General features: G+C 42.6%; 4 protein-coding genes across 8 annotated transcripts; 3 read left to right on the top strand and 1 right to left on the bottom strand.

Annotated features, from left to right (window-relative positions):
* Positions 1-5,058: 5,058 nt before the first annotated feature.
* On the top strand, positions 5,059-24,875 carry DHTKD1 (dehydrogenase E1 and transketolase domain containing 1; the record flags this gene model as incomplete). The annotated part of the gene is made up of 17 exons (XM_062020013.1): positions 5,059-5,221; positions 7,021-7,176; positions 8,170-8,381; positions 10,142-10,336; positions 10,651-10,920; positions 13,368-13,539; positions 14,790-14,988; positions 15,864-16,176; positions 17,736-17,820; positions 18,471-18,610; positions 19,074-19,224; positions 20,212-20,318; positions 21,375-21,539; positions 21,882-21,964; positions 23,087-23,256; positions 23,773-23,858; positions 24,330-24,875. Coding segments are annotated over 17 exons (2,769 nt in total), but the record flags the coding sequence as incomplete, so codon positions are not given.
* A 2,198-nt stretch (positions 24,876-27,073) lies between these two features.
* SEC61A2 (SEC61 translocon subunit alpha 2) lies at positions 27,074-43,770 on the top strand. Of its 5 annotated transcripts, none has more exons than XM_062020026.1 (13): positions 27,074-27,168; positions 28,330-28,397; positions 31,918-31,974; positions 32,891-32,956; positions 34,570-34,648; positions 36,056-36,187; positions 36,331-36,440; positions 37,041-37,194; positions 39,043-39,203; positions 40,803-41,000; positions 41,220-41,411; positions 41,555-41,631; positions 42,679-43,770. In XM_062020026.1, the coding sequence occupies exons 1-13, from the start codon at positions 27,162-27,164 to the stop codon at positions 42,863-42,865; spliced, it is 1,488 nt and encodes a 495-aa protein (XP_061876010.1). In that variant the 5' UTR covers positions 27,074-27,161; the 3' UTR covers positions 42,866-43,770. The 5 variants fall into 5 exon arrangements, with proteins under 5 accessions (XP_061876010.1, XP_061876003.1, XP_061876025.1 ...); XM_062020019.1 differs by having other exon boundaries at positions 28,330-28,437; positions 31,918-32,060; XM_062020041.1 differs by lacking the exon at positions 31,918-31,974 and adding an exon at positions 28,486-28,581 and having other exon boundaries at positions 27,074-27,172.
* A 1,561-nt stretch (positions 43,771-45,331) lies between these two features.
* NUDT5 (nudix hydrolase 5) lies at positions 45,332-59,920 on the bottom strand. The gene is made up of 10 exons (XM_062020048.1): positions 59,804-59,920; positions 55,116-55,225; positions 51,562-51,629; positions 50,447-50,499; positions 49,346-49,453; positions 48,766-48,861; positions 47,343-47,444; positions 46,922-46,930; positions 45,930-45,983; positions 45,332-45,669 (listed from the first exon to the last, which is right to left on the bottom strand). The coding sequence occupies exons 2-10, from the start codon at positions 55,176-55,178 to the stop codon at positions 45,560-45,562; spliced, it is 663 nt and encodes a 220-aa protein (XP_061876032.1). The 5' UTR covers positions 55,179-55,225; positions 59,804-59,920; the 3' UTR covers positions 45,332-45,559.
* An 81-nt stretch (positions 59,921-60,001) lies between these two features.
* On the top strand, positions 60,002-96,295 carry CDC123 (cell division cycle 123). Its single transcript, XM_062020002.1, has 13 exons — positions 60,002-60,159; positions 61,343-61,414; positions 63,548-63,602; positions 64,381-64,413; positions 67,922-68,017; positions 68,740-68,846; positions 76,790-76,838; positions 78,263-78,338; positions 81,072-81,194; positions 84,513-84,541; positions 91,924-92,052; positions 93,878-94,015; positions 94,908-96,295. The coding sequence occupies exons 1-13, from the start codon at positions 60,086-60,088 to the stop codon at positions 94,932-94,934; spliced, it is 1,008 nt and encodes a 335-aa protein (XP_061875986.1). The 5' UTR covers positions 60,002-60,085; the 3' UTR covers positions 94,935-96,295.
* The last annotated feature ends 24,948 nt before the right edge of the window (positions 96,296-121,243 follow it).

Here is a 121,243-nt window from a genome sequence, read left to right as displayed (position 1 = left end):
GTTATATCTCCCCAAATAACCACCGGAGACCTCCATAGACCCCTCCTCATTTAACTGAGCATTCCAACCCTATCATTCTATGATTCTGTGATTCCATAAGTAATTTGCATATGTAGCAGACAACGTAGAAATAGGCAGGTAATTCCTAAAAATTACATGAATATACATCTTGTAACTCAGTAAGTCCTTGAAGTATTTGAAACCCACTGGTGCATGATGGGTGGAGAGATTCCCCCATGCACTAAGCGCTGTAATAAACTAATATCAGCTTTCTAAACAAAACTCTTTTGGAGAGTGTTCATTCATTGTTGATTTTGGTATCAAAGGGTGGCCTTTCTGGGGAGACCCCTTGCTAGCTGTGCCACATGGCACTGCCTTCCCTGTTCAGTTCTCACCATGATAAAATACTAGGACTAACTGTGATAAAAGTTACAATGTAAAGTGATGATTTAATGGACATCATCTGTTGTGTTTTGCATTCTAAATGTGGTATCACCACTCTGCCCCCCTGTCCTGTCAGTATTGTTGTCTGCCATCATTAGGCATTTTACAGTGGTAAATTTAGTTGCACAGAACATCCCAATTTATTTGAAACTCACAATATGCGTGTCAGGGCATGGCGCTGGCTGTTGAGCAACACTCAAGTTGCACAAACTGGAAAAAGCTGGCACAGTCCAGAATTTCAGAGTGAGAATCTGGTGTTTATTTTACATTTAGAATCCAGATTCTGACAGAAGCTTTTTCTTAGGTACAGGAAAGTGTTTACACACCTCCAGACTTACTGTGATGACACACAAATATTTGTCTGTGACAGCAGGCGCAGGCCTGGGTGTGCATCATGAGATTATTCATCTGTTAAAGCCACCTTTTATTCAGAGGCAAGAGTCAGACAAAATATCAAACTGTTTACTGGTGCAGAGTTTTAGCTATCCTCTGCCAATCTGTACAGGACTAGATGGGTTGTAGGGTTTATTTTCAGAACAGAGCTCTCTTCCCTGTTGTTTAACTTCATTGCTGATTTTTCAAACACATCTAAAAACCTCTCTCTGGAAAAGTGTGAAAGAACAAAGTCATGCTTGTTATTTCCACAGATCATTCAAGCATCCCTGCTGCACAAAGGTGTCATATACTTGCCGAAATATCTTGAGTTACCAGGTTGATTAAACAGATTCACTAGAGCGGTGAAGATCCATGTCCTAAACAGAGGGGGAGAAAAAAGGGGGAAGGGGGTGTTAAATGGGGAAGGTAAATCCATGTTAGTGTTGGTGGTTTGTTTTCCAAAGGTGCCAATCCTGTAGCCTCACAGTGCATGCTGATGAATTATACTTTTTGCATCCAGTTTGAAGAGGCAGACTCAGCATTCTATTGTGCTTAAGTATCTGTTTTAGTGGTGTTACATCAAGAAATGTTGGCTTATTTTGTTTTGAAGCATGATATTGCTGCGTTTTCTAACATTAATAAAATGCACTCTCACTACAATTTTGAAAGGAAACAAAAGTTCTGTCTTTTTCTAACATGAATAAAATGCATTCTCACTACAGTTTTGAAAGGAAACAAAAGCTCTGTCTTTTTCTAACAAGAATAAAATACATTCTCACTACAGTTTTGAAAGGAAACAAAAGCTCTGTCTGTATTTACCATGTAAGTAAATCTTGTTTCTACTTTTGACAGCTCAGAAAGCTTTTCCTTCTAAAGTACTTATCTCATTTGTGTACACAGTCATCAAGTTTTTGTATTAACTTATCAAGAAGAAAATGAGGTAACTGTCATTTCCTGAATCTCAGATATAAGAGTGTCTGTCTCTTTGGGGTTTTTTTTAATTCCTGAAGCTCTGCTCACCAACTTTTTCAGTATATTTCTTCCATTACTGGCACCAAACACACACACAGTACTAAGAGAGGAATCATACTTGTGCCAAATGCTGGCCAAATGTAGAATCTGTAAGTGTATGCGGTATTTCCTTGTATCCAAGTCCAGCAAATAAACTTTTTTTTGCCAAGTGATACAATACTCATGTAACTTTTAGACTCATCTGGTTTATTTCTATGATTTTTGGAGATTATTTACAGTCCCTGTTTCCTAGAAAGGAGCTACATTTTAACACATACACTCTGTCAAAGTGAACAAGCTTGTGTCCCATCCTGTTAAAATAAATCACATTTATTCATGTCCAGTGCTTTTTGACACTCAGATCCAAGATAACCTCTCTTCACCACATACCTCCAGTTGACAAACTTTATCAGGACTTACTTTGTGGGAGGTTTTCTTGGGTTGATGTAACTACTAAAGTGGCAAGGCCTAGAATACCTTTGGAAATACTCCCAGCTGATGTTGATTTTCTGTTTAAAATATTGCAAGTTTAGACCTGCTAGTTAGTCATCTGTATACTATTTAATATATACAACCTTGATTTTGAAGCATTTCTAGTTTTCTTAGCCATAATATCAGGTAGTACTTAATCAGCTTCACACAAGAGTACTCTAGGACAGGCTCTCTGTGCCAGAAGAGTCAGGCCAGGAGAGCCCCCTTGCAGAGCCTGAGCATATGCCCTTAGCAGCAGTGTTTCTGATGGCACAGGTACCACTTTCACACCTTTAGACACAAAACAAAACCAACAAAACCTTTTATTGACCCAAATATAGATGGAGCAAGGCTTTTGCCACATGTAATCATATCCTATACAAGTTGATTGTGCTGGAAAAAGTCTGCAAAGTACTTTAAATGTTTATTAATTGAATTTTGAACCACAGAAAAAACCCAACAAGTTGACTTGATGAGATATATATTCCATAAACCCATGCTGAGACTTGATTAAACTGGTAGGTATACACAAATATTCCATTGCTTCTCTGAGATCCACATTACATGACTGAACCATCTCATTTAGTCTCTTTTTAAATTTGGAAGATTTTAGTGTTCAAACCTATTCCTCCTATCAGTGTTAACTGAGAAATGTTCAACTAGCTCTCTATCTGCTTTCCAGCAAAACCAAGCTGATAGCTGCTATTTGACATATTTGCTTAAGAACTGTGGAAAAGTATTTCATCATCATGCAATCTGTGTGCAACATTTGTCTTTTTCCCCAAGAACAGAACAGAAATATTTAACTATATCAACAGTTTCTGCTTCTGTACCGTCAACTCCACAATATCACACAATGTTGCAAAATTATTTTCAAAGTTCTTTTGTTCTAAAATACATTGAAAAAATATCAATATTCAAAGTCACATTTCTAGTATGCTTTACCTTCTAGAATTATATCCTTTTGCCTTCTTTGCAGCTTTAAAAGTCATGACTCACTGTTATTTTTCGCCCAATTTGGCTGTTAGAGATCTGCATAAAACCAACAATACAGGCCTCAAGGAACACCAGTGGCCTCTCTCCAAGAACTAAGAGTATCATAAAATCCCTGGCCAACTGTGGTGTCATAACTGATTCAGTTGCAAAATCCAGTTCCACCTGTTCCAAAAGCATATAACCACAGTCTGATTTGAAGAAAAAATCCCCTCTTTGATTTCCCCGTTGTGAAGGCAATCTACAAAGTAGATTCATGGGCACAACCAGGCCTGTACTTGCCAGTATCCTTCCTGCCTCCTAGGCCTGCATTCACAGAAAGTTTATAGAAGTGCAGAATGTTTGAGCTTGGAAGGGACTTCGGGAGGTCACCTGGTCCACTCCTGCCTGCTCAACCAACACTACTTAGAGTCAGTTGTCCAGACAGGTTTTGAATATCTCCAAAGACGGAGACTCCACAATCTCTCTGGATATTCTGTTCAAGCATTTGTAAATGTACTGTACTCACTGTAAAAAGATGTTTCCTGATGTTCAGATGGAGCCTCCAGTGTTTGAGTTTATGCCCATTGCTTCTGATCCTGTCACTGAGCACCACTGAAAAAAGCCTGGCTCAGTCTTCATTTCACCTTCCTTTCAGTTATTTACATGTTTTGATAACAACCTGCTGCACATTCTCTTCTCCAGTCTGAATAGTCACATCTCTCAGTCTTCCTCATATGTGAGATGCTCCAGTCTTTTTGCTATATTTCTGGCCCTTCATCAGATTCTCTCCAGTATGTCCATGTCTTTCTTGTGTTGTGGAGCCCAGGACTGAACAGATGTGGCATCACCAGTGCTGAGCAGAAGGGATCCGCTGGCAATACTTTATGTAATGCAGTTCAGGATACCATTCACCTGCTTTGCTGCAAGGTTACACTGCAGGTTGCAGGATGTTGCACTTCTTGCTGAACTCCATAATGTTCCTGTCAGCCCATTTCTCCAGCCTGTCAAAGTAGCACTTCTGGATGGCAGCATGACCCTCTCATTTATCAGCCACTCCTCCCAGTTTTATTCCATCTGCAAACTTTCTGAGGGTACACTTTATCCAGTCATCCAGATCATTACTGACCATGGCGACAGACCCTTGGGATACACTGCTCCAGCCTCCAACTAGACTTTGCACCACTGATCACCACCTCTGAGACCCAGCTACTTCATCAGTTTTCAATCCACCTCACTACCTGCTCATCCAGCCCATACATGAACTGCTTGTGTTTGAGGATCTTATGGGAGACTGATTCATAGGCCTTAGAATCAGAAAGACAAATACCCATTGCTCTCCCCTCATCTCCCAGGCCGGTCACTAGAAGTTGGTCAAGCGTGCTGCAGCCATGTTGGCTACTCCTGGTGACTTTCTTTTCCTTCTTGTGTTTAGAAGTGATTTGCAGGCACTTGAAAACTTTAGATGAAGCTTTTAGATGTTATTAAAACTTTGTTTTTCTAAAGGTCATGTCTTTTTTTCAGTAGGTTTTCCAGAGCTGATGAGATTACTATGTCCAGCATACTGCACACACAGGATTAAACTTCCACATGTTTCAGGAGAGTCTGTTTAATAGCAAGGTTCGAATAGGAAATACCAGGACACTGGAACAGACTTCTGAAGTCGCTGCAAGGAGCAGAGAGACAGATTCCAAGTGTACACACAGAGCCGGCCCGGCGCCAACGCGGGGGCGGGCGTGGGGGCGGCGGCGGCGGCGGGGCCGGCGGTTGGCGGGCGGCAGCGCGGCGGCGATGGCGGCGGCGGGGAGCGCGGCGCGCTGCGCTCTGTGGCGGGGCGGCCTGCGGCGCTGGTACCGCACCGAACGGGGTGTCTATGGCTATAAGCCGCGCCAGGCGGCGAGCGGGCGGCCGGCGGAGCCCCGTGGCGCCGGGGCGAGCGGCAAAGCAGGTCGGATAGTCCCGTTGCCCTCTGTTTGCCAGCGGGGCTGCGCTGGGTTGAGGGAAGGGTGGCGGGGGCTGCCCCGGGGGCGGGGGGCTGCTCGCCCCGCCGCGACGAGGAGGGAGGCTGAGCTCTGGCCGTGGCCGCAGCCCCGTTCTCGGGCCCACGTTCCCCTCAGGGAGGCGATGGCTCCGCGAGCGCTGAGGGGCCCAAAGTCCGGGGGCGTTGGAGCGTCAATGTGAGGTGCTTTGTATTGCGTTGTCGAGGGCCTGGTGGGTTTTCGGTTGCCGTGAGGCAGAGTTTGCGTGCCCTGCTCGGGCTGAGCTGCCCAAAGTCCTGTGCTTCGGTTTCCTGGGAAGTCTGCGGAAGACCTTGCTTGCTCCGTGGGCTGCAAGTGTTCCGGAGTGCATCGACTGATGAAGTTACTTTAGCGGTGCGCTCTTGTAGAGTTTTACTGCTCATACCTGTGCTGTGTGCCTGTGATTTTTCTATTTTATATTATGATGCTTGAACTAAGTACAGGTAACTCTCACCTGTAGCAATACCTGGTGCATTTAGCTCAGTTTTATCGTACAGAAACATATTTTCCAGCAGAAAACACTCCGGGGTTGGAATGTCATCTGTGAATTAACACCTCAGGAGGCTCCAGTAAGAATGAAGTCCATTGCTCAGAAACAGGAGTGAAACCCATGTTAGCATCCAGACAGAGTCTGATCACCAAGTAGGCTCCTTGTTAAACAAGGAGAGGGTTAATGAATTGGTATATTATATTTTAAAAATTAGTTTATAATGTCTGTCTTGCTGAGAGTGTTGTGCGAAGTGTCAGGGTTATTTATGGTCTTCCGTTTCAGAATCCGTTAGAGAAAGGAACCTGTTTTGAATGGGCTGAGTGTAAAAGTGTAGCAGAGTGCTGGCAATGGACATGGGCATGTCAGAGAAATAACTTTGTGAAATTGCATTGTTTTGGAATATGAAGGTCTTCAGACCTGAATGCTATCAGTGTTGTGTCTTTTACGAGGGTGAAAAAAACACCCACATTAGAAATGTGTTATAGACTGGTTCATACAATTAATTCATAGGAGATTCTCGTTGCAATATATTTGATTGGTTTACAGTTTATGGAGATGGTCTATGGCATGTGCTCAATGACAGCGATGTTTGCAAAACATTTCAGCTGGTCGAGTTTCATGTCAGTATTTTGGGTGATATCAATTCAATATACCTGCAACAGCGTGTTGCTGGTGTGTGTTGAAAAATATATTGGCATATTTGATGTTGAAAAATATATTGGCATATTTGAGTTTTTAATATGTCTGGCTCAGCACCTGCACAAGCTGGTGACTCCTGCAAACACCTGTAGGAAGTGATGCTGTAGGGCCCAAATTATTATTAAGACCCCATCTTCCTGTCATTACAGCAAAGAACAGGGAAGCACAAGTGATATGATTTGAGTTGGCTGAGGAAATAAGATTTTGCACATTGGTACTATGCCATTCTTGAGTTGAACATACTTGATTTGAAGAGATATGAAGCAAACTAAAGTAGCTTTGCATATGTTTACAGAAGCCTAACTGTGGGAAGTGATGGGGGGAAATCTAAAGTGTTCTTACTTGAACATTGGATGGGCATGCAGATTTAACAGTTTGAGGATGAGAGCTGTTGAGGGATGATAAGGTGAAAACAATTGTGTTGAAAAACTATCTTTCCAGACAGAACCTTGATGATTATCGGTGGACAGAATACTCCTGTGTTGGTGCTGTAAATGGATTAAATGTGATCATATGTTCTGCTTTGGTTTTTTGTTTTAGTTGACCATGCTCTTGCTCGTTTAATAACTGCATATGCTGAACATGGCCACAAAGCAGCCAAAATAAACCCACTGTTTGCTGACCAAGCTGTTATGAACATAGTACCTGAAATCCAAGAGTTGGTGGAAGTTCTCCAAGGACGTCTCATTACCACAGGTAGGTCTGCAGCCTTATCACAGTAAGTTCTCTTCATGGGTGATTGATTGAGAGGCTGTGGCCTCTGCGGAACAGACAAACATTGAATAGTGGTTCAATCAGTAATGAACTGTTGGACAGAAAATTGTTAACTTCAGCCTATTTATATGTTGCAGCAGTCAAGTAATGAATGGCTCCCTTCTGTCATCTTTGGAAATCATGAAAATTTCTACTTGTTCTTACAGCTACTGAAGTTATACATTAATTTTTTGTGTTACTGTAATGTTCTGTGATTTACCATAATACTTAACTCTGTAGTGAAGCTGCCAGCACAGTGGAGCAGAAATCAAGACTTTTCTTTTCTTGGATCTGTTAGACTGTCACTGTGATCTTGAACAAAGGAGAGTCTCTCCCAGAATCACAGAATCTTAAGGGTTGGAAGGGACCTTGAAAGGTCATCTAGACCAACCCCCTGCCAGAGGAGAACCACCTGGAGTAGGTCACATAGGAACTTATCCAGGTGGGTTTTGAATGTCTCCAGAGGAGGAGACTCCACAACCCACCTGGGCAGCCTGTGCCAGTGCTCACTCACCCTCACAGTGAAGAAGTTTTTCCTTATGTTTCTTTGAAACCTCTTATGTTCTCTCACCATGTTTTATTTTCTCCATCTGCAAAACAGACGCTTATTTACTTCTGATGCAGCAGGGATGGGAGCTCATCGCTGAGCCACAAGATACTGAGTGCTGTATTGAGTTACAAAACCAGTGACTTTGTGTCATTCATAGTAAACTCTTTCAGAATGGCATTTTAAGCACTTTACAAATAAGCAAGAGATCCTTGTGTTATTAACACTGAAGTGCACTTAAAAATACTTTGACTTTTGTTTTTAAATGGAAGAAAGGAAGACATTAGTTTATATGCTCAAAATGTTAATGTAATTGCAGGAAAACAATTTAGATCTTAGTGTTTTCCCCTTCTCCCCCCAAGTGGTTAATTACATTTATTTCCCATCAGGGCTTCTAAACATGGGAAAAGAAGAGGCTTCCCTAGAAGATGTGTTGGCTTACCTTGACCATATATACTGCGGGCACATTTCCATAGAAACAAGCCAGCTTCCAACTTTGGAGGAGCGAGAATGGTTTGCTAAAAGGTTTGAAGAGCTAAAACAGGAAGCATTTACACCTGAGGAAAAAAAGCACTTGTGCAAGCTGATGTTGGAGTCACAGGTACTTTGTTCACTATTACTGGACTGTGATAGTCATGAAGTCTTGTCATGAATCCTTTACTGCTTCAGATGTTATTCATGCAGAAGAACAGTTGTTATCTAATTAAAACGTATAGTGTGTGTAATATATATTATTGTAGCATATATTTGTTATCATCTGGAGATGAAAATCTGACCCTACAAACCCATGAGAAATTGAGTATCCAAAGTGAGATTCTCTTAGGCTAGTGTTCTGACAGCTTCTATTAAATGTTACTGGTGGGAGTGCAAGGTTGTGCAGAGCATTATGAAGTTTTGTGCTCTAGTGTAGCTGTTCTGTTTTCTTTTCACCCTCGTGCTGATCTGCTTTACTAGCTTGAAATTATGATGTTCCTCAAGGTTTTGGGAGAACAAAACAGCTGGGCTGCGCTGTTAGCTGTATAGCACTGGTAAATTTGCTGATTTTCAGCAAAGGAACCTTTGTTTAATACACATGCAAAATATACAGAGACAATTTGTTCTAATACTTTTGTACTGTAAAAAAAAATTCTTTTTTTCCCCCTCTTCTCCCCATTTTATCCAGAAGGATGGAAAGGTAGAAGAGCAGGATATGTGAAGGTGTCCCTGTTTCCAGTTTTCCAAGTGGAAGGAGTGTTAAATGTAATATTTACCAATGACTACACAGAAGTATGTGGCACATTTTTAACAGTTTCTTGCCTCTTTGGCAGTTAGAGGAATTTGACATTGACAGAGGAGGTTGACATCAGGACGCTGATGTATGCCATTTTGATTTCAGTATGACCAGAACTGTAGTTGGAGTGTTTCCCTGTCAGGAAAAACTGCTTCTAGATGGGACTAGAATACACTATTCCTTAGAACTAAGTGTTACTTAACTAGAAGGTATTTGACAGTTGGCTCAGATCTTTGGCTCAGTCTTCTCTTCTCAGTTATAGGCTTCACTTATTTTCAGTCTTCAGTTGCAGAACATTACAGACACTTGCAGGGCTTCCAAAACTGTGCAACTTAGGAGAGCTGTCCAAGAGTAGATGGAGTGAAGTGGAAGGAGTGAGAGGAAAATGGAGTAAATATAGATTAATTTATTTTCCTTCTCTTAGGCATTCTTCTACCTATGTACTAATGACTGTGTCTAACAGTGATCAAAATGAAATGCTATGCTTCTTTAGCATTTTGCATCGCAGGATAGTTGAGGTTTATACCATAAAAGAACACTGTTCCTTAATTTCCACCTAAAGTAGGTGAATCATCAAGGAACTTGTAAATTGCTCTACTTTATATTTGTTCATGCATCTCTTTCCATGTTAGATTGAGATAATTTGGTCCTCAATCCAACATTTGTCTGTGTAAGAGGAGATAAGAGAGCATTACTTGTAGTCATCATAGCTTCTGGTTTTGGCTTTGTGGGTAGAGAAGGAGATCATAGAATCACAGAATGGTAGGGGTTGGAAGGGACCTTCAGAGATCATATAGTTCAACCCTCCTGCTAAAGCAGGACCACCTTGATCAGGTTGCACAGGAACATGTCCAGGTGAGTTTTGAAAACCTCCAGAGAAGGAGCCTCCACACCCTCCCTGGGCAGCCTGTGCCAGGGCTCCCTCACCATTACAGTAAAACAGTTTTTCTTTATGATGGGGTGAGACTTTCAATGGGGATGCTTAGGTTGGAATGCCCTAAAGGCACAAACATAAATTGTATTTCAGTTTTATAAAAGGAAGACTGCTGCTTAAAATAGCCTGTATACTGAAGTCCTCCTGTTTTTAATAGGAGTTTGATCACTTCTTAGCTACAAAGTTTGCTACAGTGAAGCGGTATGGTGGCGAAGGAGCAGAGAGTATGATGGGTTTCTTCCATGAGTTGTTCAAGATGTGTGCGTACAGCGGCGTGACGGATATCATACTTGGAATGCCTCATCGCGGGAGACTTAATCTGCTCACGGGTTTACTTCAGCTTCCACCCGAGGTGAGAGATTTATAATCACATTGATGGCTGTTCCGTGCCTAGTTTCTTTGCAACAAAATAACACTCCCCAAAGTTTATCATGTTGCAAATGCTAGAGCAATAAAAAAGTTACCTCTATGAGAGTGTTTTCCCCTCCTGTCAGCACTTTAGGTAAGTGTCCCCAGGAGAAGAGCTCTAATGGAGGGTTCAATGTGCTGTTACCAGAAGTGTCCTTGCAGTTTCAGGAGTCAAAGAGCATACTATTCTCTAAATGTTTTTCTTTCAATGTGTCAATGAATCTGAAAGGGGTTTTAACCGGCTTTGTTTCTGTGCAGGTCATGTTCCGTAAGATGCATGGTTTGAGTGAGTTTCCAGAGAATTCACCAGCCATTGGGGATGTTCTTTCCCACCTGACATCTTCTGTAGATCTTGACTTCGGTTCCCACCGACCTGTGCATGTCACCTTGCTACCTAATCCCTCACACTTAGAAGCCATCAATCCAGTGGCCGTGGGCAAGACACGAGGAAGGCAACAGACTCTGCTAGATGGAGATTACTCCCCCGAGAGCTCTGCACAGCCTGGAGACAAAGTGATTTGTCTGCAGGTATTTTACTTAAAATCTGTAACTAATCTTTGTAAGACTTCCTGCACTCGTGTGTCAACAGGAGTAGTGTCTATAGAAATGTCAAACAAAACCGAATTAATGTAGAATATCAAGAACTGGAGAAAGGGAAGGTTTCCAGGTGACATACATGATGACACTTAAACAATTCCACTTCTAAAGCAACAAAGAGAGCACAAAATGTTATGAAAACTGGAGGCAAGTTGGAGTTCTGATTATTCTTAGTAGAAGAACAAAAAAAAGACATTGGGACATGTAAGTGCAGGTTCTGATGTGTCTTCTCAAACTTCAGTGCAGTTACATCAGTTAGTTTGATATTGTTGCTGCTTAGATTCTGTCTGTCTCATAATGCTAGATCTTCCCTGTGTAGTAATGACACTATTATGCCTCTTTAAACAAAGATTCTTCAGGATAAATGAACCCTCCCTATGCAAGAAAATATATTCTTTTTTATTTTTTGAAGGAGCAAGTGGTTGGGAGGGTTGCACAGTAGAAAAGAACATTTAACTCCAAGCTAGCCTATAATAGCAAGTTGACCTGAAGCATTCCCAAAAGAAAATAAATGTTTCATGTAACATGAACATCAGTACTAGTGATTGTATGTTTAAGAAGTCCAAGAGTTACATTATAGAAAAGGCACTTTTTTTAACATAGTGACTGTTAAGGGCTCTCATTCAGCTAATGGAGAAGAAAGGGATGAAAGCAAACACTTACTCTTTCAGAATCTTGGTTTGGAAGTTTCTCTTGGGCTTTCTCTTCTTGTAGTGCTTTCTCTCTGGAAACACAAGTAGAGAAACTGAGGTTTACTCTGCTATTCTATTCTTCCACTAATCTGTGCGTCAGAGCTTGAGGGTAAAAAGAGTGAAGATCAGCTCAGGTGCCAAGTATTGGTGGTGAGCCTAGTTGTCCAAGGTCTGAAGATCATATTTTTTGGACCTTCAGCATGCTCAGAATGCGTGAAGACTATAAAAGTCTTTTCTCTTAATCACCATGGACACTTCTGCAATATGTCATTGTCCATCTCTGCTGAAGAGTGGCTTATTTTTCACCTTCCCATATACCTTAACGCCACTTCCTAGACATTGGACAACTACTGGTGTTTATGATTTGAAATGAAATCTGAGAGTAAGGTCTCCCTGAAATAAATTTCTTATTTCATGTTCCACTGTTAGGGTCACTATTTGATGAATTGCTTTTATGTTCTTGCTAATGCTGACCAGAAAAAACCTCACAACTGCTAGAATGAGTAAAATCCTACCTGCATTACAGGAATTTGGTTGTCTGTGGTTTCAGATGCATATGGCTAGTGTTGTGTAGTTGGATAGTCACGCTATCTTCAATGCTTTAATGCTTTGCAGTGTACCAAAGGCCATAAAGTTCTTTCAAATGTTCTAGGGCTTTCACTCAAAGCATATCGCTGAGGTATCTCACCTTCTTAGGCAGCAGAGGAAACCAAAAGGGGGAAGTGAAACCCCAGCATTTCAGGAACAAGTGTAGTATGGTAAAGTGTAGAGTGGGGATGCTGTGCTCTCTCACTTGCAGTAGTTAACTTCGGTTTACTGTCATGCCTTCCAGGTGTACTTGCACCTCCGAAAAGTCTCTTAAGGCTCAAAATCATTATCTCACAATTAGAACTGTCATCTGGCTTCAGTAAGAAACTGTGTCAACGTGCATAGTGACTTGGATCTGCAAAGGATCAAATCTGCATTCTGAGGAAGCTGTGATTGTATTTATCAAGGGAAAACTTTCTCTAGTTTCAAAACATTGAAATGCTAGATGATAGTCACTCTAGAATCCAGCTTTTTTGGAAACTGGGATTGTATATCAGAGCAGTCTCTCCCTCCCCTTCCAAACTTTTTATTTACAACATTTATTTTCAGTTTTGAAATGTAACAAAGAACTGAGGTTTTATTTCCTTCTCAAAGCTTTTATTTGCTTTTAAGTACTTCCATTTAGTTACTTTTCCACTGTTGTTTTTCTCTTGTTGTGTCTGTTCTTGTCTGTGTTTGTAAGGTGGGAGTTAGCATAAGTCCCAGTTCACCAGCATTTAACTGTGAGCAAAGTGTATGGTGAATGCTGTGGTGATTGGCTGCCTTTTGTTCAATGCACAGTGACTTGCTGCTGACTGCTGCAGCTTTGCTATACTCAGGCTGGGGAGTCAGTCTGGCAAGCTTATAGTCAGTTCCAGTTAGGAATTACATCAGGCAGTTGTGGGCAGATGTTGGCTGCTATGACCTTTTGTATTGATAAAAACTAGATAAAAACTCTCAAATCACGAAAACAGTATGAAAGGGGTTCAGCAATGGGTCTGGCTGAAACTATCAGTTTTACCTATTCAATTTAAAAGGTCTTGCTTACGGAGTTATGGTTTGATTTTGCTGTTCATCCAGTGTTTTCTAATCTTTTTCCATCTTCTTCCTCTAATGTAGGTTCATGGTGATGCTGCTTTCTCTGGGCAAGGGATTGTTCCTGAAACACTGACGCTCTCTAATCTACCACATTTCAGAGTTGGTGGGAGCATCCATTTGATTGTTAATAACCAGCTGGGCTATACCACTCCTCCAGAGAGAGGAAGATCATCTCTGTACTGTAGTGATATTGGTATGTATAACTGAATCAGAAGGAAGATTGACTGCTGTGTCAAAAAGGGTTTTTAACTCCTATGTGAATATAAGCTATGCTATGGGCTTTTTATACTAAGTGCCTGTCAACTCTAGGTAGTTAGATTAATCTATCACCATTTTCATGATAGAGTAGAAATTAGAATTATTATTACCTCCTACTAGCAAAAATTCAGATGCTAAAAATATGCCCTCCCCTGAGTGCTTTATGGCAAAGGCTAAATATCAAGGGAAAATCTTGTCACATTTTTACAGGATGTTATCAAATATTTGCAAGGTTACTCTGAAATCTCTCTAACTCCTGTAATTTCTGACACGTCATTGACAGCTTTTAAAAATGTCATGGAGTGTATAATAGACTTATTTTGAATATGTCTTGTTAAATGTAATCAAAATCATTCCAGTGTGTTTTGTGAGCAAGATTTCTAAGTCAGATACTTCTTTATTTTTCTATTTTATTTTTTTGTTGGGTGAGCTCGTTGCGTTTGTAATTGAAAGATGAGGCTCATGCCATTTCTAGTCTTTTGTTTTGGACTGGTCTTTCTTAGTGATGAACAGATGCACTATAATCAGTGCCCATTTGAGCTTCAGGATTTTGCTAGGGAGGGAAACTTGACAAGGTCAGGAATGGCTAAAGTATCTTAATTTCCTAGAATTCGAGCAGATAAAGTACAAGAGGAGCACTCTGCTGGGAATATTTGCAACTAAATTGTCATACAGGAGAGGGTGTTAAGAAGTTTGAATTTTAGTGTCCTCTTTAACGAAGAGACTTTGCTCCCTGGAGAAGCAGTGGATAGAATGACAAAGGAGAAGATAATTTCTGGCCTGTATGAATTCACAGCAGTGTTAGCTTAGGATAACAAAGGAAATAAACCTCAGGTTTTGTTTGAAAGAGAAGCAATCAAATAGTATTCTTTCACTCCCTGAAGAATTCCATCCAGATAAATAAAGTGTAGAAACTGTATATAGAAAGTCCTCTGGGAATCTTGTGCTGATATAGAAGCTGTGCTTCAAATGTGACAAATACAACAGGTTGGGCTAATTGCACTTTATCTTGGGCAAGACTCCTTACCCCAGTTCTCATCACAGAGAGCATCTGTTGTAGATCTGTTTTTGTGAAATACACTTTATGTGAGTTGTATGTAGTTTTCAACTGAGTAGGTGTGTGTCCAGTTTCTTTGGAAGGGGTTGGATGTGATTACTGTTTTTATGTTTTGAATCCCTGGGCAGGTAAAATTGTTGGCTGTGCAGTTATCCATGTGAATGGGGATGATCCTGAAGAAGTTGTCCGTGCCACGCGACTGGCTGTTGAGTACCAGCGCCAGTTCCGCAGGGACGTGATTGTAGACTTGTTGTGCTACAGGCAGTGGGGCCACAATGAACTCGATGAGCCGTTCTTCACCAACCCCACCATGTACAAAATCATCAGGTAAGGATAACACTACCCAAAAAGTACTTGAGTCTACACCAACTCCGTATCAGCTGCTACTATAATAGAGATCTCTATATAATGAAGACCATTTGCCATACCAAGTCTTAATGTAAGTGTAGCTGCACCATCAGCAACGCTTGACTGGTGTGGAACTGATAATGAGATATTAATGAAGATAAGCACTAGTGTTAGTTCTGAAAGAAATCCTCAATGCCTCTTGGGGAACAATCTTGCACATAGCCCTTGGATTTCAAATTCATGATCACAAGTAATCAGAAGGCAAAATTGTCTTTTGTGTGCCAGAGGGAAGCGTAGATAATGTTGCAGTGTGAGCAGGAAGCCAGTATGACATTTGTTTTGTCTTTGCCTGATCATGCTGACTCCAATGAAGACTCCTATTAATCAGCATTTAAGTGGATTCAGATTCCATCCTTTTCTTCAAAGAAAAATATACATAAAAACCTAGTGCCAGTAAACTCTGGAATTTCAGGTAAAGCATTTTCGGAGTGGATGTCTTGATTATCAGCTAGTACTGAAAACTGCCGATTTGTGTGAAGAAAATACGCATGATAGCACAGACTCAATCTAACTGGGAGGTTTTTTTTGACTTGCTTTTACCTGTAACTGCCAGCTGTAGGTACTTTTGTTTTTAAAATAAAGGACTGTTTTTAAAAGAAAGGACTGCACCTATCCAAGATAATTGTTATCTCTCCAGAAGAAGCAGGAAAGCAAATTTGGTGCCAAGTGAGTATAATGTACCAGGCCATTGTTTATTTTAGTTTTCTGTGGTACCTGACAGTAGTGTTTTCTTGTTCTGCAGTGACACTCTTTTCAGGCTTAACATCTGTGGGGTTTGATTCTGTACCTGACAGATCGCGTAAGAGTATCCCGGACACATATGCAGAACACCTAATAGCTGCTGGGCTCATGACTGAGGCTGAAGTATCTGAGATAAAGACAGCATACTATTCTAAACTAAACGATCATCTTGCCAACATGACTTTGTATAGTCCACCTCCTACCAACCTGCAGGCTCACTGGAAAGGCTTTGTTGAGCCTTCTGCTAAAATCACCACTTGGGACACAGGTATGCCTGTACCGCTTCTGCAGTTTATTGGAGTCAAGTCTGTAGAGGTGCCTGAGGAGCTCCAGATGCACAGCCATCTTCTGAAGACCTACGCGCAGGTCAGTAGGGCATAATGATGCTGTAGTCCCATTGCTCAAAGATACAACCAGGGACAGGCTGTCAGTTAGAGAATGTATAGTGTTCGCTGGGAAAAGCAGCTCACTCTCTTCTTCAGGGCTGGGATTAATCCATTTTTCCTCCAGTTTTAAAATCATAGCCTCTCCTTCAAATCTGACCACATAGTTAATATTGCTATTTCAACAATATTTTGTTGCAATGAAGAAAAAAGCTTATATAAAATACAGTTTTTTAATTCTTACCAGTAAGAGAAGCTATTACAGTAAATTACTATCACTTACATACTTTCTAATGAGAGACTTTGTAATTACTGTCACATACAGCATTCTGGGATGCATTAAGAAGACTGTGGGCAGCAGGTCAAGGGAGGTTCTGCTCCTCCTCTACTCTGCCCTGCTGAGGCCTCATCTGAGTACTGTGTCCAGTTCTGGGCTCCTCAGCTCAAAAGCGACAGAGAACTGCTGGAAAGAGTCCAGCGCAGGGCCACCAAGGTGATCAGGGGACTGGAGCATCTTCCTTAGGAGGAAAGGCTGCAGGAACTGGGGCTGTTCAGTCTGGAGAAGAGGAGACTGAGGGGAGATCTTATTAACATTTACAAATATCTAAAGGGTGGGTGTCAGGAGGTTGGGGCAGCCCTTTTTTCTATTGTATCTAACAACAGGACAAGGGGTAATGGGATGAAGCTGGAACACAAAAAGTTCCATTTAAACATAAGAAAAAAATATTTTCCCATGAGAGTGAGGGAACAGTGGAACAGGCTGCCCAGGGAGAGTGTGGAGTTTCTTTTCTTGGAGGTCTTCAAGACCCACCTGTATGTGTTCCTGTGCAACCTAATCTAGGTGGACTTGCTTTAGGAGGTGGGTTGGACTAGATGATCTCTGAAAGTCCGTATCAACCCTACCATTCTATGATTCTATGATTCCTTGTACTTTGTGAGAGAATGAGTAGGGAACTTGGTAATAGTGTACAAAGTTTCTAAAGCAATTAGTGAGTGTTTCTGCATGTATAGACCATGCTCAGGTGTCTGGTTGGCAGCCATAGAGAGGCCATATGGATTGAATATTTCAGAAAAGTAATGTTCTTATCTTCCCAGCCCAAGGCAAGAACACCATGGCTGGGGATGCTTATTTGTCTGCAGTTCTGTAGGCCAGAATAGGGAAGAATTTTGTAGTCTGAAATACGCCTGGCATGTTTCAACATCTGTTACCCAGACAAACCAAAAGTCTGTCAAGAGTATGCTCTGTGTCATGCTAAGGTTTTTAATTTTTTTAATCTAAGATCTCATTTGTCAGTTCACATTTTGTTCACTAGGAAGTAAACATGTAGTTCAGCTGTGGTTCTGTGGGCTGCAGTGTCAGGATGTGCTGAAATGAGACACCGTGTGTTCCAAACCAACATAAGCTGGCTACGGGAACATAGCATTTCTCTGTATGTTTTGTTTTTATTTCCCTTAGCTTCTAATATTGATCTGTGCCAGCAGAAGAGCTACTGGTGGAAAAAAGACAAAAAAGTAACTTTTCCTTGTTGTTTGCTTGTTTAGTCAAGAGTTCAGAAGATGGAGGAAGGAGAAAAGCTGGACTGGGCAACAGCTGAATCTTTAGCGTTTGGTTCACTTCTGAGCCAAGGTAAGAGGCAACCAGACAGCAGGCAATCAAATATTTCTGCTTTGATAGCAGTCAGGTATAGCATTAGACTTTGTACGTGTTTCTACATCCAGAGATTGATATGATGTATAAATTAGCCAATTTACATTTGTATAGTACTAAGAAAAGGTAAATTTGAATCCCATATGTCACTAATATTTATAGATTGAGTGCTAAATGTCTTCACAGACATTTGTTGCTCCCTCCCAATCCTCCAAAACATTGTGTAGAGCTGACACATGAGCAGTGCAGCTGACATCAGTGAGGCTTCCCAAGTACTTTCAAGAGTATGTTTCAAACTTCTTTTCCCTACTCTCTATGCTGAATCACATCTCCATTTACACATGATACAGGGTGTGCATATTTTGCTGTTTGCTTCAGTAAATTGAACCACTTACTACAAAATAATAATTGGCTGCAGAGAGAACACAGAAAAGTCTGAGCATCTCTCTGCTTGTGAGTTGGAGGTGCTGCTGGTTAAGAATTCCATCTCAGATTTGATGTTGCTGATAAGAGGAAATCCAAGAGGAGAGATAATCAGAAGTAACGTTTTTGAAGTGGGGAGCTATTGTCCTGCATGTTTTCTTTCTACGTGACCTGCTAACCCAGTGTTTTGTTCATTGCTTGGCAAGGGTTTAATATCAGACTAAGTGGACAAGATGTTGGCAGAGGAACCTTTAGCCAGCGACATGCCATGTTGGTTTGCCAGGAGACAGATGATACCTACATTCCTCTGAATCATATGTCCCCAGAACAGAAAGGTTTCCTAGAGGTAAGTGCTCTGGTCCTCAAGACAACCTTCTTTAAAGTATGTATTCTGCTTCAGCATAACTTGAGAAATATGTAGGTAGCCTGTGCCTTCTGGCAAACCCCAGCTAGAGAGACATAAAAACTGTCAGGGCACCTGCATTCTTTGTAGTTACTCTGTTTACAAATCCAACAAAGGACATTGCTTTTCCTTGAGAAAGCAGCTGTTCTTTTCCTCTCAATGTCTTCATTCTACTCTAGGTGGTCCTGCTCTGGCAGGGGGGTTGGACTAGATGATCTTTCAAGGTCCTTTCCAACCCTTAAGATTGTGTGATTCTGTAGTTCAAAAGAAAAAGAGGTGACCATCAGTTGCCTTTAGGAATGCATGTCCTCAGTGTGCCTAGCACTGACGTGCCTGCATCCAAAAGTCCTTAACCTTGACTTGTCTTCTTCCTCACTCACCCCTCCCAACAATTTCCTTTTGTTAGGTGAGTAACAGTCCCTTGTCTGAAGAAGCTGTTCTTGGTTTTGAATATGGAATGAGTATTGAGAGCCCAAAGTTACTGCCAATTTGGGAAGCTCAGTTTGGAGACTTCTTTAATGGAGCGCAGATAATATTTGACACTTTCATCTCTGGAGGTGAGTGTACGAGGATCTAATATATTTAAAAATTAGTCATTTGTACTAAGCACATCTTCAGAAAATCCTTCTTCTTTTCTCAAGAAGTCTTGTGAGCTTGCCTGTGTGGTTCTGGCTTTCATGAAGCTTTTTTCTGAAGACAATCCATCTGAAATGAAAGGCACCCCACCCTTGGCAGAAGATAGTCGTTCCCAAAGGACAGCTGGTTATACTTATGGCCTTTCTGCCCATCCCCCAGGCCTTTATTTTCATCTGTGTGCATGTAGTTGATAGCTGTTTAGGCTGTACCTTTCCTTCATGAGGCACTTGAAAAATTCCTGACACAACACAGAAGGAAAATAATGATTACTCAAATGATTAAAAAAACCACAATACCTTACAACCAGTCTCTAAGTGTGACTAGCATGTTTTCTGAGTGCTCAGATAAAAGAACACTATGAGCTGGAACATGCTGAGAAGATGCTAAGATACAGGTTTTGGGTAGTTCAAGGGAACTACCCTGTTGCTAGCACTGCTCTGTTAGCTGGGACTGGCTCACAGGGTGCTGCCTGGCTCACACCTGCAGAGGATCAAACAAGGAGTACACAAAATATGCAATAAATTATAGTTAAGGGTTTTTGTCTCTCTTTTAGGAGAGTTACCTTTGATGACCCCTTTTTAGTCAGGAGGAAAATTCCATTAAAAGGATTCTTACATACTGTGGTGATAGTTTAAACTAAGCTTTAAAATCTTCATGTGCTCCACATGAAAGCTTAAGTCTTTAGTCTTCTGGAAGCCCAAAATTACATGATAATTTCAGAAACTTCAGATCGTCTTATGTGTGCTTTTTCACTGTTGTGAAGCTCATGGCAAAATGCCAGCAGCACATTACAGGCTTGTATCTGGAGGTCTGGAAATCAGCTTTTCTTTTTTTCCCAAGTAGTTTGTGTTTTGTGACTGTGTTCTGTCTAAATTATTCTTTCCTTCCTCCTCATTTTGTGTTTCTAGGTGAGGCCAAATGGCTCCTGCAGAGTGGGATAGTAATTCTTCTTCCCCATGGATATGATGGTGCAGGTCCTGAGCACTCGTCCTGCCGGATGGAACGGTTCTTACAGGTACCTTACCACACTTCTGGGATTCACCTGTCCCCCATCACAGCACTGGCACTGAATGCTCTGGGAGTCTGCCTGCAAAATACCTTCTTCATGGGGTACCTGTTAGTGATAAGGGAAGCTGGAGACATTCCAAGGTCATACCATCATGATGAGACAGGAACGGATTGGGCTGAAAGTGGAGGAAAAAAGGGTACTGGGATGAGAAGGTGTAGGTCTAGAAGTGGTGAGGAAGCAGTTTTGGTTTAAATGCTGCCACAACAGCTCTGGTGCAAGACTCTGATTGAACCTTGTAAGAAATACTTGCTGTTCCAATCGCATCTCTATCACCTGCCTGAGTGGGTGTATAATGGGAAATTTCCTGACATGAGATTTGTGTGGTGCTTGCAGGGGCCTTGTGCCCTCTGCAGACAACCCCTGTGGGTTGTGCTTCAGTACTGCCTTCTGGCCTTTGATTGCTGCCCCTCAGTGATGTCACTGTGAGTCAGGCAGCAACATAGAATTGCTAAATTGCAAATAGCAGACCTCTAATGAACACTTACAGAAAACATTTTGGGGGCTGGCATCAGAAACAGGCAGCCACCCTCTTGATCTGTCACTAGCTATGCAGATCTGCCCACTAGGCACAGATCATACAAACAGAATGCACACCAACAGTTAGTAAGCCTGTGGCACATTTTAATTAAAAATAAATATAAAATAATTCCACTGTTTTGCCCTTGTGACTGTAGTAAGTAAATGAAAGCTGCTTCATCCAAGTAATGGCTTAAGCATGTTCAGAGGGTTGCAGATGCTCTGATGAAGTCATGGCACTGTCACAAAAACTGCCATGCCCTGGTTACAATATGCTAGAAAGAGGCACTTCAGGTATAATCTTAACAGTTAAATGCTGAAGCCATTTCTTCCACGAAGTTGTTCTTTTGTTGCAATCAATGTCTGAACTGCAATACTTGCTCTTCTCTTATACTAGTCAGCATACCTTATATACCTGGATTCTCTCTTGCATATTTGGCTCACTGCTTGCTTCTTGACAAGGTATTGCTGTGTCTCCTTATACAGATGTGTGACAGCTCAGAAGAGGGAGTTGATGGGGACCAGGTGAACATGTCAGTTGTACATCCCACTACCCCAGCACAGTATTTCCATTTACTCCGGCGGCAAATGGTCCGAAACTTCAGGAAACCTCTCATTGTCGCATCTCCCAAAGTGTTACTCAGGCTCCCTGTAAGCTGAAAGCTATTTTCCTTTTTCTTTTTTTTCCCTTCTCTTTTGCATTCTCTTTTTCTTTCTCTTTGTTCTTCCTCTGTATTCTCTTAACTCTGTTTGGGGTCAGATTGATGAGGTTTTGCCTATTTGGGGCAGGCTAGGTTGAGGATTAAAGCTGTGTGGAGGTGAGCTAAACGTAGAGTTGATTCTAAGTCTGGTGATATTCTTGAGAATCTTACCATCCCACCTTTTAACCATGGGAGTGGGAAGGGGAGGGAGAGGAAAGTACTTTGTACTTGCTAAAACCCTGTCAGGTTGCCTGCTGCAAGGTTTGGTAACTTCCAGCTCTCCCCTGTGTAGGCTGCTGTATCAAGTTTTGAAGAAATGGCCCCAAGAACAACATTCAAGCCTGTCATTGGTGACTTCTCTGTAGATCCTAAAAGGTAGCTCTACTTTCTTAGAAGAAAAGCTCAGAAAGGATGTCCTGTCCCTTTCTCCTACCTAACAGCTGAAGTTTGAGGTGATATGAGGTGATATGAAGTGATTTTTGGGGAAAAGCATTTTTTTATAGTGGGTGACTTAGTTTTACTTGGTTTTCTCCTTTTCTTCTGCTTATTTGTTGGTAGTTGCTGTATGAACCAATGGTTGCTTACTTGTTGGTAGCTGCATAATAGTTGAGGCTTTCAGCCCTTGCCCCCTCAGGGAGGCTGTGATTATCCAATGGCTGCTATCCTGTGCTGGGCCTGTTGGCCAACAGACACTGGGACCACCTGTATTCTGAAGAGATGCAGCATTTTGTTCTGGTGTTGGAACAACTGAGCTGATGAAGGGAAGCTGAAGCAGTAATAAATGGTGTGTGCCTGTCTCCCTCCCTTCACATAATTTAAAGAATCATGTTAACAATGGACACTTCTGGCCTTCATTTTTTTTTACTCTCAAGTTTTTTTATCTGGTCCTCGTCCCAGTGGTGCCTGAGTCTGACAGCATCCCTGATATTTGCATCCTCACACACAATCAAAAGGCTGGAAGTATCTTAACATCTTGATTTTTCTCAAGTTGGATGGTGAGGCACAAATGGTGAGGTTTATTTCCTTGCCTTTGTCCAGTGAGATTCAACAACCAGACCTCTCTGCCTGCTGGATGGTATTGTCTGTCTTCAGCAGGCAGTTCCTCTTTGGCATGGGAGAGAATTGTCCTCTGGAGGTCCTTCTCTCCCACTCTGGTTCATTCTCTACAGAGAGCAGACATGACTAGCTTCAAATAGGTGTTTCATTTTTCAATAGCTAAAGCTGAGAGATGTGTCCCCTTGTAAGGCAGGTTTCCCAGGATTACCAAAGAAACAAGACCTCTGAGCTCGGACATACTGTGCCCAAAGGTTAGTTTGCCAACTGTTGGAAGGGAGGGGGTGGGGGTAAAGGGAAGGCAAAGAAGAGACAAGGTAGCAATTTAGCTTCATACAAGTTGTCTTTAAAGCTTGGCTAGTTGTTTCTGTTGAAAGTGTGAAACTGTTCTGCACTGTGTTTCTGTACAATACTGTACTTGGAAACATTCTTGTTTTTCTTCAGTGTCACTCATGTAGTGCTGTGTTCTGGTAAGCATTACTATGCTTTGGTGAAGCAGAGAGAGACATTGGGAGAGAAACAGCACAACACAGCTATTCTGAGGCTTGAAGAACTGTGTCCATTCCCCTTGGAAGCTCTACAGCAAGAGCTGAGCAAATACAGTCATGCAAAAGGTCAGCCAGATTTTTACCTTGTATTTCTAGACTCTTTGAAGTACTGAACTAGATCTGTTGCACTTTAGAATGAAAAGTTGTAGTGGCTATTTCCTCTTTGCCCTTCTGCCCCATACAGCTTCTGTTTCTGGAGTGGGATAATGCAACTGTTTACCACTGGGCTCTTATAAGAACTTGTGTCTCTGCTATTTTTAGCTTCCATAAAGCACTACTAAAAATCCGAGTGAGCCATTTGGGGCATTTTTTGCATTGGTCTTTGCAGTCCAGCCCTTTGAGAAACTTGAAAATGCAGAAACGCAGAATGTACCCACAGTATACCCTTGTGCTAGACATACTTTTGGTTTGACTCTTCAGCAAACTGTGACCTACAAGGGAACTCAATCTAGCAAGCCTTCATTTCAAAGATAATGCCAAGACAGAAAAGGCAGAAGTATTACAAAAGAAAAACCTGTTTTTCTTGAGCTACTGAAAAGATAAAAAATGTGCATTTGTAATGTGCCCTTATCCTTACTTTAGTCTTCATCTGGAGTCAGGAAGAACCACAGAACATGGGTCCGTGGTCCTTTGTGTCACCACGGTTTGAAAAGCAGCTGGGGGTTAAGGTAAGATGCACCCATGGTGTTGTAGTCTTTAAAATGAAGTTTGAAGTTCTCCTTGAATGCTAAATTCTGTGGTGCACACAAAAACCAAATCCTGATGCCTCAACCAGATGTGTGTTTTAGTTTAAGCTGCTGAGGCTTTTCATAGCACTGTTTAGTGGTGATGAACAGGATTGGAGCTTTCTCTTACCCAGTGGTTCTGTCAAACAGACAGGATGATGGAAGATCTCAGGTAGGAAGCGACAAGCTTGAAGTGAGTCAGAGAAAGGTTCAAAGTTGCCATTTGATCTGGCGGATTGTGCACTATCATGTTCTTGGAGCTATGGTCTTTGGGGGTGGAAGATAACTTTCTGGTTTACTTCTAGCTGGGACTGCCCAGTGTCTGACAGCAGATAGCTCCATGGCATCAGAGGACCTCCAGGTGTGATCCTGTGCTTGTGCTCCATTAATCATTTCTCTTGACTCAAATTTCAGCTCCGTCTTGTGAGTAGACCTCCTTTACCAGCCCCAGCAGTTGGCATTGGAACCCTACACCGCCAGCAGCAGGAAGACATTCTTACCAACACATTTATCTAAGTTTTCAATGGATGGGCTACTCCTGCTGTCAGTGGTGTTTTGATACCTCCTCCTGTGAAGAACAAAAACCAAATTTTTTGAGAGAGAAACAAAAACTCTTCAGTTGTCCAAGATGGAGAAAGTTCTGCAATGGAAGAAGTTCTGGAATGATGAAGCATTTTTTTTCATGTAGAGGAATACCTGAAGATGAGAGGTGATGCCTGTTACTCTAGATACTTATTGTTCTCTTGTAGTATCTTCTACAAAACATCTTTTTTAAAGTAAAAAACAAAAAAAATCCAGTCCAGATGGCTATCACATACCTTCTGTCATGTTGCTTATCTGCACTCAACAGTTCCTTGGGATGGTGCATAGGTGGAAACAGTTTCCATTTCCACAGAAGTGTTAGTGCTGTTTAGTTGAATAAATCCCTTCCCATGACTGGGATGAGCCATTTCTCTAGCAGAGTGATGCAGAATTTCTCTTTATTTTTATTTTTCTTATGGGCTAGGAATGAAATTCTGAAGGATAACCTTGCCTTGCTTGCAGTTCTAGCTAAGGAAGTCATGGAGCACAATCAGCAGCCTTGACTCCACACTGATGCTTCATAAAATCAGACAGAAGAACAGACCCAGTGTGTTGAGTTTCACACGGCCTGATGTTAGTTGTTTCTTTTTTTGTTTAAGAAAAAATAAATTCATCTTGAATTTTGAAGGCACAAAACACCTGGAGTGGTGTGTCCATGTTAGTATGGATTGAAGAAACCTCATGGGCATTTATCAATTGCCGAAACATGGACCAGTGACTTCAGCTAGGAATGTTTGCAATGAGCAAGCAAGCTAACAAGATCTGTAATTTAAGCAATTTGTAAAGTAGGTATGGCTAAAAATCTGAACAAGGGGTGATTGGAAGAAACTTCATGAAATTCAGCTATTAGCCTAGCCATTAATTTGTAGATTATAATCTGCAAGATACTAGGCCAATTAATTACAGGCGTTTGTCAGGCTATTCAGGAAACTATGGGTGAAAGTAATTGCTGCAGGGTCACTACTATTTGTAAAACTGTCATTATATAAACTGTTCAAAAAGCCTTTCTCAGTGTTTTCAAATGAGAGAGGCTATTGAACATAATTCTTCAAAGATGTTTTAGCAAGGTCACGATTAAGAGGATTTCTTCTCAAGGAATGCAGAATAAAATCACTGCATAGATTCAAGGTTGGGAAGGAGACATAATCCTGCACATCTCTTATCCTTTCTTGGTAACTTAGCCTAGACCATGAAGAATACAAGCTTCTGTGTAGAATGAGTTAACTCAGAATAAATATGATTTAAAAATATCGTAGATAAATCCTGCAATAAATTATGATAACCCTCATGTTACAGTAGGCAATGCTCTGTAACAGCTGAGCAGAAGGTTTGATGCCTGCTTTGGTGGTACACATTCTCGGTGCAGGCATTCTATCAGGTTCACATCACTCACAGACCTGTGATTTTATCAAATTACCTATGAAATTATCACATCCATCCATTAACGTGAGTGGATTGAAGTACTAGGAAAACACGCCTGTACTGAACCACACAATCTGTGCTTTGCAAATAATGGAATCACTGGTTGGAAAAGACCTTTAATTGAGTCCAACCACTAACCCAGCACTGCCAAGCCCATAACTAACCCATGTCCCTCAGCACCTCATCCACATGGCTTTTAAATACCTCCAGGGATGGAGACTCCGGCCAGTGCTAGTGTCATAACAACCTCCTCAGGGAATAAATTCTTCCTCATCTCCAATCTAAACCTCTGGCACAACGTGAGGCCATTTCCTTTTGTCCTATCACTTGTTATGTGGGAGAATGATCCCCGCCTCACTACAACCTCCTGTCATGTAGAGTGATCGTGTCTCCTCTCAGCCTCCTCCAGACTGAACACCCCCAGTTCCTTCAGCTGCTTCTCATCACATTTGTGCTCCAGACCCTTCCCCAAGTCCAGTGCCTGTGTCTGGCCATGCTCCAGCATCTCAGAGTTCCTCTTGTACGGAGGGGCCTAACACTGAGCACAACACTCGAGCTGTGGCCTCAGCAATGCCGAGTGCAGGGCGACAATCTCTGCCCTGGCCCTGCTGGCCACACTATTGCTGATACGAGCCGGGATGCCCTTGGCCGCCGGAATCAATGTACCGACAACATCAATGAAACCTACGCGAAATCACAGAGAACTAAGAAGATACGGACAAAGCTGCCACTCGGAAGAAGATCGTTTCCTCTCCGCGCACAACGGGCCGCAGCCAGAGGCCGCGCTGAGCGGGTGAGGGGAGCTGAGGCCGGGGAGAGGGGAGCTGAGGGGCGCTCCGGGCCCGCACCTACCCCTGAGCGACAACCGCCGCTGCACGTCGCGCAGGGCACACTGGGAGCACGGCTGCAAGCGGGTCCTTCGGCCTCACGGCTGCCCGCAGACAGCCTGCGCCGCCCCGTTAGCGGCTGGCGCTCCGCCGTGGATCCCGTTCCCTTCGCCTCGGAAGAGGGAGCGCGGCGTTACCCCGTGAGCCGTTAGCGGCGGCGCTGCCGCGCGTCCCCGCCGCGCCGGGAGCGCCGTCTGCTCAGGGCAGGGGTAGGCGTCCGCAGCGTTGCCTGCGCGCACGGTGGCGCTGGGGCTTGCGGCCGGCGTCACGTGAGGGCGCCGGCCGGCGGCGGAGGGGAGCGGCGGTGACAGCGGCTGAGGCAGCGGCCGAGGCAGCGGCCGGCCCCGCCGCCGCCATGGGCAGTGAGTACGGACCGGGGCGGGGGCGGCTCGGGGAGCCCGCGCGGGACGCGAGGCAGCGGCTCCGGGGAGCAGGAGCTCTGCCGCTGTGAGGGGAGGACGCGGCCGGTGCCTGCGCTGCCCGCCCCGCTGCAGCCCGGCCGGGCGGCGACAGGGGGACAGCCTACTCTCGGCCGGGCAGAGCGTGGGGCTTGTCACTCCTTGCTGCTGGGTTGGTGGGTTTTCATTCACCTTTGGCCATAGTATTTTAACATGGGAGCTCTGCCACCTTCTGTGGAGCAGGATGCGTCTTTTGATGAGCTGTCTGAGGGCTTGGATTAAATAAAGGAGAAATATGTCACAGCGAAGTGTAGAAGTAAACATGGAATTTCGACCAAAATGTTACTGAACTTGGCTTACAGTGTCATAAAAGCATTTCCTTTGTCGAGGTACCGGTGACTGTCACCCGTGGTAGTGCCCGTGTGTTGAGGCTGGGAATAATGTGCAGGTTTTGGAGAAGTTACCCACAAAGCACATGTGCTTTGATTTTCATTTCTTTTTTCCCTAGAAACACCTCCAGCTGTTGAGATTTTCTGTGTTATTAAAGGTGAAACTCTCAAGAGATATGTATCGAAAGTTAAGATAAAATCTGCTTAGGTTCTCATCAGAACAAGTAGCAGTGATTAAAATTATGATTTCTAAACATATTTTAGCAATTGATTATTTTCTCAGCTAAATACTTCTGTAAAAGCCCCAATACTAACCTTTACATGGATGGTTTTTTATGTCAGTATCCTTTGCTCTTGTGTTTAACTAGCACAGACTGCTACTAGGTCATTTATTTTTATCTGGAATACAATTTAGTTCACTTCTAGTGATGTATACAGTGCTGCTTCTTGTCTAAAATTATTCCAGCTGGGGAAAAAAGAGTGGGCAAAATCTGATTAAAAATAGATATTTCTTTTACATTTTTTGCTTGGTTTTCAACAGTTTAAAGAAGAGTACATTAGTTTTCAGACATTGAATTACAGTATAAGTTGATGAAGTAATTAACTTAGGAAGCGTTACACTTTATTTTTTCTCCTAGAAGTTAAATACAGTTGTAGGAAGCTTTATACATTCATAAAGGTTCATTAATGTGTTTTTCTCTTTTATTTTGTGTGTGTGTTTGTTTTTCTGGAGCAGTAAAATTTTTAGAAGTTATTAAGCCATTCTGTGCAGTGTTACCTGAAATCCAGAAACCAGAGAGAAAAGTGAGTGCCACGTTATGTTCTTACTTTTATTGGCTCAAAGGTAAGAGAATATTGTGATATTGAAGTCCACACTCCAATATAAATACAGACAGTGGGCCCTAAAGTAAGATGTGTCCTTTGGAGGAGGGGAAATCCATGTTAAAGCAAAAGATTGCAGTGATGATGAGTTCTTAACAGCCTTCTGGTAAGTTGTTTCACTTGATAATTATGCTAAGTTAAAAAAGCAAAAATTTCCTCTCTAGATTAAGTTTGTTTAGTTTTAGCTCCATATGTTTAGATCTATTTTAATATACTAGAACAGAGTTTTCAAGGGTATTTTTTTCCCCCGGTGGATACCACCATTGGCTTTGAGTACTGGTTACAGCTCTGGTCTTTGGGCTGATTTACATATTACTTTGAAAAGGCTTGTACTGTACTTCAGGAACCACAAGTGTAGTTCTTCCTTCCCCACAAAGGATTTTCTACTCCTATAGCTGTGATTCACCTCGGTGAAGTGGGAAAGTGATCTGTGGTATAGTTCAGGTGCAGCTCCTTGTTCTACTGGAAGTGACACCTTTCTTTGTTCTGAAATCGGTGAATTGAGCTCATTTACAGCTGATCTGTCTAGTTCCTGGCCCTAGAAACTCCTTCCATTTCCCATCACATTTTTTAGATTAAAATTAGTTAATTTCCACAGATCACAAAGAGATCTGACTTGTCAAAAAACCCCCAAAACCTCACTGCTTTTACTTCCAAAACTCAAGCAAACACATATCACATGGGTGACAGAAGTTCTAATTAGAGAAACAAGTTTACCTAATATTAATTGTCATGAATGGCCTGAAAATTCCTGAAGTGCTAAATGTTGATTTTTTTAATATTCTTAAAAGGACATGCATGGGAACATGACAGCACCCAAGATAATCCTCTGTTCCCAAAGGTTAGGACTGGATGCAGAGATGTTTGTGCCAGTAACCATAGCCAAGCCTCCTGGATTGGAGAAGGTTCTGCTGATTACTTCCCTCTGGAATGGATATTTTTAAAAGGATTGGGATTTATCCTGTGGCTCTTTCTGCTGTTTTTCCATGTTGTTTTCCAGCATCTTTCCCTCTCGGGACAGGTTTCCAATCAAATCTTCAATCAAATCAAAGCATCTTCAGAGCAGGAATCTCCAGAGCCAGACTCTGGGCTAAGATTTGGATGCACCAGATCTGGGGGGAATGTACCCATCTTTGCAGCTGCAGCAGTGAACCTTGCTGCAAACTGTCAGTGCTGATTTATGGTATATCTGTGATTTGTTTGGTTGCATCCATCTCACTTCCATCCAGTGATGTGGATGGGAAGAAGAAGCTAAGACAAATCCACAGATATTGATGTTTCTGTAAAGCTCATTGTCAGCTGAGATTTTTTTCTCTTGGGATTTTTTCCTCCTCCCTTTCTGTTTGCCAGAGAGGAATAGATCTACCCATGCCCTCTATCAGCATCCAGGAAAGAATCACCCCATGTACCCATACAGTTTGGGGAATGAACTGTTAGAGAGCTGTACAGTGGAAAGGAACCTGGGGTCCTGGTGAACAACAGGATGAGCATGAGCCAGCAATGTGCCCTTGTGGCCAAGAAGGCCAATGGCATCCTGGGGTTTATTAGAAGAGGTGTGGGCAGTAGGTGGAGAGAGGTTCTCCTCCCCCTCTACTCTGCCTTTGTGAGACCACATCTGGAATATTGTGTCCAGTTCTAGGCCCTTCAGTTCACGGAGGACAGGGAGCTGTTGGAGAGAGTTCAGTGTAGGGCCACAAAGATGATGGAGTGAAGCATCTCCCTTCTGATGAAAGGCTGAGGGAGCTGGGGATTTTTAGCTTCGAGAAGAGGAGACCGAGGGGTGACCTCATTAATGTTTACAAATACATAAAGGATGGGTGTCAGGAGGATGGAGCCAGGATGTTCTCAGTGATGTCCAGTGATAGGACAAAGGGTAACAGGTACAAGCTGGAACGTAAGAGGTTCCAAAGAAACACAAGGAAAAGCTTCTTCCCGGTTCAGATGAGGGAGCACTGGAAGGGGCTGCCCACGTGGGCTGTGCAGTCTCCTTCTCTGGAGACATTCCAAACCCACCTGGACGAGTTCCTGTGTGACCTACTCTAGGTGGTCCTGCTCTGGCAGGGGAGTTGGACTGGATTATCTTTAGAGGTCCCTTCCAACCCTTACGATTCTGTGGTGCCCAGAGAGGTGATGAGATTCCTGTCCTCTCTAATTGGGTCACTTTGTCTTTATTACTATCTAGGTCACTGTCTAGGCAATGACTGCAAGTTGCCAGCTTTGTACAAATGTGAAGTGAAAATCTTTCCTAGACTGAAGAGCCTGTTGACCACTTTATGTTCCTTGCTTGTGGGTAGTTTATCAAGTTACCGAGATCATTCTGTATAACTGTAATTCTTTGTTATTTATTGTTTTCTTGCAAGCTGTCACTGGCAGATATCATTAGTAATGGTTTTAGTGGATTGGTTAAGGCCAGGACAGGAAATGAAGATAACAAAATAGAAAAAGAAATCTGTTTTCCCAAAACTTTTGTTGATTGTGAAGTGCAGGTGAAGTTTTGCTTCATTTGGTCTCACCTTGAATCATTTTGCCATATTGTTGGTGAGGGAAGTGTGCTTTTTCTGTCACTGGGGAGTGTTGCTCTTGTGTTTTGGACAACTTGATTAACAGAAGCATCTGCTACTTATGTATTTTGCAGTATTTCCCTCCTGTGCACAGATTCTTCTAAGTAGAACACACTGTTCAGAACACCAAGATGATGATGCTTAAGCCCCTTCATTTTCCTGAGTTTTAAGAAAAATATCAAAGGAATAAAACGTCCAATTGAATCTCATCTGTCCCTGTGCTTGTTGTTGTTTGTGACTGGAATATTTTGGTACCAGCCTGTATTTTGCTGTTCCTGGCATATGGATTTGGATGCTTCCTTTTTCTTTTTTTTTCCTTTTTTTGAATCATAGACACAGTCCTCCTTGTGAATAATTGTCATTTGGGTGATGCACAGTTTCTCTAATGCTCCCATTCACCGCAGTTAAAGAGAGAGACACAGCAGTTGTAGAGCTCGATTGAAGCTAAAGTCAACTGTTGGGCTGCAGAAATAACTGGGTTAGTGAAGTACAGATTTTTTACAAGCCTATACTTAAAATCTGAATTGTCAAATTGAAACAGTACTTGGTAAAGTGAGTCAACCCAGCATAATGTCTAACACAAGAGACTATTTGGGTTTGTTTGTCTCTGTCACTGTTTTTATTCTTTAAACTGTCGTTATTTTTAGCACCTGGCCTCTTTCTTTTAGAAGAGTGAGGCAGCATTAGTAAATAAATTAAATTACTGGGATTATTTTGCTTCTGAGTAAGTGCACGATTTCACTTACAAAGACACAGAGTGTTTGTGGGTTTTCTTTTGCTGGAGGAGCAGTGTTGCTGCATCAGTTTGTAGTTTCTCATATGTGGGTGTTCGCTACTTACAAAATGAGGCACTAATCCTTTTTCTTGTTACTTCTCTACAGGCAGATTCAGTGGTTGGAGGCAGGAAACTAGTGTTTCTGCTGTATCTAGCTTACATGGTAGTTCATGTCACGTTTTACTAGCTACTGTACTCTTGCCTACAGTGAACACACTTACCCTAATCTTTACGGTCCGTGGAGGAGAGGTGGGAACCTGAACGTAACGCTGCACCCTAGCACTCTCTGGTCTCTTTGAGTGCATTTCTTTCTATCTCATGCTTTTGATAGTTCTGATTTAAACTTAAATCTTGTAATTTTTCTCTCCTTGCACCTGGCACTAATTACGGTTGCCTCAAATGTTGTGACTAATGATTATTGATCTGACATTCTTTTTAAAGTAATCTACATCAATAAAAAAAAGGTCTTTAAAAATGATTTTGGGGTCTGTGTCTGTGAACATAATGGTGAAATTAGTTTTCCCCTAACACTCTTTGAATACTTAAAATCTAAATATTTTTTATTGCTATCCAAACCTTATGGTTCTTCTGAGTTTTATCACCTGTCTTCACAGCAGTTAAATCTCTTCAAAACCTTTATAGTGCTTTAGTTTTACAACTTCCAGCCTTACAAAACGGTGCCTCCAATCTGTTGAAGCCCAGAGCACTAATCACTGGAGATAAGGGTTTTTTTGCATTAATCTTTCATGTTTGTTCTGGTATGTCTGTGTTTTCAGCCATGCTATTGCTTTCCTGTCAAATTCTCACTGTATTGGAACACTACATAGAAAATATATTCTACTCACTGAATGTCTGCCAGATGCCTTACCTATAAGTTTTCTTTGACTCCACAGAAATTGTGACTGTCTCTCTCTATAAAACCTGAAATCTTTAACAATGAGTTTAATGAGAAATTATGCCTTCTGGCTGAATATCTTTGCATTTAATTCTGAATGATAATGGCATCTAGTACTGACGTGAGGGTACCATGAAAGTTGTATGTACAATGAACAGCTTGATCTCTACAATCTGTCCTGTAGATCCAGTTCAGAGAGAAGGTACTATGGACGGCTATCACCCTCTTCATTTTCTTAGTATGCTGCCAGGTAGGTGTTGATGCTTTCTGTGTTTCAGAAAATGTGTGTATAAAATAGAATGCAAAAAGTGTGAGAAGTTCTTGTTTCACATTGACCTCCCAGTTGTGGATTTTTATAGTTCAGTATTTGAAGTTCAGGTAAAGAAATTCGATTCACTGAAATAGTCTTTTCTTATGGACTGTACATGTTTTCAGAAGCTGCTTTCTATTTAGTCTAAAGTATGTAATGTTTCTTCTTGTTATACAAAAGCTCCTATCAAGTGATGATACTGGCTGCAGGGTAGACAGCCAAGCTGAAATAACGTGACTGTTTTTGCCCTAGAACAAGCCAATGGGTTGTAAAGATTGCAGAAGAACGTTTCTGAGGTGTTTAAATCGACATTGTTTTTTTGTGAATAGACTGACAAAAAACTAGCTCAAACCTCTCCATTGCAAACATTTACATGACCTTTATTACTCACAGTTGCAATATTTCCTGGAACCTGTACTTAGACTGTAAAACACATAGTGTTGGTTTTGTTGTTGTCTTTTTTTGTTACAGTGCTTAGATATTGCAGAAAAGAAGAATCAATGTGTTACTTGATACATATTTTTTAGAACTTGTAGACCTCTTAGGAGATTTGAAATGAACTATACACGTTCAGAACAAGCTCTTTTAAGTTGTAATTATTAACTTACCCATTCCAGACTCTGGAGCAGTAGCTTAATAATTTTTATTTCCAACTCTAAAGGACTGTTGAAAGGCTAAAATCCATCTCTTACACCTACCTGCGCTTTTTGGAAGGAGTAGATGGGAATGATACTAGAGCTAGAAGAACATGTAGTTTATCTGTGTTTCCTAACTGCTGGGCAGAGGCATAACTAGGATTTTGGTTCTGTATTATAGAGTGTTGTAGTTGAATATGGAAATCAAGAGTTTTCAAGCATTAATTTATAAGATTGCCTGGATTCCTAATCTACTGGTTTTGACATTAAGAAGAGTTTTAAAGGGCTCAAAATCCCTCAGTACTGACATATGGAGTATCAGAGGTTTTGTATAAATTTGACTGACTTTGACATTTCCTATGGGATATTTTAAAACATATTCCTAGCTGTAGAAGTTGAATATTTAAACTTGCTGGAGGAAGATATTTGCATTGTAGTTTATTTTTAATTTCTACTGAAATTTCTACTGGTTAGGACTGTTTAAAAAGAATTTAAAACCTGTTTTCTTCTGTCTTCTCAAAGATGTTTTTGCTACAGTTTTCACTGTCCATTCTGTTCCTGATTTTTGGTGACTAACCTATTTATTTCATGTTTTTTGGTTCTTTGGGGGAGTTGTATTCCTCCAGAACCACATGTCAGGCATTTACACCTTCAGTTTCAGTAATCTGGTTTATTTGCACTGACTCTTCTTTCTAGGAGGTTCTGCTTTTTCTTGTTGAAGGCTCTCAGTTTAGTCCCGTGAGTCATACCCCGGCTGGAGGGTTTATATAATGGTGTTAGTATCTCTGGTTTAATTAATACCAAGTTGGAGTAAATGATATTAAACAGTGTAAAAGTTAAATCATAGCATGATAATTTTTTTGGATGAATGCATGCTTTCTTTGACTGTCTGCTTAATGCTGTTGTGGGCTTTGACAGATACCTTTGTTTGGAATCATGTCATCAGATTCTGCCGATCCATTCTATTGGATGCGAGTCATCCTTGCGTCCAACAGAGGTGAGCAGAGGGGCTTGATTTGTTTTGTATCAGTGTCAACTGACCAAGACAAAAACAGTTGACTGTTACATTTTGTAAAACTCAGATGTCCTGTTAAGTCACCTTGTAGAGTTCCTAATGCAGATGTAATTAAAATTGACTGATACTTGAGGGTTACTTCATCTTTGGAATGGGGTTTCATAGAATCACAGAATGGTGGGGGTTGGAAGGGACTTCTAGAGATCATCTAGTCCAAACCCCTGCTAAAGCAGGTTCACCTCGATCAGGTCCCAGAGGAAGGTGTCCACTTGGGTTTGGAAACCTCCAGAGAAGAACACTCTATACCCTCACTTGGCAGCCTGTGCCATGGTTCCCTCTTTCTCCTGGTGTTTAAGTGGGGCCTTTTGTGTTCCAGTTTATGTCCCATTACTCCCAGTCCTGTCACTGGACACTACAGAAAAAAATGTGCCTTCCACCTTTTAAGTACTTAAAAATATTAACGTGGTTCCACCTCAGTCTTCCTTTCTCCAGATTAAACAGCCCCAGCTCCCGCAGCCTTTCCTCATATGAAAGATGTTCCAGTCCCCTCATCATCTTGGTGGCCCTGCACTGGCCTCTCCAGAAATTCTCTGTCCCTCTTGAGCTGAGGAGCCCAGAACTGGACACAGGACTCCAGATGAGGCCTCACCAGGGCAGAGCAGAGGGGGAGCAGAAGCTCCCTTGACCTGATATACAGTGGACCTGTGTGGGACAGAGTTGAGATAGAGGTGGTGAAGGCTTGATTGAGCTGGAGTCTCATCCCTAAACCCTGAAGCAGTGAACATACAGATGAGATCAGTCTTGATTCTCAAGTTTTAGGATGATTCTTATTAATGTATGGGGCAGGGGATCTTTTGCCCTGCCATTCAAATAGCAGTAGTGTGTAGTATGAGAGTATTGACTGGAAAATGAAGACAGACTGAGAGACTTGGGATTGTGGAGCCTGGAGAAGAGAAGGCTCTGGGGAGGCCTAGCAGCTTTCCAGTATCTAAAGGGACTAACAAGAAAGCCAGAGAAGGACTTTTTACAGAGGCCATGGGCTTGTAGTCACAGGACAAAGGGTAATGGCTTCAAACTGAGAGGAGGTTTAGGTTAGATGGTAGGAAGAAGTTCTTTACAGTGGTGAGACACTGGCACAGGTTGGCCAGAGAGGCTGTGGCTGCCCCATCCCTGGCAGTGTTCAAGGGCAGGTTGGATGGCTTAGAGCAACCTGGTCAGGTGCAAGAGGGGTTGGAATAGGTGATCTTTAAGGTCTCTTCCAACCCAAACTGTTCTCTGGTTCTACATGGTTATGGAGTTGTATGTGGTTTCATTTTATTATGTCATCCTTCCTTACCCTGAAATCACTACTCAGATATGGGAATTGTGTTAATTTTTCTTCCTGTTCAGGTACTTTGATGGAATTGGGTATCTCACCTATTGTGACATCTGGTTTGATCATGCAGCTGCTAGCTGGGGCGAAGATCATTGAGGTTGGTGATACTCCAAAAGACAGAGCCTTGTTTAATGGAGCTCAGAAATGTAAGCACTGTTCAGTTAAGATTAATGAGCACATTTCTGTTCTTGGGAAAGCAGCCTGCCTAAGTGATACTAGATGTGAGATTTCTTTGGTAGGTGATTTCAGCAGATTTTTTAAAAATGATTTGCTTTCTTTCTTGTTTTAGTATTTGGGATGATTATTACCATTGGGCAAGCCATTGTGTACGTTATGACTGGAATGTATGGAGATCCTGCTGAAATGGGTGCTGGAATTTGTCTTCTTATTATAATTCAGGTTTGTAATGAGCTATTTTGTATGTAACTGAGAGTGGTTGGTTACAGTATAGCTGGAAGGAAAAATCTTTTCATATCTGGTTGCCTTTTGTTTATTTTTAATGCTATAACACATGTCCTTTGTATCTCTCTGTAAGTGTATGAGAAATTGTAAGTGCTCCATAAAGGAGGAGAAAGCTGGCATACTTCATATCAAAAATGTTTCAGAAAGGAGAATTTGAAATAGAGGAATTGTCAGACTTTGAAAGCAGTAGCTGCTGTTTGGTACCATGGAGGACTTATTGCTGAATGGCATAGATGCAGCTTTGAGACATTATCCTGTAAAACAAAGCAGTAGCTGCACAAACTTAAAGACCTCTTTTTAAAAAGTGCTTATTGTCATCTGTTTACTAGTGCTAGTGTGGAAAAGTCACAGAGATCACATTGCCAGGTGAGAGACATAGGCATTTGCTCATGAGAGGGCAAAAATTCTGCATGAATTATATTTAGAGGAAAAACCTGATGATCAGTGTCCAACACGATGAAAGTTCTGAAGCAGAGAATTAATACTTCATTCTTGATTTATTCTTGTTTCTGCTCAGTTTCATTTCTTTTCCCACAGCTGTTTGTTGCTGGTTTGATTGTCTTGCTGTTAGATGAATTGCTACAGAAAGGTTATGGCTTGGGGTCTGGAATTTCCTTGTTCATTGCAACCAACATCTGTGAAACCATTGTCTGGAAGGCTTTTAGTCCCACCACCATCAACACTGGCAGAGGTACGTGTGTGGTTATAGTCAGTTCTAACACCTTTCACTGGATGGATACTGTACATAAACCATCAGGTGGCTATTGGATGGATGTTAAAATACATGTTTGAATGTGTGATGATTAACTTCTAAAGTCAAGTGTCTAATGGAAGATGAAGACATTGTCTGGCTGAGGTGAAGATCAATAATCTACTCGTTTGCCTCTAGTCATTTGAATTGCAGTAGTTAAAATGAGACTTGCAGCTCCTTGCCTGAAGATTTTTGTGTTTCCAAACTGAAGTTATCGTATTTTAGCATCATTATGTTGATAGAAATAGGAAGAGAAATTGTTCTGTGTATTCAGAGGAATCAGAATTGTTACGGTTTGATGAAAAGACCTTTAAGATTATCGAGTCCAACCACTCACCTCACGCTGTCAGGCCCATCACTAACCCATATCCCTCAGCACTTAGTCTATGGAGCCTTTGTGTACCTCTAGGGATTGTGACTCCACCACCTCCCTGGGCAGCCAGTTCCAATGCTTAATAACCCTCTCAGTGAAAAAGCTCTTCCTGGTGTTCAATGTAAACCTCCCCTGGTACAACTTAAATCCATTTTCTCATGTTCTGTCATTTGTTACTGGAGATAAGAGATGGACTCCCACCTCACTACAGCTCCCCTAGAGGTAGTTGTAAAGAGTGATCATGTCTCCCCTCAGCCTCCTCTTCTCTAGGCTAGACACCCCCAGCGCTCAGCTGTTCCTCAGCAGACTTCTGCTCCAGACACGTCACCAGCTTTGTTGCCTGGCTCTGAACACAGTGCTCCTGTGCTACAGGCCCTGTAGTGAAGGGCCCAGAACTGAACACTGCATCCAAGGTGCAGCCTCACCAATGCTGTGTACAGGGGGACAATCCCTGCCCTGGTCCTGCTGACCCCACTATTTCTGATAGAGGCCAGGATGTCATTGGCCTCCTTGGCCATCTGGGCACACTGCTGGCTCATCCTCAGCTGCCATCGATTAACACCCCCAGGTCCTTTTCCACCAGGCTGCTTTCCAGCCTCTGCCCCAGCCTGTAGCATTGCCTGGGATTGTTGTGGCCCAGAATCCAGCACTTGGCCTGTTGCACCAGGTCCCTTTGAAGAGCCTTCCTGCACTCAAGCAGGTGTGTACACCCACCCAGCTTGGTGTCATATGCAAATTTACTGGGGGTGCACTCAATCCCCTCATCCAGAAAAGCTGTTAGACAAAATAGGCCCCAGCACTGAGCCCTGGTTGTTAGTCGATCCATCTCTTGTTGGTTGTTATAGGACATTGTACAGCTGGTTAGTTTGATTCTTCATAGACTACTATCTCTGCGTTCCTCAGCCACTCTTTGACATCTGGTCGCCCTGAGACCATAGAAATACCAAGATACAGCCTGTTTGCATTAAGAATTTGGCTAGTTTAATGCATAGCATTGAAATCCTGAGGCATGCCTTTAGTTTGCTTTAATTTTCACCAGTTTTTAGTAGTTCTGTCTGTTGCATTTTTACTGCTTTTCTAAAGCTATTTTCCTCCTCATTGGTCCTTTCTTCTTTCCAATCTCTGTCCTGCCCCTCAAAAAGAAAGAAAAAAAGGAGTATTTCCTATGTGTGACTTGTGGTTTGGGTTTATTTTGCTTTTTAACCAGCAGTAATGTTTTGGTTGATTATTCTACATTCTAGAAGCTAAAACCAGATCCTGTGATCCATTTGTTGCGACAGCGTTGATGTTCTCCCGTGTCTGATCTGATGTGTGGCATCCTTCACATTTCCAAAAGGAAAACACTTCTTTTAAACAAAAAAGAGTTTTTAAGTTATAGTTTAAAATTCCTTTTTACTTTGTTTTGCTTCATTCAGGAACAGAGTTTGAGGGTGCTGTGATTGCACTATTTCATCTTCTGGCTACACGAACCGACAAAGTCCGGGCTCTGCGGGAGGCTTTTTACCGACAGAACCTGCCCAATCTCATGAACCTGATCGCCACAGTGTTTGTATTTGCTGTGGTCATATATTTTCAGGTAAAATGAGAAAGCTCTGCAGCTGCTCAGGTGGAAGGGCATGGGCCTCAGACACTGCAGTCACTGGGAAAAAGTGCAACAGTTAAAGTGGAGTTAAGGGAAGGCTCTGAGCTGCCAGGAAGGAACTGTTTATTTCAATGGTGTTGTTTCAGTAACATACCTCTGTAACAGTACAGCTGTTACATTTTATAGCCACACACTCTTGTATAAGACAGTGATGCAATCTCACATTTGATATGAGAGTATTTTTACTAAAAATGGATTCTGGGACTGCAGTGATTGTGTTACACAAATAATGATCTTGACACTCACAGTAATACCTTGGGACAGAGCTGAAGAGCCTTATTTCTTGGGGTGGGCATGATGCAAACCTGTTCTAGAAAACAACCATGTAAGGAGAGTTTGGGGTTTTTGTTTGGTTTTATAAGCTGCTGAGTCAGAGTGTTGGCAAAAATTTTGAATTATTTGTTTTTCATCTCCATGTGCCTTTTTCTGGGTCTTCTCAGAGGGGAGCCTGCCCCAGGAAACAGAAGGCCAGAATGCTCGGCTGCCTACACCAAAGTTCACTATTAACTCATAGAATCATAGAATGGTAGGGGTTGGAAGGGACTTTGAGAGATCATCTAGTCCAACCCCTGTGCAGAAGCAGGTTCACCTAGATCAGGTCACACAGGAACACATCCAGGCAGGTCTTGAAGACCTCCAAGGAAGGAGCCTCCACACCCTCCCTGGGCAGCCTGTGCCAGGGCTCCCTCACCCTCAAAGGAAGATAGTTTTTTTCTTATGTTTAAATGGAACTTTTTGTGTTCCAGCTTCATCCCATTACCCCGTGTCCTGTTGCTAGATACAATAGAAAAAAGGGATGTCCCAACCTCCTGACACTCACCCTTTAGATATCTGTAAATGTTAATGAGATCTCCCCTCAGTCTCCTCCAGACTAAACAGCCCCAGTTCCTGCAGCCTTTCCTCATAAGGAAGATGTTCCAGTCCCCTCATCATCTTGGTGGCCCTGCACTGGACTCTCTCCAGCAGTTCTCTGTCCCTCTTGAGCTGGGGAGCCCAGAACTGGACACAGGACTCCAGATGAGGCCTCACCAGGGCAGAGTAGAGGGGGAGCAAATCCTCCCTCAACTTGCTGCCCACGCGCTTCTTGATGCCCCCAGGATGCCATTGGCCTTCTTGGCCACGAGGGTGCATTGCTGGCTCATGGTTAGTTTATTGTCAAGCAGGACTCCCAGGTCTCTCTCTGCAGAGCTGCTCTCCAGCAGGTCAATCCTTACCTGTCTGGTGAAGTTAGAAGCCACTAAAGGCTCTTGTCAAACCCTGTTCTAATAAAGTGTATTTTAGAGGTTATTTTATCTCATTTAGCAGATGAGAGAGAATGTTTATGTAAAACAAATGTAGTGCAACCAGGCAGCAGCACAAACCCTCAACATTTGTAGTCCAGACTGCAGCAGAAAGCCTTTGGGTTTTACTGTCCCTGACCTTGCAATCCTTGTTTCCCTAGCAAGAAGCCAGTGGTTAGGGGTGGCTTTTGGACATTCCAGGAATACCTTCTGGCTTGGAAATAACCTGTGTGCTTTGTGTTCCTTCCCACAGGGATTCCGTGTTGATTTGCCCATCAAGTCTGCGCGGTACCGTGGGCAGTACAGCAGTTACCCCATCAAGCTCTTCTATACCTCCAACATTCCCATCATTCTGCAGTCTGCCTTAGTCTCAAACCTCTATGTCATTTCCCAGATGTTGTCTGTTCGTTTCAGTGGCAACTTCTTGGTGAACTTGCTTGGACAGTGGGCAGTGAGTATTTTCCTTCTTCCACGACATGAAATGATTTGTCTGTATAAACTTCATCGTGGAACTTTGGTATTTAACCAGCAGAAAACTGCAATATTTACTTTTTAACGCTTGTTAAAAAGCTGTTTCAAACATTGAAGAGGAATTCCTGTGTAAATACAGGTCAGGAATGTGAGAGATTGCTGAGAAATCACTAAAGGCCTTTCCCTTCTCCTCTCCTAGGATGTCAGTGGTGGTGGCCCTGCTCGCTCCTACCCTGTTGGTGGCCTGTGCTACTACTTGTCTCCTCCAGAATCCATGGGTGCCATATTTGAGGATCCTGTCCATGTCATAGTTTACATCATATTTATGTTGGGATCCTGTGCGTTCTTCTCCAAGACTTGGATTGAGGTGTCCGGCTCATCGGCGAAAGATGTAGGTGTTCTGCTCAACGTGTGTTCCAACCCTGCCTCTGACTTAGAACGGATTAGCTACCAACTGATGGCTTGTTCCTCAGACTAAATAGCAGGGGGCAGCTCAACACCACAGCACTTTCATAAAATGGTGGCTTTTTGCAGGTTGCCAAGCAGCTCAAAGAACAGCAAATGGTGATGAGAGGCCACAGGGATACTTCAATGGTTCACGAGCTGAACAGGTAAGGAAGTGCTGGCTGGGAAGGGAGTGAGGAGGTGTGAGTGAGAGCAGGGGATCTCGGAACAATCTGAGACCTGCTGCCACTGCAGATGCCAATGTTCCTCCCACCCGGCTGTGCCTCCCCTGGTAACGCACATGTTTGTAGTGATGGGTAAGAGATGAACCTATGGGCTCTCTTGTTTGAGGAGCATGATGAGGGAATTTGGGTTGAATCTTTTCCATGTTTGTAAACTGGAAGATATCTTGATTTTCACAGGTGTTTAACTTACCATTACTGAGCTAAAGTCACAGAATCTTTAAGAACCTTTAAGATGAGTCCAACTTGTTAGCCCATCGCTGCCACAGCTACCACTAACCCACATCCCTCAGCCCCCACAGCTCCCTGCAGGGATGGGGCCTCCACCACTTCCCTGGGCAGCCTGTGCCAGTGTCTAACAAACTTTTTAGGGAAGAAACCGTTCCTCATCTCCAATCTAAACCTCGCTTGGCACAACTTGAGGCCATTTTCTTTTGCCCTGTTGCTTGTTTCTTGGGAAAAGAGACTGATCCCCACCTCACTACAACCTCCTGTCAGGTAGTTCTAGAGAGTGAGAAGGTTTCCCCTGATCCTTCTTCTCTCCAGGCTGAACAACCGTGGTTCACTCAGCTGCTCCTCACAGGATTTGTGCTTTACTTCACCAGCTTCATTGCAAATGCTGACCCTACAAAAGTGGTATTTGATGCAGTCTGTGAGACGGGTAGATTTGTCCCTACGTATTTAAGTTGCAGCAGTTATTCTTGGTCCTGTAGAGGTTCCATAGCACGCATGTACATAAGAATGTTACACTTTTAACAGAAAACCCCATTTTTACAGTTACTCCCCAGCTTTCCTGTCAGTAACTATTTCACTTTCTACTTGTGCAACTACAGAAAAGGGAGAGCTAATGGCAGAGTTGCATTTGCCAACTCTGTATTTGTTAGTCGTTATTCTTGTTGGTTTAGTCATAGCTGTCTTTATTAGAATCCTGGGATGAAAACTCATGATTACAACTACTTCTTTTTTGTACAGGTACATCCCCACAGCCGCTGCCTTCGGGGGCTTGTGCATCGGTGCCCTTTCAGTGCTGGCTGACTTCCTGGGAGCCATCGGGTCCGGCACTGGCATTCTGCTTGCAGTCACCATTATTTATCAGTACTTTGAAATCTTTGTAAAAGAACAGGCTGAGGTTGGAGGAGTAGGTGCATTATTTTTCTAGCTGTCCAAATATTTCATGGTTTGTGTGAAAGGGAAAGTATTTTGACAACAACGCCATCATTTAGTCCAATAACGCTCTTTTTCTTTTGACTCGTTCTCAAGTGCTACGTGTCCCGTGACTGTAGCGGGCGTTGAGTGATGCCTGTGTGCAGCATTAGTACCAGCTGCCTTAAGACTGAAGTTTACATTTTCCTGTTTTAAGTATTATCTAGTGTTGCCTGTAATGCTGGAAACCAATTCGCCTCCCTTGCTGTTCCACCGCTGCAGTGAGATGGGAAATACGTGTCAGTTGGGTATCGGTGAAACGTTTTTGCACAGAGCAGTGAAATGTTAAATTCAGTTCCCTGTCCTTAATAGGAAAACAATAATCTGAGTTCAGATTGCCCTGGGCCAGTATTCTTGCAAAGTTCCTGTGTAGCTTACATTTTACATTGGCTTGGCTTTTTTCCTCTACTTTTTTAAACTTGCGTTTGCCCATCACTGACCGACCTCGGTGCTCCTTATTCCCCCGTGGTGTTTTTCCCCCTGGGCACCTTTCTCTTCTGAGTGTGGCCAAGCAAACCTGTTACTGGAGCCTGATACTCATCTCACCCCTGAGCTGGTTCTGTGCTGGATGTGCCGCAGCCTGGGCCGCTTTCTTGCCCTTGTGGGACAGGAGGGAGCCGCTGCCGTGCTGGCGGCTCAGCCCAGTCCTTTTATTTAACCATGTCCTTGTGAAAGCTGTGCCACTGAAACGTCACGTCCACTTTGCTTCTGTGAGTCTGGAGAAGCAGGTCTGGCTCCTCACAGCCTTGGTGGGAGGGAACGGGGCAAGGAGGGGCCCCTGCTGACAACGCCTTCGTCGCTTTACAGCGGCAACGGAACAACTGTAAACGTTAGACAATAAACTTATTTAATTAAGCTCTCTCCAGGGTCTTCCCGGTGCCAGCTGTCATTCCTAGGTGGATTTTAATCGATTCTGACCTGCTTTATTGGTGAGGTAGGGCTGGAAGGCTCCCTTTTTTCTCTCTAACCTTTCTAGAACTCATTCTGATCAGGTTGCAGCAGCCTTAATTACAAGATAAAGCTGAAGGTTCCTCCCTTTAAAGCCACTTGGCTGTAATCAACGACTTTTCCCCTTCTGATTCCACATTTTGATTTCTTCTGCCTCCTGTCCCACTGGAAAGTAATGTGGTGGTGGTTGTGAGGGTAAGAAAACCTTACATTTTCAGCTTCGTTTCAAAGCTAGGAAACGTGTCCTCACTACCCCCCCAATTTGTGCCAGAAGCAAGACTTAGATATTAACGAATGTTTGTAACAGCTCTTAGATCCAAACTGCTGAGTGCTGGTGGCTGTTGACATGATTGAAGCAGTCTCATAGAATTGTTTAACGTCAAGTCCCACCCTTCCCCCTGCCACCACTAATCCATGTCCCTCAGCCCTGCAGCTATATGGCTTTGGAATCCCTCCAGGGATGGGGACCACCAGCTCCCTGGGCGGCCTGTGCCAAAGTTGGACAATCCTTTTACTGAAGAATATTTTCCTAATCTCCAGTCTAAACCTCCTCTGGCACAACTTGAGCCCATTTCCTCTCATCCTGTTACTTGGGAGAACTGTGTGCAGCTACACTGCAGGTTTGTCTGGCAAAAGGGCTGTATAGGAGCAATAAAGCTGAATGAAGGTTGTGGCTGGGGCTCGGGGAGAGGCAGAACTGCAGGGCTGGGCTCTCAGGGCATGGAAGTATGCTCATGCCTTACACCATGTTCCCTGGCTGTGTCCTGTACGCTTCTGCTGTGCACCCGTGGCTCTGCTGGTGTTAGTTACTGTCATCATCATTGCCAAACTCTCTATTTTCTTAGCTCAAACAATTCAATTTCCTCTTTATGGACAGTTTAGTCAGGGTTGGAGTACTGTAAGCAATGGAATGTGGGGGCTGTGTCCCTGCTGCTGCTCCTACTGCAGAAAAGGAGAAGCAATTGAGAGGAGATATAATCACTCTACAACTACTTGAAAAGAGGTTAGAGCGAGGTGGGAGTTAGGCTCCCAAGTTACAAGGAAGAGGACAAGAGAAAACAGCCACAAGTTGCTTCAGGGGAGAATGAGATTGGATATTGAGAAAACATTTCTTCACCAAAAAGGTTGTCAGTCCCTGGCACAGGCTGCTCATAGGTATGGTGAAGTCCCCATCCCTGGACGGATTCTAAAGCTGTGTAGCTGAGGGACCTGGGCTACTGCTGGCTGTGGCCGTGCTGGGGGAACAGTTGGACCTGATGACCTTAAAGATCTTTTCCAACTTCAATGATTCTTTGAAACTTGCTGCCAGTTGTGGAAGTGCTGCTGCCTGTGCCTGTGGCCCAGAGAGCAGCACACCCTCCCTGCAGCTGCGTCACTGAGCACAGGCAGCGCTACACCACCAGTGACACTTCCTTCAGCATCTTCCTCAGCCTGAAGCCAAAGTGCAACGGTGAATACAGTGAGAAATGAGCCATTCTGAAAATTAAACAGTTTTATTACCATTATTTTATCAAGTCTAGTGAGCAGGGGGAAAGAATGCTCTGTGTCAGTTACATAATTCCAGATAAATACATCACAATCATTCCTACCAGTATTTGTGTTTGCTCTACAAGTAAAGCAAAGGACCTTGAAGTACAGACAAGTTCTGTTTCTAAGCCATTGGAACTGGGCACTTTTCATCCAAATTTCTCATTGTCTCCATTTAAAACTTCATAAAAGGGACTTGGAGAGGTTTTTCTGTCGCATGCTTCAGGGCCAACGCGTAAGTGTACACCCTGGCATCCACAGCAAGGTGTTCTTCTGCTACTAGTTCTGAAAACAAAAGCAATGATTAGAACATGCTGTTAAATGAGAAGCTTTAAGTCCTTTACTAAAAGGAAGATGTCTTGCATTCCAGAAGGGAATTGTTAATGCCAACACCTAACACTATCACCAACTCAGTTACACGGCCAAGTCTCACAGCTTTGTATTTAAGTTACGGGAGGAGAAATGCCAGGAGGAGCTGTGAGAAGAGCAGAGACGGGATTCCTGCAGCTCGTGTTAGTGCTCTTAACGTGGCAGAAAGCTCTTACCGTCAATTCTTTGCAGCAGGTCATTCTTTGGAATTGAAATGACTTCCACAAATTCTAGCAGAGGAGAAAAAAATGTTACATGCCTTTAAATCAGTGACCAGTTGAGGAAGTTACCTCAGGGTCCTCCTTCTTACAGCTTAGAGGGGGAAACAACCCGACCTAATGCTCATTCCTGCCCAAAAGCTGGGAGCCTTTGTATCACACAAAGCTGGTGCAAAGGGGAGGGCACTGACGGGGGTCACTGACAAACAGGCTGGGTCAATGGGCTGAGGCCAAATGTATGAGGTGCAATAAGGCCAAGTGCCAGGTCCTGCACTTGGGCCACATCAGTCCCAGGCAACGCTACAGGCTGGGGCAGAGGGGCTGGAAAGCTGCCTGGCAGAGAAGGACCTGGGGGTGTTAATCGACAGCAGCTGAACATGAGCCAGCCTGGCCCAGTGACCAAGGAGGCCAATGGCATCCTGGCCTGTAAACAGTGTGACCAGCAGCACCAGGGCAGGGATTGTCCCCCTGTGCTGGGCACTGGCTGCAGCTCGAGTGCTGTGTTAGTGCTGGGCCTCTCACTCCCAGAGATGATTGATGCCATAATGCCCCACAGGAATGGCCAAAATGCTCTTTGTCTTGGCCAAAATCAAATCTCATGCATGTTCAATGAGGGTCAGGAGACCACAGAATCATTTTGGTTGGAAAAGATCTTTCATATTATCAGGTCCAACTACTCCCCTCACACTGCCAAGCCCATCCCTAACCCATGGCCTCAGCACCTCAGCTATATGGCTTTTAAATATCTCCAGGGATGCGGCCTCCACCAGCTCCCTGGGCAGCCTGGGACAGGGGCTGACAATCCTCTCACTGAAAAAGTTCTTCCTCATCTCCAATCTAAACCAAGCCCAAATAAAAATCAGTTTTAACTGACATTTTCTATGTAAAACTTGCCAGTTGAAGATCACCCTTGACCTTACTGTGACTGTGAGCTCAGCTATGGAACGTACCTCCATCATCTGCAAGTAAGAAAACACGTAGTAAAGTTAAAGGTTTTGGTATACACTAGTTTATAACTGAAAAAAACATTTTGATGTCTGACTGACCAGGAGTAGCACTGTAGTTGCTTCCAGGGTGAAGCCACAGCTAAGAGGAATCTCTAGGTTCACAAGTGCTATGGCCCTTGCTGAAGTCTGGCACCTAAACTTCTCATTCTGGGTGTGCCAACACAGGACACCAAACAGCTGGGCCTCCTCTGTGAGTTTAGCAAAGAAACACACATCTGCTTCTCTAGACTGCGGGATGGGATTTGAAGGCCATACAGTATCTGAATCAGCTGGGGCAGAGGAGATGCAGTGGTGGGAATAGTTCTTTTAAACCCAAGCTTTTGTTATCTCCTCAGAATTTTCAGATAAATGGCAGGAAACTCACCGAGTTTTTGCTTCGGTCTGGTGTTCTCTGCCTCGTCTCCGTTAATGGTCACACTGACAATGTGTGTCGTGCTGTTTGACATGCCTGGGTCCAAGCAGAGAGCTGCCACCAAGCACACAGAGGTTAGTTCTTCAGAAGCAGAAGTCAGGCACCCTGAGCTTCCACAGAAATATATGTAATACAACAGGAAAACGTGTCTCTGGCACAGGTGTGTGCTGAGACTTGTGAAAAGCTTGTTTTCATGTCTTCTTAAACACAATGTTTCTGCAACTCAGCTCTTACAGATTCCTTGTAAGATTTGTTTTCACCAGCTTAGTTCCCTTCCACTGAAGATGAAGCTTGTGCTGGTTTCAGCTGGGACAGAGTTAATTTTCTCCTTCTCAGCACAGGGCTGTGTTTTGGATTGACTGTGAGAATAATGTTGATAACATATTGATGTTTTGGTTGCTGCTGAGCAGCCCTTAAGTGAAGGATTTTTTAGTTTCCCAGGCTCTGACAGTGGGCAGGTGCCCAGGAAGCTGGGAGGGAGCATGGCCAGCATGGCCAAGAGCTATTCCTTACCATAGGGCATCATGGCCAGTGCAGCAGCTGGGAGGGCTGGCCAGGGAGTGCAGATCACTGCTCAGGCATCGCTCAGCGAGCGGTGAGCAACTGCACTGGGCAGCACTTGTCTTTTATTGGGTTTTGTTTCTCTCTGTTATATTCCTTTTCATTACAAATATTACCTGATACTTCAGTTATCACACTGTTCTTATCTCAACCCACAAGTTTTACATTTTTTCTGATTCTCCTCCCCACCCCACTGGGAATGGGGGAGGCAGTGAGTGGCCACGTGGCCCTCAGTTGCCAGCTGGGGTTAAAGCACAACAAAACTGCCAACTACAGTTCCCTTACAGCCTTCCTCAGCCTGTTAAAGCCCAATTTTGCCATCACCTGCCTCCACCTCTCAGTCCCCAGCGTGCAGCTGTACCCAATAACAAAGAGCCAAGTCTCAACTGTCATGGCATTTACTTGAAACCATACCTTCCTTCTTTCCTTCTCAGGTTTTATTTACAATTCTCATTTTGCCTTCACTTGGCTTTATGTAATTAACACTAGATCCTGTTCCAAAGGATCTTTGTCTTTACTCTTTGTCTTTATTTTACTGAAATGCCAAGTCACAGCTTGGGTAACTGGGTTTTGTGTACAGGATCTTAATAGCAAAATTTTTCCCCACAGACATTAAACTTCTACTTCAGTCCTGTATGTTTAACACAAGTTCAGCAACTGACTTGTCAAGGACCAAAGTCCATCCATGACATATGTCTCTGCTAATCCATATAGAGCTTTCTGCATTGCTTTTTCTTTTGGTTCAGAGCATTTTAGACATGTAGGGTACCCAAAGACTTTAGCTTTGGGTGGGCAATATAAAAACCCCACACACCTGGAGTACATTCAACCACTTCACCCTTGTAGCCAGTTTCTTCCTCCAGCTCCCGCAGTGCAGCACTTTCTGCAGTCTCATTTTCCTCAATGAGGCCTGTGAGATTAAAAATACACAAGAGCTATTAAAAAGCAAAGATGTAACCACAATACTCACACCAAGGTCACATCCAGGTGAAACATCCTCAGTGCCCTGTATAGAGGGATACTTTAGGAAGGATCTCAGTTCCTGGACTCACCGTGCTGGTGCCCACACCTTCGATGACCTCAGAAGCGTGCTGCCTTCCCACTAATATCCTCATGAGGGAAAAGTCAAATGCTTTGACTCTTAAAAAAAATGGAGGAATGGAGGGAAACACAATATTCTGCTACCAGGCTATCAGGCAAAACGTCTCCAAAGTGCTAAAATGAACTCATTTTGTATTTGTTATCAAGCATTCCCCGTTCTGAGTCACACGCTGAGCTGCAGAGCTCACATGGGTTTCTGGCTTGAGTGACATCGCCGATACTGATACTCCAGGCATGTGTCAACACACTCAACTGGCAGCTGCCTGTGACATCTTCACAGTTCAGTCACTCACCTGCAGGAAATTCCAGGCAATAGGCATTGATGGGGGGCCTGAACTGTTTCACGAGGACGATGCAGTCATAGTGTAGAGTTCTCTGTAGGACTGCGATCACGGCCACACCTACAGCACCAACAGGAGACAGCACGACACAGAACCTGAGTATGGCAGAAAGTGCTCGGTCCCAAGTGCACATGTCCCAAGCAAGACAGAGCTTCAGCCCACCAGTATTTAGGGAAGGGCTCTCTCTTGTATGCAGACACTGCTTGAAAGCCATTGTATGGAAGTCCCTCCTACACTCTTTTCATGGCTACATCACATCCCTCTTTTGCCCAAAGAGAATCATAGAATCATTTTGGCTGGAAAAGATCAAGTCCAACTACTCACCTCACATTGCCAAGCCCATCACTAAACCATGGCCCTCAGCACTCAGCTACATGGCTTTTAAATACCTCCACGGATGGGGACTCCACCACCTCCCTGGGCAGCCTGGGCCAGTATCTAACAACCCTCTCACTGAAAACATTCTTCCTGATCTCTAATCTAAACCTTCCCTGGTGCAACTTGAGGCCATTTCCTCTTGTTCTATCACTCGTTGTTGGAAGAAGAGACCAACTCATCTCACTGCAGCCTCCTGTCAGGTAGCTGCAGAGTATGATCGTGTCTCCCTCCCCTCAGCCTCCTCTTCACTAGGCTAAACACCCCCAGCTCTCTCAGCTGCTCCTCATCACTTGTGCTCCAGACTCTTCCCCAGCTTTGTTGTGCATCTCTGGACATGCTCCAGCATCTCAGTGTCCTTCTTGTAAGTGAGGGGCCCAGAACTCTTTCCCTAGCCCCCAGCAGCAGACCCAAATGACCAGAGCTACTCTATCAGTGCGTCCACCCTGCCTTGGAAAAGGTTCTGTTTTTCTAAAGCGATCTCAGGAAACCACTCCTGCCTGTCACGTTCTGATTCTTCTGTACTGAAGTTCAGCTCAGGGGTACAGTAAACTCTACTGAGCTTTGTTCCACATTCTCATCATTGAGAAACAGATGAACTCTAAGTCTGCACTGTGAGTTTATCAGAAGAACTTTCACAGGAAAAAAGGCAAACAAGACTAGTCACCAGTGTCTTACCATCAGCTGAAACACCCTTCTTATTCCCCGTACGCTTTACAGTCTCCCAAGTTCTGTTCAGCACAGGAAAAAGAACAAATTAGTACATAAAACACCATCACAGAGTGAGGCCCAGAAGAAAGCAGCCGCCCTTAGGCAGGCTCTGTCACATACTGGCACTGTAAAACAGCTACAGGAGAATTTTGGTTTGCATACTTGAAGGAGAGAGGGGAAAAATAGTTAACTAGTGATTGCTGAAGATCATTAAAAATAAGGGAAAGATACAAATGACTGTCACAGAACAGGCAGGTCTTATAAAAAGGATGCTGAAAATGTGCAAAGTAAAGCAATTTATATATAAAAGATGTCATATTTTTAAAGAGTTTTGTAACAAGGCCACACGAATTCTACCTTTTATTGTGCTTTTGCCTAAGGTTTATAGTGTAAGTTACTGTGAACTCTCAGCTCGGTTACTGGAGTACACAGGGGCACACAGGCAAGGAAAACCCAAGCTTCTCTCTCAAAAGAAGCAATGAGGTGAGTGAAAACCAAAAACCCACCAGCAATGAGAAACCTTTCACAAAAGTTCCAATCTTTGATATTTTAAAAAAGGATTTTTAAAATGCTTCTTTGCTGGAACTGAGAGGCCCTAGAGGAAGCCATCAGCCCAGGATCTAACACCCTAAGGGGAGGGAGCAAAGCCGTGTTGTCACATCTAGACGAGCACAGCAACACTAAAACATGCAAACAAATTGGCCAGGCATGATCATATACCACAGGGCAGGAACTGGTCAAGAGTGTGCAAGATCCAGCACCATCAGCAGGGAATGAGAAGCCTTTAATGAAAAACCAGAAAAGCCATGGCATGGGCTCTCAGATCGCCACCATCATGAACCGGACCTAGGAGGGAAACCAGGATCCAAGATGCCCAAAAGGATTTAGGAGCCAAATTCCAAGCCAGATGCCAGCACAGCTGCTAGAATAAGATTTTTTTTTTCCTCTGGACTATAAAGGAATTGCACAATGAGTAGATCTCGTGTTGTGCAATAGGTTTGCAATGGTCCTGTTCTCTACCCTGGGGCTACTCTGTGCCATTGAGAACATCATCGGATCTGAAATGCCCAAGAAGTGGTTACCTGGTTTTACCAAAGGGATCAGTGTAAGTTGTTTCTGCAAGCTTCAACCATTTTCTTTCTGCAATCACCTAAAATGAAGAATTCTTCATTAAATACATTACAAGATTAATTCCCAAGATCTTTGGGGGCTAAGGGAAGAAACAACACAACTGTTCTTGGGCTCTTTCAAAGACAAAATCTCAGCATCAGAACACCTGCAGGAATATGCAACCACATTCCTAACACGGGAAAAAGAAACCCAACAACATTTAAGTTCTTGAACAGACACAGAAAATAACACCAGTAACTTTTCTCAACATGATTTTTTATAACCAAGTTGCAACGAATTCAGTGGGATTTTATGTACTGGAAAGTCCTCATTTTTTATGAAGCATTTTGTAAAGGTCACATTTCAGCTGAAAAGTGATCACTGGTCTGCACAGGCTGCAGCTGTGCTGGTGCCTCTGAGTGTCCACTCACCAGAAAGCCTGGCCTAAAAGCTAAGCAGGCAAGACTGCAAAACAAATGATTGAGACCTTTCCTGTTGTCACGTCAGTCCTTGTGTGGCCCTGTATAACCACTGTTCTGTGACTGAGCAGTGATACACATCTGCCCTTTTAGCATTTCTGATAGCTGCAGATGGAGTGCTTGGCATTAACATTATTACAAAATGACTTTTCTGACCTAAATGAGTTTATTTGCCCTGTGACATTTCCTCATCTTTTATGCAATTCCTCTCAAAGGGAAAAATCCCTAGGCATTAGCCCAGTAGTTTACTTCTTTTAATGTAACTTGTATTTTAGGCTTTGCTAAAGGTATTGTCTCCAGAATTTTATATCAATGCCCATAGAAAATCACAAGCAAGATGAACAAATCGTTTCCTACTGTCTAATGAGACACATTGCTGACAGCACTGGAGCAAGCATAAGCAAGGGGAAAAGAGTATCCGGGAAAACCCACAACATTAAATAGTAGCAAAGGATGAAGTCCAAGAAGTCATTCACGTGGCTGGCACACTGCAACCCTCTGGAGCAGGACAAGGGGCAAACAGGGCCTGTGTGGCCACGGAGATCTTCAACTTAAAAGTGAGAGAATCACTAGCTAAAAAACATAAAAGAGTATGGAGAAATGAAATGTAGCACACAAGGCAGCTATAGCTGGAGTACTGAAGCCCAGAACAGCATCAGCTGGAGGCAGAAGGCAAATCAAAAGGGATTCAGGTGTCCAGCGAATTGTAACTGAGCTGGATGCACTCATGTAATCCTACAAATGTGTTCTTCAGAGCAATTATTTTGACAGGCAACTGAAATAACAGCAGCACTCCTATGGTTGTGAATGTGGCCTCATGGATATCACATGTAGGAGTTTTGGCACTTATTTTGGAAAGGATAATATTTCCACGTAAGAGGAATCGGTAGAGGAGAGCTGTGTGTTCTCAAAAGAGCTTTCTAATGGCTTTGTGGTCACCAACCCAGCAGGAAAGGAGAAGATGCTCATAACAGGTACAAGAAGCAACTCTGTTTGGAAGCATTCAGGTATATTTTAAATGTATTTTAAATAGCTGCAGAATCAGAGTACAGGAAGATCCAAAAGAAAAACAGATGGACATTCTGTTCCATCAGTTGTCCAAGGAAAGGAATAGATACAATTCAGTTAAGTAAACACATGACAAATGTTTTGTGTTAATGAATTATTTTCAACGCTGCAGAGAACAAGCAGCACTAGACTAGTGATCATGGTCCCACATTACTGCAGCACTCAACAGAACTGGCAGATCATTACCCCTCTCACCGAAGCAAAAAGGGGAAAATGGATGCAATCAGAAATGGCCCCAGGAATCTTAGAGGAAAAAGAAATCTCTAGTCTGTAAGAAATTAGACCTATCCAAAAATGACAAAAGAAAAACCTAGGTTTTATGTGTACAAAACAATGTCAAACAAAGGGTCTTGTTTTTAATCAGGTATTCTTAAGTACAGCTCTTGGCCTCTCCTGTCATGAAGCAATAAGTACTGTAGGATATGCAGTGAATTACAACGGGAGTTAGTTCCACAATCTTCCAGAGTTAGCTGAAACCCTTGCTGCTAACAGCCTACAGGGTGAGAATACTGAAAGTTGCCAGGTTTCCCTAGAATAAAAAAGATTTTTGTCATCTCCCTCATTGCACAACCCCCACAATGAAGAGCTGTGGAAGCTTACCCAGAGCATAACTTCTGCTTTGCTAAATCCCCTGTTTAGGGCCTGAGGACTCTTTGCATGATGTGTTGCACTTATCAGCTTTAGAATGAGTTATTTTTATTGCTTTATCCATTATTTTGATGGGCAAATAACATCTGCTTTTGCTTACAACAGCCTGACTGTGGGTTTCCAGAAACAAGGAGAAGGAAATGAGTCGGTGCTTTCACGAAAGAAGATATTCCAACATCAGACCACATGGTTACTGAAGAGTTACAGAATCATCTACAATTTCAGGGCCACTGGCAGAGGTATGACAAATACTCTCCTCTATTAATCCCACAAACTGACTGAAAACACTTCAATAGCTTAAAAGATGTAAGATCCAATTACAAACTTTCAATGACACTAAAGAGTGTAATATTTCAAATTCCAAGGAGAATTAAGAGGCATTATGAAAAATAAGGATAAAATTAAAACATTACCTGCAAAACCTATGAAGAAAACAGGTCTTACTAGAAAACCCCAAAAGCTTACAAAAAATGAAAACTTTTATGCTTGAGAAATATTAGTATTTAAAAAACCACCCAAGTAACTATATCTCAGCAATGTCAGTCTCTCCTTTCCTGAAATATGTTTGTACCTTGAAATCCGAAGACATGACAAGACTCTGCATTCCAAGGAAGGAACGCTGAATAAAACAACCTGCATTTGTGTTATAGCAACAGTCTGACATTGTTGCCAAACCTGCCTTGAACACCAAAGCTTAACTTTTAAGAATTCACTTAAAAGAGAACAGAAGCAAATGCAGGTAGTTCAAATTAGGGTGAAAGTGCTCCTAATAAGCACCCAGAAGTACGTCCAACTTCCCTCCTCAGGACCTGATAATTTCTGATTCTGTGAAGATGCAAGCATAATACCTTGGAGAAGAAAAACCCCTCTCACTACCTTCTACCTAATGCCTTTAGAATAGTAACTATCTAAGTGAAACCCTTACAGAAGGTACAACCCTAAATGAGGAGGCAACTCTTAGTGGTTCATCGTCTTAAAGGAACAGAAAACAAGGCTGAGTTTCATGATTTGTACAGTCTCCCAGAGATAGCAGTGTTATTTCTGAATGTGGAAACCAGCCTGGACAGTATAAGAAACAAAATGTGAAAAAATAATCCAATAATCCATCTTAAAATAATCCAACACTGTAGATATCTCCCACCACAGTAGTAATTCGTATGATTATTTTGACAAACACCAACTTCTTTAAGAAGCATTTTGCCTACTGAATAGGTTTTACAAACACATACAGCACCTGTAGCATTTCTTACTCTGCACTCACAAACATTCTGATGAGTCTCAAGATTATTGTTAACAGCAACACATGTCAAACCCAAGCAAGCATGTCATACCTGTTCCTTAACGACAAACTGTCTAGCAGTTTTTGGAACGTCTGTGGATTTCTCAGCTGCCATTTTCAGGAATGTCAGGCTTTTCCCCTCCTGTGCAAAGTCCAGATTTACTATGAAACAAAGTCAATATTTGCTTTCAGAGTAAAGTTAAAAGGTTCATTTCTGCATTCTAAAATAACAAATAAAACATGCTGAAGAAAGTTAGGGACATGTGGTGGCAAGTGCAATTCACATTTTCAGCTCCACTTGATAGGTTCAGAGTCAAATAATTCAGAGAAGCGGAAGTTCAGGTCAGATCCCTGACATGGTTGTAACAGCCCCATCAGCTGCTGAGCAGCTATGCTGGCTGAAGACATCCTCCTTAACTATTCAAAACTTGACCATTCAAAAGATACACAAAGAAAAACCAGATCCATTTCAGTCAAACTGTTTCATTCTGTTCTGGATGAAGTGCTCTGGCAGTGCACCATCAGCACAACACAACTATGCACTCCACTGTGAAAAGAGAAAAATATCTTACACCAAAGGGAGTTCAGCAGTAAAAAATATCTACTATTGAGAAAGAATCAGACTAGAACCTATTTCTGTCTTATACACATCAAATTAACACCTAAATGACTTGATCTCTAGCCTAAAAAACAAGGTCAAAAAGTCATCTGTGTGTCGCAAGTCTGGGTGGCACGTGGAGTTGGCATGACCACAGCATGTCAGGCTCTCTTACTGGGAATGATTTGGCTAATACTGTGAAAAAGGCAGCTGATTATAGCCCAGAGCAAAGCTCTGCACCTGCAGCTCATTGCCTCTGCTGTATCCTAATGCTGCCTAGGAACAGAAGCTTGTCCACTCACACTCTGAATCTGGTTCTAGCTGAAAGACACACCACACAGCAGAAACATACAGTGCCTTAGAGGGTCACCGTTAGTCCCTGATCTCACTGCAAAGCTACAGGGCACCTTCAGCACAGAAACTCTTATTCCAAGGAAGCTCATCTCTGCTATTAAGTTGTAATACTGAAGTCCTGAAAATCAGCGTGAGTCATAAGCAAAAGCACAGTGCAAAGAAGCAACCCAGCAGGAAAGATGAGTCAGTCTTAAAGATCTTTGTCATCCTTAGTGCTGATGGTTGTAAACTTTCCCTAAAGCCAATGGGAATCTTCCCACTGGCATCTGCTGAGGTTCAGCAAGGACCTGTGAGGGCTCCAGCAACAAACAGTACCAGAAGCAAGTGATCATCTTCCCTGTCACACCCAATTTTAGCATTTTCATTCTTAACTTCATTTTAATCTTTCTATGAGAACAGCCACAGCATGTTTGTGAAACATTTAAGAGCCTGCAGTGACAATCAGCTGGCTTACATATTAGATTTGCATTTAATTCCATAAAACAGTTAAAAAGAATGGGTAGTACAAAACATTTCTGGTTATTAGGAGGATTAAAGCTAACATACATAAATCTATTTCCTTAGTCCTTACGCAGGACAGGCTCTTTCTGAAGCCTTAAGACAGTCTTGTTGGATGCATTAGGCCATAGTGGTCAAGCATTCAAATTGGTTTTCTGTAACATAAGTCCTGGAAGGGAAGCCTGACCTATTAAGCCCAATTTTGTTCTTTCAAAAATATGTTCTAGAATCCTTTCATAAAGCAATGAAGCTACATCTTAAAACTATATAGGTTTCCCATCTACTTTGCTACTGTTTGTATGAAAAACTGTTCAAGAACCTCATCTTCCAATTTCTATCCCACATTAGTTGTTCTTGAGCAGCAATGTCTCAAACTCTCTTCACTTAGGATTTAAGAGTAAGAGAGCATGGCCATTGTCCAGCTACAGCTGTGTCTCTCAAGTAAGTGATGAGAGTTTCCACCAAACTTAAGTGAAAGCAGCCCAGCCCAGCCGTTTCCAAGAGGTTCCTGGTCATCCAGAGGAAACAAAGGAGGCTCTGTGTGATGCACAAAGTATACAGCCTTAAAAACATACAAACCTCACATACCTAGCTACAACACATCCACCTATGTTTGGAAAGAATTACAGCCTTTTGGATTGACAATGCAAACATATCAAGAGAGCAGACAGTGAACCATACCCTTGTTAAGCCTTTTGGGTTTTTGATGGAGCTCAGTAGTCTTCCTCTTCTAGTCTCCCCATACAGAAAATCCTGTTCCATTGATCGTACTAATCCTCCTACAGCAGCTTGGAAATATCAGTGTATCTTTCTCAAATGCAGGTTTCCACAATCATACCCTGAACCCCGCAAGCTGCTAGAGTAATTGTTTATACAAAAGTACTAGTGCTTACCTGTATTAGTTACAAAAGCATACCAGAACCTCACCTCAGGGCAGAAGCTGCTTCCAACACAGCTTGCTCTCTCCTGCCATGGACAGATTTAATGGTGGCTTGAAACTTAAGGTAACAACAAAAGAATTTTGCAGCTTCAGTGGTTTGAACGATGACTAAAATCTAAAATAAGTGGACACAAGACAGGAAGACCCATCCATCTCTGCTTAGGTAATTTTGCTCTCCTCCACAAGTGGGTGCAGTAACTCTACCTATGAGAGACATTGTAAAAAGTTCCACCAGAAAAAGCATTTTTTTTCAAATTCAGTTGACTCCATAGAAGTGAGAGTTTATTTTTTGAAAGCTGAAATATGATGTGCTTAAGTGATGGCTGGAATTGTGGTATTTCACATTAGTCATACTGTCAAGGGTGTGTGTTCCTAATCTCAATCAGCTGCAATTGAAAATTAAACTTAACGATATAAAGGTAGGTTTCTAAAGCCCTGTGTTAGGCTTTAGAACAGACCTTGCCTTGCAGCTCCCAGATAGGAAGGCTCTTTTCTAACATTATCACTGCAACATTTGAGTTAAAAATACAACACAGCTGATGCAGCAGCCTGGGCTCCCAACTTACAATAACGTGAACTCTATGGATATTGACTTTTAATAGTCATCAGTGCAATCTTAAGAATGTGTCAAAGTGTCTACATTTATCAGTACAAATCATCAACAACTGAACTATAAATTATGAAAAAAGCCCATCTGGCACTCTTCCAGCCTCCTCCAATAGATTTTTTTTGTGGCTAGTATTACCAGCTACTGCTGGCAAATCATGCTAATTGCTCCATATATTTCATGCAGGTGTCAAACTCAGACCTGAAAAAGCTTATCAGCTATAAAAGGTAACTTTATTCCCATTGCTTATTCTTGAGTAGCTTCAAGGCAACATCCAACAACTACAGTTTGTGAATTATACTTCACAGGAATTAAAACCTTAAGCAAATTGAGACCCATGAATCAGTTTTGAGTAGCCAAGCTATGGGGGCTTTCCATTAACCTATCCATAGGATAGATGGATTAGCTTTTATAAATCACTTTTCAAAAGATCTTCTCTGATTCGAACTATATGTCTCAGCTGAGAGCAACCAGATTTAATTGCAGCTCAGCAATGGTATCCTAAGGCAAGCTCAAGATAAAACAAAATCCAGGTTTTCTTATAAGGAATATGCAGAAGGGACACTGGCAGCATTTTGTGCACAATTTAACCAAGATCATGGTGAGATGCATGCGCTGGAGACAAACATCACTAAAAGCTCCTAAGTGACCATCAGACAGTGCAGATGCAGTTCAGCAACATGATTTTAGCAGCAAAATCAGTCAATTAGCAGAAGTTGATGGGAGAAGGGAAGATGGAAAAAGTGTAGGAAAACATTTTGACTTTGTCATGGTATTCAGCAGTGCAGATGATCCGTTCAGCACCAAAGAAAACATGGAAAAATAACCTGGTCTTGCTCTGCAGAGTAGACAACAAAGACTATCTCACGTAAGGAAAAGGAGGTCAGCAGCATCTTCATATCATGATCATCCTTTTAGGCACCTGATGTGAGAGGGCTTCAACTGACAGTCTCAAACAGCAGATGTGAAAGCTTTTGAGGAGAGCATTGGATGGAAATGCCTCAGCCCTCCATACATGGGACAGAGATGACGACAGAACCATGGGACTTATGAAGAACATAGTATCCAGTTATTACTTCACTCTCCCTAAAATAAAATGAAACTAAATGCAACCCTATTCAGTGAGAATCACAGGAATCATTTGGGTTGGAAAAGACCTTTAAGATCATCAAGTTCAACTACTAACCTCACACTGCCAAGCCGATCACTAATCCATGTCCCTCAGTACTCAGCTACATGACTTTTCAGTATCTTCAGGGATGGGGACTCCACCACCTCCCTGGGCAGCCCGGGACAGCGTCTAACAACCCTCTCACTGGAAATATTCTTCATAATTTCCAGTCTAATCCTCCCCTGGTGCAATCTGAAGCCATTTCCTCTTGTCCTGTCACTTGTTACTTGGAAGAGACCAACTCGGGTAGTTGCACAGAGTGATGGTGTCTCCCTTCAGCCTCCTCCAGACTAAACACCCCCAGTTCCCTCAGCCGCTCCTCATCAGACTTGTGCTCCAGACCCTTCCCCAGCTTTGTTGCCCGTCTCTGGGCACTCCAGCACTTGAACGTTTCTTGTTGTGTGGGACCCAACCCTGAACACAGCACTCGAGGAAAGAAAGCCCTGTCGATCTAGAGCTCCGTTCTAACGCTGCAGACATGAAACCTTACACAAGTACACGCAAAGTCAGAAAACAAAGCCCGCTAAGTGGGAAAAAACCCACACCCGCCGCTTCCCTAAGGCCACCCGTACTTTTAATGCAACCTCCTGGAACCCCCCGGCTCGGGGCACGCACACGTACGAGGCCGGGAGAACAGCCCGGCAGCCGAGGGCACCGGGCAGCGCTGAGGCGGCGGCGGCTGAGGCGGAGCGCGGCTGAGGCGGAGCGCGGCTGGGCCGGGACGCGCCGCGCCGTGTGCGCCGCCGATGGCCGGCCGGGTGGCGCCGGGAGCGGAGGCGGAGGTTCCGGCGGTAACGGGAGCTTCCGGGAGCAGTGTGCCGGGGCGAGCCGGACCCAGTGCGGTCGGGGTGAGGATGAAGAAGGAGCAGGTGGTGCACTGCCAGTTCTCCGTGTGGTACCCGCTCTTCAGGGCCGTCACCATCCGCAGGTGAGGGGTGCGGGATGGGGCTGAGAGCTGCTGGGCCTTGGCGGTGTGGGGCTGGGCTGGGGTTAGGCCTGGCCTGGTGAGGGGCCGGGAGAAGCGGGTGGGGAGGTGCGTGTGGGGGTGAAGGTGGTGGAGAGGAGAGGAGGTGTGTGGGGCTGGGCTGGATAGGAAATGCGGTTGTGTTGGGGCAGAGTTGGATGAGATTTAGAATTATAGAGTCACAGAACGGTGGGGATTGGAAGGGATCTCTAGAGATCATCCAGTCTAACTCTCTGCTAAGCAGGTTCACCTCAATCAGGTCACCCAGGAATGCGTCCAGGTGAGTTTGGAAACCTCCAGAGGAGGTGACTCCACACTCTCCCTGGGCAGCCTGTGCCAATGCTCCATTAGCTGCACATCAAAGCAGTTTTCCATGTGCTTAAATGGAGCTTTTTGTGGTCCACTTTATGTCCATTACACCCAGTCCTGTCACTGAATAACACAGAAAAGTGTCACTCCATCCTCCTGTCATCCACCCTTTAGGTGCTTATAAATATTAATGAAGTTCCCCTTTAGTCTTCTCTTTTCTAGGCTAAACAATCCCAAAACCTCCATTTAGGTAGTTGCAGAGAGTGATCATGTCTGCCCTCAGCCTCTTCCAGACCGAAGACCCCCAGTTCCCTCAGCCACTCCTCATTAGACTTGTGCTCCAGACCTTTCACCAGTTTTGTTGCCTGTCAATGGACATGCATTAACACTTTAACTGTTTTTAGAGTTTAGCACTTGCATATTTTTTTGTAAGTTGAGTATCCTGCATTTTTGGAACATTTGGATAGTATAGGCAAATTGTTATTTGGATCTCAGAAGGGAAACATTTAGTTTTAAGCAACATGTTTTCTCATTCTCACTGGCCCCACACACTCTTTCTTTGAATTTTTTAGAACTTTGAAGATGTGTGCCACTTTTGTGAATTTCATCTAAAATTTTTGCCTCTTACCCCTGTACTGCCTTGGAGGGAAAAATAAGCATTGCTTTCTGTGGAAAGGATGAGAGGGGAGAAAGAGAACTTTTTTTTTTCATTGTTCTTAGAAAAAGAAGTACTGTTATTGGGGTATGTTCTATTAAAAGGAAATTTTATTTAGCTCTTATTATTTTAACAGATGATATTTATAATAAATTATTAAAGAAATTGTGATGTTTCTTCCAGTGTTATACTTCCTCTGCCAGAGAATGTGAAAGAGTATTTGCTGGATGATGGAACACTTGTGGTTTCTGGAAGGTAAAGAGTGTTTTTTCCCCCACCCTCGAAGTATTAATGCTGTTTTATATTCACAGCACAATTTTGTATACACATACTATGTTTTGCATAGTGAGTTTTTAACATTTGATCAGTCTGGCTGCAGTAAACCTCAAACTACATGAACATGGGTTGACTGTTACTGTTAGTAAAACTTGACTTGTAGATCCTAAAATCAATTTAATACATTTAGTTCTAGACCAAGAATCACAGAATGTTAAGGATTGGAAGGACCTTGGAAGATCATCTAGTCCAGCCCCCTGCCAGAGCAGGGTCAATTCTTTCATTTTAGACCAAGTAGAGGGAGCTCTTTCATTTTTTTTCTCTGCCTTTCCTTTTGGAGTCTACCAGTCTCTTGAGTTCACAGCCTGGTGGTTTGTGTTTGGTTGCTTTTATACAGTTCACTGGAGTTCAGAGGCTTGGCTGATTTCGTGCCATTCACACGCCTTCAGCCTTATCCAGGGATGAAGTGACATTACCTAAGTTTCATTCTCAGTAAGATAAGCTCTCTATAAAGTCTTCATTTACATAGATAGAATCCATGCATGTGACATGTCTGAATATGCTGTATGTATATCCATGCCAAGATTTTGAATGAGAGTGAGGTAAAAAGAGATGAGAAACAATTGGTAAAAACCCAGGCTTCATTTTCTGTTCTCTACTTAGAATCAAACTGTATGGCTTCCTTGTAAAGTGGTTATTGCATGCATACATCTTGTTAATGATCAGACTCAGAAATCAGCCCACGCTCCATCATTTCCTAATGGGTAGTTTGCCACTCACAGAGCAGCCAATTGGGCTGTGAGTGTAAGGGAACTGTGTTCAATTTGTTTAATTTCTTAGGAATTGATTTATGTAAAATTGACGCCGTTTTAACACCTTGTAAAGATCAGAAGCCTTTTTGTTGTTTTATTTTTAAATAAAAGGTATCCTGAACGTTATAATTGTTTTTTAAACCACTTTGGATAAGAAGTAATCTTCTCACCTGCTTCTGCAGAATTGTGACATATTTAGCAGCAGCCATTTCTTTTTGATAAGTCTTCAGAAGAGCTAAGACTGAGGATTTAACTTTGGAACTCTGTTATACAAACAATTTCTGCTGTCCTCAATGGAATAATGGACAACTGTGTAATTGACTTAAATCCTGGTTTTTAAGATGTTGCCAGTTTAAAATACCTATTAGAAGCCAGTTTTTCACTGAGTTGAACTTAGTTAGCTAGAATTGAATGTAAACCTCTTGCAGTTAAGGCCAAAATTACTTTTAATCTTCAGTGAACCTGTATCTGACCTCTAGATCTCAAAGACTGAATACATAGTTTAATCCCAATGGAAGCATGTAAAGGGTCTGCAGAATCTGGCTTGGGGGAGAGTTAGGCAAGGTCATATATTTGAACTTACCCTGTTTGCCACACTGTCTTGCTGTGAATAAGTTTTTTTCAAGAGCTTGGTCATCTCCTTTAAGTTGTTTACACTTGGCTAACAAAAGCCACCTCAAACTTCAAGGGAATATTTCCTGTCAAGTGCTTTCTTCCAGAGATGTGAGTTTGTACAGCAGCACATCTCACCTCTGCAGAAAAAGAAACTTTACAGGAGGATGCTAGTGACTACGTATCCACTTTCCACAGGATCTTCCTTTCTGTGTGTGAAGCATGAGGACATTTTCTTTTCAGAACCAGAAATTCACAGGTCACCTTCTGAAACTCAAGTTCTATAAGTGTTCACTTGGAAAAGGAGTATGGAGACAAAACATAGTTTTGATTGAACTTGCTTAATAAAAAAAGGTTTATTTATTTTGTGCTTGTGTCAGAGTACAGTAAAGTTGCAAAAGAATGATTAGTAGGGTGTTGAAAAGCTTCAGTTGTGGCATTCTCAGAGCAGAAACTGATCTGCTCATTGGAAGGAGTCAAAGTGTTTTGGGTAAGGTCCAAGTCTAACGCCAGGTGTTCAGTCTTCAGTTTCCTGTACTGGCTTGCTCTGCCAGGGGTTTTGAGGCTTAATCTGCTTATGAAAACATTTAAGATCAACAGCTGATTGATGACTACACACATTACACTTCCACAGCAAGTCAAACTCCAGTGCTTGATATTTTTTTTTCCTGCTGTTTTTCTGTTTCAGAGAGGACCCACCAAGTCATGCTCAGGAGGGGAGTGATGATGCAGAGGAAATACAGGTCAGTACAAAATGCAGCTTAATGTCAAGTCTGTTGAGAAAAATATGAGTGTATAAACTTTTCTGCATAATTTAGAGGTGAGGGGAGTACATCACAAAATAATCATGTGGCAGTTGCCTTGAAAAAACTTAAAAACATTGTTATTTATACTGTGATGTCAGGGAAGGCTGGAAATATTTCTGTGCTTTTTCACAGAAGTCTTTAATTGATTTTTTAATTTCTTGATAATTGCATTTGTAATAGTAAGTAGGGAATGATGAAGGATGTTAGAATTGAACTTAATGCTGCTTCATGCCCTGGAAAATTAGGAAGAGAATTTTTGGAGGAGTTATTTCAAGAAAGAATGGAAGTTTCTGAGGCCATGGTGGCTCAGAAGGGTGTTCTAGAAGAAAGATGCTGAAAAATTGTGTAAGCACCAGGTGACAGAAGGTACAAAAAGAAATAGAAATGAAACTAATGGATCATGAGTATAAGGATAGATGTGCTAGAGCTGGAGATTAAAAACCTAGACTTTGAATTCTGAAATGTCCACATTTGTGATCTAAATCACAATTGAAATATATAGCTGTCTGTTTTAAGAATAGTTCTTCCAGTGAATATACAATATTTTTCCTGTTTTAAGTTACAGCTCTGATAATTGGAGCATGGTGATGTTGTGCTACAGGAGCTCCAGGGTAATGATTTGATTTACATGTTGGAGGAAACCATATGAATTCTCATATTGTTGTAAATTATCTCAGAAGACCAGTAACCTTTGATTTGTTCTTCTTTTTCCCAGTGGTCAGATGATGAGAATACTACAACACTTAAGGTAAGGTGCTGTAAAAGCCTAATGTGGGGATTTGTCAGTAGTATCCTTTCTGCAAGCTTGTGATACAGACTTGTGGCCAGTTACAGATATCTGTTGCTATATTTAACATTTTCCAAGACCATTCTAGACAGATGGCAGTGTAGCTGTCGGTAGCTTTAAGAAAGTTTTGCTGGCTTAATTTTATTTAACTAAAAATAAAACGCTTTTCTTCATCACCAACAATCACACACTTGTTAGACTATAGGAAATTAACTGAAGTATGGCTCTAAATATAGCTGTCTTTCATTTTCACCACTTTGAATATCTCCCAATTACTTAATCAGACTGGATGCAGAAGAAATGAAGCCCCTGCAGCTCGATTTTCACAGCTCTTCTCTTACACCTGTGCCATTATTTCCTCCTAAGTACATTTCTTTCTGTCTTTTTTTTTTTCCTGTACTCTCCTTGCACTGTGCCTGGATAAGGCTCATGATGGATATGAACCAGATTTCCTTGATCTTTTTATTTAGATCTTTTTTAAACTTGCAGGTGCCCCATCATTGCCAGAGTTAATGGACTTGTGTCACTTGTCTACCATTGCTACTTTAGTCATGGTGTTGAATTGCTCACGTTGAATGAGGTGCAATACAAACCACAGCCTGGCTTTGAGCTGTGTTTGCTAGCACAGAATGTGTAGCCTAGATTTTAAAACTTAATACCTGCCAAATTTGCCCACACTAATAGCTTCAGTTCAAATATCTAAGCATTGGTAAAGTAAATGCTTTTAGCATCCATCTTACCTTTTACAAAGCCTATGTCAATGTTGCTAAAAAGTAATACCAGATTTTTGTATCGGGTTTCATTGTAATGTACAACACAATAAGGAAAGACATAATCAAGAGATATGATATCCATCAGGATATAGGCCTAGGGATTTCAGTTTAGCTGGATAAATGCTGTGTACTGTGTACAGATTGCAGCTTTACTGCTCATATTTTACTGGGGCTGGCTGGAGTGCAGTTAACTTTCAGCTGTGGCTGAGCAGTCCTTGCATGGCATTGAGGCTGTCTCTTTTTTCAGTCAGCCCCACAAGCCTCCCCAGTGACTAGGCTAGGGGGAGGCAAGAGGAGGAGAGGGGACAGAGCTAGGTCAGAGCCAGGACAGCTGACCTAAATTGTCTTAAGGGATATTCCATACCATATGACATCATGCTCAGCAGTAAAAGCAGGAATAAAGAAAGAAGAGAGGTCTTTTGGCCTCCACGGTGGCTCTTGTTCAGAGGCTGGCATGCCTTTATGTTTTGTCAAACCTAAAAATGGTTTATAATGAGCATGGATTGGGCCTGTGGATAGTTCCTACAAAAATACACCTACATTTGGTCAAAGACAGAAACTCTAAAAATAGAATTTCACAATATGCTCTTCACCATTTTGTAAATTTGGTAGGTGATTGCTCTGAAGACTACATCCATGACAAAAATGCCTTCTATGTCTGAAAACTAGGGACTGCTCTGAGGCCAGTGAGTGAATGGAGATAGTCTTGTGTGCTTTTAAGTGTTCCCTGTGGAAACAGTCCATGTAGAATGCAGGAGAGGGGGAAAGCTGCCCCTGGAGTTACTGCAAGAGATGAGAATGGATCAAGTAGTGATGTTCAAGAAGCTGAAGAGGGAGACACTGGGAAACATAATGTGTTAAAGAATAGTGGGACAGGCCAGAGACTGGTGTTCTGCATTTGCTCTCAGCCTATGGCACTCGTATCTTACCAGGTTATAATTCTCTATTGGTTTCTTAGCTGAGGGAGCAGTAAGGTGAGCTGTGGTTGTGATTTTTCTGATTTGATGAGCTCTCGGAATCATCAGGTAAAACTTGTTTCCCTTTTTATATTCTGAAGAAGAATTAGAATATAGATTTATAGAAAATTCTGTGTTTAGAAAGACATGCACTAATAGTGATGGTATCAAAGTCAGGCATTTGGAATGTAGGACAGGCCAGAATCTATCTTGTTCATGCAGCTGTGGAACCACATTTCTTTGTACATTTTTTCCACTTCTATCAATGAAATGATAGGAAGGTAACATTTCCCCAGGGAGGCTTAGTATGTGCTGATATTACATTTATACTGTGACTCCTGACTTCTGTCAAAATAAGAGGAGATGGGGTCAGAATACAATGGATGGAGAGTTCTTGCAGGAACAATTCCTAGAATTGACTGAAGCTCTAAAAATAAAGTAAGACAAGTGCTTTTTCAAGTTTTCCAAGTGTAGTTTCCCTTGGAGACTACATAATGTCCTAAGGAAGGGTTCAGAACTTTTGAAGTTCAGGCTGGGTCTCTGCACTAAAATGTGAGAGAGTTTTTTAAAGTGTTTGTGTTGGAGGGGGCTGCAGAAAGGAAATGCCAAAATGTATTCACTTTTTTTGATCACTTGTGTGTTTGTGAGGGTTTTGTTGTTTTAGAGGCATCAGTTTGCATTAGCCTAGAAGTCAGCTTTGAGTTGAGTTTAAAAATACTCAGGCAGAAATAGTGTTCTTATATACTTTTTGCCATAAATCCTGTTATGTGAAAAGTCTTTTGTATATACCTGAAGTCCGTTCATATTGCAGGGGGTTAGACTAGATGATCTCTAAAGGTCCATTCCAACCTCTACCATTCTTTGATTCTATGACATTATTTTCAAGGTCAGCAATCTGTTTGAATGTGGTGCAACACGAAAAAAAACCCTAGAGTGGCATTTATAGCATCCTGAGGAGGTTTTTTTCCCCCTCATCTTATGTTTACAACATTGACAATGTTCTTTACAAGGTTTTCTAGTCCAACAGTACATCCTCTATTTTGATGCAACATTTTGTTAAGGAGCTACTTTAGGACCTAATTTAAGAAAGATGAGTTAAAGTATTACCTGCTGTTTACAACACCTTATAAAACTAAAGCTTAAATTAGGAACTCTAACTTAAATTGCCCATGAATGGATTTATTAACCTTTGCTCTCTTACTGTACTCCTAAATGCAACTAGAAAACTACTAAAAAACAAAACTAATCTCTTTCTACCTTTTAATACTTTGACAGAATGCTACAATACTCATATTTTGGATATTTAAAGAGATGCCCAATTCTAAGCAAACCATTTTTGAAAGGCTGTCCATTTGTTGTTAAATCTTCTTGGATCTTATTTGTATACAGTAATCCACCATTGGTATGTATTTAAGGTCTGCTTTTGACTTGGCAGCTTTGCCAGCTGTTGCAGCTTCCATGATGAGCATTATGAAGTTTTGGGTTTTCTCCTGAAGTCATAGAGTCTTGGTAGTAATAAGAATTGGAAACATATTTTCAATTTTCTCTGTTTGAAAGAACGTCAGAGTAGATTCTTAAGTGATTTATTTCTACATTATTTTTTTAGGATTCTTGATTCCTGATTTTGGATATGTTTGTCCCTTCTACAATATGTATTTCTAGTGGTATTTAGAAGATGGCTACACTTCAAAAAGAAATGTATTGCAATTGATATTATTGTTGTTGTTGTTCTTTGTTCAGGCACCAGAATTCCCTGAGTTCACAGCTAAAGTTCAAGAAGCAATAAGTTCCTTGGGTGGTAGTGTTTTTCCTAAACTTAACTGGAGTGCTCCAAGGGTAAGAGTACTGACTCTCAAAATTGGTAACAGATGTTATCATAAGCATTGTTTTTAGTTTGCTTTATCTTAATGCATTGGGAACCTGTGGTTCTGATGAAGGAAGAAGTGATAGACAAGCTGTCAATGAAGAATGCCACAGTGAATTTTTGTGGTGGATTAGAGCTAGATGGTGTGCTGTTGGGTGATGCTGGTGCAAGGCAGCGCTGTCTTTCTTACATAAAACCCCTGTGTTTCTTATCACAGATAACAACATGATGGTCAGGCTCTTCTCATTGAGTATACCAGTCAAAAACTTTGCCTGGGATAAAGATTAAAAACTCCACATATTTTAAAAATACTGGAAACTTCCTCTCTTGTTATTTTAGGTATTCTAGCTGTACCTTAAGGATGGTTGCACCCAAATGTTTCTGTATCATATTCTCAAGTGAAACTTGTGTTCAATCAAACATTCCAAGGAAGTGCCTGGAAGCAGTAAGGCAAAAGCTCAGTTGTTTTTTTTTGTAATTATTTATTTAATGAAACTGCTCTGCTTTCAACAGAGCATTGGTGAGAAATGCAGGAACTGTTGTGTCTCTGGTAACAGCTAATGAAGTTGTCCTCAAAACAAACAGCAATTCTGTGTGTGTTTCAAATATTGTGTAATATTTGGCTAGATCTGCACCTTGCATTCCTTCCTACTTGTAAAGGTGCAGTTTTGGTTAATCTGCTTTTTTTGTTTAGGATGCCTACTGGATAGCAATGAACAGCTCTCTGAAATGTAAAGCTCTCAGTGACATCTTCCTCCTCTTCAAGAGTTCAGACTTCATTACTCGTGACCTCACTCAGCCGTAAGTTGATTTCTAGCAGACAATCTTATTTATACTCAGTCAAAAAAAACAACCCCAACCCTTGAAGGTAGCTTTTCATTTCTTTTGAAAGATCTTACTCTTTACTGAACAGTAATGATAAGTATCTAATAGAAAAATGTTTAAATGTTCATGTTTAGAAGTTTTTTGGGTACAATAATGTGTTTCAGTAATAAATAAGTTGGTTGTTCTTGGAAAGGGAACATTGGAGTGAGGGAGCTCCAGTCTTCTTTATCTCCCTCTAGCATGCAAAAATAAAAGGCCAGGTCCAATTTAGTGCAGACAATTGTGAAGCAAATTGACATCATCATTACTTACCATAAATGAGTCTTTCCTAGTAAATCAAAATTATTTTCCAGCTTCAGTCAATAAGAGCAGAGCAGTCTCCATTTTAATTTTACATTAATTCTCTTTATTTTGATGTGCAAATGAGTGAAATACAAAACAGGAAGCCATTGTATTCAAGCAGTACTTGCAAAACGACACTGTGCACTAAGATCATTTTTATTGAGTTGCTTTTCAGAGCAAGTGACATTTTAATGTTAGGATTTTTTGCCTTCCCACCCCTCTTAGTGTTTACTGGTTGCTACCTACCTTATTGTTGCCACTTCTCTTGGTAATACAACATGACTTTACTATGTCCTCTTCAAATTTTGAAGCAGTTGAAGGTTGTGTGTCTGCCTGAAAGATTCCTGAGATTTCTGCTAATGTATTCCTACAGCTCCTTCTGAAGCCAAGGTCTTGTAGCTCTTGAACAAATGCATTCCAGGAACTGTCACTACAGATAATAGTTACAGATAACATTACAAATTCAATGTTCTTGGGGTTTGTTTCATCTGCTGTCATGAAGAGAGTACTTAATTGTATAGAAGAGTTTCCTCCTGCAGTAGATGCATCTGATTCCTGTCACTCAATTCAAAACTGAGTGCCTTTTTCTGAAAGAAAATAAAATTATTCAAATGTAATGTTCTTGTCACTATCAGAAAAGCAGAATTTCAGAGAAAAAGGTCATTCTGTGCATTGATTTCTGGCAGATTGTTTTCAATAATTAGTCGATGCTTATTTATATAACTACAATATTCAGGAGACTCGATCAAATGTGAGGCCCTTGTTCTAGGTGCATTAAAGAGGGTTACCAAGTGTAATAGTCCTGATGACCTGATAAGTGTTGTTTTGTCTAAATGTGAAACTTGTTGCATTAATGCTGTGCAACTGCATACTTTTTAATTCCTGCAACTCTAATAACACTCTTTTCCCTAAATTTGTTGGTCTCTTAAAAAAAGGATAGATAGCAACATCCTCATCCTTCTCTCTGCATTTATGGAGTGCTAGCAGCACTGTCAGTCCAGTTCTGAAGCTAGATTTTTACACTATGTCTAACCTACAACATTATGAGGTGCAAACTGAGAAGGAAGGGAGATGTTGGAGTGAGAAGACACTTTGGAAAATGTATTGGACTAGGAAACAGTTGTGAGTATTGAGAGGAAAGCGACAAGAAATCTATCATTTACATTTCAGGAATGAGTGAATAGTGATTGTCAGAAGACTTTGGTGCCCTACCAAGAAGCTTCTTTTTCATGATTTCTTCTAATGAGAGGCTAGGTGACTTGGCCAAATGTCTTGAGGATGATTTGCTCAGAGGGCTGAGCACTAAAATTTAATGTGTCCTTTGTTGTAAATGCCTTCAGGACTGAGTCTGGTGGGTCCAAATAGAACCATACACTTTCTATCATCCCTTTGGGAGTACTAAATAATGTGGATTTTGTATTCTACTATCTTCATGTATAAAGAGGTTCAGCAAAAAAATACCCTGACTCTTGGAGAATTCCAGTTTGGTTAGCTGCTTTCTAATGAGTTTGGGACACAGTGATTTAGTAGGCGCCGCTTCATTTAAAGATGCATTAACTCTCTGCATGTGTTTGTGCTCTTAGTTTATGCCATTTATATGGTAGAATGAATTGATTTGACCACCTTCACAGAGACTGCAATCAGTGCATTTTCTGTCAGGTTTTCTCTCATATCAGGTAAAGTTAGTGCCTCAGCTGTTCACCTGGCCCTCTGCAGACAGCACTGACTTAGTGGTGGAGGCGGTGAATATATTCTGGCTCCCATGCTGTGAGATTTCACAGCACGGGTGTTAACTTGAGCCATCAGTGCTTTCACCTTAAGTTCCCATCAGACTAAGAACCCAGGTGCCTGAGCAGCCTGTAGCCGGCACACACTCTTCTGCTGATCCTGCTGTGGGAGAGTAACCTCGAGCAGAGAGCCAACACCTCAAATTGCAGTAGTCCAATCCATTTAGACTCCTTTTCCAGTGTGATAAGACCACATGCACCACCAGATAGCACAGCTCAGCTAGAGGATGGCAAAGAAGCAAACCTTACAAAATTATTGAGGGATCATCACCTAATCTAAAGGTTAAGTTTTGATGGAGAAGTGTTGTATGCATTTCCATTCTTGTCTAATCTAATGTCAGTATAAATTGGGGACAGGAGTTGTTTTTTGTCAGAGCAGGCTTTGTTGTTTTGGTAAGGTAAATACAGGCAGTGGAGTCTTGTGGTTTCCATGAAATTGAATGGAAGCTGTGTTTAGGACTAGGGGAACGTGTAGTGTGTAAAATCACTTTGATATCTATGTATCTCATTTTTTAATGAATAGGTTGTACTTGATGAAAGCACATATTATTGTCCAGCCTGTGCATGGTAGTTCTAAATTATTAAGTTATTTGTACAAAATGTTCCACCCAGCCAGTGAAATTATTATTGCTGAATCAGAACAGTCGTCTTCCTTAATTATACTATTGATTAGCTGCCAGTTCCCTAGTCCTTAGTAAGCAGAAATTAAAAATGTAGCTGGTATAAGAACCTGAAGTGCTGAACAAATGAAAATAGGATACATAATACATGCAAATCCCTTGGAAGCTCTACTGAGAGGGAGCACTGTGTTTCTGCTTCTTTCGTTAGTACTCAGTGTGGTCTAAAAGACTTTTCGCCCTGCTTAATTGGCAGCTGAAATGTTGGATACCCTTCTTGCTTTGTTTTCTGTTCAATTGTTTTAACTTAAAAATCCACTTGATGACCTCAATGAGGGAACAGAGGCACTGTCAGCAAGTTTGCTGACCATACTAAACTGGGGGAAGTAGCTGACACACCAGAAGGCTGTGCTGCCATTCAAAGAGACCTGGACAGGCTGGAGAGTTGTGGGGGAAAAATCCAATGAAATTCAACAAGGACAAGTGTAGAGTCTTGCATCTGGGGAAGAATAACCCCAGGTACCAGTACAAGTTGGGGAATGAACTCTTAGAGAGTAGTGCAGGGGAAAGGGACCTGGGGGTCCTGGTGGGCACGAGCCAGCAATGTGCCCTCATGGCCAAGAAGGCCAATGGCATCCTGGGGTGGGTTAGAAGGGCTGTGGGCAGTAGGTCGAGAGAGATTCTCCTCCCCCTCTACTCTGCCTTGTGAGACCACATGTGGAATATTGTGTCCAGTTCTGGGCCCCTCAGTTCAAGAAGGACAAGGGAGCTGCTGGAGAAAGTTCAGCACAGGGCCACAGAGATGATAAAGGAAGTGGAGCATCTCCCTTCTGAGGAAAGGCTGAGGGAGCTGAGGGGTGACCTCATTAATGTTTACGAATACATAAAGGGTGGATATTAGGAGGATAGAGCCAGGCTATTCTCAGTGATAGCCAATGACAGGACATGGGGCAACAGGTACAAGCTGGAACATAAGAGGTTCCAAAGAAACATGAAGAAACATGTGAGTGTGAGGGAGCACTGGAAGGAGCTACCCAAGTGGATTGTGGAGTCTCTTTCTTTAGGGACATTCCAAACCCAGCTGGACAAGCTCCTGTGTGACCTACTCTAGGTGCTCTGGCAGAGGGGTTGGACTTGATGATCTTTTGAAGTCCCTTCCAACCCTTAATATTCTGTGATTCATGGGTCGTAATATGGAAATGACTTTGCAATGGCAGTCTGAAGATCTGTTTCTTTCCTGCTGGTGTAGGACTTGGGGCCAACCACTTTCTTTGCCTCTTCCTCTCTCGTTTTCCATCTCCTTATCTGGTATTGATCTATATGTTGTTCAGGTCATGGAACTGCCCTTGCTGTAATTCTCAACTATTTCAAGTTCCAAGAAAGCTTCAGCTATGCGGTTCTTGAAATCTTAACAGAATATGGCAATAAAGCAAACATACTGAGCATACCTAGATAAGCTTTGTGTGTTTTAAGTGTTTGGATTCTCTCATGATGTTGACATTTTGTTTGATTGAAAAGTTCAAAATCATGAACTAACTGTCCTTCTTGTAAATTTTGTATAAATTTAACAGAAACTTCAGAGCAATGCACTCATTAATGTGGTTGATGTTTCTGCTTCAAAGTAAGCAGAGTGAAAAAGCCCCTCATTCTAATGAGGATTTCTGTGAAGTGATTAGAACTCATCTTTTGAACAAAAAAATTTTTCAAAGCCCTGGTGAGTGTATTGGGTTAGAACACAGTTTTCTTCCTTATTGTTAGAATGTGTGGACTACATTTTGTTGAGACATGGTTGCCCACCTGAGACCACTGTAAATATTAACAGTAGTTCTAATGATATTAGAATGCCCTTGCAATTATTGTTGTTACATCGTGCTTGCTAATAAACCTTGGGAATTTTGTCAAACTGTGGAGTTTATTCCTATTCTACAGGGCAGTACTGGATGTTTTAATCTGCAGGCACTACTGTTGGGGTTTTGAATGCTCAAGTTCTTATTTTTCCAGTTACAACTGTAGAGGAGAAATCGAAGTCCTTTAAGTTCTAGGTTGTTGAAAAGCAACCTAATGCACCTCTTTTGTAGAGATTGCTCTTGGACTGAGTGTAGAGGCACAGTATGAGTCATGTGCAAGAAGGGCTATTTCCTGATGTACACTTAAGGTTGTAAATCAGTTCTCAGTATTTTATTGAACCAGCTGGTGCCATCAACCTGGTTCTTCCAGAAGTTCATTCCTGAAAAGAGAAGCTGGTTAGACAGTTCAAGTAAAGAGTCTAAAAGTTGCCACTCAGCTCTGCCTAAGCCCAGGAAACAGAGTGAAGGGACTGATCTGTGCCACATTTACTAGGTATGAAATGTCTACTGGGTTAATGCAGCTGCTGAAACAACTCCCACTAGGCCAAGTTTCCAAATGTAGTAATGTGCAAGACACAAAAGAACATGAAGGAGATGCAGTTTTAAAAATCTAGGTGTTTATAAGAGGTCTTGGTTAAAATTTAAGTGCCTGTTTCTGAGAACAGTTGAGAAGGTGGGGTTTAGCCCATCAGGCTCCTAAGCATGTTGTTCAAAACCTAGCAGAACTTTCAGCCTTTTTTGTTTTTAAGCTAGCACAGACTATACATTTTTGAACCAGACTCAGTGCTTCCAAAGATTGCATTACAAATTAGAAAGAAATTATAATAGTTGGGGGTTTTTTGAGCTGTGGAAGAGTAGCAGCTGGTGTTCTCCTAGCAGAACCTAGGAGGCAGTGTTGGCTCATAAAGATGTGACTTGGCACTCCAGTTACCTTTTTGCAAGAACGGTAGCTGTTGGTTTAGACTTTAGTGTAGACTGTTTGGAGGTGTAAAGTTCCACATGAGAGAATATGAAAAATGAGGCCTTTGATTTTTTTTTTTCTTTCTCCATGCACTTTTACTTGCATCCTGTCTTTCCTAGCAATATACAGTGCAGTATAAGATTATCTTTGGAATGGTGCCTGAATTTCCTCTCATCTTTTAGTCATTGAAGTTTCAGGAATGTTCAGTATTCAACAAATAACAAGTCAGTTCAAAGGCTGTTAGGTCTTTCTCCTTGATTTTTTTTTTTAATTAAGATTTTTAAGCAAGCTGTGAGATGATATCAGGAGCATGGTGTGGCACAGAATAACTTTTACAGTTCTTATTGTAGCCATAATAGTTTATTATTCACAGAATAATCTCAGTCATTTGCAAGTAAGTTTATGGCTCTCATAGCAGGATAGGTGCTGGAAGTCTCACAAACCTCAAATTGCTTTTTTCAGTGTCGAGAACTGAACTGTGTAATGTTTTCATGTAGTGTATCCTGTTGTCAAGTATCTGTATTTGGAGATTAACATACAGCTGCTACATATAAAGAGACTTTGATTCTTAAGTATAAATCTGTAATCAACCCATTGACCACAGCACAAGACCTGTTAGCAATTGAGTTTAATTCCTTCACACTGAGGAGTATTCAAAATGACAGTTTTCAAAGGCTTCAGTAAAGAGAGACCATATATCTTTTAATTTTGGGTTCCTGAAGTTTCTGATTGTTCTTTCAAGTACCTCAAAACCTGAGTAGAATGTAGGTTACAGAAACCTCATTTAGTCTTCTGCCTCTTATGATAAAAGCCCATATGTAATAGAAGAATTCAGCTGGGTCTGAACAATTAAAGCTACCAAAAAAAGATTAAGAAAATGTAAAATTGGAACTATTTTGTTTCCCAAGATCTAACCCTCCAAAAGGATGTGGAAGTCTGTGAGAGGTAACACCGGTCCTAGGGTGCAGGGCCTGGAAAACTCCATGTGCTGGACCTCAGCTGCCTTTTTATGTTTAGTTTATTATTGGGGTTTTTTGGGGGGGAAGGGAGAGTGGGTGTATTTTCTTGAGCATGGTAGGCATATGTGCTAGTAAGGTAGGAATTTTGAGTCCATGAAAACTGCAAGCTCTCATGAGTTTGTTTCTGTTGCTTTGACAGATCTCAAATTGTGGGGAATATAAACTGTAGTTGAAGGATGTTATCTGTTTACATGGGCCTACAGATATATATGGCCTGGTTACTGTACTTTTGGAAAGCATGCCTGCTGTCACCCTTTCTTTCTGTGTCTAATGGATATTAAAGTCTAAACTAAAATGTGTGAAATGTCTTTCTGCTGGCAGCACACTAAATGAACTCTTAGGATAGCTCTTTGCTTCAAACTGGTGGCCTGACAGCCGAGTCCTACCAAAGCAATGCTTTGATTCAGTTTTGGATTGCCTAACTAAGTTCAATGCCAAAGGGATGTAGTATAAATGTTGCCATGTAAGACTATTGCTCAGCAGTGACCCTTTACACAGTTCTGTGCATCAAGTAGTTTGTTTCCAATAAGGCCAGGGAGTGCACTTGGAAGGAAAATGCGTGTTCTCCTGCTAATTCCCTTTGAAAGTCACAGGATTTATTACAAGGCTTACTGTAAAGTGACAAAAAGCTACTCAGAAGTTGGCTTGGGTTTCACTGCCTCCCTTCCTGATACTTCCTGAAAGGTGACAGTGTCAGCTACTCTCAAGGGACAGAACCTTCACATCTGCTTGCAGTTATGGAAATAGTTTTGTTTGTTCCTGCTTAGGAGATTTGTAAGAGTATTTCTTAAGGCTCTTACTTTAGAAAGACACCAAGCTGTGGAATCAGAAGGGGCGCTGGACGCTGGACGTCATCAGAGTGACGCTGTTTTGCATCCAATATTCATGGAAATGAGCTACTGTAAGGCACAATGATGTGTCTCTGTGTGGCTTAGGAAGTTAAACATTCAAAGTAGGAGGGGAAAACATGCTGAAGAGAAACTAGATTAGATTGCTCAAGTTTATCTGGTCCAGTTAATGCTAACGTAACAACAAAGAGGAAAGGAGCAGTGCTGTTGATTCAAACAGAAAAAAAAACTTCACAATGAGTAAACATATTTTAGTCACATCTTTGTACAAATTTAAGTGCTTCCAAATTACACTAGGTGGAAAGAGGTGATTTTTTTCCCCCTGGTAACTGTCAAAAGGAGATTTGTTATTCAGGTATTGAACTTACTTGGCTTGTATGTCTTGGAGATAATTTAACAGTAGTTTTTGTTACTCACAGTGTGGGGTATTTCTTTATCACTATGGCTAAAATCTTATATGTGAAAGCAGATTTTAATGCCTGTACTTTACTTTTCCAGATTTATTCACTGTACTGATGATTCCCCTGATCCTTCCTTGAACTATGAGGTAGGACTCTTTGCATGATTTCTAGGCAGTTTCAGTGAATCACTCGTGGGCAGGGTGCCACTTGTGCTTGGGTATCTGCCCATAAAACTTGTTTTGTTTGTTTTCATTGTGTTGCTTGGGCAGTGTGGGGGAAGTCTGATTAAGCATCATAAGGATTTCATTTAATTACAAATGAGATGAGCTAAAGTTCAGACTTTTGCAGCTTCCTTGCAGTTTTCTGTGATGTCTGCCAGATTTTACCAGGAAGGACAAATTCAGTAGCTGAAAGTTGTATATTCTTGGTAGTATGCTGCTTGTGAGCGTCACAGCTGAGGTTACGAAGACAGAAGTTGACTGTAGTGGCTGGGGACATCCTGAACTGGTCTGTCATGTCTTGTTTCATATGCTCATTACCAGATTAAGATGTTAAGCTAGGAATGTAGATATTAACAGTGATTGAAACTGTTCATGTGGTGCTGTTGCTTTATCTCAGCATCTAGTTATTTCTCTAATAACTTTTATGTAAATACAGCATTTGTCATCATCCTGTGGGCTTAAAGGACTTTGGAATATTGAATGAACTTGGGAGTTTTCAGTATCCAGTAGCAGTAATTAAGGCATTCAAAAGAATGGATCCATCTGAATACTTCAGTTTAGGAAACGCAGAGGCTTGAGAATGTGCCAGAGAGATGCTTTAATTACCAGGCAGTCTGTCCTATTGACTACAATAGTTTGGTTACTATTTCTATCCCATGTCCTTATTTTATCTAGTTTGTGCCTTCAAAGGCATCACAGAACTGTGCTTGGGTGTAAACCAGAATAGGGGTTGATTTGGTTAAATTTAATCCTGCTCATCATCTCTTTTGACTAGGGAGCAGCTTTCTGCCAATTCCATGACAGATTTTGCTGTGTTGTACAGCAGGATTTTGTTTTCCATGCTTTATCGTTAATGTAACTTTGAGGTTATTTCATAAATAATTTCACAATTACAAATGCTGTACAAAGTGGAAGAGCACAAGCTAATGAAGGTGGGAAGGGCTCTCAGGAGGTCTCTAGTCCATTCTCATGCACAAAGCTGAGTAAGGCAATGAAATTGCATCGGGTTGTTTGGCATTTCATCAAATCTGCTCTGAAAACCTCAGTGCATGGAGGCTGTGCAACCTCTACAAGGAAGCTGTTCCAGTGTTCAACAGTCCTTATGGTGAAAAAGTTCTTTTTATGTCTGGCCTGAACTTTTCTACTTAAATCTAGTTTGGACTCAGTGGTCTTTAAAGGGGCCTTCCTAGTGAAAGCATTCTGTGATTCTATGAAATAATAGTAATTGTTTTGAAGTAACTGCTAAGATGATGTGAACTGCAGGTTGAGATTATTTTGCCATCTATCAGGAATAACTTCAGAGATCATCTTATCACCAAACTTTGTCTTTTTGGTTTTTTCCTCTGTAGCTTGTTCTTCGCAAATGGTGTGAACTGATCCCTGGTGCAGAATTCAGATGCTTTGTCAAGGAAAACAAGCTTATAGGTAAGGATTTTCTTGAAGCTAAAACTATCAGGTGATGTTCTGAAGAGTTTCTGTGACTCCTTGAGTCACAGCTAATTCTGAAGACTGCTCTTCCTTACCACATCTCATTTCTGGAATTAATGTTTTCTTCGTTCTGTAATGTAAAGTGTGACATGTCACATTGAAAGCCTGATGACACAGTTGCTCAATATTACAGTGGGAATATCCTTAATTCTAATTGCTAATTCAGAAACTTCACCCAAAGGCTCTTTTGTAAGTGATTCTGTTATACTTGGAGTGAATTGCGTCATCTCCAGCTTGCAGCAGGAATACAGACACTTGGGTATTATGCTGATGAAACATCACCACATGTAGCTATTATACAGAGACGGTTGGAGAGGTCAGAACATGTCCACAATTGTATGAGGTGTCTTGAGTTTATGGTATATTCAGTACAGTTTAGTCAGAAAACCTGTTGATTTATTACTCTGGTTCAAAATCTTAAATGTAAAGCATTGCAAGTGACGCTGAACAGCCGTGGTATCCACAGCTGGTGGGTGCAGTGGGAGACGTATGACAGCTGGAGGATAGGCAGATTGTGCTAGAGCGTGTATTTTAGGCAGCTCTACAGTGAATTTAGCTGAATTATACTCCTCTGCATGTATTGACTCTTCTCTGCTGATTGTAACAGGAGAACTAGGTTTCTTCATTTTATGTCTTGCACCTACATAATTCACAAGCACCAAGATGCACATATACAAATGGTCTGTGATGATACAGAAGGGAAAGGATATTAGTTGTCCAATCTTCATTGTTTCTCCTGGTTTCTTGGCATGGCCACTGCGTACTTGTTTTGGATGTGCTTTTCTGTACCTGTTAGGGGCTGTCAGCAATTTGTCACTCCATCCTGTCCCACTTCTGTCAATCATTAAGAATGTGCTCCCTGATTCTTTCCTGGTCTGGGTGTCCTGGACAGATCTGGTGGAGCTGCTTTGGAAATGTTTTGGGATGAGCTAATTTGTCTGTTCCTTTGGTGCTTTCACGCTCATCTTCCTGTTCTCTCTCCATTCATGCCTATTGCAGGGCTTATTACAGTTCACTGTGGTAGTTTTTCTTGCTAATAGCAGATTGTCCATTAAGCTTAATGACTACTGACATGGCTTTTTGAAGGGAGAAGAACTGAATTCTGTCCTGTTACACGCTGCTGGAACACCAGAGCTGCCAAAGGGATTCATCACTGTCATAACCTTAAAAACATTGGAACATAGAGTTATTATAGAATGCCGAGGGATATTTATTTTCAAATACCTCAAAGCATTTGTATGCTGGCTATTTAAGTGCTCTATATGTTTCTTTACAAGTTTTTGAAACCTAGTAGATCTACCAGTATGGGGTTTTTTTTAGCTAGCACTCCAGCTGCATTTCTGAAGATAGTTCCAAGATTTTTCACAGTGTGTTCCCATGCTCTTTAAATTAATATATGTGTCAGTCAAACTAAGGAGTGCTACTTGCACAGTGTACTGAATGCTTTTCCAGTTATACATCTATACAGCTGCATCCCCTGAGATGCCACCATCTCTTGATTTTTGTTTTTAGATCTGACTTTTTAGTGGTATTAAGTTCCATTGAAGAGCACATCTTTGCTAGTAGTCAGCAAAGTTTTAGAGTAAAAGTTAACCTCTCTGCTATTTTAACCATATACAAACCAAACTGCCATTGTTTTAACCATATACAAACCAACTACATCTTTCTTGTGGAACTACTCATTTTGCATTGATGGGGAAGGTCTGGATTTGACAATTGTCCAACAGGGTATTGCAGTGGCTTACGTTGATGTATCTTGTACGAGAACTTGTGTCACATCAGATGCATGCAAGTGTATAATCCTCTTGATATTAAACTATTATCTGGTAGACAAACAACTGTTTGAAATTAAGAGCTTGTGATGTTGCAGAATCACAAGGGCTGGAAGGGACTTTTAGAGATCATCTAGTTCAACCCCCCTGCCAGAGCAGGAGCACCTAGAGTAGGTCACACAGGAACTCGTCCAGCTGGGTTTGAATGTCTCCAGAGAAGGAGACTCCACAACCCATCTGGGCAGCCCCTTCCAGTGCTCTCTCACCCGTGGAGTAGTTTATATATGTCACATAAGCAAGACAGACCTTGAGGGGGTCAAATGGAAGAAATAATATTCCAGATGATAGGCCATCTCCTTGATTTTAGGATTTAAGGTTTCACCTGTAGTGCCTTATCAAACATGTATGTGTTATTCCATGCTTAAAAAAATGGGTTAAGTGTGAATCTCTGTGGTATACTAGGATCTATCATCTTTGCTAATGTGCACTCCTTTAATTTCATGGTACCAAATCTGGTCACTATGTTTTTGACCAGAGTAACTGAGGAGGGAATAAAAATGGAAGGAAAAAGACAGGAACTGGAAACTTAAATGCAGGTAAAGTTTCTTCCTGAAATTCACTTTAAAATATCAAAGTGTATACAAGTGAAGTGAGATTCACAAAAAGTAGGGCAGAACAGTTCAAGGAAGAGATTCCTAATGGAAGTGCTTTAAGTATAGGAAAATGAAGCATAGGAAAATGAAGCTAAGCAATAAGTCAGTGGTAATGGCTGAAACTTGGGAGAACTCTGACTTCTGAAATATAGATTGTAACATGCATCTCCCTGATAAATGCATTCTGTCTGGTTGGGTTATTTGAATGCCTAAAGCTCTTTGTAATCAACTACAATTATTGACAGGTATATCACAGAGGGACTACACTCAATACTACGATCATATCTCCAAGCAACATGAGGAGATCTGTAGATCAATACAGGAGTTTTTCAAGAAACACATAGAGTATAAATTCTTGGATGAAGACTGTAAGTATCTTAAGGCTTCAGTTAGCAAGGGGAGCAGGGGGGAGGAAGCTTTGTAATACTGCACAAGCTACAAGGACTTGAAAACAAATATGAAGGTTCAGCCTCTTTGAAGTTCTTTTGTCAAGGTAGTGGTTTGAAATGGAAAGGACTTGCAGGGCAAACACTGCAGAAATGAGACCTATCTTCCTTCCCCCTTGCTCTTGCTGAGCCAGGCGTGTTTCCTTCACAGTGCATCAAGTTGCAGTGAGCTAAATTCTAGTTTACTGCTGATCAGTGGTAAAATGGGTACTTCTCAATAAATAATGGCATCCCTGATATTTTAAGTCTCTTTGTATGCATCTCTCTTCATAGAGTGTTGCTTTCACAGGTAGGAAAAGCTTAACAAAAGATGTTCAGGAGTAAGAAGAATACTTGTTTATAAAGATTTTGTCAGATGTTTGCTGCTAAATTATTGATGTATTCCTTGAAGAAAGGATTCTTTGCAAGAAGTTATAATGATTTATCCTGGAACATTTCAACTGCTGAAACTTTTAACTAAAGGCCATGCATTTGATACACCTAAGCAACCCAAGCAAATTGTCTTCTTTAAAAAGTGCAGTCCTTTGCAAATCTTATTGGAAATAGTTTCCTGAATTGAATAGTGTTCCATTGTGATGAGTGATCAGTAGTGGTAAAAAACACAGTAAAGAAGTCAAAGTTGTATCTGGTGTAGACCAATCCTCAGTTCAGTAAAACACATAAACATAAGAATTATCTGTCAGTTATATTTTATTCTAGAAAGCCTTGTAAACTCAACTTTTAAGTAAGTTTTGAACATGGTTGATGATTTTGCTGAGCTACTAGAGCAGTCAAATAGATTTGTCCTGTCTGACTTTCTGAAAAAGATGCCACTCTCTGATATATTATAACTCTTAATAATTTGACTCTGCAGAGTTCCTTTATTTCAGTCCAGAGAAGTTCTCAAGAACCACTGCTTGGAGAAGACGAGCAGTCTGGAAATGATTATACTAATTTAGTTGGTCCACAGCCCTAATGTTTTGAAGATCTGATATGCTGATAACTGTCTTGTCATTTTCTTCTGTGTTCCAACATAATTTTAACTGGTGTGCAATGACCTGATAGAGAAGAATTCAGGGCACCATTTTTGGAAATTGATGTTTAGATTTAGGCTCTGAAACTCCTGTCTGGTGAACTGAAAGATCTGAAGTCTCGTCTTACATGAAGGATGTAGAACTATGACATCTGAGTTACCTTCTGGGGAAAGCAGGTTTCAGAGTGACCTTCTGAGCTGAAGGTTTGTTAACCTTTTGTTCTTAGGCACTAAATGGTGGAGACTTGCCCATCTGCAGAAAAATGCCATGCAGAAAATATTTTGGAGGGTTCTTTTAATCCCCTTTCATTCATCCCACATCATATCCCTTGATCCACTATCTCTTAGCATATATGTTGTTAACAATAAAAATCTGACTTTGCTTGTTTGTTTACTTTTAAAAGGAAAGGTATTACAGCTTTTTTCCCTGATTTGTTATTTCATTGGGCATTTTGATGCTGCTTGCTCTGCTTTTTCCAGTTGGTCTGGTAGCATCTCCAGATGGAAGAATTGAGTCAGAGCAGCTGAAGCATTGCAGAATCAGAGCAGTAGGATAACAGATGGATGAATGCTTTATAAATAATACTTCTAAGTGATGTTAAAACCCTCTCAATACCTTTCATAAGAGCACAGTATGAACCGTGTTCTGGAGGTACAAATACTTACTGTAGTGTTGAGCCATGCCTTAACTTCCATTTTGAGCTGTTATGGTAAGGTTTAGTTACAGTTCTGCTGGTACACAACACTGCTGTTCTGAGGTGGGCCCTAAGAAGAAGGAACGAGTCCTTTTTGAATCTCTTCAGCATTTGTTAGTGTCCCAAACTAGTCACCAGTGTGCAGTCAGTCTTAACAGGAGTATAAATCAAAGAATAAGTTCAGCTGGAAAAGAAGTCTAGGATTACTGTACTCCTCTTTGTGTTGATGACTGGCTTAGCCACTGAGGGCTTGTCATCTTGAGAAAGTATAGCACTTAATGACAGTGACATTTTAAATTGACGTAACTGGACTTGTGCAAAAAGCTGTGTGGATTTTCGGGCTAGATGGTCAAAGCCAGTGACGTGACTGGTTTTGGCACTATTGAGTTGTGGTTTGCCCTTAACCCAGCCAGCTTCACATGAGATGGTAGAAATGTTAGAAGGCTGAGTAGCTTTACATGCATGAACATGATCAATCAACATCCCTGTTACTGCCAGGCAGCTTCCTGAGTAGCTGCAGAGGCTCAAGTGTTCCTTGGTCATATCCTGAGTTTAGTTTATCCCACATGTATTGGGAAATCTCTTAGCTGAAGTATTCCCTTCTTTACTAGTGAAGGAAGTAACAATACAACATTTGTCTGAGGTTTTTCTAAATCTGACTTCTGCCTCTCTCTGCCTCTCTCTGCCTCTCTCTGCCTCTCTCTGCCTCTCTCTGCCTCTCTCTGCCTCTCTCTGCCTCTCTCTGCCTCTCTCTGCCTGCCTGTCTTCTAAACTGGTACAACTTCTGCATGTAGTCATGCCTCAATGCCTGTCTGTTGATTTCCTGAGCTAGAATAGAAAGACAAAGATTTGTTTAACTAAACAGAGCAGAAGCTATTAGAAAGATGGTGTGCAAAGATTCACGCTTAATTAAGTCAAGGGAGAGACAACAATGGAGCTGCACAAGACAGCTTTGCTCAATCACCTAGCAAAGGGCCTGTTTGAAAGAGTTGTTGATAGTGAGTGGGTGTGCTCTGTCTGCTGAGGTTACATTGAACATAGCCATTTCACTGCCACCTCCTCCTCAGCATACTCCCTTTGTTCCTACAACCTGTTTGTCTTGTTCTCTGCTGAAGTCCTAATCTCCATCAAGCAGGAACTTTCTCTTATTAAATATTTGTGCAATGTGCACAGTAGAATCTTGATCTTTCCTTGAAAGTTCTCTGTTCTGCTGTAAACAAAAGAGCAGTTATGTCAAAGAAAAGCTGCTTTCTGGGCTGGGTTTATCAAGTGTTCTTCAGTGAGGAGAAAGATCAACAGATGAAACCAACATTAAATGGAAAAACCCATCAAATGATCTCTTGGTACATTAACAGTAGTTCTTGAAAGGTTTCAACTCCCTCTTGGAAATGTATCTAATTCTGGCTTGCAGTTCTTTGGACATACTGACTTTTCAGATTGTGCTGTCTACACAAGTATCTATTCAGATTTAGACATCTTCTGTGACACTATATGTCTTCTAAGATTAACATATTGTTTTTTTCTCCTTTTCAGTTGTTTTTGATGTGTACAGAGACAGCAGGGTAAGTGAACAATAGGTTGTATGTAATTGTTTGTTCTGTGGAAACTCTTCCTGAAATGCTAGAGGTGAAAAAAAAATAATAGCTTCAGCTTCTTGGGGGGAAAAACCCAACCAAACCAACAAACTACTTGATGTTATCCTTGTGTTCCCCAGGTCTTCTTTTCTATGTTACACGCTGTCTACAGTAGGAGGGGAATAGGATTATGGGTGTAAATGTGTCTGTGCCAGCAATGTCATTAGCAAATAATAAATATCTTCCAGAGCAGTACTGTCTTAAAGCACAGAACTTTGACTTCAGCTGCAATTCTGTGAATCTACTGGAGGCAATTTACTTTCCCTTATGACATGGAGTCTTTGCCAAAATAATTTAGAATACGATAGAATGTTTCAGTTGGAAGGGACCTACAGTGATCATTTTAGTCCAACTGTTCAGAGCTGACCAGAAATTCAAGTGTGTTATTAAGAGCATTGTACAAATGCCTCTCAAACACTGACAGGCTTGAGACATTTTCTTTAAAGATGGGTATTCTAATCATAGAATCATAGAATGGTAGGGGTTGGAAGGGACCTTTAGAGATCATGTAGTCCATCCCCACTGCAGAAGCAGGTCCACCTAGATCAGGTCACACAGGAACACGTCCAGGCGGGTCCTGAACACCTCCAAGGAAGGAGCCTCCACAACCCCTCTGGGCAGCCTGTGCCACTGCTCCCTCACAGTGAAAGAGTTTTTTCTTATATTTAAGTGGAACTTTTTGTGTTCCCATTATCCCATTACCCCTTGTCCTGTTGCTAGCTACCATAGAAAAAAGGAGTGTCCCAACCTCCTGACACACACCCTTTAGATATTTATAAATGTTAATAAGATCTCTCCTCAGTCTCCTCTTCTCCAGACTAAACAGCCCCAGTTCCTGCAGCCTTTCCTCATATGAAAGATGTTCCAGTCCCCTCATCATCTTGGTGGCCCTGTACTGGACTCTCTCCAGCAGTTCCCTGTCAATCTTGAGCTGAGGATCCCAGAACTGGACACAGGACTCCAGATGAGGCCTCACCAGGGCAGAGTAGAGGGGGAGAAGAACCTCCCTTGACCTTCTGTCCACACTCTTCTTGATGCACTCCGGGCACATGTTCAGTTTATTATCTATCAGGACTCCCAGGTCTCTCTCTGCAGAGCTGCTCTTCAGCAGTTTGATCTCCAGCCTGTACTGGTGCATGGGGTTGTTCCTTCCCAGATGCAGGATTCTGCACTTGTCCTTGTTGAACCTCATGAGGTTCCTCTCTGCCCAACTCTCAAGCTGGTCAAGATCCGGTTCATAGAATATTGCTGAATTGTTTTAGTGAAGCTCTGCCTCCTGCTGAGGATGCCTCTGCATAGTGCTTCCTCTGGGTGCTTTTGAGGGAAATGTATCTGAACATTCAACCAGAATGGCTGTGATTTATCAAAATAAATATTGTGAGGGTGAAATATTGCTCACTAAAAAATAATTGGAGGATTCTTACAAAAAGTCATTCCTGCCCCCTCCCCCCTCTGATGTTTTTCCCTGTTACATTTGAACTTACCAATCTGATTGTTAGTATTTCTTCCGATTATCTGTGTGAGGCTGGGAAATGATAACTTACCCTCAACTTCCATACATGAAGTGTATGAAAAGGTAGTTGTCAAAAGAGCATATGAATATGATGTACCCAGTTTGTGACAGATGGAACCTAATTTTTCTTTTCAAACTACTCCAGCTGTGGTTCTGAGAGCTTGGCAGATCAGAATGCTGAACAGCCAAGTAGTGACAAGGTGGTGAGAAATATGTTCCATGTGAACTTCAGGTGACAATATCAGAATTAGTCAGCTTGACCTCTCCTAGTGTCAATGGAGAAATAAGTCAGATGAATTGTGCTTGGAAGGCACACATGCATTGTTTTAAAAGCAACCACATCTGAAAATGTAGTATGAAGCCAAAACCTGCTTTGGGGAATCACACCTTGATTTTGGGAATCACATCACTGCATGAGAATTAAGTCTTTTTTTCCTAAACATTCCTAAATAGAAATGGAAAAAAACCCAGCAACTATATACTTTTGTTGTAACAGTCTCACTGTTTGACTTGTTCACAGTTATGGAATTGGAGGTGTTTGAGTTGAGTTGAGGGTGTTTGTAGTAAGTTCAGATTCTGATTTTGAGTGTTGCTAAAAGTATTTTGTAATGATGTAGTAGTAAATTGTACCATGGATTGGCAAAACAGAAACTAAACAGGAATGTGTGTCATACGGAAAACAGATCACAGAATCACAGAATGTTAAGGGTTGGAAGGGACCTCAAAAGATCATCCAGTTGAACCCCCCTGCCAGAGCAGGAGCACCTAGAATAGGTCACACAGGAACTCATCCAGCTGGGTTTTGAATGTTCCCAGAGAAGGAGACTCCACAACCCATCTGGGCAGCCTGTGCCAGTGCTCCCTCACCTGAATAGGGAAGAAATTCTTCCTTGTGTTTCTTTGGAACCTCTTATGCTCCGGCTTGTACCTGTTGCCCCTTGTGCTGTCATTGGCCATCACTGAGACCAGCCTGGCTCCATCCTCCTGACACTTGCCCTTCACATATTTGTAAACATGAATGAGGTCACCCCTCAGTCTCCTCCGAGCTGAAGAGCCCCAGCTCCCTCAGCCTTTCATCATAAGGGAGATGTTCCACTCCATCATCTTTGTGGCCCTGTACTGAACTCTCTCCAGCAGCAACCCATCCTTCTTGAACTGAGGGCCAGCATAACTTCATAGGTACCTAAAATCAGGCTATGGGCTAAAATCAGCCACGCTGAAGGGTAATGAAAATTACCAGCCCAGACTCAGATTGTCAGACTTGAGGATACGATCAGGCAAAATGAGGAGCAGCACTTCAGCATTGAACCATATTCTGCTGTTAGGTACTCTGCCTCACTCACAGCTGAGGCACAAAGATTATTTCAGTGAAAGCTTTCAACCTGCAGGATCACAAATGAGCAGTGTTTCTTCATATGTCAAGATAAAATGTATCTGTTTGTAGATATATCTCAGTGCCTTCTACCCTTAGGTCTTGTAAACTGCCAGATAGCCCTTTTGTGTGATTCTGTGTGTCAGATCCTCCTCCCTTCACACATACTCTTGTGGTTGACAACTGTATTATTCATTGCTCCCTTTGTATGTGAGTTACAGGCAGTAAAAGAGTACTGAGTGTTGCTGAGTGGGATTAATTTCCAGAACCCGTGCTCCTCATCATGCTGGTTGCACAGCAACCTCACCTACTGTAGTGGGTTTGTGTGGCAAGGTTTTGCTAGTGGGGGGGCTACAGGGGTGGCTTCTGTGAGAAGCTGCCAGAAACTTCCCCCATGTCTGACAGAGCCTGTGCCACACAGCTCCAAGACAGACCCGCTGCTGGCCAAGGCTGAGCCCATCAGTGACTGTGGCAGCATCTCTGGGAGAACAGAAAAGTGGGGGAAAACTGCAATGCCAGCAATTGCAGATGGAGAGGGGAGTGGGAATATGTGAAAGAAGCAACTGCAGACACCAAAGTCTGCATCAAAGGAGAAGAGGAGGAGGTGCTCGAGCCCTGGAGCACAGATTCCCCCTGCAGCGCGTGGTGAGGCCGTGCCCCTGCAGACATGGAGGCCACAGTGGAGCAGAGATCTACCAGCAGCTTGGGAAGGAACCCACACTGGAGCAGGTGGATGCCCAAAAGATACTGTGACCCCATGGGAAGCCCTTGCTGAAGCAGTTCCTGGCAGGACCCATGGACAGAGGAGCTCATGCCAGAGCAGGTTTGCTGTCAGGGCTCGTGACTCCATGGGTGACCCACACTGAACAGTCTGTTCCTGAGGGACTGCACCTCGTGGAAGGGACCCACATGGAGTAGTTGGTGAAGAACTGTATCCTGTGGGAAGGACCCATGTTGGAGAAGTTCATGGAGGACTGTCTCCCGTGGGAGAGGCCCCACACTGTAGCAGGGGAAGAGTGTGAGGAGCCCTCCCCCTGAGGAGGAAGGAGTGGAAGAGAGTCTGTGATGAACAGTGAGAACAAGTTTTTATGTGTCTGCCTTTCCTGTCACACTCTTCACCAAGCTCATCTGAGCCAGTGTCTGACTTTGCAGACAAGTCATCTTTTAAGGAAGAAACACTGCCATACAGTCCTCCAAGCTGGATGATCTGGAGACCTACTCCAGAAGAGGTTATGTTGCAGGACTGATAGCCTGTTTTCATTTGGATCCATTTTTTTCTTTCTGCCAGTAGCTTACAGTTGTTGTGCAATGGCAATGAGCCTGAGCATCAGCTTTGCTGTTGTTCTTTGCCTTTAACAACTTGTAACAGTGTTCAGGACAAGTCCCTGTGGTAAGACAAATGTAGTCACTGCTAGCTCCCAGCTGCTCCTGTTAAGGTTTGTGTCTCTGCCGTGTGAGCACAGTCACTGGGTGTGAAGGTGCAGCTGGAGGCAGAGATGTAACAGTTCACTTTGTATTTTATCTATCCTTTAACTTCCTTTAAACAGTGTTTGTATAAGCACTTCCTTTCAGCTGCACGTTGCTGAATGCTTCAGTAAAACAAAACATGAAGCTGATACGAAGTGGTAAATCTATTGGTTATTGCTTATGTAATACAATTGGCTTTTTTTTTCCCCTCCAGATATGCACAACTTTGCTTTCCTGGCTTGTGTATTTCTGTGCTCTCATATGACTAAGATTACTAACACCAGAATATGGCAGATAAAGAGCTTTACTACCCCTTTTTAGATGCAAGGTACAAGTCATCCTTAACTACATATAAATAATGATGTTGCATTTAAGACTTGACAGAGCATTTAATCTTAAGAAAACACAGTCAGGTTACTGACCCAGACTTATATACACTCCCTTAAATGAGCTCTGAAAAGGGATATTTAGTTTGTTTTGCCACTTCTCATCAACTTGCAGCTACCAAAGCTCAGTGCAGATTTAAGAGCATCTCAAGGAAACAGCTGGGTTTGTAGATGGTGTACTGCTGTCTGCAGGGTGGCAGAGATACTACTGGGTGCATCTGAAAAACAGGTGACTCTCAGCAGTCTCAAAACTCATTTTCAGGTCTTTTTTCCAGGATATGTTTCTTCTACAGAGAAATGATCTTGAGTTCCTATGAAAAAGTTGAGTTTCATGTATTTGGAGTGAGGAGGAATGTCTGTGAAAGCCTCTCATAGGAAAGTCCTCTATTAAGTGTAAACATTTCCCATGCAAGGAAAAATTCTCGGAGCTGAACAGACTTTGCCAGCCGTTGCTTTTGTCTGTGATTAAATCGGTTCATTAACTTGTTTTTCTAGTGTGATAAAATGAATCTAAAATTACAGATTCCTCCAGCTGCCTTGGAGCTAACAAGATGTCCCCATTAGCAAAGGTAAAACGTCACTTATAATGAGAATTTGTGACTGCCTTTTGTAAGAGGAACAGAGATGAGAAATGATAGCAGAGCTTGCCCCTGTTTGCTCCCTGCACTGATGGTGTCAGTATTAGTGCAGAAATATTGCAACTTAGCCATACACATTTGTGCATCTTCACCCTTCTGAAGTAAGTCAGAAACCAGTCTGGTTTGTGTTCCTGCAAGTCTCAGTTCTTCCTGGAGCTGTCTAGTTTCGGTGCCGCTATTGCGGTGCAGTGAGTTGGCTGCTTCAGCTGTGCTCAATGAGAGCTGTACACTGCAGCTCTGCCCCCAGAGAGAGACCTGTGAAAGCCAGGGCACAACCACACACTTGGGGTGCTGGCTCAGTCCCAGCTTCCAAGCATGCAAAAGATGGTTTCATCTGTACTGGGACTCCTCCCTCCTGCACTAGTAACTGGCTGCGGATGATAGCGGAGCAGCCTCCTTCTCTTTTGCACTGGTTTCAGTGCTCCTACTGCACATTAGTGCCTGTGAAGGTGGCTTAGGGAGTGGGGGTGAGAGAGGAAGTCTCCATGTTACTCTGTGACTGAAGGCTTCAAAAGCATCTTTGTAAGTTAGATGGCTGTAGTGTAAATCATTGAAGATATTTGCTGTTTGTATCAAGATAGGGAGGATCTTTTAAAGGCACAAGATCCTTCAGGAGTGAAGGAAAGAAAGAGAAAGCAAAGTAAGCATGTAGCAGCTACACAGTCTTCAGATTTGGCTTCCAATTCCGGTTATATTTATTAAACACAATAAAACCCTTCAGTCCTGCCTATATTACAGCAACCTTTTTGGTTCCATATTTGATAAATCTACTTTCTTCCAGATGCAATATTCATTTTGCAAATTCTTATTAGCAATTGTAGTCACATTTCATTATGATCTATCCTTAATTTTACTTTATTAGACTAGGTGACACTTTCTTGGGTAAGAAGAGATGGTCTTGTGCTCAGGGCCGTGTCTTGAGATGACTCAGGGAATGCAAGCTATTTCTTGCCCCCCTGCAGACTTCTGTTAGCTCTACTATGTCAGCTTTACTGTATTAGCTTTACTGGGGCTGTTTAGTCTGGAGAAGAGGAGACTGAGGAGAGATCTTATTAACATTTATAAATATCTAAAGGGTGGGTGTCAGGAGGTTGGGTCAGGTGTGACCTGATCTAGGTTGACCTGCTTCTGCAGGGGGATTGGACTAGATGATCTCTAAAGATCCCTTCCAACCCCTAACATTCTATGATTCTATGTTAGTCTCTCTCTGCTTTCATTTTTCAGTTGTAAAATAATGCTGTTTTTCATACTACCAGAACCTTTTGGAGCACAAACATATTAAAGATGAGGCAGAAGAAACTGGACTACTAGTAAAGGCTATATTAAGTAAAGGCTATATTAAAAATACCTTTAATCTTTCTTTATCTGTATCTGTGCCATTTCTTTCTGCTTTCATGATTTCCACTAGCAGTTTGCAGACTCTGCTCTGTATTTTTAGAGCCCTTTCTGAGACCCAAGAACAGCAATTCCATAGACTACTGAGCATGCAGCAGTGCTGAGGTGGCTTTTAATGGAAAGCAGAATCCCTTTTTGGTGTCTTGTTTGGGTTTTAGTATGGTGGTTTGACTTTTTTTCCCCCTTTCCTTCTTCTTGGTGTCTGGGGATCTTGGAGGACTTTGGGGATTAGGCAGAACTTGTGTGGTCTCGCCTGAAAGCACCTTGCATAGAACTGATTTCAATTTGCTGAAGCTCTGTCTGATCTTCTGTTAAAAAAAAATTAATATAAGAATTACTAAGTCATAGCTTTCTGTGTTTTAAAACTGCCTCTAATGAAATAGCTTTAGATTTAGTGCTTAAAACCATATGATTTCAATTTTGACACCTTTTTATCTAAAGACTAAGCATACTACAGCAGTATATGTGTATTCTGATTTTTTTGATTGTCTTTTACAAGTTCTATGCCTTATTTTAAATCTTCTGTTGTTCTGTTGCAGGGTAAGATTTGGTTAATAGATTTTAACCCATTTGGTGAAGTAACAGACTCCCTGCTGTTTACGTGGGAAGAACTGACCTCTGGGAAGAACTTGAAAGGAGACCAGGGTGAAGGGGAAGCAACAGAACAGGTACAGCCCTGTGGTCAGGGAGGCTGGCTAACAAATCCAACAGGCCTTATGGCCTTTTTTTTCCCCCTTTCTTTCTTATAATTAAATTATGATGCAAATCCCATTGAAGTCAATGAAATCCCTTAAGTAATGAAACATAAAAGCTTTGTAAGTAGAAGCTACCCTATTTAGTTCACGTACTAGTTTCAGATGCCTGCAAGGGAATTTTTAGTTCAAACAGTACAAGCCCATATTGCAGTTTTCACCCCATTGCGGAGAAGATGCCCTGAAACTTGCTTTTATATAGTTTTCATAGAATCATAGAAAGGTTAGAAAGGACCTTAGAGATATCTAGTCCAACCCTCCTGCCATTTACAGGGACACCAAGGATGGGGCAGCCACAACCTCTCTGGGCAACCTGTGCCAGGGCCTCATCCACGCTCATTGTAAAAAATGTGTGTGGATGAGTTCAGTTTCTCTCAAAATCTGTTACTCTTCTGTGTAATCACTTACTCAGAGCAAAGTACAACTTTACCTGTTGTACAGTTTCCCAGAGCTCCAGCTTTTTGTTTGAGGAGAGGCAAAAAGAAGCTTAATTTCTGTCTCATCCTCATATCATAAACCCTCAGGGGAGCCTTGTCCTCCACTTGAACTCCCTAGACTTGCAAAGCCAGGCTTGTCTATCCCTCTTCTGAGCTGCATTGCCTCCATAAAAACCAATCCCTTCCCATTACTCCAGCTTTTTTCTCCCTGCATGCTTGAGACAGTCCTCACATCTTAATGAGTCCTTGGGCAGAGGGATAGAAGGGTTAAAGTAGCCTGTTACTTGATCTAGGGAAACACCTGGCAGTTGTCTGAGGTGAGATGGCTTGTCAGATAGCGTGGGCTTCTCTTTACTTCCTAGCTGTTAGTCTATGTTAGAGGTAACTGAAATGACGTGTGTTATTGAGCTATTTTTAGCGTGTTTGAGCTTTGCTTTAGTTCCCTTGCCATTTCTATAAAATGTGGAAAGGGAAATGCACCACGGTGCAGGCTGTCCTTCAGGTGCAGGCTGTCCTTCATGCCATTGCCTCTTGGTATCACCACATGGCTGCTGCTGGATGAAAACCTATCCAGTGAGCCTTCCTGCTAAAACCTTTGCCTCCTGTCTTAAAACCCACTCCCAATTCTTGAGCTGTCCATGGGACACCTGAATTTTGTTTTGAGGATTTCTTTTTCTCAGTGCCAGGCACTTTTTACTCCATTTTATCTGGTGTAAGCCTGGGTGAAAAGTAGAATTACTTGTCTTCATGCTTCAGCTTACATCCCATCACAGGATCTTGTGTCAAGTTACTCAACTTCTATCTTAAAAATGAAGCTACTTTTTTTGCCATACAGTGGGCAATTATGTTGCATGTGAATGCATTGAAATGAAAATTATACTGTTACCCCAAACCTGTTGTTATAATTGAGCATTTAGAGATGTTTTTGACTATTTTATAAAGCTGTTTTTTCCTTCAGTGAGTGAATTGGTTGGAAAGCTTAGATTATAGCTTCAGTAAGGGTGTAGTTGCAAACATGGCTTTAAACAAGGAACTTGTGAAGACAAGTTTAAGGATTCTATCATAAGGATTTTATTTATCCACATAAATGCCTTTGTGTTACTGTTATTAACATTTTAACTTTTGAGCAGGCAGAGTTTTTAATTAGAAACCTACAACTTTTAAAAAGCACAAGGGCTAGTTGTCTGACTGCTAAATAAACTCATTGGCAGAGTGACTCAGATGATCTCACAGAGGAGTTCAAGAAACATTACTGGCTTTATTCACCTGCACTGTTCTTGTCTTACCCAATATCTTCTCCAAAGGATTGTCCAGTTTTCCGTTGCACTAACAGCGAAGTTACTGTCCAGCCAAGTCCGTACCTGAGTTACCGACTGCCCAAAGATTTTGTGGACCTTTCTACAGGAGAGGATGTTCACAAATTAATTGACTTTCTCAAACTGGTAAGTAGTAGTGAAAACACCCAAATGCCTGGAATTGTGCCTTTGTGATTAACATAGGTTACATAATTACAGTGAAAGTAACGCATCCAAGGCATCATTTGATGTATTGGGCTAGGATTGGATGTTTTTAAGTGATGAAGGACAAGCTTTCATACTGATCTCACTTCACTTAATTTTATCTTTATGGGAAGCAGTGAATGTAGTTTGACAAATGTTGCTGAAAGCCCTAACCATTTTCTTTCTTATTGAAACATAAATACAAATACAGGATCGGTGGAAATGTATTTTTTGAATGGTGGAAGCTAATGCTTTCACAAACTTATTAAAAAGTTAGAGGACAGGTGTATTAAGAAAAAACCTTAAACACTTGTTCCCTTTTCAATACAATGTTTCTGTTCCTTTGAACAGTGACATGAAAACATTACATCTTTGTTTCTTGGAGGTCTTCAAGACCCACCTGGACATGTTCCTGTGCAACCTGATCTAGGTGAACCTGCTTCTGCGGGGGGGTTGGACTAGATGATCTCTAAAAGTCCTTTCCAACCCCTACCATTCTATGATTCTATGATTCATAAGCTAGGGAATGGAAGGCAGGTTGCCTTCATTTTGCACTGACTTCTGGCACTGCCATCATGTTTTCTGGTTCTTGTTTATTCTGTTGGTTAACATACCAGGCAGATCTAATTCTTTACTGAAAATTCCATAGTTTGGGGTGGGGGAGAGGGTTGATATTGCTCTGTTCCATTTGCTGGAAACATTCTCTCTAACCATTCAAAAAATGGAAATGCAGTCCTTGTCTAATACCCATTGTACCTGGAAACACTGCTCATGATTTATTAGTGCTCTTGCTTCAGCTGTGTCCTGACATTATGAACTTTCCTTTTCTTGACAGAAAAGAAACCAACAAGATGATGACTGAGGTATCAAGATGGATTACATTGAATTACAACCCAGGAATGTGGCAAAAAACTGTTTAGCATAACTATTAAGCTATTGATTTAAAGAAAACCTGCTTTTTCTAGTGAGTGAAAGAACTGGAGAGCTGTTCATCCTGTGCATCTGTTGGTTTCTATCAAAGTACAGAAGAGCTTTTTCAGGGAAACATGAAAGGTCAGGGTGAGTTCTCACTGGATTCCAGGTTAAATACAATTACACCATGGTGCAAGCAAGCAATAGTCTGAGTGCAACTAAACGGCTGCTTTCCCCTCTCATAATGTGAAGACCGATGCCATGGAAGTGTGCCACCGGGACTCTGCAGTGATAGATCTGACAACTTTAATGCTTGTGCAGTTAAAAAACCCCATCCAGCATTCTCTGAATTTAGGCAGTCTTGCTTAAAATATAGTGTAGTCACAAGGAAAGGCAGGAATGTACATTTTCTTTTCTGGAGTAGCCTTTTAAAATTGCAAATTGACTTTTGGGAGCACTCATCATCAAAGAAAAGAGGAAAGAGAGTGAAGAAGGGATCTTTTATTTCTTTATTGTGAGGGTTGATACTTCATTTCAGAGAACAGCTATAGCTGTAGGAGACTAAAGCTTTGAAAATTGTATGTTTCAGGAATTGGAAGTTCTGAAAGCATTTCAAGTAAAGTAATATTCCTCACAGTTGCTAAAGCTGTAAAATTCCTTAAACTTCACTAAGTTTCATTTTATTTTCATAGCAAAGCTTTCATGAAGCTTCTTTTTTAACATGATTACGTATTGGACATCATCTGTGGCTTGAATACAAATAGTGAAACAATGCCAACCTGTAATGTTTTATATGGACTCAGTCTTTTCTATCACATCTTTGGGTTTCTTAAGAAAATGATTACTTTCCTGGCTTGTAAAACTGTATTCTGGGGAAACAAGTTCTTGTTAGTGATTGCTGTTATTTTGGAGATGGAGAGGACAGTTTCAGACAAAGAACCAAGTAGTTTTTGGATGTAGGTGTTTACATGGCATCAGTAATTTGCTAACAGTGTGCACAAGTGTGCACAATTCCTGTTGAAAGGCTGTTTGGAGGTGTTCGTAGCCCCTGGAAGCTGCTTTCTGTTTCAGATCCATATGTGATACTTCGTGTATATAAAGCTGTTCGTGTTTCTTTGCCTTACTTTTGCTGTCAAATTGATATGGTGCACAGTTACAATCTGTTCTTCACTGTTAAATCTGATCTTAGATGTTATTATTTGCTGTCTTTATTTAGCTGCAGTTTTGAATGGATACTTTTCCTAGTTAAAGATTATGCGGGTTAAGAATCCACTTCTACCAAATACATCAATGAAACATCACCGATTCAAACTCCTGGAGTCTGAAAGATCTGCCCTCCCCATGAAGCAATGGAATCTTCTTCTCAATAGATTTTGGACACAAATTAGATGATCATTACCTCAGAGGTGGACTGTACATAATCTTACTGTACTACAGGATTTTGGATGAGTTTTTCTTACCCTTATCAGGGGGATTATTTAAATATAAGTATCTCTAAATAAGATAGGAACTTCAAAATGTAAAATATCAACAAAGCTTTCCTTTTCCTTTTAAAGTTTCTAACCATAACTTAAAGCATTGTGGTGACCTAACCACACTTCCTTTACACAGCTAACGCCCTGGAATTTCCAGCAGATTCATGCAAATGCTTCTGAATTACAGATTACTGTCTTTAAAGAATACCAAGTCTTAGTTTAAAGCTGTAAGATAGTTTCCTGCACTTTTTGTTTTGGGTTTTTTTTTGTGGGCTTCACTGATTAATTTATCATTATCACAACTTTCTGTGCTGGATAGTCACCAGGACATATGTGATATTGGGACCAGTTTGACGGGACCATTTGCACTCCAGAGTGTCCCTTTAGGTGAGAAGCCTGGGGCAGTTGCCTTCTAACATTCCTTTGCTTCTTGAAGTTATTATTTTTCCTGAAAATAGCATCCCCAAGTGAACTGACCATAATCAGTGCAGAGCTCAGACTTGCTCTCAGCTTCCATATGTTTGCAAGTGCAGTGTTCTGTGTGTGCTCTGTATTTATAGTTCAGTTCTTCTAAGACAACTCACAGTGGAATCAGACAGCAGCACCTGGCTTCCTGAATGGCTTTGCCTGTTGCCAACCTGTGCTGATCCTTTAGTTAAAAGGCCACCATAATTACAGGCTTTGCTGTTCCTGTCTTTTGCCCAGTGCTCTCTGTCCCTCATCAGTTTCAACAGCTGGTTTATACTCAAAGACTTCTCTTTTTAATTAGATTCTAGTGATAAATGAACTAAAAGTTTGGCTTTCTCTACTATGACTTGCTAACACAATCAATCTGAATTAATGAGCTGCTCAGCCAAGCTATCTAACACTGATAACTAACTTTATTTCAGACTTGCAGGAGCTTTTGCTACTTCCTCTGGGCTGAGATCCCGTGTTCCCAATACAGAATGAATCCCCTCTCTAAATCTCTTCTATGTAATTGCATTCCCCAAAATATCATATCTTTGTCATTTAAATACAGACTTGGTATTGACTTTGCTTCTTTCTCCAACTTCAGGTAAACAGATGTTGAATGTATTTTGTCTGTTTTATAAGAGAAATCTTTCATCTCAGAATTTTTATCCCATATGACTTTTTGATCTGTGAGGATAATTAACACACATCTTCCTCTTGAGGAGGTGAAGAAACTGATGTTGATATGTTAAAAATGCTTCAGATCAGTTTTAAACTGAATAGTATATGACACTGTTCTGATTCTGTTTCAGGTCCTAATAAAGGCAGTTTCTGCCTCTAGCCATCACACAGAAATTTGAAAATACAGGATTCCAGTTGTTCAGGTCCTTGTTCATGTGATGCAATGAAACGATCAACATTTGCTGAGTAAGGGATAATGTCTATGTTCTTAGTTATATGCTTAAAATATTATATGAAGATATTTGTAATCTCACCTAGATGACAAACATCAGAAGTTTTAGAGGGAGGTAACATGCAGTCCCTTCATACACATCAGGTGCTTGCCAAACTCTTTAAGAAGTCTGGGTGTGTCTAATGGCTCAAGTTCAGTTCTGGGTCTGCAACTCTGCCAGGAGCACCAAAGAGACGTCTTCATTCACAGCCCCTGCATATGATATTTTATCTCCCAGATGAGTAGTGTTGTGGGGCAGGATTCTACCTCATAAGTTATTAACTTGTACTGGCTTAGTTTGGGATTTGAAATAATGTTTTTATACTTCTGGACTGCAGACTGTCCATTCTCTTTGTATTCCTTTGACTTTTCTTTTTGTCCATTTCTTTCCTGACCCACCAATGTAGTATTTGGGTGAATGCTGAGATTAGAATAAGCAAAGACTAAGTATTAGAATAAGAGAATAAGCATCTCTAAGAAACTCCTGAAAGTAGGAGAATAATAACCAGCTGTGAGTCTCAGTGAAATGAATACCACTTGTTGGATTCTGGTGACAGTGTGTGGTGTGTAAAGATCCCAGCTGAAAAGCACTCACCTGTTTGTGTGTCCAGAATGCAGTGCTGACCAGAAAAAAAGGTCCCCGGTGAGATGTTCAGATGCCCATTTCAGCAACATAGACCATTAGACTAAAGTATCATGGCTTCAGGCTTTCGGGAGAGTGTTTCCAGATGAAAGGATTCCAAAATAGCTCAGTGGTAATGTGGAGATGGGCAATAGCATGGCATAAACCTGTCTAAAACTACTTCTGGTACCTTTGTGTACACCTGAATTAGTTTAGCTCTTACAAATTGTACCAGATCTCTCAAGTAGCTGTAGAAGACCATGAGGTATCTGTCAGTGAGTATAAACAGGCAAATATTTGTAGCCTTGGAGGCCAGGATTACTCAGCTCAGGATGTGTTTGGATAGCCAGTCTATCATTTAAAGAAATAATATTGAACTAAAATATGTCTCTTTAGCTAGAAGAAGATGGGCCTTAAAGTGTTACACAGAAACAGTCCATAGTGCTTTTGATTCATGATGGATACTGGGTAATGCTGATCTTCAGAGGCTTAATGAATCTCTCTTAAATGTTTGCCTGGATGTTGAATTAACAGTGTCTCTGATTTTTATGACCTCTGTAAAGAGAAAGTCTCCAACTTGTGGTCATCCTGAAATGATACAGGATTAAAGTAAGACTTGTTGCTAGAACTGGGCTATTTTGTGCAGACCTGAAGCTTTCTCAGAGGTCCTTAAGCAGTGATGTGTGGTTACAGATTTTTATAGTAATAAAGACATTGGCACTGCAGTAAGAGTGGGTTGGTTTGGGTTGGTTTTTTTTGGGAGGTGGGTCCACCTGCTGTATTTCTGTATGCAAACTATTGTAGGAATATACTTCCTGGGTAGTAAGAATGTTTTGACTGTTCTAAGATCCTCTTAATAGCTGACCAGGCTTCTTCCAATGATGTATTTTGGCAAGTTGTAGGGAAAGGTTGTTTTAGCCAGTGAAAAATGCTGACTTCTCATAAGCTATCCTCCCAGAAGCATGTTAGTTACACATAAGCTTTCAGCAGAGATTTGTGACTCCTAAACAGCATTTCTAGTCAAGAGAAAGAAAACAATATTGTTTCTAGTCTTGAGGGCTCAAATCCAGATGGAGAAGGGGCTTGGAATTTTGGTTTCTGTCTTAGCTTCTGCCATGAAACTGTGTCCTGACAGACTGTTACACTTCATTGATGTAAATGAATTATTCATTGGAACAGGAACTGTAAGAGGCAGGAGAGAGAATGAAGCGATATCTTAAGCTAAAATGTGTGTAGCCTGGTATGAGCAATACACAGGAGGAAGTCATTGTCAATATATGTCAGAAAAGGTTGATGGGCATTGCAGAGACTGGGAGATAAACTGCAGCACTGGAACACAGACTTCAGGAGGGGCTGGAGGCATGATGCTAAACATCAACAGTGTCCCTACTGCCAAAGCTCAGGAATTGTAGAGTCACAGAAGAGTTTGGGTTGGAAGGGATCTCTTAAAGAATGAGTCCAACCCCTGTGGGCAGGGAGATGAAAGGAGCAGAATAAGGACCTCCAAAGGGAGTTCAGATGTATGTGAGTGTTGGTGGCAGGGTCTGTTTGTGAAATGGTGGGTGGGACAAGTGAAGAGAGGTGCTTCTTTAATGGCCCTGCAGCAATCTCCTAATGTAAAGGAAAAATGGCATAGCAGTGACTTGTAAGGATCAATCAAAATGAAACTGCATAAATTAGAAGGAAAGGCCTGTGATTAAGTGTGAAAAGATGAAGGAATGGAGAAAAAAATGATGGATGAGTCAGAGAAAACTGATGCATTTCATGTTTTCTTTGCCCCACTATATCCTTTTTTACAAGTAAAAGAAGGAAATGAACTAAATTATCAGAATGTAGGAGAAAAATTGCACTTGGAATAGCTATTGGTATGTAGCCAGGGAGGGTATTTTGAGTGAGACCACTATACATTTTATTGCAGGGCCTGTAATTCTCCATAACTTCATTAACGAGTGATGCAGTGAAATAAATAGCCCATATGAAAATGTGTGGTTGTCACTGACTGGAGAACAGGCAAAGGCACTTTTGAAGGCTATATCAGAATTTGAAGTGGCCAGGAAATATGCAGGAAAAAATGGCCTGAAATAATGAGAAGGACAAAGTGCTGTGGTTAGAGGAGAAATCAGGCATTCAGGCACAAAATGGGGAAGGATCTGTCAGCAACGGTACAGTGGGAGGGGATAAGTTAGGGACCATTAAACACAAGGTGAGAAGCTGTTGGGAGAGGAGGAAGGCAGGTGTCATTCTGGGCTGGCAGGACAGAGGGATGGAAGGACCCAGAGGGGTTATTTTGTTTGTTTGCTGTGAGGATGGCCTGCTGCAGTGTATCACTTTGCAACCTTAGTGCTGGGGAAGGTTATGGAACAGATGATCCTGAGTGTCAATCTGAGGCACATACAGGGCAACCAAGGGTTCAGGCCCAGCCAGTGTGGCTTTATGAAGGGCAGGTCCTGTTTGACCAGTCTCATCTCCTTCTGTGACAAGATGACCCACTTAGTGGATGAGGGAAAGGCTGTGGTTGTTGTCCACCTCAGCAAGGCCTTTGACACAGTCTCCCACAGCATTCTCCTAGAGAAACTGTCTGCCCATGGCTTGGATGGACACACTCTGAGGTGGGTGAAAAACTGTCTGGATGGCCGGGCCCAGAGCGTCGTAGTGAATGGAGTTAAATCCAGGTGTTGGCTGGTCACCAGGGGTGTTCCCCTGGGCTTGGTGCTGGGGTCTCTTCAGTTAACATCTATATCAATGACCTGGATGAGGGAACTGAGGGCACCCTCAGTAAATTTGCTGATGACACCAAGCTGGACAGGATCATAGAGCTGCCCTCAAGCAGGAAGACTCTTCAGATGGATCTGCACAGGCTGGATAGATGGGCCAAAGCCAATTGCATGAGGTGCAACAAGGCCAAGTGCTGAGTCCTGCACTTGGGCCACAACAGCCCCAGGCAATGCTACAGGCTTGGGGCAGAGGGGCTGGAAAGCTGCCAGGCAGAGAGGGACCCGGGGTGTTAATCGAAGGCTGCCTGCCTATGAAGCAGCAGTGTACAGCCTTTGATGCGGTGGCTGTAGGCACTGGCTGCCCCCTCCTGCAGAAGCCCAGGCCATGGCTGTTGCTTGGGAAGGTGACTCTGCAGAGGTGTGAGGCAGGACAGGGTGTTTCCCACACTGCCTGCTCCAGCCACTCAGCTTTATGAAGAGGATGAGTGAAGCAGGAGACTGCAAGGACTTCTTGTCATAGCAAGACTTTTGATGATGGCCTCTGCTCACAGGAGCCCTGGGGTAGGAGCATGACTTGCAGGAGGAGTGTCCAAGCCCTGTGCTGAGGAGGATCTCTCTGGACCTTGCTCCCTTGGGCTCCACTAGACTCTTCCATGCTGAAAGCACAGCCAGTGTGCTACCTGGTTCTCCCATGCTCTACACTGCCCTGATATGACATGTATCCAGTTTTGGGCTCCCCAGTTCAAGAGAGATAGAGAACTTCCAGAGAGAGTCCAGTGGAGGACTACCAAGATGATCAAGGCACTGGAACATCTTTCTGACAAGGAAAGGCTGTGAGACCTGGGGCTGTTTAGCCTGGAGAAGACTGAGAGGATGGGGCCAGTCTTTTTCCTGTAGTGCTCAGTGATGGGACAAGGAGTAACTGGCACAAAGTGGAACACAAGAAGTTCCGCTGGAACATGAGCAAATTCTTTCCTGTAAGGGTGAGAGAGCCCTGGCACAGGCTGCTGAGGGAAGGTGTGGGGTCTCCTCCTCTGGAAGCTTCCAAACCCACCTGGAAGTGTTCCTGTGTGACCTGATTTAAGTGAACCTGCCTTAGCAGGGAGGTTGGGCTGGATGATCTCTAGAGGCCTGTTCCAGCCTCTGCCATTCTGTGTGGTGCTGTGATTCCCCCCCCTTTTTTTTTTCTTCCTTGGCCACATTTAGCACAGCCCCTTGCAAGGGTTTCTCTGGGACATGTTGGCTAAGTGCCTGATGACTGTTATTGCAGCACAAAGACACTATGAGTGCCTTGGATCCCCCAGAGCTGCCACTTTTCAGCTGTCTCTGCATTCAGTAGAAGTGGAGTTTTCTCCTTCGTCTGTGCTCATACTGTGTGTGTGCTGATCTCGGCCTGGGAGCCTTGTCCTGCAGCTCTGCTGTCAGCAGTGGCACGTATGCACATGCCATGGGCCTGGCAGTGCCCTGGCAGAGCCAGGAGGGTTGATTGGCTGCCCAAGCCTGGCCTGGATCAAAGCGTTTCAGCAGCCAGAGTGCAAGGCATGTGCAGTCACTGCCTTCTGGCCACTCAAGCTCATCCTCAGAGACACACCAAGAGCTGCCTTTAAATGGACACTTTATGGGACAATTCTTGAGAAAAATATGAATCCTTCAATATGGGAAAAGGTGCTGAGCTATGTGTTGTTTCTAAAAGAAATCAGCTAATACATGCGAGAGATGAGCAGGGAGAGATCTCAGATGAAATACTCTAATCCCAGCCCTAAGGTGAGCTACAAGGGGAGTCTGGGGAACCTGCAGGAATAATATTGCCTATGCTGAGTCTTACTTGAGACCCTTCCTCACCTTACTTCCTCAAGATGTTGTGGAAATATCTGCCTTATAAAATGAGACAACTCCCCCCTCAAACTCCAGATCTCACTTGTGGGTCCCACATGTGTTTTCAAAGTTGTGTCCATGCTTGATTTTGCTGATTTCAGCTGGAAGCCCTCAGTGATTTCCTGTGCACACATGGCTGCTGCCATCTCTTTTGGGGATGCAGTGGTCCAGCCCTTCTCAGCACCCAGGGATGAAGAAGAAGGGTAATCCAGGTCCAGCACTGGGTTTGGGTTTTCTCCCTTATCCAGAAGGCAGTAATCCACGCTGAGTAGTGAAGTCAGCCAGAATCAGGGAATAGCAGTTGGCCTCTCATAGACACCAGTCAGTTGGCATCACTGAGGTGCAAAGACTTGGTGGGCTTCATATTAGATTTTGATTGCCTGGAGATAGGTTTTTCTCTCTAATCTCACAGCAAGGGGAAGAAAACTCATCTCTTTTGTACCCTGATACATTTGAAAAGGGGATGGCAGATCTTGTGAGGAAGAGATGCAGAATAGGATCTGGCATGTAAAAAGGAAGAAGGCACTGTATTGGAAGTCCTCTGTCTCAAAGGGTTTACCTTGCAGCATTTCATGTTCATCATACCTTTAGTAAGAAACAAAAAAGTAAAGCACATTAATAGTATTTGTTGGTGATTTTTAATTACAGAAAATCATGCAAGATGATACTCTGTGTTTGCTGTTCAACCCCTCTCCGGTTTTAACCCAATTTGACCAAGAGCTTTCTTTAAAAAATATGAAATATCATAAAAATAGGCAGCTAGATGGAAAGATGGGCAAGAGTGAGATGCTTTGAAACCTGCTTCTTGAAGGAAAGGCTGCAATCAGGGTTTCTCTAATAGTCAGTAATGAACCCATGAGAAAAAAAATCTATCACAAACACCTTGAGGGTAGGAAAGCCTTCAGTGGGAGTTTCTTTTATCAGTCACCGTAGAAACAAGCCTCAAACCTTGTCTAGCAGATAAACTTCACTGAGTTTTGAGTCAGAAATGTTAGCCTGTCCTCTGAACACTTTCATCATGCTTTTTATGACCCTTTTCCATAAAGAAGAACTGAAAATAAGTGCTAATGAGTGCTAATTGCTGCTATTTCTCCAGTCAGGCCTGCATGGCTCTCAACAGGGACTGATGATGACTCTTTTCACCTCAGGGCTTGTGACATTTATTTCCTGCATTAGCTCTTAGGGCAGTGGTGTGGATTTCTAAATAGACTACCTGATATTTTAAATACCTTGTCCATCAGTAGAAGAACCACCTTTTACTTCTCATTCCTCAGATCATGCTCAGCAGGCTCCCCTGTGCTTTAGGGAGAAGGACCTTTTCTGTGAACCCCTGGATGTCCGAGATCCTCACTGCACACATCCTCACTGTGTGCATTCAGGGGAGGAAGCTGGGCTCTGCCCAGGGATGGAGGCTGCTCCATGCTGGGCTCTCAGGGTGGAGCTCAGAAAGTTGTGCATTGTATTTAGGCACCTCCTTCTCATTTTTCTTACTCAGCCTGAGATTCTAGGTATGGAAACAGTTACTCCACTTGATGTTAATTTCCTAAGCAAAAGAATTTATCTGCCTCTCTTTAATATGGACATATAATTTCTTAACTTCAATTATGTTGTTTTAATACTCATAGCAAAGATAATTCTCCTTAATTATTACCTTGAGCACATGGCTGCAGATGCTGTTTACCAATTTCTTTTTTTTTTCAGTAGGAAATCTGCATTAGTCCTAAATATTGAAGTGGGTTTCATTATTGAGGGTGCTAATAAGTTATTCAGCCTACAGCTTTCATGTGTCAAGAGATAAGGGCTGTAGTGACTTGATGGCTGCAAAGCCCTCTTTAAAATTAAAGTAGGGGAAAAATAAGACTCAACCCTGAAATAAATCCACTGGAGTAATTCCTGGCACCTGCAACTGCCACGTGTAACCATCAGTCTTGTGGCTGGCATTCACAGCTGGAGAAACAGGTTGCTGTTTGGGGTGGCACTAACCAGCTCCTGGGAACCTCCAAAGCCTGAGAACCACGTTGAGTGCTGCTGCTGGTGATGCGTTTTCTTCTGAGGTTTCTTCAGCAAGGACTTCTGCCTGCAGAAGGTCCTGCTTGGGCAGGAGGTTCTCCTTCACGCTCTGTGCTCACTGTAGGGATAGCCTTCAGCAACAGGAGCCTCCCTAAGTGATCTTCTCCCATTTGTTTGGAGGCTGGAAGGCAAGTGGGTATAGGAGGAGGTATGTTGGTAGGCTGAGTGTATTATGCTGAGATTCAGGTCTTGAGGCCTAAAGAGGCTGCTGTGAAACAAGGGAAAACAGTGGCTTTCAGTCTTTCTCACTTTATGGAAGCTTCTCTAGCAGAAATGCAGAAGCTTGGGTGGGACAATTGTGCTGCTTGGATTCATCACCCCTCACAGGCACCTGAATGTGTATCCACAATCTCCAGGGACTCCGTAGGGATGGACTGAAAAACATAGCCATAATCAAGGAAGAGGAGATCTTCTCTAGTGGAGTATTCCTTTGCAGCTCATTCTTCTGTCATAAACCATTATGGGAGTCAGGATTTCCAGCACATGCCTTGAACCCACAATATCCCAAGCTGTACAGGGAGAAGATCTTCATGGGGAAGAACTGCTGGGCTGAACATCCCCTGTGGAAGAAGGACCAGGAGTACCTGAAGCAGAGGCCAAAACAAATAAAGGTAGTAATAAAGGCATCATTTCCCCTCTTTTTACACAGACTCTCTTGCATTAAGTTTGTGTCCCTGTGTGCCCTGTTCACCCTCAGACTTCTCTCATGTTCTTCAACCATCAGCAAGGCAAGACACAACCTCTTAGGGATAGGTTTGAGCTGTGCCTGGGCTCACCAGCTCGTAGGCTAAGCCAGGACAAACGGAACAGGTAACTGTTACCTTACACTGTTGCTTATTAGGGAAGGCACTAATTTCAAACTCTCCTGTTCGTCTACACAAGCATTGTTTTCCAGAAAACACACAGCTACTTGGTATCTTTGATTTTCAGCTGTCCAAGTTGGTAGAAATTGGCCACTGGACCACTTGTGGGGACATCTGTATGTGTCTTTCTTCCATCCCTGGCTCCCCTGAAGTCACATCCATCATGCTGCCTACAGTCCTGTGTGCACAGAAGCTGTGCTCAACCCATAATATTTCACAGCATTTCCCATTAGCCTCCAACAGCTTGTTAAACAAGATAATCCTGGTTGCATACTTCCTACAAATGTTTCCATTCACAGATCCAGCACTTGCTTCTCCTAATTAAAATCAATACTCCCGGTTTGGATATGTTTTGTCATCAATAAAGTGAAGAGCATCTTTAAATTAAAAAAGAAACACAAAATACACTTAACATGAGATGATAACACACCTGATAACTTTAGGAAGTTCTTTTCCCAGTCTAATTAAAGTGCTATGTATAAAATTTAGCTCCTAGCCCATACTTTTTTCTTCCTATTTGATGATTTTTCTTCCAATATCATTCAGATCAATTTGAAAAGAAATCCTTTTCTGTTGTTGTTGTTGAATATTTACCTAAGAGCATCTTTTGGCACAAGTAAATATAATGATTTTGGAGGAAATTAAGACTGATTTAGGACTCCCAGTGACTTCATGCTGAATTTTGTCTAATGTGAGAGTTCAGTAGATTATCAGTTTGAAATTCAGATGTTGTTCATTCAGTTCAGGAGGAATTGCACAGCATAAGTAGAAAATAAGGATCAGAAAATTATTGCCATGGAATATAGGGGTAAAAATAGAGATCTGAAAGGAGAGAGGTAGTTGCCCTGATCCAACTAATAATAAGTCTTAGTATCAAAAGATGAGTTTGCACTGCCCTGACAGTGGCCTGATGCAGAGGCTGCCAGGCAATATTTCCCTCCCCAGCCTCTCTCTGCTCCTGCACAAGCCCTGTGAGCCAGCAGTAGCCCTGGGCATCCTGCTGTCAAAATGGAGATTGCAGTTTTAGCTCACAAACCTGCCCTCAGCCTTTCTGGCAGTATAAAGTTTTCAGATGGACACGTCTTTCCCTGTCTTTGTGACATAAATTAATGTAAATATAATGACGATGTACCATTGCACCAGTTATGCTGCTTTTCTCTCTGAGTAAGGCCTAAATCACTAAAGCAGTCACAGGTTTTAGATTCAGAATCCAATGACTTTCTTACTAAAGGCTCTTGGTTATGTTGTTTCTAATATAACATCAATATTACTGGAGTTTGCTTCAGTTACAGTCTTTGAGCTACTAAAGCATCAGCATTCCTTAGATACCTTCTAAAACAACTGCAAAACTAGAAAGAAATATTGTTCCCTGTTGGGCAGGCATCCACCACACTTTCCTGAGGCTGTAGGCTTGTTATTTCCAGAGCTCTGTGAACACTGCAGCAGCAGAAAGACACTTGATGAGTGTATGGGCAATGCTGGCAGCCCTGCTGCTGTTGAGGAGCAGGTCATGGGGTTTTGTCATTTTATTGACCCTTCTGTGAGAGCTGAGCACTCAGGATAATGGCAAAAAAATAGCTTTTAGATTTCTCAGTCAAGAATGTAGGAAACGAGTCATTAATTCACATTTTCAGTTGTGCTGAGAAAGAGGAAACAATGTTTTCTTGTGGTTAGAAGAATAAATTGTTATTTCATGCACTGGGAGAGCTGTCAGCAGGCCTTTAAACTTCATCCCTGAACAAGAATTGTTGTCCTTTTATTTCAGATACAGAAGTGGAGCTAAACGTGCTTCTTGGCACGTATCTTTCCTCATTCAGTAAGAAAACAAACCCAAAACCCACATTCTCTGCAGATACAAATCAGCACACCTCCAAATTTGTGCTGTCTTGAGATGTTGACCACAGCTTTAAATGCAGAAGGTGCTCAAAGGGTAGTGCAGTGGCTTTGTTGCCATCAGCTGGAGGCCAGGGAGGAGCAGGGAAGATGCAAGGAAAGAGGTTTTGAGAAGCAGCTCACGTTTACCTCTGCTGTGCCTGGGGCAGCTCTCCATGCAAACCAGGGCTTTTGCATAAATAGATGCACCTTAGAGCTGCCTTAAACTCCCATCCATCTGCTAAGCAATCTGCAAAGCAAACCCTGTGCTGCATTCAGGCAACCTGCTTAGGATCCATCTTTCCCCATCCCTGTGATGGAACCACTGCCTCAAGTGCTTGGCTGGCTCTGGCCTCTCCTCTGCCAATGCTGGTGCCTGGCTGCTTATGTTTTTGTCCCAAGACATGGTTGAGGTGGTGATGAGACCACAGATGTTTGCTCATGCTTTCAGTTTGTCTATGTAAAACTTAAACTTAAAAATCCCTTCTTATCTCTTCTATGCAATGCCACTCACCTTGTAGAAAAAGCCTTTGGACCTTGACTTTCCTCCTTCTTTTACATGCTGGTCAAAAAGGTGTTTTTCCCCCAAGGCATTTCCAGGCTGAGACAGAGGAGAGCAGGAGCATGCAGCTGGTTCAGCAGAGGCTATATGAAGCCACCCTGGTCAGAGGGACCAGTTTCTTTTCAGCTGTGAAATCAGGATGTTTCTTGTAGCTTTTGCATCAGAGAAAGCCTGGAGGCAGGATTTGGAGGTAGCTGCTGAATGAGGAATGGTTTCCAGGAGCATCTCTCTCACAGGAAGGACAAGGGTGAAGGGAGAGCAAGTGCTTGGTTTCTCAATTCAGCGCAGGGCTTATGAGATGCACAAACAGGCTGCATGAGAGCCCCTTGCTGTGAGCTCCTGTGGTTAATAGTGATTTAGCATCAGGGGGTAGCAGGGTGGGAGAGCATCCCTAGCAAAGCCACAGTGCCAAGCTGTTAAGCAGCAAAGATGCTTTCTCACCTTCAGATTAATTTTGCCAAGTCTGGAACAGACCAACCTAAGAAACTTGCACTGGTGAAAAAGAGCATTGCTAGAGGAGGGGGGAAACAGGTAGAAAAGTCTTTCTGTTAAAGCTCCCTTCTGCACTGTCATTTCTGCTCCTGAAGTGCTGAGTGGTGGGACTGTGAAGGTGAAAGCCTTTTGGATGTCTGCACAGCTGTGCCTCACCTGGGCTGAGCAGCCAGTGATGGAAGAAATGCTGGATTCTGTCCTAAGAATAGTATTTTCTTACTAAATTTCAATCACCTTTCACAAAATGTCCCTTGTTCCTCTACAATGCCAGCAGGTAAAGAGTAGTGCCAATTCTGAATATCTCTGGGTTTCCCTTTCTTCAGCTCATTGCACTTACACAAATTCCCTCAGGCCAAGCTGAGAATATTTCCACTGGCTCTTGAATCCTCCACTGAATTTTACCAGGATCACCCTGTGCTGGCTTCAAACTGACGTTGGAGAAGGGATAATGATGGTGATGTGACTCCCCCAGACTTACTGGTCACTGCTTGGCATCTGGAACACTGAAGCTGGGAACCACCACACACAGCTGGATGAAATGAGGACCTTTTGATGTGCAGGTGCAGGTCTCCAGTATGAAGCTGGCATGAAAACTACCTTGCTCACCAGCCTGTCTCCTCTGGTTGCTGCTGTGGCTTTGCAAAAACAAATGTCCTGGGCTTGCCATGAATAAATCTGTGGATCCACTTAACAAGAAGTTGGCAGTGTAGCAGGGAAAAACAATCCATTGGGAGCAAATGTATCTTCATATCTTTTTCATTCACAGCCTCTTTTATTACCCAATAACCTGATATCTCTTATCATTTCTATATTATGCACATTGAGTGCAGCCTCAGTAAATTCACAGATGATACCAGGCTGGGTGGATGTGTAGACCTGGTGGGGTAGTTGTGCTGAGAGGTAACAGGAAAAATACATGAGCCTGTGCTGGGTCAAAAACATCACAGTGGTGGCTATTAGAGGCTTGCTGGTTCCTGGAAGAGAGCTGTTTGTCTGAACAGCCATCCTGTGTGCTGTAGCCCGTGACAAACACATGGTAACCCAGGGTACAAGGAGACCCATGTCACGGTGCTATAACAAGACACGTGGCATCGTGCACTGTATTACCCCTTCCAGGAGAATGACAGGCATTTCTGGAACAGCTCTTCTCACTAACTGAAGAAACTCTTGTTTTAAAAAAACCCACCACACTGCTGAAATCTTAATTATCCCATTTGGTGTGTAGATTAAGAATCAAACAGTCTGGGTCAAACAGACTCTTTGCATCCACCTCCAGATGTGAATAACCGAGGCTTTGAAGGAAAAGGCAGTACTGTTCAGGTGTCAGGGTCTGCTTTAGATCTGTTCTCATCTGTGCTGAGATTTTCAGTTCATTGCCTTCAGTAGATCTGCCTTGTGAGACTGTCTCACAGTGTGAGACTGCCTGAGCAGTGGCACAGCTGGAAACCAGCCACCCATCTAATCTGCACTGATGATCATGGGCAAGAGGACAGGAACTCACTCTTTTAAATGTTCAGTGAGATGGAAACCAAGGGAGGCCTTTGATGGGTTACATCTGATGAAGTGAGGTGCCGAGCCAGTAGCTCCTCTTTGCTTTACAATGGATGCTGAGCAATGGGCACCTCCATCCCCTTGGTACGTGTCTGAGGTGGACTGGATGGTCCTAAGTGAGGCAGCAAGCTCAGACATGGTGTGTGCTGAAGGCTGAAGGTAGGCTTCTAGGAAGAATTACAGGTGTGTTGTGTTTTTCCAGGCCTTCACCTATAGCATGGTTCCCCAGATGAACCACACCACTGAGAAGCAATCACAGAATCACAGAATCTCAAGGGTTGGAAGGGACCTTGAAAGATCATCCAGTGCAACCCCCTGCCAGAGCAGAACCACACAGGAACTCGTCCAGATGGATTTGGAAGTCTCCAGAGGAGGAGACTCCATAGCCCATCTGAGCAGCCCCTTCCAGTGCTCCCTCACCTCAACAGGGAAGAAATTCTTTTCTACATAGCAGATGCACCCAAAACCTAAGGGTGAAAGTGAATGGTGCACACACAATCTCCAAGAAGTCTGAATCTTTCTGGACAGTCCTTGCAGTGCTTAGTGATGTCTGTTTGTTTTCCCAAGTTAGCAGAAGGGTGGAAGCAGCTATACAAGGGCAGGATGAGCTCATCCTCATTGCAAGGTTTCGCTCACACTGATGAAGTCATCTGGCCACAGACCTGTGACTATCTGTGTTAAGGTACCTCTGCCAGATATAGAAACCTTTCCTTCACATCCTTACCATTTGACCCTGGCCCAGACCCAAGGTCAGATTAGCCAATTATTTAAGGCTAATTAAGATTGTAAAAAAGGAGTAGTTGTAGAACATGCCTGTGGTGCACACAATCCAGCTGGATAAGGAGGTATGAAGTTTCCAAGGGTCTGCACACTGCAATCTGGTGCATCATTAGTCTTGAAATAAAAAGGATTTGAGCACAGCAGCTTACATGGGAGTTACACTGCTGCAAACCATCACTTTTCTCTAATTTATCTTTTAAACATCCCAATGGCATGGAGTTTGCACAGATAACCCTGGCAGGTCTGCCCTAATGACTATAGCTGACAATGGATTGTTGGCATCCAAAACTCAACATGCTCACTGACTTCTGAGCATGGGAATGCATCAAGTCAAACCATTACTGTGAATAAACCAAAGCTCATGGGCTCTGATACTTTAGGAAGATGGACAGGTGAGGTTCATGCTTCAGATTTTGTAGGGAATACCCACCAAGGTCCGTTTCAGAAGGGACACTGTCGTTCGGATACTTGAAGTCTTACTGTGGAGATGGGACCAGGACAACTTGCTGTGCAGCAGCCAAGTGTATAAAGCAAAGGCCATGGAGGACAGCAAATCTTTTTATTATGGGGATTGAATTCATATGGAAATGCTCAACAAGGAAGATGGTGGTGCACAACAGAAAGCCTCACACTAACTGGTGTTTTCCTGCCTTTAGTGCCTGATTAGATCTTACCTGACCACAGCTGGCACAGTCAGCAGCACTGGAAACATGTGGACATGGCAAAACACAGTGCAGTCCCACTCTAAAACTGACCCATGGGAACAGAGGGGCTGAATTTCTCTCTGGTGGGAGGGTGATGCATGGCTGTGCTGTGAGATGTAGTGTGTGGAGAAAAGTCAAAACCCACAGCTGGATTTGGGAGAGGAAGGTAAGAGGGTGCAGCTAGATGGCGTCACTCCTGAGTGTAGTAAGGTGGTGGGAATACAAGTTGAATACTTTTGGGGCAATGGCAGCCTGAGGATTGTGGGAAGCTGGTAGGAGGTTGCTGCTGCTCAGTTGTACATGGCTCTTTCCAAATTGTTGGGTTTGTGGTCATTTTCCATGAGCTCTGGCTCACCTCCCCAGTGCAGAGCCAAGTCCCAGCCCAGTCCTGGAGCCTCACAGGCACACTGCAGAAGTGGTGGGGAGACCTGGGCACCACTGTGTAATTAGTCTCTTTGGTCAAAGCAATTAATCCAAAATGAGTCTGGAGGAGCAGCTGGTGAGAGATGCACAGCCAGGCTCCTGAGTGGTTTCTCACAGTGGGCTCCTGTTTCAGTTGGAGACATGGCCCTGCGCTTGGGAGCTGAAGTTCAGGTGTCGATGGAGGATTGTGTTAGGTGCATGAATCTCAGTGAGACTCAACCTGATTAAAACATGCCAGTGACATGACTGATCAGGACAATGGCTTCTCTGTTCCTCAGTTTCCCCCCTCTATAGCTGCTGCTGCCTATCAAACAGTGTGCAGTGAGGACAAATCAAGACAAGAGCCATGAGGGCAAATAGGACAGAGATCATCATATTCCAGCAGAAATCACTGCAAAGTCAGGCCAAGGAGTGGCCATAAAGCAGATTGTCCACAGAGGTCACTGATCATAGCCTCGTGTGCTGGAGGGAGGTGAGGGAAGGCAAGCTGACAAGAGCCTGTGAAGGTGTGATGCAGCCCATAGTTGGCCTGAGAGAGGATTTGACAGCTTGATGGTGGAGGGAAAAATGAGTATTGCTAAATGAAAGGAGCAGAGTTTGACAGAGCACCCTGTCTTTACTCACTTTCTATGCCTATGCAAATTTAATTAAGGGAGAGTGCCTAAAATACACCATTCAATGAAATGAGTTTTCAAAGAGTACAAAGTGAACTTCAGTTCTATTAGCAACAGTTGCCTGCCTTGTGGCACAAGGCTTAGAGACACCCTTGTGATTAAACACCATGTAACAACCTTTGTGGGGCTGGTAGCTTTCATATCAATTAGATGAAAGCACATGTTTCCAGATGAGTTATAGAGCTCTGAAAAATGAGACTCAACCTTCTACTAAAATCTTTTCCCTCAACACCAAACTCCACATAACTTGCCTTCTGGAGATCTGTTCACAGTCTGCTCACATCCCAGCAGATGCCAGTTTGGGCAGCTGGAAGAGTTACACTGGCTCACATGGGCCCTGGTGTCCTGAAAGTCAGGAATTCCAAAAAACACCTACAACTTTCCAGAAAATACCTGCTTTGCAGAAACACTGGTAACTTCAGATCTGGTGTAGCTGGTGTAACTTCTTCACTGGTGTTTTCAGATCTGGCAATGAACAGACTTCTGGCTACAGCTGCAAAATGAGACCCTTTCTTTGTTTGGCCACTCACCTGGTAATTATGCTGTGCAAATGGAGCGTGGCTTGCAAGGAGTGCAGGGCACTGATTTAGCCCTTGAGCAACTCCATCACTTCTTTGTTGATGGGACTGTGCAGAGTGAGATCCTTTTAAAGCCTAGCTCCAAAAGATCATCTCAGTGACACCAGGTTTATGTCTGCTCCATGAATAGTGCCTGATTTTGTCACCTGCATTAGTAGCCTTGCACCAGCCCAACTTACACACTTCAGATATTTACCCTCCAGGCAGCAAGAGATGAGTTCAGGGCACAGCCAGGGGCAATCCTGATGTCACAGTGCTGCTTCTAAAGCAGCCACTTAATTTGGAGGTTGCCTGCCAGGGAGCACTAAGGTATGGCCTAAACTCACTGCAGAAACTTGTTTTGTGTAAAGAACAAAAGTTTAGATTTGAGCAAGCTCATAGTTATGTGAAAGTCTACATCTCCCTTCTCTTCTCCTGCATGTCCTCCTCACCCTTTAGCTTCTTTTCCAATCCAGGCATGAGCTTTTAATGGGTCCCTCCCTGGATCTGGTGCTCTCCAGCTTCCCATGGCCTGTTATGACCCACCCAGCTATTGCAGGGCTGGAAGAAGCTGGAATATGCCCAACAACATTTCTTTCTCCTTTCCATCACCCTGTTGCCAAGGCCATAGTACTAATGGCCTGAGGTTGCCTCATGCAGGCACTCAGGGCATGAATAACACTGTGGAGAGGGAAATGCTGTGTCGGCTGCTTCTCAACTTACTGTCCAGTTAGATGGGGATTCTGGCCCTCACCAGGGGCTTTTGCAAGGTGAAAGGGAGGAAAGTATTGCCCAGCAGATCTCTTTGTTGTCAATCAGGCTTCCCTCTACACGTGGAGATCTCTTTGTGGGAGATAAAAGTGCTGCCAACTTGAGTTTTCACTGTCTGCTCAAAGGCATGCACTTTTTTTTCCCTTATAGCCAACACCTGGGGCAAAAGGCCAAGGGAACACACTCAGCCTTCATGTCATAAGGACAAGGGGACACACTCAGCCTTCATTTCATAAGGACAAGGGGACACACTCAGCCTTCATTTCATAAGGACAGCAAGTTTCTGTAGACAAGCAGGATGGAGAAACAACTCCAATTTTGTATTTCTGAGTCATGTCATGATTGAAACTAGATATAATAATTGTGACCTGGAATCCTGTGATGCTTAAAAGTCAGTAGTGGGAAATCACTTTGAAAAATGTATTGAGAAGGGGAATCTTCCCACTGATAAAGAGTGAAACACCTCATCTCTCTTCTGGGTCAGTTTGGGCAACAAGACTCAGCTCTGGCTGTTGTCTCAAGAGCCCGTTGTTGCCTGAGGTCACTGCTTCTTGAGTGTAGTGTCAGCCTGGACTTCATGATGTGGCTGCAGCTAATCAGCAAAGCTCCTTCTCTCTTCATTATTCCTCAAGGTTAACATCTGTGGAAGGGAAGAACAAAAGGAGCCAAGTTCATTTCAGTTCTGTGAGGAACCCAGGAAGACAGCAACATTCACCAAATGGGAAAGGGAGAAAGCGAAGAGATTAAAAGCAAATGAATATCCAGCTTCTAAGAGGACTTTGCCAATAACAATATAAAAGCTAGCTGAGTGCTCTGCTTAAATGAAAAAAGCAGTTACTTCTCAGGCAAGTGAATGGCTTCCCATATCTTCTTCCCTCATCTATGTCATTGAATTTTTTCCCTCCACTCTTCACTTACCGTTTGACTCCATCAATGTGGTGAGATGGTGTTGGGGGCTATCGAGCCAAATTGGGGGTGGAGGAGACCAACAGGCACGTGCATGGAAGTCGTACAGGGGGAGAATGTGATCAGATAAACTGCCCTTCCTCAGGGCACAGGCTGTGAACTTCACAGACAGGCCACAGTAAGGTTGTAAAGTGTCAGTAACCAGGAAAAGCTGGGATTAAACAGCCCACACAGCCACAACTTGGGCCTCTGTGCACATCAATGTGATGCATTCTTTAATTATCCCATCACTTATCATTTGGGGTTATTCTAAATCCAGTGAATTGCTCCAGGCCACGTTAACAAATGCTGTTCAAACCACACACTGAATTCAACATTCATTTCCTTGTGAGTGCCTGTGTAATGCTCCAGCATCTGATCAATAGCAATGCATTTATCTTCACAGCACTCCTGTGATATCACCAGCTGGTGAGCAGAGGCAAAGAGAGATTAAGGCCACAATGCTCAAAGGTTCCTGCTAATTTTAGGTGCTCAATTTGCAACAACAGGCATCTGATCTTCCAGAGCACCCAGCATTTCAGTGTGCTTGGTGTGTCTGAGGCACAACTCCTTTTGACTTCTTCCTGTCTCCCAGTGCAAACCCAGCCTGAGTGTCCTACATGGGGCAGCAGGAATAGGAACGAGACTCTTATGGGCAGCTCCTTCACTGTGCAGCTGAATTCTCTGTGCTAACTGCTCATAGCAAGGGAGAAACCCTGAGGGGAAAAAAACCCCAAACCAAACAAAACCCAAGTAAATCTGTATTGGTTGAAGATGAGCCAGCAGTGTGCCCATGTGGGAGGCCAACGGCATCCTGGCTTGTATCAGAAACAGTGTGGTCAGCAGGACCGGGGCAGGGATTTTCTCCTTGTACTAGGCACTGGTGAGGCCACACCTCAAGTTCTGTGTTCAGTGTTGGGCCCCTACAAGAGAGACATTGAGGTGCTGGAGCATGTCCAGAGATGGGCAATGGAGGTGGGGAAGGGTCTGGAGCACAAGTCTGATGAGAAGCAGTTGAGAGAGCTGAGGGTCTTTAGTCTGGAGAGCAGGAGGCTCAGGGCAGACATGAGCACTCTCTACACAACTCCCATTGCTCACATCCATTTTCACCGCCATGTTACTCCTCTCCTGCTTTGGCAGTGATATTTTCCCTTCCACTATGATTTTATATGACCATTATTTATGATCCTGAGTTCAAAGACTTATTGCAATGCACACATGGCATGATAGACACTAAGTGATGTCTTCAGTTTGGTTATCTTTCTCTTAAATCCCAGTTCTTCCATATTGAAACAATCAACCTCTGCATTATGTTGTCAAGACTTTTGTTCTCCAACTTTCTAGGCTTATGCAGGTGAAAATAAAAGCAGGGGAGAAAAGCCACAACTTAAAGAGGTTGACTGGCATCTATGAACCTCACGAGTAATATAAGCACCTGGGGGCTTAACCAAGCACCAGATGGTCTTCAGACAACTAATTGCAGGCTGAGGATTCACATCTATATCAGCACTTGCTTATTCCACTTTACAGACATGGTTAAAAACCCTTCAGAGACTTAAACTCCCTCCTCCCTGGGAGAAAAGCAGCACAGGCAGCAACCATCTATCAGCTTCTCTCTTGCTTTTGTATGTTTTCAGACACTGTTTTAACTACCTAAGATGAGCAAGGGCCTGAGGCCATCTTAAAGAGCTTAAACTGATCTAAGGCTTTAACGTGCTTAAAGGTGGTGTAAGGACACTGATTATATTTAACCCTAAAAAGAACACAAACCACCATGTCTCTGACCTGCTGAAGCCTCTTGTTTGGTGTGGATTATTTTTCTTCATATGCATTCCCTTGATGTACAGACCAAGCCAAAGTCCCCTAAAGTGACTGAAAAGCCTTCAGTTAGCTCAAAGGAGTGTTGCTGTATGCTGCAGTATGTTCAGACAAGTTTATAACTTGTGGTGTCAAAACTAACCTGGAAAACACTAAATCCCAACCATAAAGTTTGTTTCACCAATGAAGAAAACCCCAAGCCTGTGATCCCTTCTCAAAGTGCACCTTTCTCAAAGTGACCCATGCTGCCAAATTCGAAGATGCCTTGCCCCAGGATTTTGTTTCAGCTTCTTCTGAGATGTCATTTGGCTTTGAATTGCTTGCCAAGGTCTACACTCATGCATCACAGTGTTGCTATCAGCATCCACAGCAGCAGACCAGCACCAAATAACCTTGCTCCTGCTGCACTGTAGTTTGTGTGAGTAGGTACCTATGTGTGTGAAACCAATAATCTGCCTTCTCACTAGGGCTGGCCCAAATTTTCCTGTTGCAAGCAGAAAAGCCACTGTCAGAGGTTGCTACGTGGCAGTAAAGGCCACAAGAACAGAGCTATATGCTTGAGTGTTGTTTGCTTTACATTGGGGTCACTCTGGCTCTGATGCTGCAGGTTGCTGCCCTGTAAACCACAGCTTGCACATGGGGTTTTAACCCAAAGAGTGGACCCTGGTGCTCATGTGGGGGGCGCAGACCCGCGCAGCCCAGCAACAGGCACGGTTCTGCTGTTCTTGCAGAAAAGCGTCAGTAGTGCTGATTTGTTGTTGAGAAGGGAGATTATATTGTATGACTCAGAAACAACATTGGGAAAGAGATGCAATATTATAGTATTTAACCTGAAGAAAACCAGGTTGGGAATGAGTGAGCTTGGGGAGCAGACGTGACTCTTTTGTTTATGCTCATGATAACAAGGTTCACACAGTGGCCCTGTTAAGGGCCAGCAGAGAGTGTGTCTGAGCACAGCTGTACCATCTGGACCATTGTGTCCAGTTCTGGGCCCCTCAGTTCCAGAAGGACAGGGAGCTGCTGGAGAGAGTTCAGCACAGAGTCACAAAGATGATGAAGTGGAGCATCTCCCTTATGATGAAAGGCTGAGGGAGCTGAGACTCTTCAGCTGAAGAGGAGACTGAGGGGTGATCTCATTGATGTTTACAAATATGTAAGGGGTGGGTGTCAGGAGGATGGAGCCAGGCTGTTCTCAGTGATGTCCAGTGATAGGACAAGGGGCAATGGGTATAAATTGGAACACAAGAGGTTCCAAAGAAATACAAGGAAGAATTTCTTCCCTGTTCAGGTGAGGGAGCACTGGAACAGGCTGCCCAGATGGGGTGTGGAGTCTCCTTCTCTGCAGACATATAAAACCCATCTGGATGAGTTCCTGTGTGACCTACTCTAGGTGCTCCTGCTCTGGCAGGGGGGTTGGATTGGATGATCTTCTGAGGTCCCTTCCAACATTCTGTGATTCTGTGATCTCTGAGCAACCCCAACATCACTTGGAAGCACCAAAGTGGTAAAAATGCAGTTTTGAATATTACTCCAAAAATCCCATTTATTTATTCTGAAATAAACTCTCTCATATAGAAGTTGTTTTCTAATGTTTCCATAGGCTTTGTAAACAAAGTCAGGAACTTGCACCTCTCCAATACAAGGGTTTGGGTTCTTGTTGCACAGAGTGACTGGGTGCATGTGCAGCATGTGCAGCCATGTCAAACATACACCAGCCACATCTGCTGTTAGCCATTTTCTGCCATGAGCCCTTGGCAGAGCTGTGGAGCCTGCTCAAGTAATGACAGTTTGTCACTATGTAGCCACAAAAAAAAAGGCCTGAATTGATGTTTCATTGGCAGTTTTAACTCTGGCATTTCTTATTGCTTCATCTTACCACTCTATTAATGTTCTCCTTATCTAGTTGCACGCAATTAAACATTGACTACAGCTGTACAGAGCCACACTGCTGCCACCTGTCCGATGCAGCCACTCCAGAGAGAACTTCTCATGTAAGATTTCCATTTCTTAAAAATACCTGCTCTTCAAATAGCTACAATATCCCTGCAGGAGCTTGTCAGTCAAGCAAGATTACACAGTTCCTAAATTCAGCCTGACATGACAGACCATAATGACTTTGAAGGGGCTGTTAGGGTCTATTGTGCCAGTGGTCCGTGCCTAATAGGAGCATCTCGTACACTTCTCATTAAAGCTGTAATGGCTCCAGAGATTTCTGTACTACCAGTTACCTCAAATATGAGTTATTTCATCACACACACACACACACACACAAAAGGCAAACATTCATGTGATGCTAAAAGTACAGGTAAATGAGGAAAAGAGAAGTTAGATTCCCAGGCTGTGATGTACCTTTCCCTTATGCAATTTTGATGCTGGGAAATTGCAGCACTGGCAAGGATTTGAGCAATTTTAAGTACAATTTTTGCCCACTGAAAGAGGGAATGAAAAGTGGGTGATGCTGACTGTGCAGTGAGATTTTAACATGATGCTGTAAGGGACCAGTGAGACTTCATAAATACTAGTGGTGGATGGTTTTGGCATGCCATAGCTCCAAGATAAGTTACAGCCCTCATCTTCTGAATGCATGAATCTCTTTGGCCTCCATCGTGCTGGAGGTCAGGGCAGACAATCACACTTGCTCTTTCTGGCCTCAAACTCTTTCAATCTTCTCCTGAAGACAGGAGGTTATGTTCAGTAGCCTCATTCAGGAAACTCGAATCACAGTGTGACATTTCTGAAACTGAGTGATTTATATGAGAAAAACAGAGAAAACATCACGGTGGTGGGTTGAAAGGAAATTTGGACTTGGTAGTCAACTGTGTCTTTTTAGGGCAGTTACATCTTTCATTTCCCAGGTATGTGATGGCCAGGAGAGCCTGCCTGGGGCCTTTCCTGAGAAGGAAAGCTGTGACAGTGTGTAAGCATCCATCGTGGGTTACCCCAGGCTGCTGAGGTTGCCCATGAGGTTGGCCACCAAAGCATCAGATGAGAGTGGTGCAGCAGTAAATTGCAGCAGCTGGCACAGACTAAGCCAAGTGTCTGTGCCCAGCAGAGGGTAGCATTGCCCAAACACCCCAGCCTGTTTTCCAAGTTTACACCTTCACCCACCTCTAAGCTCCCTCCTGGCCAACATCACCTATGAGCTGGGAGGCACAGCTCAGCCCAGACCCAGGGAAAGCCTCACAGGCTGATACCTTGTAAAACCTGCTCATAAATTACATGAAGCCTGCAAAATCCACTTTCAAAGCAGAATATCAGGGAAACTGTTAAAGAACACAGCGTGTGTTAAACACTTATGTGCATACAATCACATCTGGGTTTAAGTAAGTGTAATTTACCTGCTCCTATGAAGATTTATTTCCAGGTACCTACCTGGATGAGGTCTGGAGCTGTCCCGAGACCAGCGAGGCCTCTGATGTAGTCACCTAACTTGGTATCCCAAAAGAATTGCACTTTTTATCATCTTACATGTTCTGAAACTGAAGCCCAGAGACATTAACTATAAAGGCATCTCAGTTAGTCTAGACTATAATTCGCTCTGATGGATCCTGCCCGTCACCCCACGTCAGAGCTCTGCTGATGCTGGACACGATGACACTGGAGCTTTCAGCATCGCCGACAAAAAGCTGCTTTTAGCAATAATCTCTGTGGACCACGCATATGTGCATGTGCCAGGCCGGTGCCGTGCCGTGCCGTGCCGTGCCGGCGGGATGGGCATGTGTCGGCGCTCAGGGCTCCCACCGAGGCTGCGCCGTGCCCATTCTCCTGCCTCTGGTGCTGCTCACGGGGGTGACGGGGGGCTTTGGGTGCTGGCTACGGGTGGGCCTTGCCAAGGGGACAGTTTTTGCATCCCAGGAGTGTGTGTGCGTGTGTGTGCGTGTGTGTGCGTGTGGCGGGTGGGCACCGCCGACCCCGCGCAGTCGGGCGCATCCCCGCGCATCCCGCACACAGGCAACCCCGCGCTGTGCTGTCGCTTTTAATCTTCTCTTTTCTCTGCTTTCTTTCTTTCTATTTTTTTCCCCTTCTCTCTTTGCTTTCCCTCCCCTCCCGTTTGACGTGCGCGGTTTTGGTGCAATGCGAATTATC

The sequence above is a fragment of the Colius striatus genome, chromosome 1 (assembly GCF_028858725.1).
Source record: "Colius striatus isolate bColStr4 chromosome 1, bColStr4.1.hap1, whole genome shotgun sequence".
Lineage (NCBI taxonomy): Eukaryota > Metazoa > Chordata > Aves > Coliiformes > Coliidae > Colius > Colius striatus.
This window is presented reverse-complemented; position numbering and strand designations above follow the sequence as displayed.

Excerpts from the sequence above, each read along its gene's own strand:
- SEC61A2 (XM_062020019.1), top strand. Across the intron at positions 28,438-31,917 it reads TTACTTTTATTGGCTCAAAG|GCAGATTCAGTGGTTGGAGG; the intron begins GTAAGAGAATAT and ends ACTTCTCTACAG. Across the intron at positions 36,441-37,040 it reads GTCTTCTTATTATAATTCAG|CTGTTTGTTGCTGGTTTGAT; the intron begins GTTTGTAATGAG and ends CTTTTCCCACAG.
- NUDT5 (XM_062020048.1), bottom strand. The coding sequence starts at position 55,178 with ATGGCAGCTGAGAAATCCACAGACGTTCCAAAAACTGCTAGACAGTTT. Across the intron at positions 49,454-50,446 it reads GAAGGGTGTTTCAGCTGATG|GTGTGGCCGTGATCGCAGTC; the intron begins GTAAGACACTGG and ends TTGGTGCTGTAG. Across the intron at positions 47,445-48,765 it reads AGTGGTTGAATGTACTCCAG|CTCTCTGCTTGGACCCAGGC; the intron begins GTGTGTGGGGTT and ends GCTTGGTGGCAG.
- CDC123 (XM_062020002.1), top strand. The coding sequence starts at position 60,086 with ATGAAGAAGGAGCAGGTGGTGCACTGCCAGTTCTCCGTGTGGTACCCG. Across the intron at positions 60,160-61,342 it reads AGGGCCGTCACCATCCGCAG|TGTTATACTTCCTCTGCCAG; the intron begins GTGAGGGGTGCG and ends TGTTTCTTCCAG. Across the intron at positions 78,339-81,071 it reads CAAGGAAAACAAGCTTATAG|GTATATCACAGAGGGACTAC; the intron begins GTAAGGATTTTC and ends AATTATTGACAG.